The sequence below is a fragment of the Giraffa tippelskirchi genome, chromosome 7 (genome assembly GCF_054371585.1).
Source record: "Giraffa tippelskirchi isolate mGirTip1 chromosome 7, T2T-mGirTip1v1.2.pri, whole genome shotgun sequence".
NCBI lineage: Eukaryota > Metazoa > Chordata > Mammalia > Artiodactyla > Giraffidae > Giraffa > Giraffa tippelskirchi.
In genome coordinates this window covers 35403414-35506491 of record NC_137281.1, presented here as the reverse complement: position 1 = coordinate 35506491, position 103078 = coordinate 35403414, and the positions used below count along the sequence as shown (strand labels likewise).

Sequence of the window (103078 nt, the reverse complement as noted above, 5' to 3'; positions counted from 1 at the left end):
TCCCAGGGTGAACTCCAGGACTTAAGTCCACACTCCATCTCAGGAACTTTCCCTCCATCTAATTTATCCTTCTCACTTTATTTTACATGACTGCATAATGTTCCAGCCAGAAGAAAAAAAATTATTCTTCATTATCGAGAATTGAAATGATTCCTACATTTTCACCAATAACTGCAACTACACAATCTCTTCCAGATATCTGCAAGATTTCTCTAGATCCCACTGCCCCCTACAAGGTGGCATCACAAGTTCTGTGGGCCCTTTCCTTCAAAAACAAAACAGAAGAAGCTATCTTTTGCGACTACATTGGTACAAAGACAAATACAATCCCAGGTGAACTCATAATGTGCATTATCAGTCTATTCATTTTTTCTTTGGAATTTAAAAGAAATTAAAGTAAGCATTTTCATGGGCCACTAACCTAACAAGTAAGTTTTCTCTGTGCCATGAGTTTTATACTAAATCAGTGGTCCAGCCTGGACTAGAACCAGGACTCGGGCAGCCTGACTCTGTCCACCATGACAGGCAGCCATGCCAGGACCCACACTGGTTTCTATCTGTTTTGATGAAGGCCATACTGACCATGCAAGCAGAAGCAGTGCTGTCCTGGTAAATGTTTAACAACACTTGATGACAGAAATCTCTAGTCTTCTTGCCTGGAGAATCCCATGGGCAGAGGAGCCTAGCAGGCTACAGTCCACAGGGTCGCAAAGAGTCAGACATGACTGAAGCAACTTAGCACGCGCAATGAGAGAAAAAGTCCTTTTCTGCAGCATTTGCCAATTTCTGTGGTATAAATAATCTCATGGACAATTTTAAGCTACGTATGTGACATCACTGAACAGAGTTGGAAAAAGATGCAGAGTAGCTTACCCTTACATAATATTTTCGTTGTACAGATATAATAGGGATAAATAACCTCTGGAGCTTAGATAACAATAAAATGCAGTAAAATAATTAGAAAGTGATGAGTTTTGAGTACTTCTTACCTCTGCTTTTAATATAGTCTATTTACTTATATGTTTTTATAATTTAAATTTTACTAATGACTGTGTTCATCAGTGGGTTCACACACATTCTTAAAGCTTTAACCATCAGCTCTTGCAAACTGGCACACAAGCTGGTTCCAGCCCACCACTGGCTGAGGGACACACTGCAGTGGGTCTCCTGGACCCAGACCTGGTTAGTGACAAAAGACTACATTTCCCAGAAGCCTCCTCTTCCAGGACCTGCCCTTGGCCTTGAAAGCTGTTACCATGGAGACAGGCTAACAGATGGTGCAGGCTGTCCTCAAGGGTGAGATGGGAGCAGGGGTGTGGAGTGGCTGAACCCCACCCGGCAGGGGGGAGGGCGAGGACGCTGGTGGTAAGGGGGAGTCTTCTGCCTCGGGGCTTTCAACCCCAAACTTTCTGGGGAAGTTTTCAGTGTGTGTGTGTGTTTGTGTGTGTGTGATGGTGAAGGGGAGGTTGCTGCTAGGGAGAAAGACGCAGGGAAGGGCTTGTGGGGTGGGGAGCGCTGCTGGGCACAGAGCTGGGGGAACTTTAAGGCAGGATTGCCTTCCCTAAATTGTGCTTTAGCTGACGGGGCAGGCTGATGCAGGGAATAAGCATTGCAAGTTCTGGCTCAGCTCCACCTCTGATGACGTGTTCTGTGACCTTGGCTCAGAGCCCATCTTACTGGCTGCCCGCTGACACCTTGGCCTCTTCCCCTCCTATGTCTTTGCTTACTCACTCCCCCTCCACTAAGCCATCCATTCCTTCTAGGATTTCTACATTTCATTAGGCCCTTAAATGCATGGATTTCAGAGCCAGAAATATACAGGTTCAAACCCCAGGTCTGCTCCTTATTAGCTCTGTGACTTTAGGCCAAGCACTTAACCTCTCTAGGCCTTAGTGTTCTCCTCTGAAAAGTGGGTATCATAATAGTATCTGCCTCATAGGGTCCATAATGGAAAAACTCAGTCTTCCACCTTCTGTGTGTCTCCTTTACTACTCAGACAAAACTCTTTGCTTCTGACTCTTCTGTTTACCAAATATGTGGGTTTTCCCCTCACTGAATAATTCATTTTTTTAATATTCATTTATTTATTTGGCTGTGTCAGTTCTTAGTTGCACCACACACAGATCTACATTGCATCATGTGGGATCTTTCTTTGCAGCACACGGACTCCCTAGTCGTGGTGCATGGGCTCAGTAGTTTTGAGGAATGGGCTTAGTTGCTCCACTGTATGTGGGATCTTAGTTCTCTCACTAGGGATCAAACTAATGTCCCCTGCATTGCAAGGAGGATTCTTAACCACTGGACCACCAGGGAAGTCCCAAGCAATTCTCCATGACACCATCTGGGTGTCCTACAATTCAACTCAATTCTGACACTACCTACTTGGAGATGGCATTAGATCCCACAGGTTAAGGGCTCAGTCCCATGAGACTCTTCCCACTCACTTCAGATGCCAATAGCAAGCAAGTAGTCAGTCCCCGGGTTACCCACAACTTCTGTCCAAAGTGGCTACCAATTGGGGGTTCCCATGACCCCCTCCTCAGATTCTATTTATTTGCTAGAGAGGCACAGAGAACTCAGGGAAACACCTCAATACATTTACCAGTTTATTAAAGGACATGGTAGAGGACACAGATGGCCAGACAGATGAAGAGATACGTAATACGAGGTCTGGGAAGGTCCTGAGTGCAGGAGTTTCTGTCCGTGAAGAGGACGTTGCCTTTCCAACCTGGAGGCTCTCTGAACATCCTATTATTGCGAGTCTTATGGAGGCTTCCTCACATAGGCTTGATCAATTATTAACTCCATTTCTACTCTTTTCTCCTCTCTGGAGGATGGAGGAGGGGCTGGAAATTACTAGCTTCTAGTCATGGCTTGGTCTTTCTGGTGACTCGTCCCCATCAGGGAGTCATCCACGGGGTCACCCAGCCTTGCTGAAACAGAAAAATAAAAGATGTGCCTGGTGTTCTTATCGCTTCGGAAATTATAAGGGGACTGGATCTTTGGTCCACTTTAGTGAGGCTGGGCTCTCTGGCTGCAGACAAGGCCTTCCCTAGGGCACATGAGCATATATGGCATTTCAGTGTGTCCATCTACCACCCCCCCCCCCACAAAGGTCCTCCATCCTGAGAGATGATGCAAGGGCTTGGCCAAAAGAGTGTGTGTCACTGCCACCTGCCCCTTATTCAGGTGCCTTAGTGGCAGCCCCATTCTTGCCCTCTCTGTGTTCCAAGTTTGGTGATGCTACCTCTCTTTTTTTTCTTCCTTGCTATTATGAATGGGCTTCCCAGGTGGCGCCAGAGGTAAAGAATCTGCCTGCTAATGCAGGAGACATAGGAGACACAGGTTCAATACCTGGGTTGGGAAGACCCCTGGGGTACATTATGGCACCCCACTCCAGTATTCTTGCTTGGAAAACTCCATGGGCAGAGGAGCCTTGTGGGCTACAGTCTGTGGGGCCACAAAGAGTCGGACACGACTGAGTGACTAAACAACTGCTTGTCTCCAGTGTTGCCAACCATGGTGCCACCCAGTCTCGTGAGGCACTGGGAACCAGCCCTGTTAGCAACTTAGTGACTGAGCAGATAGGTGTCATATCTAAGAGGTCTAAAATATAAGTATGAATAAATTTCTTTAAATTTAGACTTACTGGACTTCATACATATATTTAATAGGAAACTTCATAATACTATCCATACAGCATTAACATCACCTGCCAGAAGGAGAAAGTAACTGGCAGAATAAATATAAAAAGCAAAGCAAAGTTAATAAATCTCAGCTACCTGCTCCTGCCCTGACAATAGTCTCAACGTGTGACCTGCGTTGTCTCTGCTTTAAGGGGAAATTTGCAAATGTCATAAAGGTGTTACAGCTGTGCTCGCACCATATAGAGACTTTCTCTCTGATAGAAAAGATGTTTAAGAGTGTCTTGCCTCCTTCTTTTGTGATCTAAACCAGCAGTCCCCAACCTTTCTGGCACCAGGGACCAGTTTCATGGAAGAAAATGTTTTCACGGACCAAGGGTGGAGGGAGGTTGTTTCGAGATGATTCAAGCCCATGACATTTATTGTGCAATTTATTTCTATGATTATGACATCAGCTCCACCTCTGATCATCAGACATTAGATCCCAGAGGCTGGGGACCCCTGAATTCTAAATTACATCAAAGTACCACCCAGGGACACAGGTGGTGTTGACTCCATTCTGGCCTGAAATTGGCCATTCTGAGTGTGTTTAATCCTCCTGCAGCGACGTCCTCTCTAGACCGTCAGAGACACACCAGAATGGAGGTCCTGAAGGAGAAAGTGGAGGAGGAAGAGGCGGCGGAGCGAGAAGAGGCAGCTGAGCGGGCCGAGAGGGGCGAGAAAACAAAGAGGCCGATGGAGGTGCAGAGAGGGGAAACCACCATGACGCAGGAGATGCTCAGAGACCTGGAGAGAAAGCTGTCAGAGATCGAGGTCTCTGTCCCGGAGAAGCTCTTGTGAGTGTCAGGGATGGGGAGGGAGGGGGCTTTGGCCCAGCCACCCCGGCGGGGGTCAGACCAGGGCTGGGCAGAGAGACAGCAGGTTAGAATGGTGATGCCTGGGCTGGGAGGCAGCACGGGGACGTAGAAGGAGGCGGTTAAGAGTGAGGACCGGGTTTTTAGGCTGTCCGGTACAAGTCTCCACTCTGCCCCTCCCTAGCTGTGTGACTTTGGGCAAGCCACTCAGCCTCTCTGTGCATCATTTCCCTTGTCTGTTTAAAGGGGTAGCTGATCAACCCAGTGCTCTGTGACAACCTAGAGGGGTGGGATGATGGAGAGGGGAGGGAGGTTCAAGAGGGAGGGGACATATGTATCCTTCCGGTTGTTGTATAGCACAAATCAACACAACGTAGTGAAGTGATTATCCTCCAATTAAAAATAGATTAAAAAATAAAAGAGCAGCTGATAAGAACAACACTTCCCTCCTAAGCAGTTATGAGGATTAAATGAGGATGGAGTAGAGCCGGTGGCAGCTAAGATAGGTGGAGGGCGCCCTGTGTGCCAGGCCCAACCCCACGCAGGCTGATACCACCCTCTTGTGGACACAGGACCTTCACCAAGGACACTATCGACATCTCTAAGCTGCCCCTTTCCTACCAAAGCAACACGCTCAAGGAGGAACACCTGCTGCAGGTGGCAGACAACTTCTCCCGCCAGTACAGCCACCTGTGCCCGGACCGCGTGCCCCTCTTTCTGCATCCACTGAACGAGTGCGAAGTGCCTGTAAGACCAGGTGGTAGAGGGCAAGGCTGTGGCCGGAGCATAGAGGGCAGAGGGAGGTGGGCCAAGCACAGACCTCTCGTGGGGGATGGGGGGGGCAGCATATAAACTCAAATGCCCACAGAGCCCAACAGGCCTGGTGTGCATCATCCCTGGGGTCTGTGGTGGCTTGGAGCCCCCACACCCCAGCTAAGGGGCAATTGGATGCCCAGTGCGGTCCCCCACCCCCGAGGCCAGCCCTGTGCAGAGAAAGGCAGAGATATAAGACAAAACGGGCCAGGACCTGAGCGCTGGCCTCCTTCCTTCCCACCCTGGGACCCAGGGCACGTCCCTGAGTCTCTCTGGGCCTCAGTTTCCCCACCTGTAGGTGGAATGGCAGGGGATGAACATGAAGTTACAATGCCACAGCCCATACATAGGCTGACAGGGGCTTGCAGACCATTTGATCTGGCCCACCTGGTGATGTAACCCTTGTGTTCACTGCCAGCACTTGGAACTCAGCTGTTCCCATCCGGATCCCTAGTCCCCTCTCTCCTGGATCTGGTAACCCCAGACCTGCATTTCTGCTACAGCCATCAGTGGGGGCTGCCCGTTAGGTAGGGCCATGTGTGATCTGGTGCTGGTGGAACCTTGGCGTGGCCCCTGGCCCCAGGGCAGCAGAGCAGCCCCTCAAAGGCCTTGGAAGCACTAGGTCCCCCATGCTGGGTGGTGGACTAGAGCCATACAGACCCGGCTCTGCTACTGACTGTGAACCTGAACAAGTCAGCTCACCTCTCAGAGCCCTGGCATCCTCACCTGTCAGCAGGGCCTGCCTCACAGAGTTGCTGGGGGTCAGGGAGGTGATGCGGGTCTGGCGGCACTGAGCGGGGTGGTGGTGATGACGAGGTAGTGATCACACCACTAGCACAGGATTGTTCTAGATCTGGGCAAGAAGGGCCTTGAGGGAATCCCTTCCTCCAAATCCCAAGTCCCTGAGTAGGAACCTGAGGCCCAGAGAGGCCTAGAGAACCGCCCCCAGCCCCATCCCGAGGTCTCCAGCTTCCTTGGAGCACTGTGATTTCCTCCCAAGTGGCACGTTGCCCCAGGGCCTGTGGTCTCTCCCTTTGCAGAAGTTCGTGAGCACAACCATCCGGCCCACACTGATGCCCTACCCTGAGCTCTACAACTGGGACACCTGTGCCCAATTCGTCTCTGACTTCCTGTCCATGGTGCCCTTGCCTGACCCCCTCAAACCTGTAAGTACCACCTGGGGCTGCATCCTTAGGCCACAAAGCCAGAGATGGGAAACCAGGCAGGTTGGGAGAAGGAGGCTTGGCCGCCTCGGGCCACAGTCTATGAGTCTGTCTGGGCCGAACCCCTCACCGACCCCCTGGCTGGGAGGGAGGATGGGAACAGGCCCAGAAAGAGACAGCCACTTGCCTGAGGTCACACAGCATGCTTGATCTCTGGACTCGCACTTCTTTGATGCCTTTGCCTCCTTTGGCTTTCAGAGTCTTCTTTTCAGGACTTTAGGAGGTGATAAAGGAGGGAGGGGACCTGCTACCCATGTTCCAAGGCTACCCATGTTCCAGCTTAATCTCTAAGAATGGAGGGTGGGAAGGAGAGAGAAAGAAGGGGATACATACACAGTGGAGAAAGAGAAGAGAGAGAGAGGTAGAAGGTAAGGGTAACTTCAGAATAAAACCATAAAACATTCGATCAAAGATCCTCAGACCAGAAGCCTCGACATCCCAGATGATCTTTCCCATCAGGAAGAAGTCCATGGCCCCTTGGAATTACAGGCAAATGTGGATTGCACTTTCTGGACACGGGGGCTGTGGTTTTCACCCCATTCTTAGCAGGCTCCCTAACCCAGCAAAGGGGAAGAGCCCCATTTGGGGTCAAGCTTGCACACTGGCCCTGGCTCCCAGCCCTGGAGAGGCTAGCGAGGGGCAGCGGGGCTGCTGTACTGATCAGCCTGCTGTGCCCAGCCCTTGTACCTGTACTCCTCGACCACCGTGCTCAAGTACCAGAAGGGGAACTGCTTCGACTTCAGCACACTGCTCAGCTCCATGCTCATCGGCGCTGGCTACGATGCCTACTGTGTCAATGGCTACGGCTCGCAGGACCTGTGCCAGATGGACCTAACTCGGGAGGTGTGCCCACTCACCATGAAGCCCAAGGAGGTACGGCTGGGCCCCTGCTGCCCTCAGCATCGTGCGAGACACGCTATCCTTACGGCAGCCTGCCCCTGTCGCTGAGCTCTACAACTGGGACACCTGCGCCCACTGAAATCAAACCACTGATGATTTCTCTCCCCTTGGCATCTTCACGCACACAGCCCATTCCTCCAAACTGGCTGCTCCTCTCCACTTGTCACTGTTTCAGCTACTGTGTTCCCCACATTAGTGAATGCCACATGGCGGCTATCTTCAGCCAAACTCTTCCAAATTTATCCTATGCACGCAATAAAATTCCATCCAGTCATTTTCCTATAAGGAAAAAGCAGATAAATGAACAGACATGTAGTTCTTTCTTTCTCCCCCTCTCATGTAAAAAGATCCCTTTTTAACAGCACAAAAGTTCACCAAACCTCCGCCAAACCACAGCAGGCAGTGGTTGTGCTTTTATATATGCTGACTGAGCACGCCATAATGACCTGAGGTGGCTGTGAACACTCAAAACACTTTCATGTGAATTTAATTGTAGGAATCATTAAAGCATCTCTGTGCATTTGGAAAATAGCCACACTACAGGCAGAAAGACTCCCCAGGTGGCTCTAGTAAGAACCCGCCTGCCAAGGCAGGAGACATAAGAGATGTGGGTTCAATCCCTGGGTTGGAAAGATACCCTGGAGGAGGGCATGGCAACCCACTCCGTATTCTTGCCTGGAGAATCCCACGGACAGAGGAGCCTGGCAGGCTACGGTCCATAGGGTCGCAAAGAGTCAGACACGAGTGAAGCGACTTAGCATGCATGCACAGGCAGATAATGCTTTTCATGAACTGGATTGATTCCAGGACTTTGTGATCCAGGGTCAAGGCCCTGTGGGTATCTGCAGCTTGGGGCAGGGGATCCAGGGACCTGAGGCAACCAGCATGATGCACCTGTGTTATACCTGCCAGGTCTGTTCTCTGGTAGAGAAGGAGGGGGAGGTACCTGGTAAGAGCCCAGGCTGCTCTCTCAGGCCCAGCTCCCCAAGAAAGATGGAACAAAAAAAGCTCCATCACTGCTTTTGGCTCCAAAGGCCTATGAACTCGCATACAGGCCTCTTAGCTCTGCCAAAATTTTAATTATGAAATTGATATCAATAGCTAATGGGTGCTGAGAACATTCCGTTCTATAAACCACTTACACGTTTCTTGACTTGGTTGCTCCTCTCAAGAGCACTGCGTGGTAGGAATGATTGCTCTTGTGTTTTACATGTGAGTGTGTTGAGATGAAATAGTGTTTGTGACCAAAGTCACACAGTTGGTAAATGGGTCCCTGGGGGCTGAGGCCCAGTCTGTCTGACTATGAATGGTGGAGATTCGCTATTTCTTCCTCATAGCAGGTCCTCATTCTGCAGCTTCTGTGGTGTCCTTTCCTGGACATTTTTCTGGCCACCTAGCACACATTTGCATACACACGCTCATGCACACACACACACACACACACACACACACACACACAGAGGCTTTGTTCTTCTGAGCCCAGGAAACTCTAACTTCAAGTCAACATATGAAGCCCTGCAGTGACAAAACCTGGAAAATCTGACTGCTGACAATTTGCCCCATTTTCTAAGTCAGATCCAGATCGTAGCTAGTCTAGGCCGTGGGCGATGAAGAATGGAAGTCACACCTCCTGAGCTCCGGCCTGGATGGGTAACTCATACAGGCTTTGTCCTGTCTTCATTTGGCAGATCAAGCCTGGGGAAAAGGTTCTCACTGAATTTTGCAGAAGATCCTGCAGTTAGGGAAATAGGAAGACTTGCCCACAGTCACAGGTCTGGAGCTGAGGCTCTTTCTGCCTTCAGGGTCAGAAAGCCTGCAGACTCCAGGAGCAGCAGTATGGGTGGCTGCTGATCCTTTTCCTCTTGTCACATGACAGACAGTCAAGGAGGAGAAAAAGGCACCCCCTAAGAAGTATGCCATCAAACCGCCCAGGGACCTGACCAGCAGGTTTGAGCAGGAACAGGAGGTGAAGAGGCAGGGGGCAATCAAGGCTGAGGAGGAAAATCGGCAGAAGCAGGAGGAGGCACGTCTCTTGGTGGGTCCACCATCCTCAGCCCTCAAGCCATGAACTCGGCTCCAGAGAAGGGGCTGCTAGGAATGGGGAAACAGACACAGGTCACGAAGGGATCTGTTTATGGGCCCCCAGGTTCAAATCCCCTCCTCTCCCCTCCAACCAACCCCACCTCCGCCCGGCCAAGTGGGAATCCCAGTGGTGGTCAGCCAGATTCCAATACTAGAGCTTTGCTGCCTGGGCCAACTCATTGTATGCTGTGCAGTTCTGGTGTCCTCCTTGTTCCAGACCAGGAGCTCACTGAAGATTTACCTGCATACACTCTACATCCATCTTCCCATCCACCTTCCCACCATCCTCCCACCATCCTCCCACCACCCTCCCACCATCCTCCCACCACCCTCCCACAATCCTCCCACCACCCTCCCATCCATCCTCCCACCACCCTCCCACCATCCTCCCACTACCCTCCCATCCATCCTCCCACCACCCTCCCACCATCCTCCCACCACCCTCCCATCCATCCTCCCACCACCCTCCTACCATCCTCCCACCACCCTCCTACCATCCTCCCACCACCCTCCCATCCATTCTCCCACCATCCTCTCACCCATCCTCCCATCTCTCCTCCTATCCACCCACACTCTCATCACCCCTCTCATCTACTTTGCTTCCCTCCCTTCTTGTCTTTCCTTCCATATAGTATTTATTGAGGGTCTACTGCGGGATGCAGTAGACCCTGGGGATTCAATAATGAACATGGCACAGTGACCCTTTACCCACAGGGGTACAGACAAGGCAGCCGTACGGTGTCCCTCTATCTTTCTTTGGATGAAATCTCACCCAGAATCACAACACAGAATGCCAATAAATCCCAGATACCCTAGAGCTCCAAAAGGTCAAGTTTATAAACCACAGATTGAGCTAGATCCTCTCATTTTATCAATAAGAAAACAGGTTCAGAGGTGGGGTGATGTCCTCAAGGTCACGAAGTCAGCCAGAGATGCAGTGTGGATCAAAATTCGTTTTTTTTTTTTGCCAGTTCCTCAGCCCTAGGGAGATGTTTGGACCCCTGATGATCCCCTTCCCATCCATTTGCCTCGAAGTCACCCACCTTTCCCGTGCAGGAGCAGGAGAATGCAAAGACCGACCCCCTGCACGGCCTCCGCGTGCATTCCTGGGTCCTGGTGTTGTCGGGGAAACGCGAGGTGCCTGAGAGCTTTTTCATTGACCCATTCACTGCACGCAGCTACAGCACCCAGGACGATCACTTCCTGGGAATTGAGAGCCTTTGGAATCACAAGAACTACTGGGTCAACATGCAGGATTGTTGGAACTGCTGCAAGGTGCTGGGCAGGCCTGGGTGGGTGTGGCAGGCACCGTGGGGGAGGGTGGGTGTGAGCAGTGGGACGAGCTGGCCACCAGCCAAGGGGGCTTTGGACTTTTCCTGGAGTACCCAGGGCCTACTGCTTTGCCCATACATAACCATTCCAGTATGGTTATTGTCACTCTGTTAGTTTCTGTATCCTTATAAAATGTGGATTGTTAGTTCATTCGATTTTTAAAAAACATTGTATTGAAGTGCAATATACATGCAGAAAAATGCACTTATCCTACATGTCCAGCTCAATGAACTTCCATACATATTTATGTATAAAAACTCAGTGCCAGGACCTCCCTGGTGGTCCTGTGATTGAGAATCCCTTTCTAATGCAGGGGATGCGAGGTCGATCTCTGGTGGGGGAACTAGGATCCCATATGCCTTGGGGCAACAAAGACCCAGTGCAGCCAAAACAAAAAACAAAAACTCAGTGCCATTTACAGAAGTTAAAAAATATGTGCACATGTTTGGAGGGAGGTGGTAACTGGATACCAGGGGGCTTTCTGGGAGCGTGGATAATGTTCTATTTCTTGAACCGGTTTTTGCCATACAGCAACACTTCATCTCTTCCTGAAAGGACAATGCCAAATGAGCTCCACATCCAGGCCTATCCCAGGCCAGAGAGTTTTCGAGTCTCTCACCCAGAGACCAACATGGGAAGGGAGTCCCAGCCCCCTCAGGGCCTCCGTCTCTCTGTGGGGATGAGGAGGGCGAGTGAGGACTCGCAGAGGCAGCCTGGAGCCACATTCTGGCCCCTCTGAGACCCAGCCGGGTCTCTTCTCACCCTGGGCTTGGTTGTTCCCCGCCCCGTCTCAGCCCCTGGGGAGCAGGAATGGGATGTCCTGGCTATGGGGTGTGCTCAGCGACCCCCTCCTCCATCAGGACTTGGTCTTCGACCTGGGAGACCCTGTGAGGTGGGAGTACCTGCTCTTGGGGACCGACAAGCCTTTCCTGTCCCTGACTGAGGAGGAGGATGACGGGATGAACGATGAAGACGACGTGGAAAACCTGGTGAGTCTCCATGGAGTGGGGGGACTTGACACCCTGTCTTGCTTCAGGCCAGCCTGACACATTTCCCCCTACAGGTATGTGTCTAGGGTTGGGGGGGGCAGTTCAGATAGACCACTTATAGATTCCTTGAAGCAGAAGGGCCTGGACCATGCCCTCATTTTACAGATGGGCAGACTGAGGCCAGACAGGTCCAGTGACCTGCCCGGGACCCCCAAATGGTGCAGGGAAAGGCTGGGACTTGCATTCAGGCCTCCTGCCCACCCCCACTTCCCCCACACACACACTATACACACACACAGTCCACATCCTATTCAGGGGTTGCCCTGCCCTTTGGAGTAGGGCAATAAGACCCTCTCCACAAGCCTGGGGAGCCCCAGAACCCATCCATCACATCCAGGCCTCTCCTGCATAGTCACCATGATCCTCTACACACACTTTCAGACCTTTCTTGTCCCTCCTATCAGCCTTTCTGAAGGTCAGTGGCCTGGTCATCTCTGATCTCTTACTCAGGGGCCATCTGGGCAGGTCTGCATGAGGCCGTGTGAGTGGAAGTCAGAGGCCCAGATGCCTTTGCTACTGGTTCCGACATCTTGGGCAAACTTCCTAACTGTTGGAAACTTCAGTTTCATCGTCTGCATGTAAAATGGGGGAATGGGGTCAGTTACATCACGGTAGTAATAACTGGGGTATTCATTTGTTAAAGTTGCCATAACACAGACTGGGTGGCTTAAACAGTAGAAATTTCTTTTCTCACAGCCCTGGAGACTGGAAGTCGAGCTGTGAGCAGGGTTAGATTCTCCTTAGCTCGTAGGGGTGCTCACCCCCAGGTCCTCACTCTCTTTCCTCTGTGTGTGTCTGTGTCCTAATCTCTTCCTATAAGGACACCAGTCGTATTGGATTAGGGCTCAACCTAACGACCTCAGTTTAACTTAGATACCTCTCTAAAGATCCTGTCTCCAAATATAGTCATATTCTGGGGTTCTGGGTACTAGGACATATGAGTTTTGGGGGATACAATTCAGCCCATAGGTAACACTCATATGGCCCTTTCTAAGTGCTGTGAAAGCGGTTGTGTCAGTGGTTCAGTCGTGTCTGACTCTTTGCCACCCCATGGACTGTAGCCCACCAGGCTTCTCTGTCCATGGGATTTTCCAGGCAAGAATACTGGAGTGGGTTGGGATCTTCCCCACCCAGAGATTGAACCTGGGTCTCCTGCATTGCAGGCAGATTCTTTACCATCTAAGCCACTAGGGAAGCCCTTCTAAGTGCCAGTAGGTATTTAACTTGCCAATATCTTCACAGCTACCTGGTGTGAAGGGGTCTAGCATTGTCATCCATGATTATTATTGCCCCATTTTACTGACAGGAAGGCTTACACACAGAGGAGTTCAATAACTGACCCGAAGTTACACAGCCAGTTAAGTGACAGAGCTGGGATTTGACAGTCTGGCTCCCAAGTCTGGGTTCTCAAAGGCAGTTCTGTTCGGCCTCCTGGGGCTGCATGAGGACAAGTGAGACCACCGGTGTGATGTGCTTGGACAGACGTGTAGACCCACCTGGAAATGGTGTTGAGTGTTCTCAGCAACTTCTCTCTAGAGACCAAAGCCTCCTCTACTGTGCAGTAAATCCTGGACCACTGGCGCCCTCTTCTGACCTCAAAATGAGAACAGACAAGCCAAGCGGGTGTCAAGAGGTCTGAGCAATTTGGCAAGGAGTTTTTTTTTTTTTTTTTTTTTAATTTTTTATTTTATATTGGAGTATAGCCGATTAACAATGTTGTGATAGTTTCAGGTGGACAGCAAAGGGACTCAGCCATGCATTTGCATGTATCCATTTATGGAGAAGTTTCAAACTGAGAAAATCGTATGCAAGTTTCTGTGGTTACCTAACCTGAAGATCATTTGTCCAATGTAGTTGCTAAGTTGTGTCTGACTATTTGCAACCCCGTAGATTGTAGCTTGCCAGGCTCCCCTGCGGAGAAGGCAGTAGCACCCCACTCCAGTACTCTTGCCTGGAGAATCCCAGGGATGGTGGAGCCTGTTGGGCTGCCGTCTATGGGGTCGCACAGAGTCGGACGCGACTGAAGCGACTTAGCAGCAGCAGCAGCAGCAGGATCCCCTGTCCATGGGATTCTCCAGGCAAGAATACTGGAGTGGGTTGCCATTTCCTCCTCCAGGGGATCATCCTGACCCAGGATCAAACCCACATCTCCTGCAATGGCACGCAGTTTCTTTATCAGTGAGCCACCAGTGAAGCCCTTAAACCTGAGTTTGTTTCTGTTTTGCATGTGTATTCATTTGTATTGTTTTTAAATTGAACGTCAGAGAATTCATACTGGAGAAAGGACTTACAAGTGAATGCATTCAATGTGAAAAATGTTTTACCCATAAATCCTCTTTTTATGTACATCAAAAAATTCACACTGGAGAAAGGCCTTCTAAGCGCAATGAATGTGGGAAATCTTTTATCAACAACTCCAATTTCCATAGACATCAGAGAATTCACACAGGAGAAAGGCCTTATGCCTGTAATGTATATCAAAAATGTTTTATAACTCTGGCTGGCATCCGTTATCATCAGAAAGTTCACAGCGGGGAAGTGCCATATAAGGGCAGTGAGTATGGGACATCCTTTAATCAAATGCACCTCCTCAGTTCCGGTAGGAAAATCCACACTGGAGAAAAGTCTTATGAGTGCAGTGAGTGTGGGAAATCTTTTACTGCTAACTCTGGCCTTTGGTATCATCAGAGAATTCACAGTGGAGAAAGGCTTTATGAGTGCAGTGAACGTGGGAAATCTTTTATTGCTAGGTTGAGCCTTCTCAATCATCAGAGAGTTCACACTGAAGAAAGGCCTTATAAGTGCAGTGAATGTAGAAAATGTTTTATTAGCAGTTCGAGCCTTCTTCGTCATCAGAGAGTTGACAGCGGAGAAAGGCCTCATGAGTGCAGTGAACGTGGGAAATCTTTCCCTGCTAGCTATGGCCTTCAGTATTATCAGAGAGTTCATTTGTCTAGACTAGGCCTTATTTGCCAGATGGGGAAACTAGGCTCGTAGAGAAAGAAAAACAATAAGGGCAACCAGGCAGTGTCCCAAACCCTTATGTGCATTTATCAGTCAATCCTCCCAAGCAGTTAGAAAACTGAGACTCAGAGCCGTGAAGGGACTTTACCTGAGCTGGTGTTGGATGGAGGGTGGGGCTTGGGCCCACCTGACTCCAGAAGCCCCTCTTTTAACAAAAGGCCTGTGGCTTTGTCTCCTGCCTCTGTGGGAAGTTGGGGAGGGGGGGGTCACACGGGACAGGGCGTGGCTGTCCTCACCAGACGCCAGGTGGGTAGAGGGGTGGAGCCGCTCCTCCTCCTCCCCCCTGTCTCAGGTCACACTAGGTCAGATCTCTAGCACCCCTGGGGGAGCTGACAAGCCACCTTGGGGGGCTTGGCCCTGGGGGGTGAGAGAGCAGCTCCGACCTACAGAAGGCCCAGTCCTGATCAGAACTACCCACCCCACCCCCACCTCTCCCGACAGGGCAAGGAAGATGAGGATAAGAGCTTCGACATGCCACCCTCGTGGGTGGAGCAGATTGAGATCTCCCCCGAAGGTATAGCATCTCTGGGCCTCTGGGCACATCTGTGGCAGGGGGATGCCTGCAGAGCTGCCTTGGCCCCTCATTTCCAAACCCCAGCCCCACGTTTCCTGCTGCACCCTCTTCATTTCTTCCTTCCCACCATATACACTCAGCTCTGTAGCCAGGGGCCTGACCCTAGTCTGGCACACAGGACAGGGCTCGGTTACCAGACCCAGGGTGATGGAGTGTGGCAGGTGCTGGAGGGCTGGGGACCGGGACACAGCTGTTGCCCTCCCTCACCCCACTCTGCCAGGAGGAGACTATGCACAGTACCCAAGGGGGGCAGGGGTCTCAGGACCAAAAAGGGGCAGGCAGGGAAAGCAGGGGGTCAGGGCATGCTTGTGCCCCGTGCCAACCTCTGCTGATTGCTGAGATTTCCATCTGGGAGTGCCTAGACCCACAGGGAGGACCTACACTGGCCCATCAGGGCGGGAAGGGCTGGAGAGGGTGTCATGGGAACCCGGGGGTTGGAGGCTGGGGAGCAGGTGAGCAGAAAGGGCTTCTGGGAGGAAGGCTCATCTAAGCTAAGTTTTAAGGGATTGGAAGAAGTCAACACAGTAAGGGCAGGAGGGCATGGCGTTTCCAGCCAAGGTCTGGAAGTAAGAGTGCAGTGTGGTCAGGCTCAAGCTGAGATGTCCTCCAGGGCAGGAGCCGCCCCGGTGACTCGTCCCCTCTGCCTCCCTGGAGTGGGCTTGGAGGCTGGAGGAGCTGAGCAAACAGCACAGTGAACAGAGGCTGAAGAGTGGCTGGTGAGGCTGGCCTTCCCTTCCCCCAATCTGGGGAGGAAGGACCCCAGCCCACCTTGTGTCCTCAGCGTTCGAGACTCGCTGCCCAAACGGGAAGAAGGTGATACAGTACAAGAGAGCGAAGCTGGAGAAGTGGGCCCCGTACCTCAACAACAACGGCCTCGTGTGCCGCCTCACCACCTATGAGGACCTGGAGTGTAAGGGGGCAGCCCTGGCTGCGGGGGGCGGGGGTGCGGGGAGGGGGCAGGAGAGCTGGGTCCCCAACATGTTATGTGACCTCGGTCATGTCACCACCCCTATCCATGTGACTGTGGGCCCTGCTGGTCTCTGTGTGCTGGGAATGGTGGGACGGCTGCTGGGAGACCTGGCCTGGCTGCTTCTGGCACCGACTGGCCCCCACAGGTACCAAGACTTTGGAGACAAAGGAGTGGTACCAGAACAGGGAGGACATGTTGGAGCTGAAGCATATAAACAAGATCACGGGCTTGAATGTCGACTACTTCAAGCCGGGCCACCCCCAGGCGCTGCGTGGTGCGTGGACCACATCACTAGGCCAGCTAGGAACCCAGGGTGGGGGCCTTGTGTGCTCCTTAGAGCAGCTTCCATGGCAGCTGGCGCGTGGTGGGAGGAACCAGCATCCTTATTGCCAGGGTTCTTGGGTGGCAAGCAACAGAAATAGCCTCTGCCTCCCCAAGCAAAGCAGATGTGTGGGAGGTCAGAGGAAGCACAGAAAATCTAAGGAAATGTGACAAGTGTTCCTCCAGGAAAGGTAAAGCAGGGCCAGAGCCCATGCTGTGGTTGGGATCAGGTACCCATTGGGGCCACGTTTACAGGAGTTAGAATGCTGACAAGAAAACCAACAAGCACTCCCACAAGGACGATGCAGGGGGCAGAAGTGTGGCAGTGCAGATGTGGCCATGAGCCCAGGAGGCTGGGAAGCAGGGAAGGACATATCCTGGGAGAGAATTAACAACCCAATCCAAGAATTCACAAAAGAAAAACATAGGGTCAATATACATCTAAAAACATGACCAATCTCACTTGGTTGAGACAGGAAGAAGGGCAGGAGGGGAGGGAAGGAAGGGGAAAGAAAGAAAGAAAATCAATAAGGGACCAACCTATAACCTTTTAGTTGGCAAAAATGAAAAAATGGCCCTACCACATGTAAGCAAGTGACTCCCCATCATTCCTGGTAGGACAGCAAATTGGCACAACTTTTCTGGGGAGCGGTTGGGCAAAATAATCAATGATAGCCTTCAATTATATGTTTTTTGACCAGCAGTTCTGTTGCACAAATAGCAGGCAGAAGAAAACATACATAAAACAGATGTTCATCATGGTGTTGATCATAATAACAAAAAAGCTGGAAGCAGACTAAACACCTAGCTCTAGGGCATTGGTGACATCATACATGAGGCTTCTCCCCAAGGCCTGAGGTCAGGTTATGAAGCCAGGTGCTCCAGGTGCTCACCTAGGCGTTGCCTGGCCCCCACCTCCCCCGCAGTGCACTCCTACAAGTCCATGCAACCTGAGATGGACCGTGTCATGGAGTTTTATGAAATGGCCCGCGTGGACGGCCTGATCAAGAGGGAGGAGACGCCCAAGACGATGACAGAGTACTACCAAGGGCGGCCGGACTTCCTCTCCTACCGCCAAGTCAATTTCGGGCCCCGGATGAAGAAGCTGGCTTTGAACAGCGCAGAGTCAAACCCCCGGCCCATGGTGGTAAGTACTTGCTGGACATGGGGATGGGGTGTCTGCCTACTCTGGTGGGCCAAGGTTACCCTGAAGGGGAGGAGCCCCGACTCTGGGGAGCCTTCTTTACTGAGTGACCTTTCCTGTTTTACCAAACACACTATCTCGGGTCTGTCTGATGCCAGACATCAGCCACTGGGCCACCGTGGTATCATGTACTTGTATGTGTATACGCACTCTTGACTAAACACTTAAAAATTTGTAAAATTATAAAAAGTAAAAAATATCTCAGAATGCCATCTCTCAGCTATTATCACATATTAATAGATTGGATTTTGAGAGTCTTTTCTAAGTTGTGTTTGTGTGTGCGTGTGTGTGTGTGTATGTGTGTGTGCAAGTGCGCAAAATTCTTGTATCACCCTCTTCACATTAAATTGTGCGGCTTTTTCCTCCATATCATAAGTTATTTTGCACCTATATTTGACCTCTGCACACCAAAGAAGCTCTTTCTGGCAGTAAGCATTGTCAAGTGATAGAGCAGGCTGCCTGGAGAGGTGGTGAGCTCCCCATCTATGGAGGTGGGCAAGCAGAATCTGGCAGAAGGAGCTAGAGAAGAAATGGCGCACCACACAGGGCTGGAGCAGCCGGGCACGGAGAACCCCTGGGGCCTTGAGAGCCATTGTCTAGCTGGGAGGGGCTGTTCTACACGAACCCCCGCCCCCCAAATGACCCCAGACCCCAGCGTCCCTAAGGGTCCTTTGTGCCTGTAGTCAGGGCAGGCACAGAAGTCCCCCTTTTCCAACCCCCCTCCTCCGCATGTTCTGGTCTTCCAGAAAATCACAGAGCGATTCTTCCGCAACCCTGCGAAGCCTGCGGACGAGGACGTGGCCGAGCGAGTGTTTCTGATCGCGGAGGAGCGCATTCAGCTGCGCTACCACTGCCGCTCTGACCACATCACGGCCAACAAGCGCGAGTTCCTGCGGCGCACGGAGGTGGACAGCAAGGGCAACAAGATCATCATGACCCCTGACATGTGTATCAGCTTCGAGGTGGGCTCGGGAGTCTGGCGGGCAGGGGCAGGATGGGGTGGAGTGAAGAGAGAGCCCTGGGGCCCTCCATGCTGTTTCGGCGACCTACAAGAACTGGGGTGGAAGGCCCTGGTACCCAGCCTGGAAATTCATCTTCACCCCTGGGAAAATCAAGACCTCCCATCTAGGAACAATACTCTTTGAACTCCTCTGAAAATCGTCCCCTTTTCCATCCTGCGACCAAGGCTGTGACAGATCTCAACACCTCCACGGAGCTGGCTTTCCTAGTTCCAATCCTGACTTTGCTGGCACATTCCTTAGCTCCTCTGAGTCTCGTTTCTCTTCTGTTGCTAGTTGTGTTTTTAGAGATGCAACAGATCCAGAGAGGTGAAGCAACTGGCTGGAGGTCACACAGCTAGAAAATGGCAGGGGAAGATTTGAACCCAAGAGATCTGGCTCCAGAATCTGCCCACAACCCCAGCTGTTGCTGCTGCTTCTCTGAGTCACTGTGGCGGTTGTTCCAGGTGGAGCCGATGGAACACACCAAGAAGCTTCTTTACCAGTACGAGGCCATGATGAAGCTGAAGAATGAGGAGAAGTTGTCCAGACATCAGGCCTGGGAGTCAGAGCTGGAGGTCGGGTGTTCTGTGGGAGAGTGGGCAGATGGCAGGTAGCAGGGGTGTGGGGTGTCTTAACCATGTCTGCCCCCACTTCCCAACTCAGGTGCTGGAGATCCTGAAGCTTCGGGAGGAGGAGGAGGAGGCACACACGCTGACCATCTCCATCTACGATACCAAGCGCAACGAGAAGAGCAAGGAGTACCGGGAGGCCATGGTGAGCCCTGCTCCCTGGCTTCCCCCGGACGCCTCCCCCACCCACACCCCCTCACCTCCAGGGTGCTGAGGTTGATAGGGATTCTGGGAGGATGCCCTTTAGAGGCGATGAAGTTATTGACACCACAGTGGTCATCTTTGCTGTGAGCTGACCATTTCCCTGGATCACGCCCCAACACGTGCTCAGGATATAGCCCAGGTCCCCCCACACCACCTCCAGGAGCTATGGCCAAGCCAAGACCTCCACTTGGGGGCTTCCCTGGAGGTCGTGACCTGGGCTCGTAGTATCAGCGAGTGGACTCTGGCCACGGGCCTGAGTTCTCTGGCCCCTGCACACAGGGCCTTCACATTACCCACTCTGGTTGCAAGACCCAGCTTGGTTATTTGAGGCCAGCTTCTAAATCCCCTTCACCAACCAAGTGGAGATTTCTAAAAAAAAATAGATGAGGTTGGCAAGACAGGACTGGGCACCTGAGGTCTGGTTCTCAGACCCCCAGAGGTGGGGATGTCCACTCCCACATCTCCAGCTTCACTGGGCCCTGGCGGCCAACGTAGGACATAAAGAAAGCTACAGGGTGGAAGGGAAAAAAGGGACTCCCCAGCAGTTTTTAACACCGCTAACAACCACGCTTTATTACCATTTATTGAGCGAGCATCTGCTGAGTGATAAGTACTGAGGCTCAAGTAGAGACGTGTGAACTCACAGACACAGGAGTTGGCTGTCACCAATAACCATGATCTCAGGAGACAGCGCAGAGCCCTCTGAGGCCTCAAGCACAGAGGGTTTGAGGCCTGGTTCTGTGTGGTCACATCTCGATAGAGCTGGTTGGGGGATGTCTGCAGTCCCTGCTGGTCTAGCTGACCCTCCTGCCCCCCTACCCCTTACAGGAGCGCGTGTTACACGAGGAGCACCTTCGGCAGGTGGAGGCCCAGCTGGACTACCTGGCTCCGTTCCTGGCACAGCTCCCGCCTGGAGAGAAGCTAACGCGCTGGCAGGCCGTGCGCCTCAAGGATGAGTGCCTCAGTGACTTCAAGCAGCGGCTCATTGACAAAGCCAACCTCATCCAGGCCCGGTTTGAAAAGGTGCAGCCAGGGCCCTGGCAGGGGTGGGGACCTCAGCATCCTCCACCGGAAAACCGGCCCAGGGCTGCTGGCTCACCATCTCATAGACTTGTGAGGGACTAATGGGCGGAGGGGGAGGAGGTCAGTGCTTGGTGCATCCAAAGGACCAAGTTGTCTTTCCTCATCCTTGTTTATTTGGTGGAAGAGTGGATGGAGGGGTGGATGAGTGAACAGAGGGACGGAGGGGTGAACAAAGGGATGGAGGGGTGGATGGCTTGCTGGAGCATTATAACAACTCCTATAGTTTTTGACCCATTTCTGTTGGTCAGATACACACCATGTAGTTCCCCTGCATTATCTTATTTAATCTTCACAAACAGCTCTATGGTGGTGGGGGTGGGGGTGTGTGCAATGACCTTCATTTTGCAGACGACAGATTGGAAGCTCTGAAAATGTACTTTGACCAGAGTCATGTGGCTCTCAGTCCTGACTCCTGCTCTAACCTCGTGGACATGTTTTTGTTGTTTAGTCGCTAAGTTGTGTCTGACTCTTTCTGACCCCATGGACTGTAGCCCACTAGGGTACTCTGTCCATGGGATTTCCCAGGCAACAATACTAGAGTGGGTTGCCATTTCCTTCTCCAGGGGATCTTCCCCAGTCAGGGATTGAACCCTCGTCTCCTCTATTGGCAGGCTGATTCTTTACCACTGAGCCACCTGGGAAGTCCTCGTGGACATATATCCCTCTAAACAAGGCCCCAGTGTTTCCTGCCTCTGCTTCTCTGGCTTCTATGAGAAGGGGTGGCGGGGCTGACCTTGTGGGGCTGTCTGATGCCCAGTGCGGTGGGGGTGGTCAGCCTGCAGTCTGGGTCAGCCCTCCTGGTCTCCTTCCCTGTGCCCACAGGAGACTCAAGAGCTGCAGAAGAAGCAGCAGTGGTATCAGGAGAATCAGGTGACCCTGACGCCTGAGGATGAAGACTTATACCTGAGTTACTGCTCTCAGGCCATGTTCCGCATCCGTATCCTGGAGCAGCGGCTCAGTCGGTGAGGAGGCAGGGGTGGGGGGAGCCGAGAGGACCCACAAGGATGTTGGAGCACCAGCTTTTGTTTTTTTGGCTGTGCTGGGTCCTCATTGCGGTGCATAGGCTTCTCCGGTTGTGGCACGCAGGCTTAATTGCCCTGCGGCATGTGGGATCTCAGTTCCCCGACCAGAGATCCAACCCATGTCCCCTGCAATGGAAGGATTCTTAACCACTGGACCACCAGTACCAGCTTTGTAACCCCTCCCTCTGATTTCAGACACAAGGAGCTGGCCCCACTGAAGTACTTGGCTCTGGAGGAAAAGCTCTACAAGGACCCACGCCTGGTAGAGTTACTTAAAGTCTTTGTTTGATGCTCGTCACCCCCTACACCTGTGGTCCTTTGAGTCCCTCCTGAGGCCTCAGCAAAGCTGCCGGAGAAAGAAACCTCCCCCAAAGCCTGGCCCTCGTGTTCCCTACGCCCAGCTAATGACCATCCACTCAGGCACACTACCTTCCTGCTTTTCCTAATTTGCCTGTAAATAAACACTTGCCATTTGCCACACGTACCTCATGTTTCACAGACTCCAGCAGCAGCCTTTTCCTCCTTCCCTTCTTTATCTATGGCCTGGGACCACCTTACAGCCTTATCTTATTTAATACAGCAACTGCATCCCCATTTCACACATGGCTAATTAGTGGCTGATAAGAAGAGGCGTTGGAATTCAATCTCTTGCAGTGTAGCGTCAAGAACCAAGTTCTGGGGCACACACCTTAGGCTTGCCATTCCCATTTTGTGAGCTGGGCCACCCCAGCCATGGTGGGGGTGCAAGACCCTCATTTGCAGACAAGAAACTGGAAGCTCTGAAATGTACCGTATCCAGAGCTACAAGGCTGTCTCAGCCTTAACCCAGGCTCTGACTTCATAAGCATTATATCCCTTTAAACAAGATCCCAGTGGCTTTCTCCCAAGACATGTGTGTGACCCCTGCCTCTGCTCCTCTGACTTCTGTGGGTAGCGGCCCTTCCCAAAGCCAACCCCACCCGGGTCCCAAATGAAGTCGGCCTTTATTGGGTTGGTGGTCCCCCCCAAGCTGCAGCGCACTCATCCATTCATCGAGGCCGTGGGGGTAGCATTCCCGGGCTCCAAGACTGACTCGGACCCGGAATCAGAATCCGTTTCCCTCTAAGCCTTCTCAGTGGGATTCAAGCCAGGGTCCGAGCCAGAGAAGAGGGACAAAGTTCTCAGAGCACGCCAGCACCGAACCCGAGGAATAAGAAGAAACAGCAGTTTCGGCAAAGTGCTGACTAAGGCCTCGTCTCCCGTTTTACCCCAATCCAAGATGGAAGGTCCGCGGCTTCACTCTGCTCCTGATGTCCCCTTCCTATTGGCTATTCTGAAATTGGTTTTCCAATAATACGGTTGCTGATTGGTCAATTTGGGACGGTTGCTAAAGCGATTGGTGCAGCCGGCCTTGGAGGGCGTTTCGAAAAAAAACTTTTAAGTGCACACTAGTTTTCGTGAAACAGATGGAAAGAGGAGGAAAGGGAAAGCTTGAGGCGGAGGCGGAACCAAGGAAACGGCAGCTTGCATTGGTTCACTAGAGGCCTAGGGGCGGTGCTTGAACTCGCCTTCCTCGTGATTAGTCCAATTCGGGAAAAGAGGGCGGGCACCTAGGAGAGGCGGCAGAAGCGCCTGCTTCTATTGGTCATACTCGAAGGGAGGTGGAGCGCTCGCGGCGGCTGATTGGTGCTGAGGGTGAGGAAGGAGGGGCTCTGAGCCGGAGGTTTTGTTGTGAGGGTCGGTTGTCAAGCAGCGGCCAATCAGACCAGGGGATGGAGGGAAGTGGGGGTCGCGCCTGGAGCGGAGCCTCGGCCTCCCGAGCCGCAGCTGCAGGTGGAGTGGGCAAGGGGGCGAAGGGGCGAGGCAGCGAGGGGAGGTTGAGCCCTAGGCTGGGCCGAGCCAGGCGGGGCCAGGCCGGGCCGGGCCGGGATGCGACGGAGAAGGCCCTGGGCGGAGGGAGGCTGGAGCCAGTGCTGAGAGGAGTGGGAGGGTTAGGCAAGGCCGAGGGACCAGTCCCAGCTTCGGGATGGGCGGGACCGGCGTGGAGGCCCGAGGGGAAAATCCTGGGAGGCTGGAAGGAGAGCCGGGGGTCTGCAGGAGGAGGGATGAATGGGGACACTTGAAGCAGGAGAATGAATGAATGGGGATACTGATAGCAGAGAGAAAAGGGGGTACTTAAGAGGGTCTGGCGAGGCAGGGGCCAAGTTATGGAGCCCTGGAGACAGGACGTGCACGTACAGGCGGCAGGGAAAAGGAGGAGAGAATGGAGAACTAGAGAGGCAGACCTGGGGAATCCAAGAGAAAGAGGCTTGGAGGAGCGGATAGGAGGCTCCATGAGGTCGCCTTTTAATGCTGAAGAGTCATACCGACTCATGCCCAGTCTGGAGGCCTAATTCCCAGCACTGTCCTTGGGAATGGCAGGGACCTGGAGTAGTTCCCTTGATACATACTGGACTCCCAGAGCCCTCTTCAAGACTCTCCCTAGAGAAAACTTCAGTCTCTACCTCTCGGGTGCCTCTCGTGGCCCCCTAAACTTAGTCTCTGACTCCGCCCCCTTCCCATACGTCAGACAGAACTGACTCAGATCTATCGGAACTGCAGACATGTGGTCTTTCTTCCCCGCCCCACTGCAGCTGCTGCATTTCAGTTGCATTTCAGGCAGCCAGCCTCTTGGAACAGAACCTCCTCCCATCATCCTGGCCTCTGAGAGAACCTTCTTTTTCTCTGAGCTTCAGTCACCCTGCCTGAGATATCCCCTCCCCAGATTCTCAAACCCAGCTTGCAGTGGAACTCTTGTCTCTGGTGGCTTTGGTGGGTGTCTGTTTTTATCAAGTGGCCTTGGTCATCGAGGGAGTTGCAGCTGCAGTTCTTTAAACCCAGGGCCCCCCTGAGCTCCCCCTGAGTGTTTGCTAATAAGCCATCACCTCTGTTTGTATTCCAGTCCAGTGTTGAGCTGAGATGGCTCAAGCCTGACATTCCATGACCCAGGATCCTAAAAGGCAAGCACCGGCTGCTGCTGTGGATGATTTAAAACCACGAGGTGGTCTGGAGACGAGGCATTCCCTCTGCCTGCATGTGTGGAAACTCCCTGCCAACTTGATTGGTGGATCTGGGGGGGATCCACCCCCACCCAACAAGGAAAGCACGGTCTATTGTGGGTGGAGCTTCAAGTGCCAGCCAGCTGAAGGATGGCCACCCCTGTGGTCACCAAGACAGCCTGGAAGTTGCGTGAGTGGCTTTCTTTCTTACCCCATTTACCCCGGTAGGTGTTTGTTGGTGGGTGGCCCGGACCCCCAACTTTGTCTCCCATTCTTGGCACAAGGGGTGACTCCCAGGCTTTGGCATAAAATAGAGCAACATGCAAATCATGACTTTGGCACTGAGTGACATTGGCTAAGTGACTTAAGCTCTCAGAGGTTTAGTTTCCTGTCTGTACAATGAGATAATCACGCTTCCATGCTAGAACTGCTGTGAGATTCAAGTGAGAAAATGAACATAATGAAGCACTTTGCAGGATTTCCAGTTAGTCCGGCAGATGGGATGGTGCCCCTCAAAGATGTCCTTGGTGTTTTCAGACGTCTCACCAGTCAAGCTCCCCCATCAGATGAGAACATCTTGGGACTGGGGCAGAGGTGAGAGGTTAGGCAGAGGGCTGCTGATAGCCTCTGCAATGTATCTGAGTCCAGGTACCACCCACCCCCACCATTACTATAAACTGACAACTCTAAACTCTTTGATCTTAGGACGCTTTTATATTCTTAAAACTTATTGAGGATCCCAAAGAGTTTTTGTTTATGGGACTCATATCTATCCACATTTACCACTTCAGAAATGAATATTAAGACATTTGAAAACATAATGCACAAACACACTGTTAGTGATGATGTCATCACATGTCATGTATGTTCTGGAAAACTACACTATATTCTTGTGAGCAGATGAGAGTATAAAAGTCAGACTCCATCTTAGTATTATGGTAAAAGTAGTTTTATTCTCTTGGATCCCCTGAAAGGATCTTGAGGGTCCCAGAGTTCCCTGGATCATATTTTGAGACCTGTTGCTTTGCACCTGGTGCCTCTGTGGGCCATACTCCTCTAGTAATAACTGGTTGCAATAGATCTGGTGTGTCCAAACTGGTCATCCTTTGCTATGAACTGTCCCTGGGCTGTTTTCAGAAGCAGGGCCGGGTTCCTCCACTGTTTAACTGTGAGGACCTGGGCAAAACTCTCTGCTGGGTCTCAGTGTCCTCATTTGTAAATGAGAAGATTGGGCCATGTTCAAATTGCTCCTCAGTCTCAGAGTTTAGGGAGAATCATGTTATGGGCTCCCAAGGAAATGCACTTTGGACAGAATGGCTCTGTGTTTATTGGGGTTATGTATATATATCTTGGCACTCCACTCCAGTACTCTTGCCTGGAAAATCCCATGGACGGAGGAGCCTGGTGGGCTGCAGTCCATGGGGTCGCTAAGAGTCGGACACGACTGGGCGACTTCACTTTCACTTTTCACTTTCATGCATTGGAGAAGGAAATGGCAACCCACTCCAGTGTTCTTGCCTGGAGAATCCCAGGGACGGCGTAGCCTGCCGGGCTGCCATCTATGGGGTCGCACAGAGTCAGACATGACTGAAGCGATTTAGCAGCAGCAGCAGCAGCATATATGTCTTCAACAGCTGGTTTTTCCTGAGAAACCAGGAAAGAACCAGGCACTGGGGAGACAGTGGAGGGCAAAATAGGTACGATCCTGGTACAGTGGGGCTTAGAGTCTGGGGAGAGCAGCACGTGGAAATCAGGTAATCACACTCACCTGTCTCTCCTCTCTGATTTCAAGCTGGAACTTGTGCTTTAAATCAGTTAACTACATGATAGAGGGAGTGGGAGTAGAGGAGTGTGGTAGACTGCCTAAACAGCATGTGCAAAGGCCCTAAGGCAGGAAGCTTGGTGGGTTTCAAGGTCTTGGAGGAGGCCATGGGCTGCAGCATGCTGTGGGAAGAATGTGGTGCCACATAGGCTGTTAAGGTCTTCTGGACACAGAACCCCAGCCTTTCTGAGGCTTTGACTTTATCTGAAAGGCGAGGCCAAGCCATCAGAGCATTCAGGTGGGAGGTGACGTGATCAGGCATATTGGGCATCTGCTGACAATTTCATGTGCACAGCAATTTCCATGGGTATAAATTGTCTAAAGAGCTCAAAGGCCAAATGACCTCTGGCTCCTTATGGATCTAGAGTCTGAGGAGGATCAGAAAGTGCTTGTTGAAGCCCAGATCTTTGCACCTTCTGTTGGCATGCAGGTGCTTAGCGCTTCTGACCAGAACACAGTGTCCCCCTAGCTCTGGCTGGGATGTGGGGTCCAGAGTGTGCCCCCTGAGCTTGGGAAACGAGCGTGAGCCTGGGCCCCACAGTAGAGCAGCAGCCATCGGTCTGGCCTGCTGCGAAGACTTCTATTTGTTTGCATTTAAATTCGGTACCCAGGCCTGGGCCACTGCAGGGTACCATCCTTCAGGCCAGACTGGGAGCTCTTAGGCCAGTGCCCTGTGCCGAGGCCTCCTCTGCCTGATGCCCGAGTTGCGCCCCCCCCACCCCACCCGCTGGTCCCTCCAGGGGTTCCAGCCAATTCCCTGATCAGGCTGCTTGCAGGGGAGTAGTCTGAGCTCTTCTAGAAGGGCTCAGTCTTCAAATTCTGCTTGCCCTAAAATCTGTGGTTCCTCAGGCTGGATGCCCTGTCCCCGGAGCCATCTGACCAGGCTGGAGCATGGAGACGAGAACCTTATCACTGTCACTCCCCACCATCTCTCAGCTCAGGGCTTCTAGCAGACACCCAAGAAACATTCATACTATGTATTAATGGCTGCCTCTGTGGGCAGTGGTCCTGAGATGCAGAGAGGGGTGGCAGTGGGCCCAGGAGACCCGGTGTGGTGGGGCCCGGCCCGAACTTTCCCTGAGAAGGCTGAGAGGCAGGGTGGGCAGCTAGGCCTCCCGGTGGGTCACACATGGAGGGCGTCACATGTAGGGAGTATCTTCAGAGAAGGGGAGGGGCCCCGGGCTGGGGGGTCACAGTGCTCAGGGGGAAGGCGGTTTGGCCTCTGGCTAAATTGGGCAGTCAGTCTGGCCCAACAGAAGCTCATGAACAGATAACTCTCTGTGACCAGAGCCCCAGGGCACCCATGCATCCTTGCTACAGTGTCCAGGGGACAGAAGGCTCCTTGGCCGAGGTGTGGACCAGAGAGAGGCCCAGCTTCCTCGACTCCAGTGGAAGGGTCCCCAAGGCCCCAGCTCACGTTTGGGCCTCCCGGGAGCTCTCACCCAGCTGGGGCTGGCCCCGCCACCCCTTGAGGTGGGGCATCGTCTGTGAGGTTGAGCCTGGGGCCTAGTTCCCCAGGCAGTTCTGACAACCCCTGTGAGGCACACCGGCTGGCCAGCATCCTTCCCCAGCCCAGCTTCCCAGCCTCCCTGCCGTCTGAGGCCGGCACTGCAGAGACCCCCAGGCAGGGTGGAGGCTGGAGGCTGGAGGCGGCACCCAGTACGGGCCTCTGCAGAGCAGCTGCACCGCCCTCTCCCTCAGCGTCGCCCAGGCCAGCCTCCCAGCTGCCTCAGCGCATCAGCATGTTTCCGTCATCTGTGTGGGGACAGTTTCTTTCCTCCCCCTTCTCAGGAGAAACTACTCAGGCCCTGGCTCGGAGACCTGGGCTGCCTCTTGGTTCCTTGCCTGTTCCTTCCCTGGTGATGCCCTCTGAGACTTAACGTCTGCTGCACCCCCGCCCCCCTCCCCAAGTCCAAGCCATGGGCCCTCGGGGCCACCCACAGTGACCTTATCTCCCTCTCTGTCCATTTGGCCCTCACACCCGAGCCCTCAGGTCGACTGCCTCCTGCTCCCTCCTCACCCAGCCCACCTCCTGGATTCTCCTGGGCCACAGTGCCCACTCTCCATGATGTCTGATCTGTAGCCTGCCTAGCAGCCATGAGTATTCAGCCCCTCACAGAAGCTCACAGGAGTGTCCTCAGTGAATCCTCAGCAGTCCAGTGAGCCACGCACTATTATGATCCCCATTTACCCTAGGAGGAGTGCAGCACTCAGAGAGGGTGAGCAACTAGTCCAAGGCCACACAGCCTGCAATAGCAGAGCTCAGACCAGAGCCCAGTCCATGATTTTGAAGCTGCGGGCTGAAGCCCTGGCTGAGCTCACCTGGGGACAGCTTGTCTGCCATTGACCTGTACGGTTCTGAAAGTGGGTTTCCCCAAGCAGGAACACCAAGCGGCAGTTGAGAGGCTCTTAGGTGGTGCATGGGTCAATATTTTTTATTTTAATTATTGTTTTCATTTTTCTTTCTGTATCATAGAAAAAATGTAGTGAACATATCAGGCTTTTAATTTTCATGCGTGTTATTGCTTAAACAACAGAACTAAATAAAAATAGCAAGTCAGTTTTTAAAACTGATCATAGTAACTTAATAATAGTACCCATTGATATGCAGAAAAAGGAAAAAATTCATGAGGCTTGAGGGTAGGATGGGAGTGACTGAAGATGAGAAATTGCTGTTTCTGTCTCAGGCCCAAGCCCTGCACTGTGTCACTGCTCATGAGGTGTGTCTGGGCACCAAAGGGAGCGCAGGGAGCAGGGCCCTCCCTCTGGGCTTCCGGTGCCAGGGATGGGGGCTGAGCAGGATAAGGCCCAGCCTGCCTCCACATGGCCTATCAGGCCCCTGACTGTCTTCTCCCTCTGCTCTTCCCTGTATAGAGGAGATCGTGGCCCATGCCAGCAATGTGTCCTCGCTGGTGCTGGGCAAAGCCTCAGGCCGGCTGCTGGCCACGGGCGGGGATGACTGCCGCGTCAACCTGTGGTCCATCAACAAGCCCAACTGCATCATGGTGAGGTTCGGCCGATGGGTGGGGTGGGGCAGATGGGCAGGCCAGGGATGGGCGCTGGGAGTAGGCAGCTTTGCAGAAACCTAGCATGGTGCTCCCCCCAGTTGTTTGCTCAGGGAAGTCCAGAACAACCCAGATGGCTGGGACAGTGGCCAGTCCTCAGGAATGGGAGGCGGGGGTGGTCACCCGGTCGTGGGAAGGAACTCTGGGGAGCCTGTATGAAAAGGCTAAAATAAGCCTACAGGCCCAAATCTGAGCTTCTCCTGCCCATTGGCCTGTCTGCTCGCCTGTCAGTTATATGCAGGGTTATTTTGATTCATTACCCACCTCATTCCACAAAAGGAATTTGAATACCCCTGGTTGGAGCTGGTTAGAGGACTGGTTCTTTAATAGAGTTAATGAACTCAACTCTGCTTGGCTTAGGAGCCAATACACAAGAGGCAAGTGTTGGTTGAAAGGAAAGGTTGCTTTATTCAGGAGGCTGGCAGCTGATGGGGAGGCGGTCTTGTGTCCAATGGCCAGTTCCCCGCTATTGATCAGAGGGCAAGAACTTTTAAAGGGGAGTTTCAGAGGTGTAGTTGATGTGAGGGAGCTAAGTGCAGAGCAGCACAGCCAGCTCTGACGTCATCTTGAAGTCGGTTGTGCGGTGGTCCACCCAGCAGCATCTTCAGTCTCACGGTCTGTTTGTTCCCGTTTCTTTGAGGCCAGTTCTCAGAACTGTGGCATCTTACGTCATGGTGACAGTCTGGTCATCATGTAGTCAGCTTCTTCCGTCTGGTGGGAGTTTTGATATCTACAAGACAGCTCACAAGATAGGGTTCAGATCAGTATCCGCAGCCCTTGAGAAGGAACCAAAGCTTCTTGACTTTGTTTAATGACCAAGCTCTTATTATTTGGTCTCGTTTGACTGCTTTCCTTTGCTTCTTCTGCATTTTCCTTACTTCTCTGATTGAATTTGTTCTCTGACAAAAGTTTTTCTCCAGATAAGAGGCAGGCAAAGGACATGGAGGTGGGTGGCGTCTGTCCTAGGAAGGCCCTGTAGGGTTCTGCTCCATTTCATTAGCACTGTCCGCCTGGTTACACAACTATATTCAATGCCGAAAACCGTTTTCCAAAACAGGAAATCACACAGGAGGGAAAAAAAATACAGAAATGAGTTATATGCAGTTTGATTATCCAAGGACCATTACACCTGGTTCTTTGGTCTTTGTGCTGCTAGGGGCTGATACACATGTGCATGCACGTGTGTGCAGACTTGTGTCTGTGTACACGTGCAAACATGCCCACGTGCACACACAGAAATATATAACAATATGTTTCCAGTACACTGTCTTACTCTTCTGTAACCTGTTTTTTTTAAATATAGCAACATTAACAGTGTTTTCCTGTGTCAGCAAATACCCTTTTACAACACGAGTTTTAATAGCTTCATGATATCCCATTGTAGGGTTGAGCCTGGCTCCCAGTATGGAAGTCACAGCCAGGTTTTTGGCTCAGCCTAGCCACAGTGGGGCTCATCCTCGTCTCCCTAAATCTTCAGAGAGATCTGTAATCATAAGATTGAATCTGTGGGTGTGTACTTTTTATAAAGCTTTCAAAACGTATTGCCAAACTGCCCTCCAGAAGTCAATTTACATTCTCATCGGTGGCACTGAAGCTTGCCCTCTCCCCCTACAATCTTGCCACAGGGCGGTATTCTTTTGACCCTTGACCGAGTAAAGATAAAAAGGAGATGAGGTTTATTAGTAGAAATGTAATCAACTCAGTGTTCTTGTGAGATCCAGCGGACAGCTGAGATCTGACCCAAATCGCAGCCAAGATTAAGATCAGAACTGAGATCAGGTTAAAAAGAGAATTGAAATTGTTTTGCATCACTTTGTTTTGGGGATTCAGGGGTGTTTCCCATTCCCTGAAATGCCAGAGTAATACACTCCAATTGAAAAAGAATCAACAGAGGCTGGTCTGAATTAGGGGGAGTGTCTGTGTTTCCAGCAGAATCACTCCTGGGTCCTCTGGTTTCCAGAGCCCCCGCCTGAAAGCGTGGCGGGGAGCAGCCCATGGGGACCTGGGGGCTCCAGAGGCCACTGATGAGCCAGACCTCAGTTCTGCCATAGTTCCCCTCCGGAGGGCTGGGCCAGGCAGAGTAGAGATGGGAGAACAGCCCAGGAGAACAGTGGTTTGGACTTGGGACTGAAGGGTCAGCTGCCCCCCTGCAGGGCCACTCCTGCAGGTGACGTTCCTATTGGGAGCACAGTGGGTGATGGTGGAGCATGGCTGGGGTCTGGCCCACTTTCAGTCCTGGGAGCTGAGGGGCCTGGGGGGCCACAGGATCCCTGCTTGATGAGCTTCCCGGAGATCCAGGATTGGAGGCAGCAGCTGGGGGGGGTCCGTTGACACAGCGCACCAAAGCTGCTACCTTCTCTCCTCAGAGCCTGACAGGTCACACGTCCCCTGTAGAGAGCGTCCGTCTCAACACCCCTGAGGAGCTCATCGTGGCCGGCTCCCAGTCGGGCTCCATCCGCGTCTGGGACCTGGAAGCTGCCAAAAGTAGGTGTCCACGCCTGCCTCCCCGCCGACGCATGCCTGCAGTTGTGCTTGTCCCCGGCTTTCCCGTCCAGCCACTTTCTCCAGGAAGCCTGTCCTGACTAGGATGGGTGCTTCTCTCCTGGTTCACTGACCAGACGATGTGTTATAGGTTCCAGGGTTGCCTTGGGAGGTCATCCCAGATCCCTCATATGGGACCTGCTTCTCTCCTCCCCTGCCTCTCTCTCTCTCTCTGCAAGCTTGTAGGATTTTCCTGCCAGTGTCCTCAGGTTTCACAGTGAAGGGCCTTGGTGGGCATGTTCTCATCCCTGTACTGGGTCCTCACTGGGGTCTTGGTCTGTAGACTCATGCCCTCAGTTCTGGGCCAAATAGGGGGTCCCACTTTCCCTAGAATGGGGGCTGCCTCTCAGCCTCACTGGCTGTTGCTGCATGGGAATGTGGGCGCAGTGTTGCCAGCTCTACAGATTTTTTAAGAGAAGCTGGGAATCTGGGCATTTATGTGAAATCCACCCATTTCTAAAGGTTGACAGCTAACTCAACATACTTTTCAGAACACTGTGCAGGCTGACACTCAGAGGTCCAAGTAAAACCTGTTTGCTCACTGCTTTTTGCCAGCCTCTAGTCTGGACCTTGCAGCATGCCAGGCGGGAGGCCATCTGCTCCCTGAAGGATGGGAGAGGAAGGAGTGGTATGGGTTTTTGCCAAGTCTGCCTCTCCCCAAAACGATGCCCTCTTTGCCTGGCTGAGACTTAAAGGTCATTCTAGCCTCTCCTCTGGTGCCTGCAGGATGCTGTGCTGCAGGATGGTGGCCATTGGTCACACGTGCCCAGTGGCCAGATTCATTCTGCTTTCATATAGGTAGCCCTCAAGTTAGGACCTCGCTTGAGCCTCTTGGGTAATGCTTGCCCACCCAGTGGCGGACTGTTTCAGAAAGACGGAGCCCCAGGACCTCTTGTTAATAAACAGGGGCTGCAAGCTTAGCATCTCAGCACGCAGTCCCACTGCCTGGCCACACATAGGACCCATGAGGCAGGGGCATTGCTGGACAAGGGGCCAGGGAGGAGCATGCCCAGGCTGGCTGGGCTCTAGCCAAGAAAGCAGAAAGGCTTGGGCAGCAGACGGTTCACCTCTGGGAAGCCTCTGCCTGGACCCAGATCCCAGTGGAGGGTACCAGCCATTCACCATTCACAGAGGAGCAAGACATAAAGAGAAGCCAAGAGTTGTGATTTCGCAGCTGTGACTTTCATGCACAAGGGAACGTGAGGAATTTCTTGAGGTAGGCAAAGAATGGAAACTAAAGACGTCTGGAATTCCTGAGCCCTGGGCTCCCAGGGAAGGCTGTTCTACAAGCAACTTGTGACACATCCCAGACCCGACTCCCAGAGAAACTGACTCAGGAGAGGGATGGGCCCAGGATCTGGCTTTCATAAGCTTCTAGCTGGCTCTGATGCAAAACCAGGTTGGCACTGTCTCCTTTTTTGACAGATGGGCAAACAGACCCAAGGAGGGCCCTGAATTTGGTAAAGACTCCGTGGCTGGGGTGTCTGACCTCAAATCCTGGTGTCAGGACTCCCATCCCAGTCCTGTCTGCCCTGCCATTTGGCAGGGGTGGGTGGGTTTCAGTGACAGAAGAGAAACTTACCCTCAGCATTCTCGGCAGGAAAACCTAAGACCTCAGGCCCACCTCCACCCCCACCCACCACAGCGTGGGTGGAAATGATACAGAGGCAAACTGGCACCTCACGTGCAGAAAGGGGTTGTTAAAGGGTTGCCTGACTGTGGCTTCAGTTGCCCATCACTGGAGGGTCCAGCTGCTCGGCTGGAGGGTTTGGAAGTTCCCATGTGGGGCAGACACCCTGGAGGCCCCTCCTCTCTGCAGCTCCTGGATCCCGTGACCAAGTGGGGCACCAGGAGGCCCCGAGAGCCCTCCCAGGACAGAAGAGCAAGGGCAGAAATCACACCAGAAGAATGTGGTCCTGCCTGCTTTCCATGGAGAGCCAGAGGGCGAGGGCGGGTCAGCCTAGGATCTCACAGGAAGGCGGTCTGGGCTTCGTGAAGCCGGCCTACGCAGGGGTGGGGCAGGATTTTGGAAGCCTGGCTCTGGGATGCAAAGCAGGTGGGCTGGCAGGAGCGGCATGGACTGGAGCATGTGCGAGAGGAGTGTGCACCCTCCAGGGCCTGGACTGGGCTGCATGTGCCTGAAGCCCCCTTGGCCAGAAAGGCAGTGCTGAGCCCCCAGTGGCATGTGACAACTACAGTGGGGAGGGAAGCTGCTCAGATTTTAGTGTCTTCGAATTTTGTCCTTAAAGCATTATGTCTGGTATCTGCTTGAACACCTGCTCCAACAGAGAGCTCACTACCTCACAAGGCAGCCTGTTTCACCTTGGCTCAAACCTGAGGATTGCTGGACTGCCACAGTCCTTTGTGCCAGCACCCTTGGCATGATCAGTTTCATTCAAACAGCAGAATTATAAACCTTCTAAAAAGCAAGGCATATGAGGCCAGAGAGAAGAGGCAAATTTGAGTGGTACCAGAAAATACTGGAGACAGAAACACAAGCCTCCCTCATCCACCACCCACTGACATCCTGCTCAGATACCACCTCCTCCAAAAAGCCCCCCTGGATTTCTCTTTTTCAACCTAGCAGCTTCTCTCCCACCTTGGATCACTCCTGCATCCCTCTCCTCACGCTGTCTCGGGTGTGATGGGATGCCTGGCAGGTCATAAGCTCCATGTCCACAGGGCCTAAGCCGAGTGCAGCAGCTGCTCGGCTCTGCTGACTCCGGGGCTTCACCCTTGTGAGAACACGTTGGCACAAGCCCAGTGGCACAAGTCGCATGGCGCTTGCAGGGAGTTTTCTGGGGGCTCATGTAATGGCAGAAATGGCTGGCATCTCTCAGGAGGAAAATAAGAAAAGTTAGTTGTTAGAGTGGTAGGACTTTGGTTGACTTTCCTCCCCATCTTGAAAGTCTTTGTTACTGTTGTGTTCTTCTGTGCCATCAGTATGAAAGCACACACAGAAACGAACACTGAAGCCCTTTCTCTGCCCTCCATCCTGTTCGCCTCTCACACCACTGTCTCTGCTCTCTCCCTTGTTAGTCCTTCGCACACTTATGGGACACAAAGCCAACATCTGCAGCCTGGATTTCCACCCATATGGCGAGTTTGTAGCCTCGGGTTCCCAGGACACAAACATCAAGGTGAGACACCACTCAGCACCCTGGCTCTCCCAGGACTGGGCCGGCAGTGGAACCAGGATGATGAGTCCCACCCGAGGGGGTGGGCTTCGGCTCTGCCGGGGCACTTCCCTCCTGTGCTGCAGCATTCATGTCGCCCCACTCCCGCCCAGGCAGGGAGATGTGGGAGCACTGGCCAGACATTTGTACTCGGAATGCCCAGCTTTACTGAGCAGTTTCCAGACCCCTGTCATTTTGGGGTGTAATGATCTGGAGGTGCTCAGAGCCCCTCTCTGCTCATGGCCATCTACTGCTCTGTGACCCAAGCTCTAGGACTGAGCTTGGCTAGGCCTCCCCAGCCCAGCCCACCTTGGTTGTGACCTGTCCTGACCCCGCCCCTCTCTGCTCCCCCCTTCACAGCTCTGGGACATCAGGAGGAAAGGCTGTGTCTTCCGATACAGGGTAAGCGAGGCCCCTCTGTCCATCATTCCACAAGCACCTTGAGGGCATGGAGCCTGGGGCGGTGCCCAGACCCTGGAAGGGGCTGGAGGAGCTGCTCATCCAGCCTGGGTGAGAACGTGAGAAACAAAGTCCAGGTGAGAAACGTGCATCTGGAGCAGAGCAGGAGTGCAGTGGGTGGTCCCCCTGGACCCCCAGCTTTCCACGCCTCCCCACAGAACCGTCTTCACCACACTGTGCTCCACAGTTTATAGGCTGGTTACAGGTGTTATGAAGTGAAGGGGGTTTCTGTTCATATGAGTTTGGAAGCACTGAGTTTAATAATTATTTTTCGAAGTTGTTAGACCCTTTGAAATAAGAGGAGGCATTTAACTCTCCAAAAAGAGGCACAGGACACATTGCTCCTCAACCTGTAAGACCACAAGGTCTTGATTTTCTGAAGTGTCCTGCAGGACTGGGGGTCCATGACCACCCGTGGAGAGGCGTTCCTCTGTGGCATCTCCCGCAGGTGGCCGTCTGTCACCCCTCTGCCTGCTCCCAGGAAGCACTTGCTTGTGGAGGGCAGGGAGGAGTAGAGGGTGGGGAGGGAAGCCCCCAGGGCCCAGCCCTTCCAGCACTCATGCTCTGTCCTGTCCTCAGGGGCACAGCCAGGCCGTGCGGTGTCTCCGGTTCAGCCCCGACGGGAAGTGGTTGGCATCGGCTGCAGATGACCACACGGTGAAGGTAGCTCCTGGCCAGACGTGGGCCCAGGGCTGGGGACTGGGGTCTGCCGATCACACCCAGGTTGGGTCCTCACCTCCCTCCCCATCGGGCTCGCCCACCCCAAGACTGTCCAGAGTGGGAGGCGGTTCATGGATAAAGAGTGAGGGCTGGGTGAGAGGGTGATCCGGAGGCTGAGGGCCAGGCTGGTCCTGACCTCCAGCCCACCTTGCCCCAGCTCTGGGATCTGACTGCTGGCAAGATGATGTCCGAGTTCCCTGGCCACACGGGGCCTGTCAACGTGGTGGAGTTCCACCCCAACGAGTACCTCCTGGCTTCTGGCAGCTCTGACAGGTGAGGAGGAGGAACAGGGCCCATGACCTGTGACTGCTACACCTCTGTCCTCTGTGTGTGTATCTGCCCCAGTATTGTCTCTCTGTCCTGGGGTGTCACATCCTATCTAGACTGAACTGACTGCCAGCCAAGCCAGCCTGGGACCCAGGAGTCTCTCCTGACTCCAGTTCCCCGGTCCCAGTGTCCTGGGCCTTCCTGGCGTGTCTGGACCCAAGGCCGGTGTCCACCTCCCACGTGCTCAAGAGTGGCCCTGACCTGGGGGTGGGTGGGCAAGTGTCTGCAGAAAAGCAGGTTTTCCCAGCCACCAGCCTGCGTAGAAACCAGCGTGGGGCCTGGCTTTCTCTGCAGGACCATCCGTTTCTGGGATCTGGAGAAATTCCAGGTGGTGAGCTGTATCGAAGGGGAGCCGGGGCCTGTCAGGTAGGCGGGCTGCCGGGCGGTGGGCGGGGCCCTCTCCGGGCCGTGGGGCGTGGCTGCGGTGGCCTTTTCCCGTCTCCACTTCCGCTCTGGTCCTGGGCTCTCGGCAGCCTCTCCGAAGTCTTCTGACCCACGGCCCCCTCTTGCCTGGCCCAGGAGCATCCTCTTCAACCCCGATGGCTGCTGCCTGTACAGTGGCTGCCAGGACTCGCTGCGCGTCTACGGCTGGGAGCCCGAGCGCTGCTTTGATGTGGTCCTCGTCCACTGGGGCAAGGTGGCTGACCTGGCCATCTGCAACGACCAGCTGGTGAGAGAGCCACCGTCCCCCTTGCACCTTTGTGCCGGGCCACCGGCCTCCTCCAGCTCAGGTCCCCAGCTCCCGCCTGGCCCTGTGAGGACCCTACCCTCAGGGCCCCACGAAGGGTCCCGCCCTAGCTCCTCCGTTTCCTGCAGATAGGCGTGGCCTTCTCCCAAAGCAACGTCTCCTCTTACGTGGTGGACCTGACGCGGGTCACCAGGACAGGCACGATGGCCCAGGACCCCATGCAGGACAGCCGGCCTGCGGCGCAGCAGCCGCCCCACCCCAACGCCCCCCTTCGCCGCATCTACGAGCGGCCCAGCACCACCTGCAGCAAGCCTCAGAGGTGGGGTTCTCGGGGCCTCGGAGGGCACTGGGGGGTGCAGGAGGTGGGTCCCCGGCCTCACCGGCCCCACCAACCCGCCTCCCTTTGCTCGACCGGCCCCCCAGGGTGAAGCAGAACTCGGAGAGCGAGCGCCGCAGCCCCAGCAGCGAGGACGAGCGGGAGTCTCGGGCCGAGATCCAGAACGCGGAGGACTACAATGAGATCTTCCAGCCTAAGAACAGCATCAGTGAGGCCCTCTCCTCCCCTCCCTTCCCTTCCCCGCCTAGCCCCACCATCCCCCTCTGGGACGCAGAGGCAGATGGTCCTTTCCAGGATGGTGTCCACATTGCTGCACCCCCTTAGCCTAATTCCTCACCCACATCTGGGCCCGGCTCTGTCCCCAGGTCCTCTAGACCCCAGCAGCCCCTCGGTGCTCGGCCTGCCAGGGGCCAGGGCATGAGGAGGGGCAAGCCTGAGGGCTCAGGCCCTAGGAACAGATCATGGTCTATAGCTGTATGTGCACCCTGGAACCACTTACCCATTTCCCGCATCCTGTGGGGCCCTGGGGTCCTGGCCGACTGGGCCCTGAGGACTCAGACAGCAGCCCTGGGCTGGCCCATGTGAGTCCCCAGCCCCCTTCACCTCTGCAGGTCGGACGCCACCCCGAAGAAGTGAGCCCTTCCCTGCACCCCCAGAAGATGGTGAGTCAAGGGGCAGAGCCTGGCCTCCTGGGCTCCCCAGTCTTCCTCTTCCAGGCTGGCCCCGGACAGGACAGTTCCAGCCTCTCTCTCCCTGGGTCTTTTCCCTCCATTCGCCCAAAAAGCAGCTACTGTGTGCCGCGCGCTGTGCTAGACCCTGGTAACTGAGCGTGAAAAAGCAGGCAGGTGCCCACACCCAGTGAGGAAGGCGGATGGTAGACAGCCACATGGGAGGAGGAGCCTGGGGTGGTGAGAGGCACTAGGGCCAGTGTAGATGGGGGGCTGTGAGGCTCTGCAGAGGCGGTGCATCAAGGCAGACCTGGGGGCCAGGTGAGGAGATGGGGCAGCAACAGCCTCATGTGGGAGGGAGCTGAGAGGAGGGCGGGGGTTTGGGGGGCCAGGTCCCCAGGCCCTGGGGGTTGGGTTTTGCTGCTGGAGGATTTTTGCTGCTGGTTTTTGCTGTTGGGTTTTGCTGCTGGAGGATTTAAGAAGGGAGAAAAACCTGATCTGCTTTATGATTGGAGAAGGTGGGATGGGGCACCCTCATCTTCCAGCCCAGCCTCCCCCCCCCCAGCTTTCTCCTCAAGGGGCCATCTTCCTGTGCCCCTAAAGCTGGGTTCCTGAAGCACCTCTCTCTCCCACACTCCTATTCACCATCCACTCAGCACCAACCCCCCTTGCAAAACATACTCCATTCCTAGTGAGGTGTTGGGGCCACCACTCCCTGGGTCCCATCCACATGCGGTGCTCGGTTCCTGCTTTCTGCCAGACCTGTGGTTAAGTAGGTGGAAAGGGAGGGGACAGGCCCTGCCCCCTCCACCAGGCCTCCCCTGTTAGAGGCGAGGTGCCACCCAGAGTCCCAGCCCAAGCCCTGCCTTCCTGCCTGTCTCTTCTCCCGACCTGACCTAACCCAGGCATCTTTCCCTTCTATCTCCAGACATGGCCACAGCCAAGGAGGCAGCAAAGCCCAGCCCAGCGACGGCCGCACAGTTCCCAGTGCCAAATGTATGTCCAGGAGGAGCAGACACGGTATGAGGCTCAGAGAGGGCCTGGTGTCCTGAATCAGGGCTGGGGTGACCCTTGCCGGAGAAAAGGGCAGAGGGGGAGGCCTTGGGCTGGCTGCCTGCTAACTCCAGACCCTTCCAGCCTGAGGTCCTGTCCCGGCCCCCAGTCATCACTTCCACCCCGGCACCCAAGGCCGAGCCTACCATCTTTCCTGCCACCCGCAATGAGCCCATCGGACTGAAAGCCTCTGACTTCCTGCCCGTGAGTGGGGGGCCCAGGCTGAGAGTGGGTGGAGGCCCGGGGGGCGAGGGCAGAACTTGGCTGCCAGCATCCGGGCACCCGTCCCACGCAGGCTGTGAAGATCCCCCAGCAGGCAGAGCTGGTCGACGAGGATGCCATGTCCCAGATCCGCAAAGGCCATGACACCATGTGCGTCGTGCTCACCAGCCGCCACAAGAACCTGGACACTGTGCGGGGCGTGTGGACCACAGGCGATATCAAGGCAAGTGCCAGCTCTGCCGGGTTTGGAGCTGAGCTGAGAATAGAGCTTCCTGGGGTGGGGTTGAAGGGGTGGTAGGCGGCTCCTGTCACCACACCTTGCAGTTTTATGTACACCCCCCAATAAAGCCTGTGATCACATCACACCCAGGCAGGGCCACTGTGTCCCCGGTCCCCACTGACGGGTGCTCTGTTTGCACAGACATCGGTGGACTCAGCCGTGGCCATCAATGACCTGTCTGTGGTCGTAGACCTCCTTAATATTGTCAACCAGAAGGCGTGAGTGGCCGTGACGGGGGTTGGGAGGTGGGAGGAGTGGGCAGGGCTGGGTGCTGAGGGCATGTGTCCCTGGCCCTCTCCCCAGCTCCTTGTGGAAGCTGGATCTGTGCACCACGGTTCTGCCGCAGATCGAGAAGCTTCTGCAGAGCAAGTATGAGAGGTACGCGTGAGGAAGCCACACCTGCCTCACAGCGGGGTGGGGTGGGGGTGGACCACAGGAAAGACCCCCAGGGCTGGTGCACTTGTGGGGTGGCTGCACCACACTGCTGTCTCCCCCGAAGTTGGAAGGCCAGAGTAACCACAAGTCCATGCTGCCTCTGACCCCGTCTCTGCCCCACTTTGTCTCCGTGAGCCGTGCCCTCTGTGTGTTTGTGAGTCTGTCCATCCCTCTGCCTCTGCAGCTACGTCCAGACGGGCTGCACCTCCCTGAAGCTGATCCTGCAGCGGTTTCTGCCCCTCATCACAGACATCCTGGCGGCCCCGCCCTCCGTGGGTGTGGACATCAGCCGGGAGGAGAGGTGAGGAACCTGGGCAGTGGGGAGGGGTGTGTGGTGTGTGTGTGTGTGTGCGCGCGCGCGCACGCCACCTCAGGGAAGAGTACACAGACCTGCTTGATGGCCCTGGTGAAACAGCCGATAGAGGCGGTCGCTGTGCTTGGGACCGTGGCTCAGGGCACGGGGTGGGGTTACCAGAGCCTGGGTTCCTCCATGGCCTGGCTCTGGCCTGGGCCCTGCTCTTTGGGCCTCCGCCTTCCCCTGGGAGGAGGGCCGGTGTGGCTAGTACAGGAAAGGCCCTGGGGTTGGGCAGAGGTCATGGGACCGTGCCAGCTGGCCACCTCCAGCGCTGACCCTCTGCCCACAGACTGCACAAGTGCCGGCTCTGCTACAAGCAGCTCAAGAGCATCAGCAGCCTTGTCAAGAGCAAGTCGGGCTTGAGTGGCCGCCACGGCAGTGCCTTCCGCGAGCTGCACCTGCTCATGGCCAGCTTGGACTGAGGAGCCCAGAGAGTGGGGGGCACCCTCAGGCCTGGCCTCGGCCCCCACTCCTTTTCCCTGTGTGCTCACTGGCCCATGAGCCTCTGCCTGGCCCCCACTGCTGCCCTGTGGCCATCCTGGAAGCGGCAGCGCTGGCCCACTGGCCACTCCTCAGCCCTGAACTCTGACAACTTCTCCGCAGCAACAGCTGCCCTGCTTTGCCCAACTCCGGCTTCCTAGGGCAGTGAACTGAGCCCTGGGGCTGCTGCTGTAATTTATAAGGTGAATTTTATTAAATTTGTAACTATTCCCTGCTTTCCTTGCTGGGAGGTGCATCCTCTGGTGGCCACAAGGCTCTCCTGGGCCCCTGATGGCCTCTTCAGAGAGGAGACCGCGCCTTCTCCAAGACCCAGAGGTGGTGCGCCACGCTGGGTGGCCAGCAGGGGGCAGCAGAGTGATGGGCCGGCGGGAAGGGGTAAGTTCAGCCTCATTCTGGGGGAAGGCGGGCACAGCAACTCCCCCTTTTGTGGCTAGAAGAAACAGGTGAGGGGTGGGCTCAGGCTCTCCAGCCCAGACCCTCTGTCTCAACCACACGCCCACCTGTCCAGTGGATGCCTCTGAGGCCCTTTGGCAGCTGTACCTTGCAGGGGGCTGGGACCCCAGCCTTACAGTGGGGCCACTACTGTGGTGGCTGATCCAGAGCTCACCGCCCTCCCCCCACCCCTGGAGGCCTCCAGGGATGGGACCAGAAAGGCAGCTACCCAATGCTCTGAACAGCTGCCCCTCCCTGCAGGAGCCCCCAGTGCTGGCTGGCCAGAACAGCTCCCCTGACCCAAAGGTCACCCCACTTCTCCTGAGGCAGCTTCAGCCCATTTGGTGGGAGGACCCCACAGAGCCCTGCACATGTTTCCCCAAGGCTGGGACCAGGTGCAGACCAGCACCACTTCCATGATGAGCCTGGGGGCATGGCACCCATGGTTGGGGCGCTATAGGCAGAGGGAGGAGGGGGGTGGCACTCACCTATGGCCATTCACTTAAGGGGGCAAGGCCAGGGCAGGGGGCCAGCAGTGGAGTAGGGACCACTGTGGCTAGGTTTTTGGCAAGCCTTTGGAGAGCTTGAGTTTCCCATTTATTAGGTGAAGGTGCCAGTACTTGTATGAATCAGTCATGGTAAGGATGGCAGGGAGGACACTTGATCCTGACTTAGTGGGTGACAAACCAGCACTGGGGAACCACCCACAGCATGCCAACACCCTGCTCCCTGCGTCTGATCAGGGGCTCACAAGACCAACTCTTCCAGACGATGCTTGTGTAAAAAGGTTATTTTAATAAGTAAAAATGGCTAAGCTTCCAAAAGTTCTTAAATAGGATTTCAGAGGGAGGAAGATGTCAAGAGGCTAGTGAGCAGGGAGACAGCCTGGTGCCAGGCAGAAGAGGGGAGCAGCAAGATCCCCACCCACTGGCCTCCTGCCGGCCATAAATAAAGCCCGACCCACGGCGGGAGCGGGCCTCCTGTGAACACCTAGGAACACTATATACACGCCTGGCGATATGCTCTGCTTCCGGAGAAGTGCAGGACAGGGCTGCCCACCAACTGCCCAGCTCCCACAGTTCCTGTGCCTTCTGGAGGGGCCCTGTGGGCTGGGGAGGGTTGGGCCAGCCCGGGCGAGGGCCCACCCTCCCACATAACACACTTGCCCTCCCCACAAGGGCCCACACTGATGGCCTGGGCCTGCCTTCCAGCCTGCGCCACTTGCAGCCAGAGCCACAGCCAAGAGACACGGGTCCCTTCCGAACGTGTTTCTCATCTCTGAGGGGCGATGGGCTCAAAGAGGTGCCTCCACTCTGGCCTCTGCTTTGCGGGCACCAGACGCTGCAGCAGGGGCGGGCCAGCCACGCATGGAGACGCAGTCGCTGGTCCCTGGTCCGGCAGAGTGGGCATGTCCATCACACAGGCAATGGCCTGGACTTCCCTATGGGAGGGGGTAGGTTTTGTCAGCACCAGGACAGTCAGCCTCTGTCCCAGAGCAGGAGGCAGCCGGGCAGAAGCACACACACAGCAGGCAGCGAGCCCCAGACCCAGCCAACTTCCCGGCACAGCCCTGCAACCCGAGGTGGCCAGGCAGGCGGGTGGGCGGGCAGCCCTGGGCTGCTGGCCCCCACACTCACCTGGAGACTCTGCGGCCCCAGCCGTCAGGCTGAAATCAAAGCAACAGGTGTCTCACTGGTAGGCTTGCCTTGGGCTGGGACCCACCCCCCAGGATCCTGCTGCCCACAGCCCCTTTAGACTCAAAACACTTGCCAGGCCCTTCTGTGAGTGGGCCAAGCTGGGGGCTGGAGCCTCGGATTCTAATCACCCATCCACGGCCTACTTGGGAGGGCATGTCTTTCATGAACCCAGCCTCAGAGAATTGCGTCCTGGCCCTCACATCAGCGGCCCAGCTAGGAGTCTGGAGGGCTGGCCTCCTCCTGACACTCCGTCTCCAAGGGGCCTTCAGTTTCCCATCAGTAAAATGGACCCAGCACTGTCTGCCCTGACTACTTCCCAGGGCCAAGGAAGGTTGTGAAACTGGTCTGGAGAAGTTTTATAAATTTAAAGCCCACCCCAATAAGGGCAGCCCAGTAGCCGTGATCAGCTTGTGGGGGAGGCTCCCCACCCTGGCTCACCCCCTGAAGACTCACCTGAGGGCTGCAGCTTCCTCCTGATGGAGCCTGGGCGGCTAGTGGTCCCAGAGCCGGGGGCCGAATGGGCTCGCGCTGAGGGCTGTGGCGTCTGGCAAGCTGGCTCCCACTGTGGGCAGAGAAGGGCAGGTGGGCGGGGTCTGCTGCCCTGGGTCTGCCCCACCCCCACGTGTTTCCCCTCCCCAGCCACCTGAAACTGTTTCCTCATCTACAAGGTGGGCATGATGATGATACAATAACCATGGGAAGAAGGTGGGAATTAATAAAGAACTAGTTACTACTGAGCATCTGTGTGCCAGCCTGCACCTCCCTGCCCCACCTCCAACCAGCTGATGACCCCTAGGTACCTCTGAGGTCAACAAAAACACCTGGACTGAAGCCACTACTGGGTTTGGGTTCAAGTTCTGGCTCCACGCCCTCTGGTATCTTCCCCTCCTCCCCACTCCAGGCTGTCCTCCCCGCCACACCCTCCCTCCTGCCCAAGACTGGAAGTCTTTGACCCAGTGCCAGCGGAGGCAGGCCTGTGGGGGTCCCTGTACCTCTAGGTGCTCCTGGCTGGACCATGACCCGAGCTCTGTCCTGCGGGACCCGGGGCCCAGCTCCACAGAGCGCACCCTCTCAGCAAACTTGAGGGAGTAGAGCGTCTCACTGGTGTTCTTCTCCACAGGGGACACCTAGGGGACACACGAGAGCTCACTCTCCACCTGGCTGGCTGGCTGGCCTCACAGAACTGGAAGGGGCCTCAGAGGGAGCTCACAACCAGGGGCTTCTAGAAGGCTCCCTGGAGAAGACGGAGGGGGAGGGGAGCTGGGGTGGGGGGGGCAGGCAACTTCACCAAGGTGGCTGAAGTGGAGGAAGCTGCAAGCAAAGGGTGACGTGGCCAGGTCTGTTGGGAAGGCTATGGGGTGGAGGTGAGGGGGGGCACATGTCACTGACTCTGAAGCTGCTGAAGACAAGAGGCTTTTCTCTGCACAGCCTGCGGGGTACCTGGGCTGCAGGGGAAGGAGGGGGGTGGGAACCCCTGTTCTTGGAACTGGCCAAGTCCGCACACACTGATGGCCACCCTGTCCGGCCCACCTGAGGCCCTCACCTGCACCACCATGAGAGTCTTGCTGTCCCCGCTGAGCGAGTCCTGCAGCAGGTAGGTGAGCTTGGAGTTGCGGAAGGGCACGTGGCCCTGACGGGAGCGCAGGGCGGCGATGACATCGCCCAGGGCTGACAGCGACTTGTTGATGTGCTGTGCCTCCCGCAGGCGGCTGCCCTCGGCCCCCGACTTGCCCACGCGCTCGGAGCCGGCCAGGTCCACCAGGTTCAGCTTCCCTGCGGGGAGGGTGCGGGCAGGTCAGGGCCGCCCCGGGAGAGGCAGGGGTGGGGGTGCTCGGGCCAGGCGCTGGGGTCCCCGGCTCACCCGTGGTGCGGAGGCCGGTGCTGCAGTCCACGCCGCGCACCGTCACGATGAGCAGGGCGTGCGAGCGCGAGCTGTGCTCGTTCAGGTTGGTGAACTCCGTGGTGCGGTTGGTGTGGCCGAACTCGAACACCTGGAGGCGGGAGGGCCGACGCACCGGCTTTGGAGTGGGGTCTTCGGAATCCCCAGTCCTGGAGCACCCCTATGAGGGGGCGTCACCCGCCACCTCCTCCGGGGGAGGAAACGGGCGGACCCGGCAGAGCCCGCATCTGAGCCCCACGCCTTCGGGCGGAGCCGCTCCGCTGTGGGCGGAAGCCTCCCAGCGTTGGCCCGCCCAGCTCCTCACCTTGTTGATGTCCTCCACGCTCTGCACCTGGAACTCGGTCAGCCCCGGCACGTATAGCTGCCCACTGCCGTCTGGGCACAGCCGGATTTCCAGTTTCTCCTGGGGCTCCTGTCCCAGCAGGTCCCTGAGGGCAGGCAGGATGGTCACGCCCTCCTCCCAGTCTGCCTTCTGCTTAGACTTGCACCCGCCCCCAGCCTGGAATATTCCCCCAACCATCACACTTCAGGATGGTTTCCTGGACACCAAGCGGCTCAGCTCCTCTCCCTCCCCAGCCCCAGCTTCTCTGGGGCACTCAGTTTGCTGAAGGGCGGAGGCAGGAACATTCCCCAAAAGTCCTGGGGTGGTGTTAATTCCAGCCCCCATGCTGCACTGAACCCCTGGAGGCAGGCTTCCCCAAGACCCCACTCTCACTTTTCACCACCCAGTGCAGCCTGCAGGTAGGGTGAGGGCACTTCGAGAGGGAAAGGCGGGCCTTGGTCTTGGTGTCCCGGGTGGGCTCAGAGGGCCCTCCTCCCTTCCGCCTGCTAGTGCAGGGGAGGGGCCTGGAACCAGTGAATCCTCTGGGCCTAGTCATGACATTCAGCTCCCACCTGAGGCCCCCATCTGAGGGCCCTTCACCTGAGGCCCTCCCCCTGAGCGCCTCTCACCTGAGGACCTCGTTGTAGATCTCCGCGGCACTGACGGTGATGGTGTACTCCCAGTCGGACGCCTTCTCCTGCACCTCAGAGAAGAGCAGCCGCAGGGCCCGCTGGTTGATCCCTGGATTCTCAGGGGTCCCCTGGGGGTAAAATCAAGGCCCCAGTGAGCCAGGCCTCTCCCCACCCCCCATGAAGGCTGACCCATGCAGATGCTCCCCACCTGTTCTGGATACCCTTCCCAGGCTGGCCTCCTCAACTTAAGCCTGCCCCCCAAACGCCCTTCACCAGCTACAAGCCGCTTCACTTCCTTGGGCCTCAGTTTTCTCACCTTTAAAACGGCCCCGCCCTGCCAGGAGTGGGCCTGAGACTTAAAGCAGAGCACCAGGTGGAACTTGGCCCGGGGCCTGCACGCAGGGGCTGCTGATGAATACTGGCCCTGCTGGGCCCCCTGGGAGAGGCCACTGAGAATGTGTGACTTCCCTGCTGCTGCCCAGAGTCGGGGCTCAACGTCAGGTGGGCCATGAGCCAGGTTCTGCGGGAGAGCTGGCGAGTGAACTGGGGCCGGATGGGCTGGCTGGCCTTTCTAGAAACAAATCTGGAGTCCTCACCTGGGCCTCTCTTTGGATGGCACCTTCCACCCCTACTTCTGCTTCTGCCACTGGGGCCTCAGTATCCTCCCCACACCCTCCAGCCCCGTGGCCTCTGCCCCGCTGTCCCCTCTGCTCCACAACTCCTCTCTGTGACTGGCTTCGGTGTCTGCACCAATGTCACCTCCTCAGGGAAGCTTCCTTTCCCTCCAAACGCTGGATCCCTCCCTCACTGTTGGTTCCTCATTCCTGGCTGAGTTTTCCTCCCTAGCACCTGACCGAAGGACACATGGTGACTTGCCGTGGGCACTGCCATCTCCCCATGGGTGGGCCAGCTCTGCGGGGCAGGCACTCTGGTCACGGCTGAGCCCCAGGCAGGGCGCCGGATGCACGTGGAGCCTCAGCCTGGATGAGTTGGAGGATGGGCGCTCCTGGTGTCACCTCAACTCTGGGCACCCCAGACAGAGCTGGGAGCCTAAGTGGTGTTGCACACACTCCCCCCAACCACCCCCTCCCCCTTCCCATCTTCCCTTGGCCTGCCTCTCACTAAACAGTCTAATCAATCCCTTCTTGAGGGATAAGAAGGTCCAGATTGGGGAAGAAAGCCCCACCACGGGAGCTTTCCCAAAGGGTGTCTAACAGCCTGGGCCAGCAGGGCCCTCTCACGGCCCTTGTTGGGACACCAGGTCACCTACCCTCCTCCCCTACCTGGAGGATCCCGCAGCAACCCTCAAGAGCCAGGGAAATGGTAACAAACCAAAGACACGCCCTGGGACCAGCTTTCCATTTTTGTCTACAGTCAAGATTCTTCCTCCTCTCAATGCCCCTATTCCAGGCCACAGCCCATGGAGGCGTGAGGCATGGGGCGTGGGGTGGGGGGAGGGTGGCACAGGCAGGGAGATGAGGTCTGCGAGCTGCAAGTAAGAGCTGGGCACCCCACGACAGCCTCCACTGGCCAGTCTCTCCCGCTGCCCAAGGATCTCCTTGAGGGCCGAGGTCCCCCCTCATTCATCCCAATACCCCCAGGGCCCAGCATGAGCAGCCATACAACAGGAGCCCAATACATGTGTGTGGTTGAAATGAGGGCAATCCTGAGATACGTCACAGCAATCTGCTGTGGACCCACCCCACAGCCCCTTTAAACTCAAACACTTGCCAGGCCCTTCTGTGAGTGGGCCAAGCTGGGGGCTGGAGCCCCGGATTCTAATCACCCATCCACGGCCTACTTGGGAGGGCATGTCTTTCATGAAGCCAGCCTCAGAGAATTGCATCCTGGCCCTCACATCAGCAGCCCAGCTAGGAGTCTGGAGGGCTGGCCGAGACCCCTCTGGGGCCAGAGGTTGTTGTCAGCGTACCTTCCCCTCCCCCGTACCTACTGGGACCACGCAGGTGTGCTTGGGCAGGGCACCCCCTCTTCAGGCCTGGTGCCTTAGGGTTAACACAAATAACTATGGGCTCAGCTCTAAGGCTGTGAAGACCAAGTGAGGCAAAACTTGCCCCACACAGAACCTCGAGACCAATGAGGGGCATCCCCATCAATGGCAGCAAGGAGGCAGTCTTCACTCTGAACCCCTGCTCCATCCAGTGGGTACCCACCTCCATCGTGTATGTCTTGCCAGCACCTGTCTGGCCGTAGGCGAAGATGCAGACATTGAAGCCATCAATGCAGGAGGTGATGAGGGCCTGCACCTCCTGGAACACCTGCAGAGAAGATGTAGGATGGAGGATGTGGAGCTGCCAAGGCTGCTGGCCGCCCCCCCACCCCAGCCACCTCCTCCTGACCGCTCCCCTCCTTCAGCAACAATATGGCACATGTTATCATGGGCAACCAGCTCACTGTGGGGGAATTTGTGACTAATGAGTCATTTACACTAGGCGTCAGTGGGCAACCTGATTGCCAAAAGACTGAAGGGAAGTCAGGGTAGGAATTACTACCCACTGGCACCTGAGGAAGGGGCCGCCTGGGCCAGGAGTTCAGGAGGACTCCCCCAGCTTTCCCCCCATCTCAAGGCAGAGGCAGCATGTGCCTGGCACCTCCACTGTCTTGCCTGCCAGCCAGTGACAAAAGACAGGGGCAAAGATAAAGCCTAGCCTGGGCACAAGCAAAACAGGCCTCTCAGGTTGGCCCTGGCAGAGATGAGGGAAGAGCAGATGCTGAAAACCTGGCTCACACAGGCTGCGGGCTCCTCCCTGAGGTCTGCGCGAGCAGCATGAGAGTCCCTAGAAAGGCCCGTGGGGCCGATAAAGGTGGTGCTCCTGGCTGGAGAGGCCTGCCTCCACACAAGCCAGGGTCCAGTGGGTGGGCAGGGCCATGTGAGTGGGAGGGGCTGAGTGGGTGTGGTTGATTATGGGAGGGGACCCGTGTGGGTGGGAGCGGCTATGAGGGTGGGTGTGGCTATAAGGATAGGAGGGATCACTTGAGTAGGATGGCCCAAGAGTGAGTGTGGCTGTGATGGGCGGAGCCACGGGGGGGGGTGCCCTAGCTTATGCACGCATCTGCCCTTCTTCGACTTCACTTTCACTTTTCACTTTCATGCATTGGAGAAGGAAACGGCAACCCATTCCAGTGTTCTTGCCTGGAGAATCCCAGGGACGGGGGAGCCTGGTGGGCTGCCGTCAAGGGGTTGCAGAGAGTTGGACACCACTGAAGCGACTTAGCAGCAGCAGCAGCCCTTCTTAGCGGAGGCTTCCGAAGCCCTTTTCGCCTTCCCACCCTCTTCTCTCCTCCAGAAGTAAAGAGAGGGACCATGCAGCCCTAGGCTTCTCCATCCTGTCTCCCCTCCCTTACGTTTATTTTTGTCTTACCCTCACCCATCTTTCCCCCTTCATGTGAGGTGAGTGTGTCTCTCTGTCCCTCTCCCGGCAGGGGCCACACTCACGTCCTGCTGTGAGGCCTGTGAGGAGAAGACCTTGTCCAGCTCGAAGGAGACAGGCTTTCCTTTGTGCAGCAAGTGAATGATGGAGTCGTCGTCGGGATCAAAGGTCACAGCATTGGTCGCCTCAGGTCCTTCCCCGTCCTCTTTGGTGACTGGCCGGACACGGGCAATCACTCGGATGTTCCCTAGATTGGATGGGGCAGGAGAGACAGGTACAGGCCGGGTCAAGACCAGACTACCTCCACACTGGTGTCCACTGGTGTCCAGAGCAGGCCAGTGGCTCAAGAGATCCCTACCTTCTAAGTAAGGCCCCCAAGGGCAAGGTGGCCCACAAAGCTGTTATTAGTCATTCATACTATACTATGAATTCATGTATCAATACATTTTCTTGCTAAGCAAACCAACTGAGGGTGGTAGCCTCACCTTTGGGACATAGAGGAAAGGTCAGTTTTCAGAGTTCAGACTTTGCACCTTCCACCCAGTTTGGGTGAGATACCAAAACGGACAAGTCATCACACATCTGGACTTCAGTTTCCTCACACACACAATGAGGGGCTTGGATTCCACTAAGCCAAGGGGCTTGTTCTCTCATTCTAGAAGGGCACTATGAATGCCAGGACAGAGTTTGGGAATCAGATGGGCTGACAGGACCAAGCAGAAGATGGGCACAGGCAACAGGGCAGCCCCGGGGTTGACTGGGGCACAAATTCAACCATGCCACCCCCCTTGCTTCAAGCCCTTAGAGGGGATCCCAGAGGCTTGAATGAAGAGAAAACTCCCCATCACATCTAGCATGGCCCCACCTCCCTTCACCTGTCCACTCCAGCTCACAGTCCAGGTCTCAGCCCTGGTTCCACCTCCTTCAAGAAGCCCCCTCGACACCCTCAACTGTCAGATACTTAGGAGCTCTGAGAACCCCTCCCCAGCCCAGATAAAGGGGCACTGATGGGGTTCTCAGGGTGATTAATGATCACCGTCTGCTACCTCCCACTGCCACTGAAAGGAGCACCATGGGGGCAAGGACGGGTTCTGTGGGGTCCACAGACATATCCTCAGTGTCTGGAACAGCATGTGGCACAGAGCAGGTGCTCTCTGGACTGCTGGGCAGTGAACGGGTGGTCTCTCAAGTTTGACCAAGCCTTACATCAGAATAAGTGACATTCTTGCCACCCACCACCCAGTACTTCAATGCCTCACCCCTCCAACACCTGGTAGGCTGCCAAGGGCACTAGGAAAGGCTTCAGAGTTGGACAGATCCAAGGTGGACCATTCGTTTACTCGCCACGCAGTTTTGAGCAAACTCCCTGTGACATTTCTGTGCCTCCGTACCCTTATTTACAAAGAGGGGATCACAACAGTGCCTCGAAATGACAGGGCACAGCTCCAAAGACTGGCACTGGGGGCCAAAGGGAAGGGTAGGAGCACCCCTGAGGCAGGTCAGGGCCCCCTCTGCTGGCCACCCCCCAGCCCACCCGGCAGTCACCTTTCAGCCGCACGAGCTCGTTGTGGCACTTTTTACGCAGCTGCAGCTCCCGGCGGTACTTGCGCAGCAGCTCCTGGTTGTTGCTGTTGACCTCCTCAATGGCCTGGCCGATCTGGTGGGGGATGGGCAGCACCATCAGGGGGCCAGTTCCACCCACCTCACATGCCCAGCTGCCGTGCCCTCGCTGACGGCCTGCTCATCTCTGCCTGCCCTGGACTGGGCACCTGAGCTGAGCTGTCCCATGTCAGATTTTCCCAATAACCCCTCTGGGTAGGTACTGCAACCAGACCCATTTTACAGAGCAAGAAACTGAGCCCCAGAGAGGCTAAGCCAATCTCAAGGTTGCCCTGCTGATGAGCAAAGAGCTGGGACTCAGCCCTCACTCCACAGCACCAGCCCTTGACTACAGGATTCAATTGGACCCAAATCTCAGCTCTACCCCGAGGAGCTGGGAGACCAGAAGCAACTGGCTCAATGTCTTCAAGCCTCAATTTCCTCATCTGTAAAATGGGAATTCATAGGAGCTGGTGATAAAGATTTCAAGTTCCATTCATAGGGAAAAGAAACAAGATGCAGGCCACACTCACACCTGTTCCCCTTTGTTTGGGAGAAAGGGAAGTGCATGTACATGCACATACATGTCAATAGTTTTCAACATGCTCAGGATACCCTTTAGGGGACATGCTGGGAGAGGTTTCTTTTGGGGAGTGGGCTGGGTGGCAGAGAGAGGCCTTTCCTTTTCATCCGACGCCCATCTGTGAAGTGTGTACTTTCAACATGTCCATGTATTATTGACATGATTTTTTTTTATTAAAGGAGAAGAACTATTTTTGATTCCCCAAATATATGTCTATCCTGCAGAGCTGTCACACAGACTCAAGGAGCCGATGGCTATAAAAGGCTCGGCATGTAGGAGGCACTTTAGAGACGTTGGTTATTCTCATACTGCACAAGTACAGCTTGAAAAAATTAAATTAAACCTAACAGATGTAAAGATATGTGTAGCATGTTTGAGATATAAAGATATGCGTAGCCCATATGGGATATAAAGATATATGTGACATGTTTGCTTTACAGACTCATAACAAGACAAATATCCAAATACCTACCCCCGATCAGACTGTTTTTCCAATGGTCTGAGGACAGCCGTGTGTGTGGTAGGGAAGGGAGCTGCCATCCGGGGGTTTGTCTGAGTTTGGGAAGGGTGTGGTGGGGGATGCTGTGTCTGCCCAGGGGCTCCAGAGCCTCTCCCAGCCCTGCCACCCAGGGCCTGCACTCACCTCGGCCTTAACGCTCTTGAGGGCCTCCTGCAGCAGCAGCGGGAAGCCACGCACCTGACGCTTGAGCCCATTGTAGTCGTTGGTCAGGGTCCGCAGCGCCGGCTGCAGTGTCAGCAGGTTGGTCCGGACACCTGTGGGGACACAAAGGGGTGAGAGGCAGATGGGGTGAAGGGCCATGGTGTGGGGAGCAGGCTAGGGCTCAGCCGGCCAGCTCACCTGCCAGGTTCTCGTGCACGGCCTTCATCTCCACCTGGGCTCTGGCAAAGGCCTCCTCGATGGCCCGGTTCTTGTCCTCCTCCAGGGACTGCATCTCTTCCAGCATCTGCCCGTGGGCCCTCTCCAGCTCTGACTCATACATGGCGATCTGAGGCCAGGGTCAGGAGCTCAGTGCAATGCCCCATGGGAAGGTGAGATGCCCCACCCCTCACACACACGCATGCACAAGGGAGGGATAGGATGGCCATCTCTCTCCCCGAAAGGGCTGCGAGCTCCGTGCAGCCACTTCCCAGCATCAGCCCAGCACCATGCAGGGTCCCACAGGCCCTGGGAAGCAGGGGAGAGGATCTCTTGTCAGTTATGATATGGACCAGGGTACCCTTCTAAGAGCGTGTGCGCTGGGCCCTGAGTCAATCTTGCGATGAGGTCAAGCCCCACTGGGAGCTGGCTTCTGTGATCAGACCATTTTACAGATGAGCAGAAACTTGCCCTTGGTCACGACAGCCAGCAGGGAGAGGGGGACTGGAACACGGGTCTGTGGGACCCCAAGTGCTCAGCCTCTGCACTGTGCCACAAGGCGACCCCAGTGTGCACATGCCACCCCGACAGCCACGCGATGACCCACGCACCTGCGCCCGGAGCTGTGCGGTCAGCTGGTGCGAACTCTGCAGCTGCTGCTCCATCTCCTTAAGCACCTGCCTCTGCATGGCCACCTGCTCCTGTAGGTGCTGGTTCCGGGCCTGCGACTCGCTGAGGGCCTGCTTGGTCTTGGACGACTCCACCTCCACTGTCTTGATGACATACTGCGAGGGAGGTGCGGAGGGGTGGGCACACAGAGGTGTGTGGGTGCCTTGCCCTCACCCTGGGACCCTGAGGGGACCCTCAGGAGCATCCCACTAACAGCCCGCAGAAAAAAACTAGAGGAGCCCTGAGGTCTTGGCTTTCTAGAATGCTGCAGGGGCCTCCTGGAATCTTCTCATTTTCATGAGCCCAAGAGGAGCCTGGCTGTGGCCCAAGACTGGGCACAGAACAGACAAGGAGGGCAAAAACAAGAGCAGAATGTAGTGAAGCATCGCATCCATGCCTGGCTCACAGCAGGCACCCCAAGCCTCGGTTGCTGGATGCCTATATGGCCTAACCCTGGACAGCAAGAAGGGGAAGGGGCCAGACTGAGTGCAGACCTGGAAGGATTCCTTCAACCCCTCACACCTACTTATTCACCAAGACAAGCCTGTTCTACGTCCGGCCCGTCCTGGGCTCCAGAGACCAGTGCCGAGGCACAGCCCAGGTACATACAGCAGGCAGCCACCCAGCCCTGGCTCACCTTGATGGGCGGTGACTGGGCGCGCAGGCTGGCAATGGTCTCATGGCTGTCTCGCAGGCGCCGGCTGAGCCTCTCCTCCTCCTGCGCCTTCTCGGCCAGGCAGTCCTTGAGCCGCAGCTCCACCTCAGCCAGCCGGTCGGTCTTCTGCTGCACCTCCAGGTTCAGCTCTGACAGCAGGCCTTTGTTCTCCGCCACCTCCAGCTGTAGCTGGGACAGCCTGTCGCGGAGCTGGGCACTCTCCTACAGACGGACAGCCACAGAGGCATGGGAGGTGGGGACGGGTCAGGTGTGAGACCAGCAGGCAAGAGTCAGTGTGAGGAGCTGGGGTGACTGCTGGGAATTGAGCCCCCGGCTCCCCCCACCCTGGGACCACACTGGTCCTGGGCCCACCTGGCTGTGCTCGCAGCCCGTGCAGGGGGCTGCCGGCTTGGCCCTCAGCTCCTGCAGCTCCGCCTCGCAGCGCCGCATCTCCTGCCTCAGTCGCTCATTCTCCACCATCAGCAGGTCCCGGTGCTTCTCCAAATCGGTGCCTCCCTGCAGAGAGCCAGAATCGAGGTGGGAGGCGGGCATGTGGCCAGGGCAGGTGGGGGGACGGACGGGGCAGTGGGGAGACAGAGACAGTACAGGGTGGGGTGGGCAGAGGGGCAAGACGGGGAGGAAGAGAGAAGGAGAAAAGAGAAAGAAAGGTCGGTGATGGACAGAGAGAAGAGAGAAGGGGCTCCAGGGAAGATAAAGACAAAGATGAGGGCAGAGGAGAGGAGAGATGGAGGAGGGTGGTGAGATAAGAACGGCTCCTGGCTGCACCCCAGCCCTCTCATTCTATTTTCCCGAGTGTGAAAGTAACAAGGAAAGTCATATTTATATACACAGAGATCACACTCTTGCTTTACATCAGCAAACAAGAATTAACCTCCCTCCCGTTATGGGTCACGCAACCTCGTGGTGATAAGCACCCTGGAAGCTTCTCCCCACCCCTCAGCCCCGTTAGGATGGCATTAGGATCTCACCAGCTCAGATCGAAGGCGGCTCACTTCCTGCGCCTGGCTTATGAGTTTCTCCTTCAGGTGTTCCACCTGCCGTCACAAAGCCGAGGCGGTAAGCCTGGTTCCTCACTCCCAGGCCTCTTGCCCAACCCCATGGCCCCAGCCCTCCTTGTGTTCATACATCAGACCACACCTGAACTCCTGGTGCGATGCACCTGACCTAGTCCTGACAGCTCTCAGCACCTTCTCCCATCACAGGATTGGTCAGCCTGGGCTCTCAGGAGAGTCCAGGAAGTGAACGTAGAGAGGTGACCCCTGGGCCCACTCCAGGGGCAGCTTGATGGGGGACTCAAGGGGCTGACCCTCAGGACACCTGCCTTGCCCAGACCCCTGACCAGGCCTGTACCTACTTTTGTGCTTTTAACTCTATATCCTTTTTTCTTATAAGGCCTCCAAATTGTATAAACTCCAGGCACTACAAAACGTGGATTGGTCCTTGACCGGCCCCTAGAATTTTCCACTCTGAGTGGTTCCTGGGGAGTCTACCTATGGAGACACCAGCCTGCCAGTGACCAGCACACCTACAGGATCTGTGATCATCCCGGCTTCCAGTCTGCCTTGCTGGAGAGCCGTGGGGTGTACCCTCCATCAGGAGGCAAGGGTGACCTGGCTCCGCCAGAGCCCAAGGAGGAGAAACCAGGATCCCAAGGGGGCTGCCTACTCTCCCCACAGGCCTAGACCCTGGTTCCACATCAGCCCGCCCCCAGGAACTCTCCCCTAGGAAATAACCCAAAATGCAGACAAGGACTTTGGCACCAGCATTCATCAGAGCATGTTTAGGGATTTCCCTGCAGAACATTCTGTGATGACCACAGGGAACCTTGGGAAAGGTACCGTGAGAGAGTCAGGCTCCCTCCACGGAGATAAGGAGGTGCAGTTTACACAAGCAGGCCAGGAAGCCTTGGGCTGGCTATTACTAAACACCAGGAGACAAAGCCTACTACCTACAGAGCCCACCAGCCAGGTAAGGCAGGTTAGAGGCAGTGCAGCTCTAGACGCCCAAGATCCACCTGAAGAAGTGGGAGTGGGGCAGGGGGGTGGGGATACAGGCCCAGTGTTGCCAAACTTCTGACCTTTCAAGCGAGGCCAGACATTGGGATTTTCAGGTTGTGCATATTAAATCTCCCCACTACATATGGCTGAGATGTCATCAACAATCAGTTGAGCACGAGCTCAGAATCAACCATTTCGTGGGGCTGGAGGAAGCGGCTGAACCACAAGTTGGCCTCTGCTTCTCTGAGTGGGTTGGGGGAGGAACTGGGTCACAGGCGTGACCCCACCTCCGAGGAAAAGACCAGTGACACCAGCGAGCTGCTCACTCGTAGTTGAGAAGGTGGAGTACAAGACACAAGACCCAGAGAGGGGTTGGGAGGACCAACCTGGCTGCCCAAAGCCTGCTGGCGGACAAGCAGGTGACTTAAGGGCGGGCACCTGAGAAGGTCACCTCTGTCACCTGCTCCACCAGCACATTCCTTCCTAGCAATGCACTGGACATGGACCAAGGCAGGCAGCAAAGCCTATGTCACTTCTCTGCCCATTCCAACGTCCCCTTCGGTTAAGAGCCTGACACACACAGTGCTCAGTCCCTTTGCCCTAGAGTGGAGTTTGAATAAAGCAGCCTTTCATTCCTCAGTCATGAAACTGGCAATAACCTGAATGCCCAGCATTAGGGGAATGGTTAGGTGGGTCACGGTAAATGCACTCATATACTACTGTGTAATTGTTACTTATATGCTTATCATGAATTTTAAATGATGTAGGGAATGGCTCCGCAACATATTAAGTCAAAGAAAAATCCAAAAACAAAATTGCATTTGCAATACAAAAAAGTAGAGGGTGCTGGATAGCAGGATTATGTTTGACAAAAGTTTAACACTTTACAGTAATTTTTAAGTCTCAAAGAATATATATTTCTCTTGCACTCCTCCCACCCTGAAACAGGTGGAGTCCACCTCGTTTTGAAAGGTTGGGGTCCCCCACCTCCCTCCCCTTCCTTAGAAATCACCCAGTAAGATCCACTTGCACGGAGTCGGTGCTCCGACAGACTGTTTCCTCGGCACCAGGCTGGGGTGCTTAGACCTCGTGTGTCCCCAATGCCACTGGCAGTCAGATCCAATGCAGTGAAAGTGGGGGTTTCCAGTGTTTACCTGAGGGGGGCGGTCAGGATGCTTACCTGCCACCTGCCTGCAGCCCAGTTCCTATTCTCTTCTTACATCACAATCAGAACTCTGGGAGCGCCAAGCCTCTGTCTGGAATTTCAGAGGGGTACCCCAAAAGGCAGAGACTGCCCTGGGGGGCCAGGCTAGGGGTGAGGTGGGGCATGAGGAAGAGGCTGTAAAAGACCCCTCTTGTCAGAGATGTCAGACCCTCGTCCTCTCCTGGCTTGTCTCGGGCAGTGGCGGGGGACACACTGACACCGCAGGACGGCTGGTCAGGCACAAACCACCCCATGGTGTGCGGTGGCTGGGCCCCAGCCGGCCAGCTCCATCAGGGGCCTGGGAATGAAGAACATGCGCTGCCCAGGCGCAGGACCCCTGCCCCCCACACAGAGGGCTTGGCTCCGGGGGGCCGCGGGGAAGATGGCAGCTTTCTCCCAGCCTGGGAGGGGGGACAGGTGAGTCCCTCAGAGTCAGGGAAAACAGTGGGCAACGGAGACAGAGACAGAACCACGGACGGGAGGCAGGCTCAGAGCAGAGATGGGGAGCTGAGGGTGAACCTGACCAGAGGGCAGGGCTTTCTGTGTGAGGGGGGCCCCACAGGCACCCCCTTCGCCCACCTAGCACAGCTCTGAGTCAATGACCATGCCTGCATCTGTACACAAAGAGAGTTCAAAGAGTCAGCCAGAGGGGCAAGCAGGCTCCTGACAGGCTGCTGTGAAGACCCCCAGGACAGCACGCAGTCAACCCCAGGGCTGAGAAGGGACCAGGCTGAGTTTGTACAACACTCTCCCTGGGGCTTCCCAGGTGGCACCAGTGGTAAAGAACCTGCCTGCCAATGCAGGAGACGTAAAAGACACAGGTTCGATCCCTGGGTTGGGAAGATCCCCTGGAGGAGGGTATGGCAACCCATTCCAGTATTCTTGCCTGGAGAATCCCAGAGGAACCTGGTGGGCCACAGTCCACAGGTCGCAAAGAGTCAAACACAACTGAAGCAACTTAATATACACACACACTCCCTGAGCTCAGTCTCTTTGCCATCCAGAGAAACTGAGTCACAGGCCTGGTGTAGGGCAGCCTCGGGGGAGACCTGGGAGATGGGGCCTGTCTGCTGACCTGACGCCAACCCATAGTTACATCTCCCAGCAAAAGCAGCCTCAGCAGAGGGTGGGGCTGCCCAGGCTGGTCTGCGTTTTCCCAGTTGTCTGCGCCTCTCAATGCAGACAACCTACTGATTACCTACCCTCGACCTCCCACCAAGCCTGGCCCTCCACCATCAGCTGTCTTCTGAGGAACGGAGGGCCATCCCAGTGGCGAGACCAAGGGGTTCCTGAGCTGGGAAAATGAGACGGCCTGGGATCCAGATGGTCCCAAGGTAACACAGTCCAGAGGCCCAATGGGCAGCCTTGGGAAGCACGCTGTCTTGCCCCCAACACACACCCCATCCCAGGAGACCTGACTCCTGGGGGGCTACATATGTGACCAATGACCAGGCCTGTCTGGCTACGTCCATCCACCCTGCCTCTACTGCTGGGTTTTCACATGTGAGTTCTCTGCCACCAAGGTCACTGGGATCGTGGACTCTCAGGCCGGACTAGCCCAGCTTTCTAATACGGACATTGCCCTATGTGCCGGACAACCTTGGCCATGTCTCAAGTCCACCATGCCTCTCTCCATATGCTTAGCTGTAGAGTGAGGCTACCTTACTGAAGAGGTCTGGAGGATTAAGTGAGATTACAAGAGATAACATATGTAAAGTGCTTAGGACAGGGCCCAGCACCGGTAATGAGTTCTATTAATAGAATGAAAGTTCAGATAGGCAGAGCTATTTATCTATTGTGTCTGTGCTGTACTCCCAGTGCCTAGAATGGCACCTGGTATATAGTAGGTGCTCAGGAAACACATGTAGAAAGAGTGTTGAATGCCTGAGTAAGTGAGCTATAAGGCAGGGCATGGAGCAGCAAAGGTAGTGAAGGCTGGGGCTCACTGAAGGATGCTTACTTCCACCAAGGCAGGAGTGGCTACTGGGCTCCAGGCAGTGGGTACCATGTGGGAATGTCAGGCCCAGAGGTGCCACATCTTCCAATATTTTATGACGAAAAAAGGAAGCTGAGATTTTTATATGAACTTAACTAAGATTTAAATGGTGGCAACTAACTTGAGCATTAAAAAATCAGGCCAACTGGAACTAGTAAGTTCAGCCAAGTTGAAGGATACAACACATTAAATATCAGTTGTGTTTTGATGCACTAATACTGAACAATACAAAAAGGAAATTAAGAAAACAACTTCATTTACAATAGTATCAGAAAGGATAAAATATGTAGGAATAAAGCAACTATGGAGGCAAAACCTTGTTCACTAAAAACTATAAAACATTGCTGGAAGAAATTAAAGATGATAATGGTAATGGAAACACATCGTGCATTCATAATTTGGAAACAATACTGTTAGCACGTCAACACTACCCAGAGCAATCTATAGATTCAATGCAATCTCTATTTAAATCCCAATGACATTTTTTGCAGAAATAGAAAGGTCCATCCCAAAATTCATATGAAATCTCAGAAGATCCCAAATAGTCAAAACAATATTGAAGAAGAATAAGGTTGGAGGACCCACACTTCTTGATTTCAAAACTTACAATGAAGCTCCAGTAAACCAAAAAGTGTGGAATTGGCATAAAGACAGATATATAGACCAATGGAGTAGGATAGAGACCCTAGAAATAAACCCTCATGTATCTGGTCAACTGATTTTTGACAAGGGTGCTAAGATTTTTAATGAGGAAAGGATAGTCTTTTCAACAAGTGGTGCTGGGAAAATGATATCCACATGCAAAAGAATGAAGTTGGACACTTACTAACACCATATATAAAAATTAACTCAAAATGGATCAAAGATCTAAATACAAAAGCTAAAACTATATATAAAACTCTTAGAAAAACAAGGGGAAAGCTTCATGACATTAGATTTGGCAATGATTTCTTGATTAGATCTTTACTTTGAACCCCCCAATCCTCTGAGGTATATACTATTATTATCTCCATTTTACAGGAGGAAAAACTGAGGTCCCAAGAGATTAAGCCTTGGTTAATCCCACTCCAGTATTCTTGCCTGGAGAATCCTAGGGACGGCGGAGCCTGGTGAGCTGCCGTCTATGGGCTCGCACAGAGTCGGACACGACTGAAGCGACTTAACAGCAGCAGCAGCAGCAATCTTGTTCAAGATCACTCGACTATTAAGTGCTGGCACTAGAATTGGAGCCCCTGCAGAGCCCTCAATCTTAACCACTAGGCCACGTGGCTTTTCAGGAAGAACAACATGGCAAAGCCAGTTGAGTTCAAAGACAAGTCTGGACTAGAATGGGAACCAGAAGGCATCATGAGAACGAGGTGCAGGATACCCCATGGTGGGCTTTTCTTAGAGAAGCAACATATAGATAAACCAAGAAGGTCAATCTGTGTCAAACCACAGTGAGGCTAACAGGAAACCATAGCACACAGACGTGACACCTTACAAGGCACAGCATTTTACAGTTTATGATCCATTTTTCTGTCCAGTTTCATAACTGAGCTGCTCAATAACCATAAAGCAACATCTATTAGATCCAGTTTAGAGATGGGTAAATGAAGGCTCAGAGAGGAAGTGACTTACTACAGCTGCACAGCCAGTTCTCAAACCCCACGCACATGATTCCAAATCCAACACTCCTCCCAGTAACAATGAGGGTGGTGATGGTGGTGACACCAATAATACAGGTCATCTCACCAGATACTGTTATTATGTCCGTTTTACAGATGAGGAAACTGAGGTGCAGAGTGGTAATTAACTAACCCAAGGTCACACAGCTGATGAGTAGTGCCAAAGTCAGGATGTGGACGGGGCTCCAGGCCCTCAGCTCCACAGGGTCAGACCCTCCCAAGAGTGGTTCAGAGACCTGGACCTTCAGGTGCATCTCCTGAGATATTTTTTCAGACAAGAGCTTGCAGGAATAAAACATGAGCCAAGACTGGGAACCATTCTGAATTCTCCAAATCATCCAGAGGAGTGGGGGTTGGAATAAGGGAAGGGGTCAGGACTGCCTGGAGAGCTGTGGCTCAAAGACACCAAAAAGGCTGAGATGCTTGACCTTCAACTTCCTGTCTAAAAAGTAAGTCAATTTTGCTAATTAAAGGGAAAAAAAGTTTCTTAAACATTCATTTAGGGGCTTCCCTGGCGGCTCAGTAGTAAAGAATCTGCTTGCAATGCAGGAGCCACAGGAGATATGGGTTTGGTCCCTGGGTTGGGAAGATCTCCTGGAGAAGGGCACGGCAACCCATTCCAGTATTCTTGCCTGGAGAATCTCAAGGACAGAGGAGTCTGGTGGGTTACAGTCCATGGGGGTCACAAAGAATCAGACACAACGGAAGAGACTTAGCATGCACGCACACAAATATTTGTTTAAAGTCACAATAGGCCACATAGTATTTCATTTATATGAAGTGTTCAGAAAAGATAAATCCATATAAACAGAAAGCAGGGCACAGGACTTCTCTGGTGGTCCAGTGGTTAAGGTTCCATGTTGCCAATGGAGCGGACACAGGTTTGATTCCTGGTCAGAGAACTAAGATCCCACATGCCATGCGGTGAGGCCAAAAAGATTTTCTAAAAACCCAGAAAGCTGGGCAGTGGTTGCCAGGGGCTGGGGGAAGGGGGACATGGGGAGTGACTTAATAGGTCTTTGAAGGGTGACAAAAATGTTCTAAAATTAGACAGTGGTGACGGCTGCATCATCACCTTAATATCCTTAAGACCATACATTGTATACCTTAAACGGATGAGTTCTATGGAATGTGAATTCTATCTCAGTAAACTTCTTCAAAAAAAACACAAACAAAACAAAACTTGTTTCAAAAGTGAAGTGCCTGGATAAACTAAACCAAGGAAAGTCAGGGAAGGAAGAGCTCTCCTCGCTACGGGTCCTGATCTCCCTGACAAAGGCATCTGGTAGGAGCCCTCATGCCCTCTGTGAGCGCTCGCCAGCAGAGACTTTGTTACTCTCCCAACTTTACATAAATGCAAGTGACAAATGTCTGTCCTCCCCTAGACTGCAGCCGCCACAGGCCAGGGCGTGCCTGTCCACCTGGGCACCCCCACTGCTCAGCTGGGTGCCCGTACAGACCAGGCATTCAGCAGCCATCTGAGGCAGGAAGGCAGAAGGCAACAGTGATACAAAGTTGATGTGTTACACCTGCCGTGAGGAGCTCCCACGAGTGGGACAGACAAGCCCAGGGACAGCAAACAGTGGGGTCAATGTACGAGGAGACAAACAGACTGGGCACCAGGGAGGCCCCAGGGAGGCCCACACAACTCAGCAAAGGATAGGTGGTCAGGACAGAGAGAGCCTGAGGACACACTTGTAAACTGGAAAAACGCTGCATCTGAAAAGTGCATGAGGACTTCCCTGCTGGCGCAGTGGATAAGAATCCTCCTGCCAATGCAGGGGACCTGGGCTTGATCCCTGGCCCGGGAAAGATCCCACATGCCTCAGAGTAACTAAGCCTGTGGGCCCCAACTACTGAACCCCAGCGCACCTAGAGCCTGTGCTCCGCCATGAGAGAAGCCACCACAATGAGAAGCCTGCGCACCGCAACGAAGAACAGCCCTCATTGGCCGCAACTAGAGAAAGCCTACATGCAGCAACGAAGACCTGGCGCAGACAGAAATAAAAAAATAAATTAAAGTGCATGAAAATAATCTGCTGCCCCCGGAACTGAGAACAAGTCACGGCATCCAGTAATGAGGAATAGAAGATCCACAGGCTGGGCAATCACAGAGAAAGAAGCTGGTCCACCTGAAGGCAGGGCATTCTACAGAGAGCCAGGCCCAGGAGCGCAGGCACAGGCTTCAACATGGAGATGGTGTGCAGTCAGGGCTGGGGACCTTGGGGAAGTAGGAAAGGTCAGACTCAGGCCTGAGAGATAGACACTGACGATTAGAGTGGGGAGTTGAGCCCCAGGAAAGGGGCCTCAGGGCCCATGTGATGGTGGGAAGGAGTGAATTAGCCAGGCACTCGGGAGAAGGCCAAGGGTCAGCCCACAGGGCCTCTGGCATCCCCAGCATCCTCCCGGCCAGCTAATGCAGGAGACAACACTGGCCAGCATGAACCTTCACTTTCTCTGGCTCCCAGAGGTTTGAGAGCTCCCTTCTCTCCCTGGTACACATCTCAGCCTCTCATATCCTGCCAGTTTTTCATGGGACGACCTCTGCAATGAGTTTGGTCCATGTGGGCTGCCCGAGCCAGGGCACCTCGGAAGATGGAGTGGACTCAGCACCAGCCTCAGAGTAGGTACATCCCTGCGCCTTCCTGCTCCACCCATGTCTACACATGCTGCCTGTCACTCATGGAGAGGCAGATCTGGCCCCCTGGTAACCATGAGGAATGGGGCATGTGAAGGACCAGGATGGGAGGCCCAGGCCTGTGTGTTTCCAAGCCAGGGGAGGAGACCCCATCTGTCCATTATGTGGGTGGCCTGGAGGGTTCCAGGTACCCTGCGCAATGTCCTCCGACCTGTTCCACAGTGGGCAGTGGCCTCAGCCCGTCCCATCCTCCCCAGATACCTGGTTCTGCAGCTGCGTGGACGTGGCTTGCTGCTCACTGTCGCGGACAGCCAGCCTCTCCCGCAGGGCCACCAGCTCCTCCTGCAGCTGGGCTTTCTCCTCCTGCAGCTGGGACATGGCCTCCACCATCCTATGTACCACGGGGGCAGCACCGGGTGACCCCGACAGGCTTGAGCACCTCCCGCTGCCAAAGGGCCGCCCACCTATGAGCAAAGTAGCGGCCGATCAGCAGGGCAGCAGAGGCCCCAGCCTGGCTGAGGACAGGGGGCCTGTCATGGCAGGATGGACCATGGGGATGGGGAGGGGATGTAAGCAGAGGAGACAATGGAGCTGGGCAAGGGCTGGGGCAGCAGCAGGGGTTAGCAGGTGCTGGTGGGTTAGTTGCGGGGGGCCTCCAGGGCCTATCCTGCAGGAAGTCGCTTTAGCGGGAAGCTTCTGGAGGATAGAACTGCCTGGACCAGGAGTCAGGAAAGCAACTTTCACTCATTACTCCCCTAAAGCCTGTGTTCTAGATTTGATGGGCAATACCCTCTCCATGGCCAGCCTGCAAGGACCTGCAGTTGAGAAAGACGTGCCTGTGGCAACGGCTGTTGTCTCCCCGGAAAACACTATCCTTGGTGGAACGTGATTTCTTTAAACCCCAAACCTTCTCCAGAGTAGAAAAGAGAGGTGGGGGCTCGCCAGCCTGGCCCCTGCCCTCCGCAGAGAGTGATCACCGCACAGAGAGAGAGAGCAAGCAGAGGTATGCGTGCGCAAAGGACAGACAGACCAGGACACGGGGACAAACGCAGCAGCACACAAGCAGGAACATCACCAAGCATGCTCCCAGGAGGACCCCTGTGGGACTGAGTACAGGGACCACACAGGTAAGAGGGAGGGATAAATACTGGGGTGGGCGGGGCAGTCTCTGCCTTCCACCGTCTTGTCATCGGGAGCAGAAGAGACACAGACAGACAGACAGAAGGACAGAGACACAGAATCAAGACTTGGGACCTGCTAATGGGGCCTGGCATGCCTGTCACAGCCAGTTTTGATGGCACCAAGAATGACCACCGTCTCTGCATGTGGGGAGCTAGCAAGGGGGTGGGGCAGCGGACAGAGGAGAGGCTGGAAGGGCAGGGATCTGCCTCCTGCCTTGGGCAGCCTAATCCGGGTCCTGGCCAAAGTCCGTGAGGCAGGATGAAGTGTCCAAGAGTAAGGCGTGACAAGTTGCTGCAAGCCTCCACCCTCGCGGAGCACCGGGGCATCCGGGCTCCCCCATACCAGGTCTCAGAAGCTGCAGCCCTGTGTGGGTAGGATGGCGGGGGAGGGGGGACCCCAGACTCCAGAAACAAAGCCATCTGCACCTAAAGTCACACACCCCAGCTTCGACCCATGGGAAGGTGACAGGTGTGTTCAATGATATGGCAGAGAAGCTGAAACAGCAGCCTGGCTCTTGGACTAGGCGGGAACGTGGGATACAGATGGTACTGGTCCCAGGCTGGATGGGACAGCTCAGCACTGGCCCCAGGAGGGGTGGACAGTGAGAAGCCATTCACTCTCGAAGGAGCAGGCCCTGCACACACAGACTGCCTTTCCCTTCCTCCCAACCCCAAGGGTTGGCTCAGACTCAAGGCCTTCTGGAGAGCCAGAACAGGGGCCAACGCTGGTTGGCCAGGGGGCCCTGGCCGTGCGGCCTCCATGTGACACAGCATGCATGTCACACACAGCTGGCCAGGCTTCTGCTCTCTGTTCTAGAGAGCGCGAGGTCAGACAGATGCTTCCAGGCCAGCACCCGGAGCTGCCATAGACAGCATGTGACCAGCACGGCCCTGTGCCCTCTGCAGCCTGCCGTGGGGAGGCAGGAAACGCTCTCGACTCTAGCTCCAAGAGCTGGCACTGCCACTTCAGAGCCATGCAGGAGGATCCCTCTGGGGCTTCCCTTGTGAAACGGGGACAATGGTCCTTGTCCAAAGAGGCAACCTTGGGCAGGCACCTGGAACCCATGAGGGGCGGGCGGGTGTGTTGCCCAGCAGGACTGGAACAGCCCTCCTCGCTGGGACACGGCTCATCTCCCCCTCAGCCCACAGTTGGAGGGCTTTATCCTAACCTTGGCATGGCCCACGTGCCAGGGAAGTCACAAGGGGCCTGGAGAGCATTTACTGGGGAGGAAAAGACCTTGAGGAAGCTAAGAGAGAACAGCAGAGGAGGGAGAGATGCGATTAAAGAACTTAAAAGGCGGCTGAGGGACCACTGCACCATCATAGTAGGTCAGCTGTCTGTCCGCATTCTCAGAAGACAGTTTTTTTCTCTGAGACCCTGTCTGGACACTGCCCCTCAAGGGCACCCAGGCTCGGGGAAGCTCAGCCCCGGACCCACTAACCAGAGTCAGACCTCTGGATTGGCTGGACAATGCCCCCGCTTCCACAGCCCGGCCAGACCCCAACACCCTGCCCTAAATGAGTGCCGGGCCCAGACGGGTGAAGGAGGCCCTGGATCAACCTCAGAGAAGGGGGTGGTTCCTTCCACCTTGCAAGTTCAGACACAAATCAATCTCTGGTGACAGGAGGAGGCAAACAAGAGAAAGGCCAGCTCCTTTCCCCACTCACTCTTGGCCTTCCCCTCGGGCTTCTTGAGAATGCCCTTCCTGCTGGGCTCTGGGTTCCTGCTGGGGAACCCAACAAAGGGGGCCCACAGAATCTTCCAGAACTGTCAGCCTCGCCGGAAAAGACTGGAGCCACCAGCTCCTCTTTCCCAGCCTCGACACAGCAGAGCGAATCCGCATCCTAGGGCCTCTGGGTCCCTGATGGACCCACGGATACACAATAAGAGGGGGTCAGGCCTCTCTCTGCAGGCGGTGGCGTCTTTGTGGCTGCCACCCTCACCCTGCTTTTGACAGGCGCTGGGGAAAAGACAAAAAAGCAGGGAAATTCAACCCCAACGTGTGCTGGCCAAAGTTGCTTATCACCGGCTGGCGTCCAGCGGCACCAAGAGGAGGGTGTCCCTGGAGTGGGGATGAGCAGGCTGGGGTCTCCGAGTTCCATGTCAAGGCGGCCACTCCAGGCGAGGAGGACAGTGTCTGGGGACAAGAGCCTCCCCTCCAACACCAGCGTTAGCCAGGCTGTGCCAGGTGGGTGGGCAGACTTCCTTTACCTGTTTTCTCTACATTCATGGCGCCACCAGCTTCCTGGGCCTCCCGGCCCCTCCTGGGGGCCGGCACCTGCCTCTTCAGGGGCTTCTCTTCTTTCGTCCCCTGACTCTTGCTCTCGCACCCCTTGTCCCGCAGGGCCTGCTGCCAAGACACAATCAGAGTCCTCACATGAAGAGGAGGGGATCGCAGTGGGGAGGGGACCCCCGTGGAGCCTGAGGATGGTGCATGCTCCCGGAGCTGGTGAGGACCCCAGACTCTGCCAGTCCACCCCTCACTGTGTGGGTGGGTGGGAACAAGCAGGCCCAGAGTTGGGAAGAAAACATGCCCAGATCTCACAGCGAGAGGGAGCAGTGCATTCCCCTGGCCCTCATCGGCAGCTGGCCGTCAGGACCAGCAAACAAGGTTCTTGGGCACACAGGAATCCTCAGGTGAGGCTCACCTGGCCGACCTGTGAGCCCTGAGTCACCAGTGCAGTGGCCTGCTTGGTTCAGGTGCACCCTCGTCCCACCATTCACAGGCCTGTCCAGCCCCACCAGGCACACGGCAGTCTCAGGGCAACAACCCCCACCCGTGACGTCAGCTGCCTCCATCCCCCTTCAGATGGCACCCAGCCTGGGACGGTCAAGGAGGGGGCATACAGGTCCACACGAGCAGGGGAAGGCCATGGTCCACGTGCAGGCATGGCTATCCGGGACCATGAGACTTTGTCTCCAGGTTAAAGAGGAATCAAGGCAAAGAAGGCTGGAGGAGAAGAGACTAGTGAACAGGTGGGGAGATGAGGGGAGAGGCAGAAAGAGCCCTTCAACCAGAGAAAATCACGTGCAACTCACATAGGACGACAGGTAAGGTGTGAACAGCAGAACCACAGGTAAGGTGCAATCCATTTAAAGATAATGGAAATAAAAGAGGCCTTCCCCTCCCTCTCCCAAATCTGGAGAAAATAAACACTGGTTTCCTCTGGAGGTTGGGTGATGATGGTACAGGGGCATCATTTAAATTTGGGGGATGGGCTTGTTTGGTGGCTCAGTGGTAAAGAATCCACTTGCCAGTGCAGGAGATGTGGGCTCAATCCCTGAGTCAGGAAGATCCCCTGGAGGAGGAAATGACAACCCACTCCAGTATTCTTGCCTGGAGAATCCCATGGAGAGAGGAGCCTGGCAGCAAAGAGTTGGACATGACTGAGCAACTGAGCATGCATGCAAACTTTGGGGAAATCAAAAGAAACTTGTTGCAAGAGAAAGTGGGGAGAAAGGAAAGGCTTTATGTTTCATTCTGAACCTTTCTGGCATTTGTATTTTCAACCTTGTAAGCATCTGTGGTGTTCTGCTTTGTTATCTTTGATAACAGAAGCTATCCAGAATGGGAGATTACAGGCACTTTTTGGTGTGTCTTTGTGTCAGCCTTATTCAAAACAAAAAGACAACTGCTATGTTTACAAAATATTCCAAGTCTAGAGTCAGAAAGGCCTGGGTGTGAAGCCTAACTGGTGAGCTGTGTGACCGTGGGCAAGTTACTTAACCCTCCCTGAAGCTTCATTGTCCCATTCTTAAAACAGAAAATCCCCTTTCTACTCCAGAAGGAACAGTGGTGAGAATGTCTCGTATTTAGGAAAATTCCCGCCGACTTAATTTTATCCCCACCCTCTGACCAACTGCCACACCAGCACAAGCAGCCTTGTCACTGGTGGCGGCAACGGCGGCAGCTGGAAGTTTCCATTTGCCGTCCAGAGCAAAGGTTACACTATTTCTGGCCCCTCGGCCAAAGCCACAGGAAGGGCAGACAGGCCCCTGGGGGTTGGGAATTTCTGCAGCCTCCAAAGGGAGCGACTCAGGTTTTAACTGCTTGAGAAGCTGGTGGGGGAGGTCACCAAGCCCACCAGGTCACTTCACTGGGTCTGGGTCCCTGTTTGAGCCTCACAACTCCCATCTCGAAGCTCCTATAAACATAATGAAGCTTCACCAGCCCAGAAGAACACGCATGTGGAAACTGGCGGCTGGCGGCAGCGTCTCACATCCTCAGTAGATCTGCTGACCCCAGGACTCAGCGGCAACCACAACCCAACAGCCCGTAATCAAAATTCAAGCACAGAGCCTCCACCCAACTCAAGGCTGCCCGTTTCTGACCACCTCCCGATTTAACTACCAATGGCTTGAGTCTGATAAAAAAAAAATGGTTCTCCAGTTTTTTTAACTGTTCCTGCACCAGACCTGCATTTCTAGCAGACCTTACAGGTTAAAAAAAAAAAAATGGACCATTCGATTCCATCTTCAGATGAACCACACCAGAGGGGATGAGAAAAACCGGGAAGCCCAAGACTGTCTCTGAAGCAACAAGCAAGGGGTTCATGTTCAGATCAGGACTTGGAGCCACACGCTCAAAGGGCACCTATCTTCTGCACCCACCTTGCCCTCCATCTGCATGGGTCCCTTCAAGGTGGCCCCTGTCACGCACAATCTTTCTTGGGGGGAGGGGCCTTGGCAACACCTCCAGCTAACTCTGATCCTTCATCCTCTGCCATTATGTCAATGTTTGCCCATCCTGGCCTCTCTGCTAGACGACCGTGTCTATTTCTCTTCTTGACTGTGTGCCAGCACAGTCTTCTAACACAAATTAGGCACTTGCAAAAATATCTGTTAACAGATGCATCCATTTAAAAAATTACAAGGACGTCCCTGGCAGTCCAGTGGTTAAGACTCTGCACTTCCAATGCAAGGGCTTCAGGTTCAATCCCTGGTCAGGGAACTAAGACCCAACATGCTGTGTGGTGCAGCAAAAATAAAACAGAGCTTGTGCTGTCCTGAAATTGCTCAGAGCTTTAGGTGCACGAATGCATCGGTATTTGTTTAAGGAGCTCTTTGCAATCAGAAACAATACAGAGGATCAGTGAGATAAACCCTGAAGTAGAATATTATGCAGCAGTTTAAAAGAATGAAGTAGTTCTCTATATATTGACAGGCATGAAGAAATCACCAAGACTTACTGTTGAGGGAAAGAGCTAGTCACAGAATAGAAGGCAAAAATAAAGAATAAAAATTGTATAAATGCAATCAAGTAGTTGCAAAGAAAAGATAAATAAATAAATTAATAGTGGATTTCTCAAAGACACAGGACCACAGGAGACATTCAGTTTCTAGACATTACATACCACGTGTGAATTCTTTACACCGTTTTTAAAGCTCATCATGTTCAGACCCCAGCTTGCTGTGCGACCAGGAGCAAGTCACTTAACCTCTCTGAGCGTCCTTTACTTCATCCATAAAATAGTAACTGTGTCTTAGACTGATGTGAGACATATAATATATGCCACGATGCCTGGTATAAAGACAGCGTTCAGTACATATTACTATTGCTATCAGGGTGTATTCATTCTACAACCAAATACTATACATAAAAATGTAAAGTCAGTCTTTTGAAAGTCTCATGATAACTGACTTGCAGTGACAACTCCAAGAGAAAAGAAATCAAGTTTTGGTAAAGTCTTCACTTTAAATGAGGAAATTTAAGTTTTGCCCCCACAGACTCATATGCCCCAGTGGGAATAAACAGCTCCCCTAAAAACCTGCCCATCTTCCTAATAGCTTCTCACTGAAGGCCCCATATTTCCCATTTTAACACTTCAGTCAGAGCGTGGCTGAGAAGCTCCCGTCATCTCCTGTGAGATTTCCCGCCAGATAACCTAATAAAGCAAACTGCCCCACGCAGGCAGGCTTTGGGTGGGTGTGCTATGAGGAGCTTGGCAGGAGGCGTGAGACCCGTCTCCTTCGTGGCATCCTTCCCCGGAGGAGCCCAGCGGCTGGTATTCCAAGGGCCACGACACACCTGCCCGGCTAGACACCTGGCGTTTCTGACAGCCCCCGGACTTACCTGCAGGGTCAGGTAGAGCCTGTGGGGGCTCCCGGGGCCAGCCCAGTCCACGCTGAGGGCTCGGCACTGAGCCAGGGCCGGGCGAGCTGCACTTCGGGTGCCCGAGTCCTCGTCACCGCCGGCCGGGCTATCTTTTCCACGCCCTGTCCCAGGACAGAGGAGATAGGTGAGACGATGGACACTGGTTGGAGGCTGCTGGCCTGGGATCAGTGGCCAGGGCTGAGGCTTAGCTCCCCTTTCACACACTCCAGGCAGCCCAGGCGCCGCCAGGAGGGACTCACACGCCCTCACATGCCTGCCCAACACGGAGGGAAGGCCTGGCGCTGAGCAGGGGCTGCGTTCTTTCCTCACCACAAACCACCCGGGGATCCTCTGTAGGAGGTCACCCAAGACCAACCCCCCGGAGGTGGGGGCTTCCTCTCCCTCCACAGTGGTCTTAGGGCTGGCACCTGCCCACCAGCAACCCTCTACAGAGGGCAGTAGAAGGAAGCGGACGCCACCCCAGCTGTGCTAATCCTCACAGGAGGTGCATCTTGGGGCCGTGGCCTCATTACCAAGGCTGCCTCTAGGTGGCAAATTCTCCCCTGCCTTCACAAAGACCAAACCCACACTGGGTGGCCTGGTCCCTGCGGCCTTCAAAAGCGCATCCAGGACCAGTTAAAGCACATCCTCTAGAGTCTCTGACACGTTGCTTTCCTCACAGGATGGTGGGAGAGGGCTGACTGTGGCTTCAATACCCTATTCACCCCTAATCCCCAGCCCTCCACCACAGTTTGTGGGGCTGGACGAGATGGGAGAGGGGACTCGCCTCAGGGGGCAAACTGCAGCGCCCCCACCCTGGGGAGCTATCACATCCTGACTGCCAGCGCTGGACCAAGTGCTCTCCAGGTCCTATTTCCCTTCCTGATCCTCAATTTCCTTGTCAATACAAAGGGCATTAAGAACCAACTTCAGTCATGCAAGGAGGATTAAATGGGGTGACACATGTAAAGTGCTCACACAGAAGGTAGTCACCAATGCAGACCAACATCTCCTTACAACAACCCTAAGAGGTGTGAACTGGAGGCCCAGAAGGGTTCATAATAGGCCCAGGGTCACATGAAGCCAGTGTTCCAATCCCATGTGCTAACCCACCTTCTGCTTGCTTTCTCTTCTCAAAGTGGCAGTAATGGGTGGGGGGGAGGGTAGAGGGGCCTAGTGACACCCATACTGGCTGAAATTCTACCTAGTGGCAGGCACCACGCTTGGCATTTCACACACAGGATTTCACTGGACCTTTGTCTTGTAAAAGTGGATAAAAGTCTGTATGGTCATATAAGCCTCATAATACTAATTTAAGAGAGCAATACGCACATACACAGGACTGGAAGGAACTATATAAAATGTTTAGTGACAAGCTTCTAGGTGAGTCTTCTTTTCTTTTTTATACCTTTCTGTGTTTTTGTTTTGTCTTGTTTTTAGTTTTCTAAGAGAACATGTTTTTGTTTTTCAATCCTTGCTTTCTTTTTTTTTTTTTTAACCAGAAAAGCAATACTATTCATTCATATTACAGTCTTAATCCTTTGGACAATCTTGCAGGGTACAGACCATCTTCAGCTCCTTCCAGACAACTGGGGCCCCCTGATTCAAGAGCCCAAGCTTTCCCAGGAGGACTCCAGGGTCAACCCCAGCCTCACTGTCCCCGAAGGAGAGACTGTGGAGGTCAGCGCTTTGGCTGCCACCGATGGTACAAGTGAGGTGGGAGAGAGGGAACTGGAGCTTGCTCTGTGCCCTCTCTGGGCCTCGTTTTTCTCTTCTGTACATGGAGGGGCTTGGCCTTATGTCCCAGAAGGGCTCTGCTAACTCAGACAGGCTGGCTCTCTACAGCCCTCTCCCAGTAGGTCAGGAGCAGTCAGATAGCAAACTCCTGAAGGCCCCCTGCCTAAAGACACACCCCCTGCCCCCACACTTCCAGGATGACCTGCCCAAGCCAAGGCTGGCAGACACCCACGGGGCAGCTCCCCAGGCCTGATGATCTAGCCCCCACCGGGAATCACAGAAGCCGCCCACTTCTTGATGTTGGCAGCGCCAGGGGACATGACCCAGAAAGGAGAGCCGGTGTTGACAGCTCCCCCCAGGGGGAGGGAGGGCCCAGGCTCCGGGACTCCCTCACTACCCACCTGCTGTCGGGGCCACCTTGCATGGCACCTAAAAGGAGCGCATGGCACCCACCCTCTGCCAGGCCACGCTCGGGAGCAGCCTTCGTCCACTCCACGCCATCCGCCGGCGAGCCCTCGCGGGATCAAGTGTCTGCACCGCGCAGGGCGCCGGGCAGCTCTGCACCTACCTTGTTTACCAGCCGCGGGCAGAAACCGGGGCGAGACCACGAGTGCTCAGCCGAGGAAGGGCGGATCACAGAGCCACAGCGACCCGGCCGGCCAGGGAGCGCGTGGCTGTCCGCTGCGTTCCCCGCTCTGCGCTACAGACTGCGTTAACGTTTAACTCGGCGTCCCGGGCCGGTCTTTACAGACAGGCGGGCGCGGGGCAGGAGCGCCCAGCGAAATTGACGCCCTGACTCCACGCCCGGCTCGCGGGCTGCCGGTACCCTGTAATTATCTGACAGCTCTGACTGAGTCTAGGAACTTGCGAGAAACCCCGGTCTCATCGCTGGTATCTGGAGGAAGGAAGGGAAATAAAGAGGCATTTTAAAAATGCGGACTCACCAGTTCTCAACCTCCCCGGGCCGGTGTGTGGGAAAGGGCGGGCGGCCGGGCTGGCTGGGGCGGGGCGAGCCATCCCCGGCTCGGGCTCCCCGGCCCGGCCCACTCGCCACAGGCCGCGCAGCGAGGGCGTGGCTCCCAGGTTCCACGTCCTGCGAGATGGGACCATGGCCCGGCGGGGCTTAGTAGCCTCCTCCGGGCGCCGGGCAGCCTGCAGAGAGAGCAAGAAAAGCGAGATTGAAGCCTGCTGTCCGGCACCGTCCCCCGCCTCAACCCCAAGCAGATCGGAGCCTGGCATCAGCAAGGGTCCAAGGAACTGGGACTTGTTAACCCAAGTTAACCCAAGTTAACAAGTCCACTTGTTAACCCAAAGCCCCAGTTCCAATGTCCCCCAAGGACCCCCTGGGCTCACGCGATGAAACAGGGCCTAGCACCATTTCAGGGTGCTCATTAAGGAGAAGGGAGGCTCAGAGGTGGGCAAGGAGCCCACCAGGTGCATCTGCAGCACAGTGTGGAGACCCTACATCTCAGCCCCTCCCCTCGGAGCCTGGCAGCACACAGACAGGGCACAGCCCCACACGGAGGCACCACCAGGGCCTCCGACAGCATCTCCATGAATCTATTACGAAGGGACCCTGACTGTGGCCCTGACAAGTCAGGCTTATATACATCAAAATTCTCTTTAAATCAGCTCATTCACGTATTCAACTAGCCCTCACGCTGTACTACAACTGGCAGACACCCTGCTAGGACTCAAAATACAAAGATTCATTCATTCTTCATTTAATAATTATTTACCCAGTACCTGCTGTGTGCCAGGCACCTGCCTGGGGTCCTCTTTGATCAGCAGAGACATGGCCTCAAATCTCCCTGTCAGGAGGGAGGTAAACACTTCAACAAACCTTCACAATCAGAACAGGAGGTAAGGAGACTCCAGGTGGTATGGAGAATGGGGGAGGGGGTGGAGAACACTGGTCTGGGTAGAAAGCCCCATAGGGCCCTTATGCACTGAGCAAATGAACCGGACAGACTTCATTTACTTTACAAGTCTTTATGGAGCACCTATTGCCTGCAAAGTGACTCTGAAGGCATTTAAGGTGACACCAAGCTACAGTTCCAGACTCAGACAATAAGTGATGCTATGTAAGGAATAAGCCAAGTCAGCTTGGAGAGGTAATGTGGAGCTTGATTTGGGTTTAAAATGGAGTTGGAGGCACCCAAGGATTTCCTAATGATGCTACCTGAGCTAGAGATCAGTCTCCCCATCCCTCACTGCACTGATTGCTTTCTACCAGGCAGTAAAGCTATTTGAACAGTGTCCATCCCCCCGATCCTCTACAGTTCCCCAGGGTGAGTCCCACAGCACCCAGCCTGGAGCAGCAGCCACATCCACACCAAACAGCTGGCAAAGGCTTGTTGGGTGAATGCCTTGATAGGAATGCACACAAAAGCCTGAACTGAAGCTTGGAAGACAGCAGGGCTAGAGATGGAATCACTGAGTTGCGAGGCTGATTGGGGTCACCGTGCCACAGGTGAGGATCCAGTCGTCAAAGGTAGTGCAAGATAAAAGGCAACCAGGGAGGACAGAGGTGACGCCGAGTGGGAAGGAAAGCTGGAGAAGGAAGGTCAGAGGTGGCAGAAGCAACAGACAGGTGCAGAGTCCTCAGAGGTGACCGGGAGTGAGTGAGAAGGAGAGGATGGTCAATTACCAAGGAACCACGCAACGGACAGATCAAATTGGAAGAAAGGTCAATGGAGCAGAGCAGAGGGCATACCTGGGAAGGTCTAAGGTGGGATAGGGGTGGCTAGAGGAAGCTGCCACATACTTCTCTTTGGAGAAGTTAGCTAGGATGGGAAGGAGAGGATGTGGAATTTAGAACAGGAGAGATCTGCACATGCTGGGTCAACAGAGGAACAGGAACGACTGAAGCATCGAGAGGCAAGAGAAGGAAGAGCCCAAGGATGGGTGGCCTAAGGTTCGAAGAGCTGAGCCCTGGAAGAATGCCAGGCTCTTGGCTAGGGTGTCCTGGTCTCTGCCTTGACTAAGGAAGACACCTTGGAGGAGGAGTCTCCTGGGTGCCCTCTCCCTGGTAGGGGTCAGGACTGCAGGCCAAAGGGCAGAATGGAGGTTAATCCTGCCTGTGGGCAGCTCTGCAGAGGAAATGGAGATGGACCAGGGTGGAGTGGAGGGAACTGGGAGACGTAGCCAGACGTCCCCTTCTCCAGGCTACTCAGCACAGAGCTGGACACACAATCTGCCCTGAGGATCAGCTGCCCAGGGGGTGAGGAAGGAGGGAGCGAGACGAGCTCCACCTGCATGCAGAGCTGGTGGAAGGTGAGATGGCAAAGGGCACTGAAGGTCGATTCCATGGTTGAGGGAGAAGACTTTCACGTGCCTCTGTGCTTAGTTGTGCTGGACTCTTTGTGACCCCATGGACTGTAGCCTGCCAGGCTCCTCTGTCCATGGGAATTCTCCAGGCAAGAATACTGGAGTGGGTTACCATGTCCTTCTCCAGGGGATCATCCCTACCCAGGGATAATCCCAACCCAGAGATCGAACCTACGTCTCCCGTGTCTCCTGCATCGCAGGCAGATTCTATATGTACTGAGCCATCAGGGAAGCCCCGAAAAGACTTTTAAGGAGATCAGCTAAGCCTGAGGGGGCAGGGACAGAAGGACACATTATTTCTTGGCTTTCAGGAAGGGAAGTTGGGAAGCAGGAAGATATCAGGAAGAAAGAGGAAGGGTGTGTGCAAGATCCTGAAGAGGAAAAAGTAGCTGAATTTAGCAGTCTGTGGGATGTGAGAGTCAAAAGCAACAAGGACTTTCAAACAGCCCAAGGCTGGAGACTCAAAAACGTAGGTCATGGGACGGGGTGTTGGGGGCACAGCATGGTTATGACCAAAAGCTAGTTCAGAACCCGGCTGCGCCACTTAGTAGATGTCTAACCCTGGGAGAATGACTTTGTCTCTAAGCCTCAGTATCTCCATTTTTGAAATGGGAGAACTCTACCTTAATAGGGTTGGTGTAAAGTTTGGACAATACATATACACAACATTAAGAACAACACTGACATATACAAAGAACCCTCCCCCCGCCAAATTTGATTCTTCAGTGACCTATATCCTGCAGTGGGTGAACGCAGGGGGCAGGCTGCAGGAGAGCCCCATCGGCCTCTCCAGGTTTAGGCCAGGGTGGCAGAAGTGCAGGCCCCTTCCCCCAGACCAGGGTTGCTGCAATGACTGGGGGACAGTGCCCAGAGACCACTGCCCAGGAACACAGTCTCCGTCTCCCTGGAACAGGGGGCAGAAGGTCTGGGAGGGTGGACAGGGGCTGAACCTCCCCTGCGCACAGTCACATGTCCTGGGTTTGGCAGGTCAACCCAGATTTCAAAACCTCTGTTCCTAGGTGCCCAGAAGGAAAGCAGAACTCATTGCCCCCACATCCCTCAAGTCCAGTCACTGCAAATACAGGGCCCCATTCTCAGACTGCATTCCTCGCAAATGACTCTCTGGCCAAGGAGACGACTACTTTTATCAAGGGCATCGGGAACAGCGTGGGCCAGCAGAGTTGCCCGCTCAGCCTCAGGCGGACAGAAAGCCAGAAAAGGCGAAAGGCCAGGTGTGGCCAGGACCCCCAACCTTGAGACAAATGTGTGTGTGTGGGGGGGTGCTGGTGACAAATGGTACTTGAGAATTTAAATACAGCTTCCTCTTTAAAATCTGCCAGGACCAGGCCCTTCACTGCGCCAGAGTTCCGCTCTAGCTCTAACTCACAACAGGGGGCTGACGGAGGTGGCTTCGGGCTGGCCCTCCCAGCTAGGAACCCCTCCCCACCAGGCTGCAGCTGTCAAAGGCTCAATTTCCCCACTGCCCAGGGGGACGCCGGCCCAGGCCCTCCTTCCTAACCTGCGGTTAGCCCACCTCATCCTGGCCCTGCGAAGGGGAAAGTCAACTGCCCAGGGAACCTACGCGGTGGGAGGGCTCGAAACTGCAGCGTTCAAGGGAGCCTTGCGGACCCGGGGACCTCGGCCCGGGGAAGGGGCGGCGCTGACCGGCACGCGGTTCCCCGGCAGTCTCCGGCTTTCCCGGGCCATTGAAATCGGAAAGGGGGTCCCGAGGCTGCTCGCATTCCAGGGGACATGTCGCCCCCATGCTCTGAACGGCTCCAGCTGGACAGGGCGGGGGGCGGGGGTGGGGGCGGGATAGCGCAGGGCTGGGTCTCCCGGGCCCGGCCCTCCCCGCGCCCCACCTCGGGACTGGGCAGGGGGGATCCCAGACGCGACACCCCGAACGACTGGCTGGGCGGAACCCAAGCGCCCAGCCCTCCCTCTTCCCGCCCGAGCCCCGGACTCACCGGCCTGGCGGAGGCAGGATCCCGGCGTCGCCGCAGCGCCCGAGGCTCGGCCCGGCCCGGCCCGCTGGCGGGAGGCAGCTCCACGCCACCGCCTCCTTGGCCCGCCCCGCTCCCGCCCCGCTCCGGCCCCTCCCGCACACTTTCCACAGGAAATGATTAACTCGGGCCGCGGCGCGTTCCCATGGTAACCGGCTCAGACCCCGGCGGGGGGCAGCTGCACGCGCGCGCGCGCTCCTGCGTGCACACACACACGAGACTCACACTCTCACGCAGGGCCGCCCGCTCCGCGCAGACCTTTCTTCTGGGTCTCCCGGCGCTCCGCACACGCCCGTGCACACGTGCGCGCTCACCCCAGACGCACACGCACCATCCTACGTGCTCACATACAATACACGCGGTTCTCACAGGTTTGCACACACGCTCTAGTGAGTCCACATGAACACATTCACAGTTCTCACACACATCTATCCCCACGTTCGTTCCTACGTGCATGCTTTTGCACTTAAACTGACATTCTCATCCACACTTCTTCAAACCCTAGTACAAAACTTTTGCACGCACTAGTTACTACTACTAACACACAATTCTCACAAATGCTCCCTTGACACCCTTCAGAGTTTCTCACAAACTGTAGTACACGGTGTGTTTTTTTTTTTTAACTTTAGCACACACTGTAGCTAGTATGTGTGCACACTTGCACATTCTCACACACTTCCAGTGGGCACTCACATTCCTGTTCGGAGTTCAGACTTTCCCCCTTGCTTTCCGACAAACGCTGCACGTGCCTCTTCACATACTCTTGAACTTTTCCTCACATTCCACATAGCAACATTCCTATGTTGCTAACCCCAGTACAGACCTTCATGGGCTTCCCAGGTGGCTCCGCTGGTGGAGAATCCACATGCCAATGCAGGAGACTTGGGTTCAATCCCAGGTCCAGGAAGATCCCCTGGAAGAGGGAATGGCAACCCACTCCAGTATTCTTTCCTGGGAAACCCCATGGACAGAGGAGCCTGGCGGGCTACACTCCATGGGGTTGTAAAAGAGAGGGACTTGACTTAGCAACTGAACAACAACACATGCTTTAGTGAGCACATGTGCACATGCATGCACTGACACAGCAGCACACGCGTTTTCACACATACATTCTTACTAGCTCTAGTAGGAGTACACAAGCCAGGTTGCCTCCCTAGCCAGGGCACCACCTGCTGCCCCCTGCTCCTCCCTGACCCTATTCCCCTCTCATAGCCCCCCTCAAGAGATAAACGTCTTGAAGAGCAGGGGAGCTGTTTGGGATTTTTTTTTAAGGTAAAATAGTCCTTTAATCTCCAGTGAAAACACGTTCAGAATGCCGGCTCAGAGCAGACAGCAGCTCCTGGTGTAGACCCAGACGGCCTTCCTCAGAGGATGTCCCAGAAGAAGCCTGGGGGAGGCAGGGAGCCTGCCAGCCAAGGAGAGCCAGCTGACCCGGAGGAGCCACTCTGTTCTTTGTCTCCCAAACAGAGGCGGCATTTTATTCCAGAGTCAGCAGCAATATTCCCCCTCCGGGGTGCGGAAGGAGGAGAGAGCAAAGAAATTCAGGAGCCAGCCCAGTGCAGGCTGACGGTTCCCACAGATACTCCCAGGAGGGTGGGTGCTCTGCCTCGTCCTGTTTAACAGGAGGCGGGGATGACCTGACTGGAGGGGGACATGCAGCTCCAGGTGGTTCTGTCTCGTGTTGCTGGGCAGGCGCTGGGCTGGCGATCAAGAATCTCAACCAGAGGCAGAGCCAAGGTCCTGGGCCTCAGATGGTCCTGGAGGCTAGACCAGGACACTCACAACCCCCCTACTGAAAATGGGTTCATGTGTTTATCTTCTCACTGAGATGACCCCGTGCAGGCCCAATAAGGGGTGCCTGTCACTCTTCTGGTTTTTGTTTTTATATTTTTGTCCAAGCCACAAGGCATGGGGGATTCTAGTTTCCAGACCCAGTATCAAACCTGTGTCCCCTGCATTGGCAGTGCAGAGTCTTAACAACTGGACTGCAAGGGAAGTCCTGAGTCGCTCTTCTGGAATGGTTTCCTAGAGAGTTAGATTTCTAGCTAAGAACCCCAGATAACCCTCCCAATGGGAGAGCAGGTCATAATTTGAGAGGCACTTTCTCTCTGACTGCCCTGCAGACAGCAGTGGTCACGGGGACTGCAAGGTCAGATGAGGGCAAATTTTCTCTAGATCCTTGACCAAGTATCTCCTTTCATTATAGACCCTAATGTTTGACTGGGGAGAGGGATGGGGTGGGAGTGTCTGTCTTTCCAAGTCCTGATACAGAATCAGAGGCCTTGTCTTACGGCCAGCACGTTGACATTAACTACAGGTTCCTTCCGACAAAGCCAAAGCCAGATTTTTATATTAATAATAACATTTATTGTTCGTTTCCTCTGATTACAAAAGTAATAGATGTTCATTGTAACCATAATCCCACCCACTAGAGATAAGTGCTGCCAATGTTTTAGTACAGTTTTTTTCCTCTATGCACATAATAGCTACCATTTATCACAGTTATCACTGTGCCAGGCACTGCACTGAGCTCTTTAAAAACAAGATCTCATTTAACCCCAAACACCCTATGAGGTGGGTACCATCATAGCCCCCATTTTCAGGAGGGGAAACTGAGCCTCCTAAAGTTCATTGTCAAACCCGGTGTATGCTACTGCTGAGATATGAACCCAATAGGTGTGTGTGTGTGTGTGTGTGTCTGTGTGTCTGTGTGTGTGTGTGTACATGTTGTTGTTGTTCAGTCGCCAAGCTGTGTTTCACTCTTTGCAACCCCACGGACTGCAACCTTCCAGGGTCCTCTGTCCATGGGATTCTCCAGGCAAGAATACTGGAGTGGGTTGCCATTTCCTTCTCCAGGGGATCTTCCTGACCCAGGGATTGAACCCATGTCTCCTGCATTGGCAGGTGGATTCTTTACTACTGAACCACCAGGAAAGCCTGTGTGTGTATACATATACACAAACATATAGTACAACTATATGTATATAGGTGCTGGAGTTTACTAAGTTCAAAGCACCAGTGAAGGAAAAAGAAAATTGAGATGGTTGAAGAAGCATTTGCCAAATTCCAGTAAAACTCTGACTTGAAATGCAAAACCGAATTGCTTTATGATTGCTGGAATTTAGTTTAAGGTTGCACAGTGTCAGAAACTACATATCAGTGACTTCGAGGTATATTTCTATCCCAGAAACTTCACTTATGGTTTGATATGGAGGCTGCCAATTCTCCCCGGCCACACGAAAAGTGAAACTTGGCCACCCCGATGCTGAGGTCCTGAGCACATGAGTGAGAACTCTTGGGTTCAGCCTACCTGCCTCTTGGCAGAGGCATAGATGTCCCTGGGAGGGCCACAAGAGTGCAGTGGCCAGAAGCTGAAGCTCCAATACTTTGGCCACCCGATGCAAAGAGCCGACTCTTTGGAAAAGACCCTGATGCTGGGAATGATCGAAGGCGAAAGGAGAAGGGGGCAGCAGAGGATGAGATGATTGGATGGCATCACCAAGTCAATGGGACATGAGTTTGAGCAAACTCCGGGAGACGGTGAAGGACAGGAAGCCTGGCATACTGAGTCCATGGGGTGAGTCACGAAGAGTTGGACACAACTGAGTGCCTGAACAATGGAACACTTCAGGCTCATATCTACATTGACCCATCCTCCAGGAAAGAGGGGGCAACACCATTGTTGTTCAAAGAGTCTGAAACCCCTTAACTCTCAGGCACCCATCTGAGAGGCAGTCAAGGGCTGAAGGGGTTCTTCTGCATAGAGGGCAGCAAAGAGGAGGTGATAATAAGCCAGTTCTGTTTGATGCGATTCTTGTAGCGATCAGAGTAAAGCACACCTAAGATTTACATGATTTTCCAGGTCTAATGACTTAAGTTGAGACTCAATCACCTTCAGGCCTTTGCAATGCTGTTCTCTAGAGGCCTCTCTTCTCACCTCACCCCTACCAGCATCCACCCACCTTCACCTGGGCAGCTCCTGTTTCTCCTTCAAGCTTAGAGGTCACCTTCTTGACCCTACCAGGTACCACAGTCCCCTGACTGCTCACTCCCCTGCAGCACCCCCTACACTGGATTGTAAAGGTCTCTCCTGTCTACACCATCATCTCCTTGAGCTCAGGGCTCTTTCCTGACTTGATTACAGGGAAGGCCTCTGCTACAGACTCTGCTCCAACAAGCAGTAGGTGCCTGGCATCACATCAGGTAAATAAAGAACTAGATCACACAGGGATCACAGAAGGAAAGAACAGGGTGCGCTAAACATGTATGAACAGACTTTCTTCCCATGTAAATAACATAAAAGACTTAATGAGATGTATACTGTTATATTAAAAATGGATAACCAACAAGAGTGACTGAAAGATTGAAGGCAGAAGGAGAAAAGGATGATAGAGGATGAGATGGTTGGATGGCATCACTGATTCAATCGACATCAGTTTGAGCAGACTCCAGGAAGTGTGACAGACAGGGAAGCCTGGCATGCTGTAGTCCGTGGGGTCTTGAAGAGTCGAACATGTCTTGGTGATTGAACAACAACAACCAAGGACCTACTGTAGCACAGGGAACTCTGCTCAATGTTATATGGCAGCCTGGATGGGAGAGGGGTTTGGGGGAGAATGGATACATGTATATGTATGGCTGGGTCCTTTGGCTGTTCACCTGAAACTGTCACAACACTACTTGTTAATTGGCTATACCCCAATACAGAAGAAAAAGTTTAAAGAAAAAAGGAAGTAAGTGAAATATCCTTAGGGAATCATTCCAGTGTGGTCAGTTAGGAGCCCCCTGCCCCTGTGAAAAGTGTGATTGGTACATGTTCCTGTAACAAACACCTTCTTGAAGTCAGTGGGTACCTCCTGGAGCTGAGTCACACAGTAAGTAATTCTGACTCAATTAGCTGCTGTTTTGAAGCCATTCCAGTAGCCTTGATACAGCCCATCATGGACAGTGCAGAAAGAGCTTGGAGGATCCCGGGAGGGCACAGGCAGGGCTCTGCACCCAGCCCTGTAAGCACGAGTTTGACTCCTCACCAGCAGCAGGACTCAAGCCTTTGATCTCTGAGCATACTTGGGGGCTGGCCCTTTGCGGAGGTAGGGGGGTGCTTGCCTTTGATTCACACCTGCCAGCTCTGAGGAAGTCACACTTCTCAGTGGATGTGAAGGGGTGGGGTCTTAGATGACCTCGGGGCCGGACTGTTAATCCTGACTCTCCTTTGTTACAGGCACAGCTCCTATGAGCGCTCAGTGCCCATCAGGTATTTGAACAAATGGTCCCCACCTCTCCCCTCTCCCCTTCGTGCTCCCTCTGTGCCCTCCCTCCTTCTAAAAGCTGTATTAGCGAGGAAAACCTTTCTCCCGCTTCCAAAGGTCTCTGCTGGGAATCAAGGCAACCTTCCCCCCAGACCACCTTGCTCTAAAATATTTAGACAGTGACTGACCTGCTGTATTTGCCAGGGAAGTTGGGCCCAGCAGTGCCTCCCAGCTCTCAGGTAAGGGGTACCTGAAGCCTTTTGATGATCTGAGGAAGAATTTGGCAGATACCCCCACTCCTAGCATTAGAAAGCAGAGGGTTTTTTCCCCTTATCATTTCCTGTAGTCTAAAAAATGAGAGGAATGCAGACACTAAGGAGATATGTACTTAAGTATACCAGGTAATAAAGAGATGGAGGAAGGGCGACTGAGGGAGATGAGCCCTGCCCCCACGGCATCCCTCTGAGTCAGCCCTTCCCTGGGATCATCCAGAAGCCCTGGGCTTCCTCTCCCAAAAAGCTCCCTCCCTGGCTCCTCTCTCCTTGTTCTAAGCCAAGACATGCATTATTCACATCATCCCCACTTTTTTCAACTTCCCCATTCATTTTTTCCCCCATCTGCTGCAAATTCTAGATTGCTGGGGGTGGTGGTGGTGGTGTTTAACTTTAATTTTTATTTTTTCCTGCACAAATGTAGTAGAAACCAAGAGAGGACAAATTACCCCCGCCCCCAAATCCCACCACTCATCACTTATTGTCATTGGCCCAGATTTTCTTTCTGGTGAAAGTGTGACAGTGTCAGACGCTCAGTCGTGTCTGACTCTATATGACCCTGTGGACCATAGCCCTCCAGGCTCTTCTATCCAGGCAAGAATACTGGAGTGGGTAGCCATTCCCTTCTCCAGGTGATCTTCCTGATCCAGGAGTCGAACCCGGGTCTCCTACATTGCAGGCAGATTCTTTACCATCTGAGCCACCAGGGAAGCTCAGAACACTGTTAACTTTCAAAAGACATTACTTCTGTAGTAAGGGAAGAGAGATAGTAGAGAGCGATGGTTAAAACTAGGTTTGAGGGTCGGGTGGTTGGGGGTCTGAACCCTGGCTCCGTCACTTCCTCTGTGCCTCAGTTTCCTCCTGTGACAAGGTAACTAACTCATTGGGCTGGTGTGAGAAGTAATTAAGAGCAAACACGTTATGCCCAGAGCCCGGCATCTGGTGCACCAGCTGTGGTTATAGTGGGAGGCAGACCGTGGATACAATTTTCTACTCTGCCTTTTTCTCACATTACATCATAGAACAAGGGATTTTCCAAGTGACTTTTTCCTACTAAGGTCTGCCCTTTTCTGAACTGCAGGACCAAGACTGAGGATGAGGCCCAGGGCCCATTCAACCTTGGGCTTGCATGGTGTGGGGTACACCTAGCACCCTGTAAAAATGACTGAAAAGAATAAACATTTTAAATGGCTACATGATATACCTCTGAACGGCTCTGCCACCACTGAACTGGCCATTCCATGCGATCAGATATGTGAGTAGCTCCCATTTTTACACATTTATAAACAGCATTCCTGTGACATCTCCCTACACACAGCCTGTTCATTCCCTGGGGACAGGGTAGGAGACAGGGCAGGGGGAGTGGGGTTGTTAACTTCATAAAATCTGAATAAAGAGTCTGATCTTTTTTTTTTTTTTTTAACATTTTCTAAACATGTTGCCAGATTGCCATCAGATGGGCTATACCAGATTTACACTTTACACTGTCGCTGGCAGCATTTTAGACGAGAGCTACTTTTTGTACTAATTTACAGTTTTTCTGTTCGATCTGGAATTGTTGCCTGGGCTGGTTCCCCTGTGAGGCATGAGGCACATAAAACGCCTGAGCGATGGCTGTCAGGGAGGGGAGTGGTTCCTTTGCTGGGTTTCTGTCTGCTGGGCTGGCCCAGGCCCGGCCGAGAGAGCTGAGTCAGCGCACCCCCTCCCTGTCTGCTCTTCAAGCCCCCAGACACCTTCCCAGGTGGGTTCTGAAACATCCCACAACCTTGGAAGACTGCTCAGGTGGCCATCAGCATTACTAAGATTATCTCTGCTCTTACACCAGCCTGCAACAGCATCCTGTGTTCTCACAAGAAGTCCATCAGCCACTCATGTGCTCAGTCGTGTCCAACTCATTTGCGACCCCATGGACTGTAGCCCTCCAGGCTCCCCTGTCCATGGGATTTCCCAGGCAAGAATAGTGGAATGGGTTGTCATTTCCTACTTCAAGGGATCTTCCCAACCCAGGGATCCAACCCACGTCTCCTGCATCTCCTGCACTGGCAGGCAGATTCTTTACCACTGCACCACTTGGGAAGCACCTATCAGTCACTCCTGGAAAGTAAATCCCTCAAGAGACCCTGGTATCTGCGATCAGCTTTTCATTTCCCCGGGGGGGCAGGAGTGGGTACGCAGAGGCAGCAGCCAGGTGAGGGAAGCTATGTTTTCCGGACAACCACAACCCCGGCCCCTGACCACCTGCCAGCCTCTTGGTGCTGTCAGCGTGGCTCACCCAGCTTCTTCAGCAGCCCCACGGCCTCTCCCCTGCCTCTGGTCCTCCTCCTCTGGGGGTGGCCCTTGTTTGCAAACAGCCACGGGAAGTTTTGATGCTGCTGATTAACCAGACTCCCACAGCTCTGGGTTGTTAGTCATCACAACAAGTCTCAACCTTCCTCCAGCCCTGCCGACATCACCAGCTCCCAGGTGACGGGGAAGCAGTGACTAGGACCTGGGCAGTTTCAGTGGCTCCCATCGTCATCTTCATGGGGCGGGGGAGGACCGCCACCCATCCCAAACAACCAGAGTGTGCAGGGCCTGGAATGGGACTTTGATGCGATTTAGCTTGCTTCTGCAAAGGGATCGCTATGTGCCAACCACTGGGCTAAACTCTACATACAGGATTGCTTTAGATTTCATTTAATCCTCACAATGATATGTGCGGTAGGTGTTTAATTCTCATTTTACAGATGGAAAAGCGGATACAATGTTATAAGAGTGGTTGGGCCCAGGAATGTGTAGCGGGCAGCTGGGGGAAGGCAGCTTGGAGAGCTGAGAAAGAGGGGTACTGCAGGCCAGGAGGTGTGTTCCCAACCACTGCATGACTTTGGGCAGGTTTCTTCCCTTCTCTGGGTCTCCTGTCACCTCCCTGGATAAATGAGGAGGATGAGCGGGTGAACTAAAACCACAAGGGAGTGAGTAGGCAAGTTGGAAAGGATGACTGTGTGATTCTGAGGTTCTGCTGCCTGAAGTCCTAGTCCTAGGGAGGGGTAATTCCAGCTGCGAACTTGGGGCTCTGGCCTCACTGTTGACAGTTGCTTGATAAATGAACGCCAGGAGAAGAAAGGAGTTGAGTGGTTGCCAGAGGCTGGGAAGGGAGGGGGAAATGGGGAGTGACTGCTAATGGGGCTTCTTTGAGGGGGTGATGAAATGTTCTCAAATTAGGTTATGGGGAATGGTTGCATAGTTCTGCAAATACACTAAAAATCACTGAATTGTACCCTTTAAGTGAGTACATTTTATGCTATGTTAATTACATTTCAATAAAGCTGTTTAAGAGAGAAAGGAAGGAAGAAAAGAAGGTAGAAAGGGAGGGAGAGGGAGAGAGGGAGACCACACAGAGGATGGGCCAGAGCCCCTCTGAGATTTGCCTCCTGGGAGTGGGGCCCTCACACCCAGCCCCTCCCAGTCACCCCCTCCTCCAAGCACCCTGAGACACCCAAGTGGCAGGTGACAGTTCCAGATTCCAACCAGTAGTGATGGGAGCCTTTGACCTCCTTGGAAGCAGAAGGAGCCATGAATCAAAGAGCAGGTGCGGCCCTGGAGGGATGCGGGAGGGGCAGGGATGGCAAGAAGACAGATGGAGGCCAAGGCAGAGTGAGTGGCTAGGAGGAGACCCTGAGCGTCAGAGGTGTGGCTCTGATGGGAGGGCCCAGGAAACAGAGAGCCTGGGCTGGCCAGGGTCTCTCTTGGTGGCCTGAAAACATCGCGGCATCCCAGAAAGTGAGCATAGAAAGTACCTTCTGCAGCTGAGGGCCCCTCAAACTGGTACAGTCTGGCACTAGTGGGGTCCCAGACAGATGCAGCCATTCCAAAGGCAACATCGATCCAGACTTGACCCCGAGCCGGGTACGCAGGTATGGGGGGGACCCAAAATGAAGGCAAAATTGACCAATAGGAGTCAGGAACTCATTCCACTTCTGCTGTTCCGGGCAACCTAACTGCTGCAAGAGGACACTCCCGGAGGGTCTTAGAGGCACAGCTTTCCTGTCTAGATTTCCAAGGGCAGACGACCCAGAAAGCACCTTCCCCCAGACAAACCTCCCCCATCCATGTAGACACATCCTCTTGCACCCATCTCTTTGGGCAACTGGCCGTGGGCAGTCCGGCCATAAGTGAACAAAGGAAGCTCTATCTTGGAGACTGTAACTGCCTCTGAAAGTCAGTGCTGGGGTCAAACCCACGTGCCTGGCAGCCAGGCTGGCAAAGGCTGAGGGGACCTACCCCAAGGTTAGGGGCTCCTGGCTTATTCCTCCAGCCCTGGAGTACACGTGCTGCTGTTGGCCCTGTTCTGTGGAGGTGACCCCAGGCACACTGGCTCCAGGGGCCAGGTTTTTGTTTTTGTTTTATTTATGGCTGCACTGGGTCTCCATTGCAGCGCATGGGCTCAGGAGTTGTGGTATACAGGCATGTGGGATCTTCCCAGATCAGGGATCAAACCCGTGTCCCCTGCATTGGCAGGTGGCTTCTTAACCACTGGACCACCAGGGGGGTCCCTTATTTATTTATTTGGCTGCACTAAGTCTTAGTAGTGGCACATGGGAGCTCTGATCTTCATTGTGGCATGCGGGCTCTATAGTTGTGGTGTATGGGATCTAGTTCCCTGACCAGAGACTGAACCCGGGCCTCCTGCATTAGGAGCACAGAGTCCTCACCACTGTATCACCAGGAAAGTACCAGAGGTCTGGTCTTAAACCATTGTACCATACAGCCTCTCCAGGGTACAGTTGGTGGGCTCCTTGTCTCCCCGTGTCAGTCCTCCGCATACATTCAAGACTCTTTGCCATCTGCCGGCAGCCTCCCTGCCCAGCCCTCTCTCCCAGTGCTCCACCCAAGCCACTCTCCTGTTCTGAGTTTACTATATGTCCGCGCCCCCCTGCATTCGCACACACTGTTCTTTCCATGATGACAGCCCATTCACCTAATGAGGTCCCAGAGAAATATCACCTCCTCGTGGGACCTTCCTGGTACTGCCTAGTCAGAGTGCCCCCAGGACCATCTGCCCTTCCCTTAGCTGACTCAGTACACTGAATTGGAGCTTCTGGAGAACTAATCACCCTCTCCCATTACCCTGGAGCTCCCTGATATGGACCCCCAAGCTGTGCGATCTTAAGCAAGGCACTCAACCTCTCTGAGCCTCCGTGCCCTCATAAATGGCTGTCCTAATTATAATAGCTATTATTCTTATGGGTAATATTTACTGTGCACTTACTAAGTGCCAGGCACTATGTGCTAAGTACCTTATGGGCAAGATCTCATTTAATCCTCACAGCACCCTAGGAGGTGGATGTTATTATTATCCCTTGTTACAGATAAAGAAACGATCACTTTTGTTAGGAAGACTGCCTTTATCACGGTTGCTATTCTTTCTTCTGCCCCAAAGCTTAACATGCAGCAGATACTCAAATCCTGTTTGTTAAAGTCAAGTGTGGTTAAAAATAGGAGGGGACTCAGATAGAAAAAGAGTTCCAGAAACATGGCTGTGCATACGCTCCAGAATGTTGAGGTCTAGCCTTGACCTGGCTGAAATGATGCCATCTTTGGAGCCTGATGCTGGCAGACAGTGGAGACCGGAGACCTGGGTGGCCCACTTTGGATTCTCCCATCAGCCCTAGCCTTACCTATAGAAACAGACTCTGCCCACACCAGCCCTGCAGTGCTCAGAGCCCCACAGTTAACAGGGGTTTTTTGTTGTTGTTTAGTTGCTAAGTCGTGTCCGACTCTTTGCGACCCCATGGACTGTAGCCTGCCAGGCTTCTCTCTCCATGGGATTTCCCAGGCAAGGATACTGGAGTGGGTTGTCATTTCCTTCTCCAGGGGATCTTCCCCACCCAGGGATCAAACCTGCCATGTCTTGCATTGCAGGCGGATTCTTTACCACTGAGCCACCTGGGAAGCCCCCACCCATTCCCCCACAGCAAACAAGCCTCCTAGATAAATGGTGACTGAGACTCTGGGGGTCCCAGGTGGTTGACTGAGGGCAGAATTTGTGCATATTCATAACTAGACTAGCTTCAGAGTTGACTTTGCCAAGCTCAAGGCCAAAGGTGCAGAGTGCCCTGTGTGTCCATACTCCAAGCTCCAGATGCCTCAGTATTTCCTAGGACCCCTCTCCACCACTCCAAACATTTCCTGGAAGCCTCAGGGGTTGCTTGCAAGGTCTCTGCCCATCACTCCCACTGGCTGATCAAGGACCACATCAGCATCTGGCCTAACTGTGCAACTAGGATGCTCTCCACGACCAACACAGATCCCTGACCCCACAGCACCCAGGAGGCTGCACCCAATGCTGGAAACATAGACTCAGAGGAAGTGAGGGGAAAACTGCTGAGAAACACTCCACTCAGGGGAAAATATCTACTGTTTTAATTAGGCTCAGCCATGCAGCTCAGATGGTAAAGAATCTGTCCACAGTGCGGGAGACCCAGATTCAATTCCTGGGTCGGGAAGATCTCTTGGAAAAGGGAATGGCAACCCACTCCAGTATTCTTGCCTGGAGAATCCCATGGACAGAGGAGCCTAGTGGATTACAATCCATGGGGTTGCAAAGAGTCTGACACAACTGAGCAACTAACACTAACTAACTAATGCTCATCCCATGGCAAAGATGCCTGGGTTCGTGGCATCACAGAGTCCTTCTGACTCACCACCAGCACCTCCAAGACACCAGACTCCTCTCCTGGTCACTGCCCCACCTGGACACACATGCAGTTCTTGGTACCTCAATTAAGTCTATGCCCGGTCTATCCCCTGCTCCAGGGGACCCAGTATCCATTCATACAGTGGACTCAGCTGGGCTGCCCTCTGCCCAACAGACAGACTTTTACAGCCTTGACCTTCAGCTGGGGCAGTCAGGAGTCCTGTCCCCTTTCCCCTTGAGGCCTCCTTGGCCCTAATGTAAATTTGTGGACATAAGCAGAAGGAGAAGAGGGCGTCAGAGGATGAGATGATTGGATGGCATCATCGATACAATGGACATGAACTTGGACAAACTTCAGGAGATGGTGAGAGACAGGGAGGCCTGGTGTGCTGCAGTCCAAGGGGTCACAAAGAGTCGGACATGAGTGGGTGACTGAACAACAAAAAGCAGGAAACACCGTGTTCAAACCCTCCCACCGTGTGACCTGCTACACACAGTCATTCACCGTGGGGCCCATTTGAGGGAGGGCACCTCCATTTCTGATTATTTCTCAAGCCCTCGCAACATCTCCATTTACAGGAGTGAAAACCGAAGCTCTAAGAGATCAAGTGGTCCGTCCAAGGAAAGTGCCAGAACCAGGTATTCTGGGGCTACTTCTCTCCACTGCTCACTCTTAACCTGGAACCCACACATCGACACTGCTTACCCCAAATCCAGAAGCCGTGATGGGCCCCTGAGTGAGGCAAGAGATGAAGTCAGTCTGTCCTGGGGTGTCGGAAGGACTCCAGAGGCCCGCGCGTCCCTGCCTGCCTGCTGAGGGAGGGCCTTGGAAGACCTGCCTCCAGGGGCTGAACAGAAGCCAGGTGGACAGCGAGGGATCTGAGCGCCACGGGGGAAACGCTGGGCTCAGAACTGCCCAGTGAATCGCAGCTGATGCTCCTCGTCTACAAGTTGAAAAACCACAACGAGCTGCGGAGTGACGGCCGGCTGCCCAAGAGTTGGAGGAATGTTGTTGCCAGACAGGTTGACGAGGCGTCTGCCAAGACGGGCTCCAGAAACCAGGCCTGGGCTGTTGCCACACCAGGCGGCTCCTGGGAGGCCAAGGCCACAGGGGCAGCTGCCACCCTTCCCACGAAAGGGGCCCCTGGAGACTCACCGCAAACCTCAACAGAACTCCCCTAGATGCATGGGGGCCAGTCGTTGCCCCCAGGGGCAGCCACCCTGTCCAGGCAAGGCTCACGGAGACCAGAGCTGGGGCAGCCACCCCACCCCACCTCACTCCTAGCAAGGTCTGAGGTGGGAAGGCTACAGGGCTTTCCTCCAACCAAGTCTGTAGCCATGACAACCTACCTTGAATCATTAATAAAGATAATTCCAAGAATAATGAGCTTCTCCGGTGGCTCAGTGGTAAAGAATCTGCCTGCAGTGCAGGAGACGCAGGAGATGTGGGTTCAATCCCTGGGTCGGAAAGATCCCCTGGAGAAGGAAATGGCAACCCACTCCAGTACTCTTGCCTGGAAATTCCATGGACAAAGGAGCCTGGCAGCTTATAGTGCATAGGGTCATAAAGAATCAGGCACAATTGAAGTGACTGAGCATGCACACACAGGCATAACAGTAATAACAATGGCTAACTTTTCTAAAGCACTTATGCCATGCCAGGGATCACACTGGGAACTTTTTCTGGATCTTTAAATGTATTAGTTTCCTGTGGCCGCTGTAACAAATGACCACAGACTGGACAGCTTAAACCAGCGGTCCTCAACCTTTTGGGCATCAGGGACTGGTTTGGTGAAAGACAACCTTTCTGTGGACAGGGGATAGGGTGGGGGTGGGGAACTCAGGCGCTCATGCGAGCAATGGGTACCAGTCTGTGACCTGGGGGTTGGGGTTCCCTGGCTTACACAATAGAAGCTTATTGTCACCCAGTTCTGGAGGTTAGGGGTCAGAATTCAAGGTGCAGCAGAACCACACTCCCTCTGCAGGCTCAAGGAAAGAAACCTTTGCCTCTTCCAGCTTTCGGTGGTTGCTGGCAGTCCTTGGTTCCTTGGTTTGTAGATGGATTCTTCCAATCTCTGTCTCCACAGAATGCTTTCCTCTCTGTGTGTCTATTCAAACTTTCCTCCTCTTATAAGGACATCAGTTGTACTGGATTAGGGCCCATTCTAATCCAGGATGACCTCATCTTAACTTGACCGCCTCTGCCAAGACCTTATTTCCAAACAAGGCCATGCTCTCACGTGCCAAATGGACATGAGTCTGTAGGAGACACTATTCTACCTACTGTATCACATATAATCCTCCCAACAACCCTGGCACTGCTTTTATCCCCATCTTACAGATAACATGACTGAGGTTCAGAGAGGGTAAGCAACTTGCCTGAGGTCACACCGCTGGAAGACCAGAACCCTGTTTTACTGACTCTAGAACCCACACTATGTTGTCCCAAGCATCACAGTCATCACCACCTCCTCTGGGGCCCAGTGGTTCAATGTTCACAAGGCTTTTCCTGGCCGTTGTTACATCTTCCTGCCATCACAACCTCAAAGGACCCTGTTTTCAGTTTACCAAGGAAACAGAGATTCCATTAATTAACCTGGCCAAGGTTTCCCTGCTTGCCCATGCAGGAGACACAGGTTCCATCCCTGATCTGGAAAGAGCAAAGGAAATGGCAACCTACTCCAGTATTCTTGCCTGGGAAATCCCATGGACAGAAGAGCCTTGTGGGATACAGTCCTTGGGATCGCAAACAGTCAGACACGACTTAGTGACTAAACAGCAACACAAAGGTCACACAGCTAAAAAGTGGCAGTCTCTCAAACCCAGATCCAGCACTGTCCACAATGTAGACTCCAAATGAGGAGTTAACAGGAACATTTCAGGGCTTTGTCAAGTCAGTCAAGGCTATTTCCCCAGTGTGATCAATGGCTGCGCTGTGTTTACTAATACCAACTTCAGCTACACCTGCCAAGCTCATAGAAGGCATTGTAAATCTGCAGCTTAAATTCACCTCCTCAGGTTTCAGCCTGTCATCCAGGACTGTTCTCTGCCAGCAGTAAGGCCAGCTGTTTGAGTGGTTACAAAGCAGAGAAAAACCAGGTCAAGAATCCACGAGGCTCTCACAGCTCACATTTGAGCCGCAGAGCTTGGGCTGTAGCAAGAGATCCAATGGACACCGTTTGTCCAGTCACTCCTGGCCCAGAAGGGCAAGACTCAGACACAGGCCCATTTGCCCAGTGCCAGGCATGGCTCCGGGCACCATCCAGCTTTTTCCACTAAACCACACAAGTACCTGTGCTTATGTGTATGCTAAGTTGCTTCAGTCATGTCCAACTCTGTGCAACCCTATGGACTGTAGCCCGCCAGATTCCTCTATCCGTGGAATTCTCTAGGCAAGAATACTAGAGTGGGTTGCCATGCCCTCCTCCAGGGAATCTTCCCGACCCAGGGATTGAAGCCGCGTCTCTTATGTCTCCTGCATTGGCAGGCATGTTCTCTGTCACTAGCACTGCCTGGAAAGCCAAGTACCCATGAAGTAGGTGCTATTGGTACCCCTATTTTTCCAGAGGAGGAAACAGGTTCAGAAGAAGTACACGTTCTGCTGGTGAGTGGCTATGCCAGGACTGGGTCACAGGTCTGCTTGAGTCCAGAGCCCCAGTCTTGGTCTCTGAGGAGGGACATCCACGGAGGCCTGGAGCCTGTAAGAGTGACCACTGTGATAGAAGCACCTTAGAACGTGCAAGGGCCAGAGTGGGGCCAGAGGGAGTTTTGAGAGAGGGGGGCCAGGCCTGAGGACCAGAATGCCTAGCAAGGCAGTGTGCTCTGGAGCCAAACAGGGCAAAGAGGGTGTGAGGGGATGCGAACAGGTACAAGCAGGAGGGTAGCACCCTGGGGGACCTCCCTTTGATCCACTGCAATAGCCAGAGAGGTTTAACATGAAAAGGAGACCACATCACCTTCTGACTTTAAAAGCACCATTGGTGGGACTTCTCTGGTGGTCCAGGGGTTAAGACTTCACCTTCCAATGCAGGGGGTGCAGGTTCAATTCCTGATCAGGGAACTAAGATCCCCTGTGCCTCACAGCTAAAACATAAAACAGAAGCAATGTTATAACAAAGTCAATAAAGACTTTACAAATGGTCAACATCCCAAAAAAAAAAAAAAAGGCTCGGAAAAAAAAAAAAATGAAAGCACCAGTGGCTTCCTGTGAAGCTTACAACAGAATCCAAACTCCTTATTGTGGCTGATGACCCTAACCCCGTGGCATCCCACAGCTCAGTCCTGCTGTAGCTGCACAGGCTTCCTTCTTGTTTTCCAAGCATGACACTGAGCCTTAGTACTTTCTGTTCCCTCTGCCTAGAATGCTGTTCCCTGAACTCTGAATGCTGGCTCCTCATCCTTAGATTCTCAGCTCAGCTGTCCCCTCTTCAGAGTGGCTTTCTGTGGTCACCAGTCCAGAGTCAGTAATGCCCCATTATTCTCCAGGTAACCCCCCTGTTTTCTTTCCTTCTTAGCACATACTACATCCTGCAATTGCTGTTTGTTGATGTTTGCCCTTTAATCTTTCTCCCATGAAGCCAAGGACTTTATCTTGTTCCCTGTTGACCTCAGCACCTAGTACAGTGCTTCACCCATAGTGGGTGCCCAGTGGATATTTGTTGAATGAATAAATTCGCTAGAAATATGGAGTCATAGATGGATCACCCAGAGAAAGACCTGGGAACAGACTGGGCTGGCAGTTGTGATGGGATGAGAAGAGCAGCCCAGGAGCAAGGCCCAAGTGGAAGCTGCTGGGGAAATCCTGGGAAAAGAGAGAAGTGCGAGCCACAGGGGCCAGCCTGGCCACAAACAAGGGCAGAAACGCACAGAAAAGAGGTAGTTTTCTCAAGAGCAGTGCGGACAGAACTCATGCCAACCAACTGGCACATGCAACAATGGAAAGGCTAGTGAGAACTTAAGGGTGATTTGTCAGAGTGACACCAAAAGGTAGGTCCCAAGGCATCCTACATCCATTCATTCATTCATTCATAGGTACTGAATATTTACCATGTGCAGTGAATGAGGAAGGCTGTTTTAGAAGGGGAGGAGTCAGGGATGGGGTCAGAGTAAAGGATGTAGGGGCTACCTGGGGTTGCTGGCCTTCAGCCTGGAAGACTTCCTGGAGGAGGGTGACCAGGCCCTGTGAGAAAATGCTCTACCTCAGGCTGTGGCACTGGGCAGGGGCAAAGGCAGTAAGTGGAGCCAGGTGACTCTTTGCCACTTCAGCTCCAGCCACAGCCAGAGAGACCAGACCAGAGAGGGTTCCTTGGTTCATATCCTGTTCCAACCCATAACAGGGACTCAGATCAGAACCCAGAACAGGGACTCAGATCAGAACCAAGAGCAGGGACCCAGATCAGAACCAAGAAGAGGGACTCAGATCAGAAGGCAGGGGCTTTTAGACAGAGGTGAACTTTCACCCCATAACCCTCTGCACCCTTCTGCTCACAATCTCAAGGCTCTCATGGTTAATTGCCCCTCTTTTCTTACAAGGCAAAGTCCACAGGTCAGCCACCTTATCTCAATCGGTGTATGGGGAGTTCTGGGTAGGGGATGGCTGGTGACCTTGACAACAATTTGCTGATGTTAGAGTTTCAGAAGTTAAAAGAAACAACACTTGCAAATAAAACAAGAAAACTCCCCAGCAGTTAGGAGGTTTGACTGAGTTAAAATCCAGGCCTCCCTCTCTCTGGCTGAACCACTTCAGGCAAGCGCTTTAACCTCTCTGAGTCTATTTTCCTTGAATGCACAATGAGCACAATCATATCATTTGTCCTTCCAAGGGTGGTTGAAGAGATGAATGAGATAATGCATGGGACGATCTCGATACATGGTGGGCACTCAAAACATAGTAGCAGTTATACACATCCAGTTACACACCAGGCACTGCTGGAGGGCCCTGCAATCTGCAAAATACCTGGCCTGTCCTCTTCAAAAACATCAACATCATGAAATACAAAGAAAAGACCCTGGCATTGTTGCAGGTTGTTGTTGTTTAGTGGCTAACTCCTGTCCGACTCTTTGCGACCCCATGGACTGTAGCCCACCAGGCTCCTCTGTCCATGGGATTTCCCAGGCAAGAATACTGGAGTGGATTGCCATTTCTTTCTCCAGGGGATCTTCCTGACCCAGGGATCAAACCCACGTCTTCTACACTAGCAGGTGGTTTCTTTACCATGGAGCCATGAGGGAAGTCCAAAGTCTGTAATTGTAGAAGGGAAAAGGAGAAAGGAATGCATAATCCCTGCCCTTTAAAGGGTGCAGAGTGCCCTGGCATGTCCCTCTGGTGGCAGACTTCCAGGGAGGGTGATCAGCTATCTGGGTTTGCCTGGGACTGTCCTGGTTTTAGCACTGAAAGTCACCCATCCTGGGAAATCCCTCAGTCCTGTGTGCACTGGCGTAGTGGGCCACCCACTTCCAGGTGAACTGTATGGGTGAATACTGTGGGCCCCTGTGGGTCCAGTGAGCCTCCCTGTCCTGGTGGAGGCCCCCCAGGTTGTCTCTTAAGTGGGGGGGCAGGTTTGCCATGCGTGGGCAGAGCGCAGGCAGAACACCTCATCCCACCCAACAAGAGCCAGGCCAGAGATTTACAGGCGAGTGAGGTGTTCTCCTCAGAGAACAAGATTTCAAAGCTCTGTGCCGTGAGGCCCCAAGAGTGGAATGAGGCAGCTTGGTGAGGCCAGTCCCACCCCACTGACACCTCTTGGCCAGTTGCTCACTCTGCCTCAGGCAAATAGTTAACCGACATCTGAGGCCTACTCAGCTCTCACTGTGACCGGAAATCTGTGTGAAGGATGGATGGACACCAGGCCTCTGGCCCTGTCAACCAGGTGCTTCATGGCCGAGGAATGTGACCTACAGCTCACACAGCCCAGCCTGCCTGACAGGTTGGCGGCTGCCCGGGGCAGGCCTGTGAGCAGTCCAGGCTGCTCCTGACCTCCTGGGGGGACTCCCTTCCTGGGTGAGGTGGAGCAAAGGCAACCCTGCCAGACCTCATGAATCACGGCCTGATCCCCTCCCTCCCGTCCCTCCCCAACAGACATCGAGGGTCTATGGTATAGCCCCCCCAGCCTAGAAGGGCTCCAAGGAGAGTACATGGGGTTTGCACATGTGCTTTGAGCCCCACCCACGAAGGCACTAGGTATCATGATTACGACTAGGATACCAGCTTGCATGTGGCAGGCTGTCAGACCCCCTGCAAGGAGGACGCTCCTCCACTGAGCTCCCTTGGCCGCTGTGGGGCCAGCTGTGAGTCAGCCTTTGACCTTGGCCACCTTCTTAATTTAGAAGGGTAGCAGCTGCCCACCCAAATTAGCCGCTCCTTGCTCAGCCCCCGGTTCCGCGATTCACTGGCCTCTCCTCTCAGGTCCTCCTGAAAGTCAAGTCGGCATATTGCCCTGTGGGGTTGTTCTCTGGTTGGACTGTTTTGACACCAGACGAGTTCAAACAGTACAGACTCTGATGAAAGCAAGCCTTCATCTTACGCCTGAACTCTGTCCCAGAATTCACTTCCTCCGAGACGATCACTGTGGCCAGTGGCTGGTGGATCCTTCTGAGAGATAGTCCCCGCATATAGGAAAGGCCCGGCTCACCCACGAGCGTCAGTGCCTCACACACTCTGTCCAGCACCTTGCTTTTCTTACTTCACCCTCCCAGAGAGCCCTCCAAATCACACAGAGAGACTTGCCCCCTACCGTTGTGTAAAAGGTGAACACACCCAAATGATTAACTACCTCTGTTGGCTGATAATTGAGTTATTTCTAGTCTTTTGCAACCACAAACAATGCTTCCAGAAATGTTTCAGTCCCTGGATCTTTGCCATCACTTACAAGTAGTCGTAGATATTCCCCAAAAGTGGAATGGTTAGCATTATCATTTTTAATTTTGGGGTAGGGACCACCGACTCTTTTGAGAATCTAGTGCAAAATAAAAAATCCTCCTCTCCAGAAAAAAAAAACAAACAAACCCTATGCAATGATTTTACAGAAATTCAGATTTCTGGAGGGAGACTCACAGATATCATATTAAGAAGTCATTGCATAGGGGAACAGAATATATGTAAGAAAAGTGCATCTGACTATCACTTCTCTGTGTGTCTATGTATATAGATTTCATCATGATATAGTGCAGTTTGCTGCACTGACAGTCACAGAAACAGCCAGCGAAGTTCAGTTCAGATTTCAGAAGTCAGATTCCTTATCACACTTTGTTCACCAGGGTACATACCTCTCATGGCTGTCGTGCTTCTTGACCTCAGGTCCCTAGAACCTGGCCCTGGAGCAGGTGTGCTGGGCCAGGGCTACGCCTCTCAGCAGGCGCAGGGCCTCGGGGCCCCCCAGACCCTGCCTGCAGCTGTCGTCTCGCCTTGGGATGTGAAACCAGACCCTGCCCCTGGAAGGCTCACACACTCACTTAGGTATTAATATTTTATGCCGGCAGCCAATGAGCACTCAGTCTCTCCAGGAAAACACCGTTCAGAGAGAGTACAGACTTCGTCATCTCTCAGTCAGGATTCACACTGGACTAAAGAGGGACTGCCCTGGTGGTCCAGTGGCTAAGGCTCCGTCCTTCCACTGCAGAGGGTGCAGGTTTGATCCCTGGCCGGGGAGCTAGGATCCCACGTGCTGGGATATGCAGCCAACAACAATAACAAAGAAAAAGAAAAGAAAGGGAATCCACTAGAGAAAAGCTAAAAGGAAACAGAGCTGGGAGCAGCCTGTGGTTGGTCAGAGTCTGGCACCAATGAGTTCAGGGTCTGAGTCTGGGACCCTCAGAAGCCAGGAGCTCCCCTTGGGCCATATGGCCACATTCCAGTGTCCAGCTGGTCCTGAGACCCAGGGCCCTGCCCACAGTGAGGACAGAGCAAGAGCTGAAGCCACAGAGCCAAGGGCCTTGACTGACAGTCTCCCAGGCCACTCCTCTGACAGAGCTTCATGCAAGGCTGTTTCCACAAATTCAGAGCAAAGCCAAAGAGCCACCTGGAGCCTGGCTCTGAGGAGGCACTCAAGACCTGTCATCCCTCCCCTTCTTCTCCCTTCCCTTCAAAGTTCCTGCAGCTCAAACTCTCTCCAGACCCTCCTGCTGCCCACACAACCCACTGTGGCTATTATCAGGGTGACAGCCACCCACCCCGCCTCCAGTACGTGGTCATTTCCTGAAGCCGAGAAGTCAGCAGCTTGAGTCTCAGCAACCAAGAGGCCATGGATTTAGGGGAAACTCCCCAATACTCCCTGAGTGACAAACCTTCCAGTGGGCAATTTGGAGAGGAAGGAACTGAGGACTCTCATTTCTGGAAGCCCATGTAAGTCCTAGAAGGTTCTGTCCTGGAGGCTATAGCCACCTTGCCATCTGTGGCTTGTGTGTGGGTGTGTGAGCACGCTTAGTAGTGTCTGATTTTTTGTGACCCCCATGGACTGTAGCCTGCCACATTCATCTGTCCATGGAATTTTCCAGTTGGAATGAGTTGCCATTTCCTTCTCCAAGGACTCTTCCCAACCTAGGGATCTAATCCACGTCTCTTGTGTCTCTTGCATTGCAAGTGGATTCTTTACCAACTGTGCCACCTGGGAAGCCCCTTTGCCATTTGTGGCTTGTATACTAAGAAAAAAAATTACCCAACATCCACTGCAGACCAGGTAGGATTGTAAGCGTTTTCAAATGTGTTCACTTTTATTCCTCTAGCAGCCCCTTGATGTGAATTCCAGGATTATTCCACTTGGATTTGTAGCCCAGATGGCTCTGCCCTGGGCTGTCCCCACTCCAGGTGTGGGCTTTCCCCTGAGCAGCTTCCTGAAGGAGATGGGAGGCGAGAGCAGCTCCAGGCCCTCCTGCTCCTCAGGATGGAGCCGTGTGTGTGTGTGTGTGTGTGTGTGTGTGTGTGTATGTGTGCGCACGCTGTCACCTGTGTCACCTTTGCAATTGCCCCGCGAGGTAAGACGTGGGTTTACATCCCTTTCTCAAGTAAGCAAGCCGAGGTGAAGCAACCTGCCCAGTCACTCAGTGGCAGGGTGGGGATTTGGCCCCAGGCTGGGCCGTCAAAGGTCAAGCCCTTGCTGGGTGCCGCATGTGGTGGCCCACATGGGGATGTGGCCTTGAGGAAATGGAGAGGCATCAGGCCGGCGGGGGGGGGGGGGGGGGGGGATGGAGGGAGGGGCGGGGAATGGGGGGGTGAAGCCTTTGCAACGTGGGCGGCAGGAGCAATGTTTGCAGCATAGTCTGGTCTGCATCTTTGCCTAGATGCGCCTGTGATTGTCTCCCTGAGGAGACAGCTTGGGGTGGGGCCTGATGGCTCTGGGCTGGGGTCCGAGCCTGGGCTTCTCATCCCAGCTTTGCCTTGGCAGATCCAATCTCTCCACAGGCCTGGGCAGAGGGTGGGCTCTGCTCACCCTTCTCGCCATGATGCTTTGTGAGGCAGGAGTGGGAAGCAGAGCTGATGGCATAAACCCTCATCCATATGGGCCTTTGAATATGTGCCTCAGAAGCAGCCCACCCCTAGGGGAGATACTCAGTCCCCCTAACAGCAAGCCCATCACCCCCGAGCAGAAGGCAGTGACAGCAGCCTTTCCAGCTGAGCACTAACTAGGTGCCAGGGGCTGGAGGCCACCTCTACACAAGCTGATTGCTATGGACCAAAGCCGATGCTGTCACTACACCCATTTTACAGATGAGGAAACTGAGGCTTAGGAAAGTCAGTAGGTACAGTAAACACAGTGCCCAAGGTCTATAGTATCTGGGGGGGGGCTCCATGAAAATATTTTAATATCACTTAAAAGCAGAAGGAAAAAAAATTCAGAACGAAGAGAATGGTTTTACACATAACAAAATATTTATCTTTAATGCCAACATTGTGGTAAATATATTTTTAGAGTTTTCTTTTTAAAGAAAAAGAGAAAGGGCTCCCCAAAGGCAAAAGTGCTGAGAGGGCTTCTGAAACTTGTCATGCTGAAACTTGAACCTAGACCCATCCCCTCTGAAGGTCAGAGCTGTCAAAGAACTGCCCAGCCTCTCCCCTGGTGTCAAAGGAACAGCACCACCCAGGAATTCCCTGGCAGTCCAGTGGTTAGGACTTGACACTCTCACTGCCAGGGCCCGGGGTTCGATCCCCGGTCAGGGAATGAAGATCCTGGTGTAGCCAAAAAAAGAAAAGGAACAGCACCAGAGTCTTCCCGGGAACTGCAGTATGCACCTGTCCCTGAGAAGAGAACGGCCACTCGGCCGTGGTGCTCACCCTACCTGCCACTATCGCTGGTGGGCAGGCCACCCAGGCTTTATTCCTGCCCTCCAAGAAGCCATTGGAGCAGAGCAGTCATATTTCAGAGGCTGAGTCGTTCATGGGGAGAAACTAAGGAAAAATGTGAGCCCCTGGAGGTGCCTACCTGGGAGAAGCAGGAGAAGAATGACACAGATCATTCAGAAAAACACTCCAGCTTTCCTCCTCACCTGAAGAAAAGAATAGATAGATATCCTGGACTGTAGGAATTCTGTGTTTCATAGACTCACTATAGCCCGGGTGGACAGAGAGCCCAGTGGAGTCACACATGCCTGGATTTGGGCCCACAGTCTGTCATTTAATTTACTGTGTGACCTTAAGAAAGTTACTTTACTTCTCTGATTTTGTTTTCCTTTCTGAAAAGTGGAATAATAACAACACCCCTTCCTCTACACATACCCCCTCCAATAGGGTTGCAGTGAGAATTGGTAGAAATAAAATGCTTTCTATAAAACAGACATTTCAACTGGTAAAAGATAGAATACTCATTTGTTTGGGAAAGAAAAAAAAATTGATCCCAACATCCCTAGGGTCTTGGGTAATTGCAGTGCTGTGCACTTGCCTGAGATGTGATCAAGTTGGAGAAGCCGCCAAAACCACCATAACTGAGGACACAGCATGATGTCGGCCTCCTTGTGTCTCCAAGTCTTCCAAGGGGACAGTTTAGACGGGAGGTGATAACCTGACCCATGAAAGGGGAGTGTCACCTCCAGTGAAGGCGTCACCGGAGCGGGGAATTCATCAGCCTGGTGACTTTCGCCACATTTGAGCCTTGCAAGCCCACGATTACACAACCACAGGCAGAAACCGTGAAATTAGAACAGAGGCATGAGTAATGAGCAGACCCAGGGTTCCCTCCAGGTGAGCAGCGCTGTTGCCTAGCAGGTGAGCAGCGCTGTTGCCTAGCAGGTGAGCCTGTCTTACACGAAGGCTCAGGGCTATACTTAGAACCACAGCTGTTCACGGCAGGGAGGCTGAACCCTGCTAATCCAACACGGAGCTTCTCAAGGTTCCAGAAGCCCTTGGCAGGAGGCAGCCCCCTCCCACAGAGCAGCACTTCTCAAACTGCACTGCACACACGAATCACCTGGGATGTTAAGACGCAGCTTAAGAGTCAGTGGCAGCTCAGTGGTAATAAATCTGCCAGGAGGCGTAGGAGATGAGGGTTCGATCCCTGGGTTGGGAAGATCCCCTGGAGGAAGGCATGGCAACCCACTCCAGTATTCTTGCCTGGAGAATCCCATAGATAGAGGAGCCTGGCAGGCATACAGTCCATGGGGTTGAAAAGAAACATGACTGAGCACGCACGCATGTATACATTAAGATTCCATGGGGCTTCAGATCCTGCATCTCT

At 54.0% G+C, this 103078-nt stretch overlaps 3 protein-coding genes and 1 non-coding gene across 42 annotated transcripts; 3 read left to right on the top strand and 1 right to left on the bottom strand.

Annotated features, from left to right (window-relative positions):
- The first annotated feature begins 1259 nt into the window (after positions 1–1259).
- DRC7 (dynein regulatory complex subunit 7) lies at positions 1260–22413 on the top strand. Of its 10 annotated transcripts, none has more exons than XR_014060192.1 (18): positions 1260–1296; positions 4249–4480; positions 5071–5245; positions 6352–6477; positions 7213–7407; positions 9311–9469; positions 10573–10791; positions 11709–11837; positions 15363–15435; positions 16277–16405; positions 16611–16739; positions 17713–17933; positions 18737–18952; positions 19456–19566; positions 19655–19827; positions 20623–20847; positions 21730–21869; positions 22125–22413. XR_014060192.1 is itself a non-coding variant. In XM_081512422.1 (18 exons), the coding sequence occupies exons 1-18, from the start codon at positions 1275–1277 to the stop codon at positions 22216–22218; spliced, it is 2610 nt and encodes an 869-aa protein (XP_081368548.1). In that variant the 5' UTR covers positions 1260–1274; the 3' UTR covers positions 22219–22413. The 10 variants fall into 10 exon arrangements, 9 of the variants coding, with proteins under 9 accessions (XP_081368548.1, XP_081368546.1, XP_081368545.1 ...); XM_081512422.1 differs by having other exon boundaries at positions 5125–5245; positions 9311–9457; positions 19655–19765; positions 20653–20847; XM_081512420.1 differs by having other exon boundaries at positions 5125–5245; positions 19655–19765; positions 20653–20847.
- A 1253-nt stretch (positions 22414–23666) lies between these two features.
- On the top strand, positions 23667–41804 carry KATNB1 (katanin regulatory subunit B1). Of its 3 annotated transcripts, none has more exons than XM_081512417.1 (20): positions 23667–23741; positions 24850–25136; positions 29643–29773; positions 32200–32317; positions 35414–35514; positions 35911–35952; positions 36589–36672; positions 36887–37002; positions 37351–37422; positions 37576–37726; positions 37873–38063; positions 38168–38289; positions 38693–38743; positions 39678–39745; positions 39887–40006; positions 40098–40247; positions 40446–40522; positions 40608–40682; positions 40924–41040; positions 41384–41804. In XM_081512417.1, the coding sequence occupies exons 2-20, from the start codon at positions 25097–25099 to the stop codon at positions 41514–41516; spliced, it is 1959 nt and encodes a 652-aa protein (XP_081368543.1). In that variant the 5' UTR covers positions 23667–23741; positions 24850–25096; the 3' UTR covers positions 41517–41804. The 3 variants fall into 3 exon arrangements, with proteins under 3 accessions (XP_081368543.1, XP_081368542.1, XP_081368541.1); XM_081512416.1 differs by having other exon boundaries at positions 39678–39769; XM_081512415.1 differs by having other exon boundaries at positions 39678–39769; positions 40098–40251; positions 40399–40522.
- A 998-nt stretch (positions 41805–42802) lies between these two features.
- On the bottom strand, positions 42803–78241 carry KIFC3 (kinesin family member C3). Of its 28 annotated transcripts, XM_081512396.1 has the most exons (23): positions 78184–78241; positions 73831–74038; positions 71129–71271; positions 70410–70576; positions 67267–67405; positions 64135–64337; positions 55340–55405; positions 54723–54866; positions 54333–54572; positions 53638–53811; positions 53009–53156; positions 52793–52923; positions 51513–51624; positions 50033–50214; positions 48750–48854; positions 46576–46706; positions 45929–46052; positions 45586–45715; positions 45268–45497; positions 44717–44851; positions 44178–44286; positions 43665–43693; positions 42803–43468 (listed from the first exon to the last, which is right to left on the bottom strand). In XM_081512396.1, exons 4-22 carry the CDS (start codon positions 70446–70448, stop codon positions 43689–43691), a joined length of 2547 nt encoding a protein of 848 aa, XP_081368522.1. In that variant the 5' UTR covers positions 70449–70576; positions 71129–71271; positions 73831–74038; positions 78184–78241; the 3' UTR covers positions 42803–43468; positions 43665–43688. The 28 variants fall into 28 exon arrangements, with proteins under 28 accessions (XP_081368522.1, XP_081368521.1, XP_081368513.1 ...); XM_081512395.1 differs by lacking the exon at positions 43665–43693; XM_081512387.1 differs by lacking the exon at positions 70410–70576.
- A 23255-nt stretch (positions 78242–101496) lies between these two features.
- On the top strand, positions 101497–101569 carry TRNAE-CUC (transfer RNA glutamic acid (anticodon CUC)). Its single transcript has one exon. It is a non-coding gene; the product is annotated as a tRNA-Glu (tRNA).
- The last annotated feature ends 1509 nt before the right edge of the window (positions 101570–103078 follow it).

What these genes read in the sequence shown, in the direction of transcription:
- DRC7 (XM_081512418.1), top strand. Translation starts at nt 1,275, where the DNA reads ATGGTGCAGGCTGTCCTCAAGG. An exon ending in GGTGCAGGCTGTCCTCAAGG is followed by an intron (nt 1,297 to 4,248) that starts GTGAGATGGGAG and finishes ATCCTCCTGCAG; the next exon opens with CGACGTCCTCTCTAGACCGT. An exon ending in TGCCTGACCCCCTCAAACCT is followed by an intron (nt 6,478 to 7,212) that starts GTAAGTACCACC and finishes TGCTGTGCCCAG; the next exon opens with CCCTTGTACCTGTACTCCTC.
- KATNB1 (XM_081512415.1), top strand. Translation starts at nt 25,097, where the DNA reads ATGGCCACCCCTGTGGTCACCAAGACAGCCTGGAAGTTGC. An exon ending in CCATCTGCAACGACCAGCTG is followed by an intron (nt 37,727 to 37,872) that starts GTGAGAGAGCCA and finishes CGTTTCCTGCAG; the next exon opens with ATAGGCGTGGCCTTCTCCCA. An exon ending in CACAGGCGATATCAAGGCAA is followed by an intron (nt 40,252 to 40,398) that starts GTGCCAGCTCTG and finishes ACACCCAGGCAG; the next exon opens with GGCCACTGTGTCCCCGGTCC.
- KIFC3 (XM_081512383.1), bottom strand. Translation starts at nt 73,996, where the DNA reads ATGGTCCCATCTCGCAGGACGTGGAACCTGGGAGCCACGCCCTCGCTG. An exon ending in CACAGGCCTCACAGCAGGAC is followed by an intron (nt 48,855 to 50,032) that starts GTGAGTGTGGCC and finishes TCTTCTCTGCAG; the next exon opens with GTGTTCCAGGAGGTGCAGGC. An exon ending in GCGTGGAGGACATCAACAAG is followed by an intron (nt 45,716 to 45,928) that starts GTGAGGAGCTGG and finishes TCCCGCCTCCAG; the next exon opens with GTGTTCGAGTTCGGCCACAC.